The 144,179-nt window shown below is 41.6% G+C and overlaps 2 protein-coding genes across 11 annotated transcripts; one reads left to right on the top strand and one right to left on the bottom strand.

The window, feature by feature from the left end:
- The first annotated feature begins 23,984 nt into the window (after positions 1–23,984).
- Positions 23,985–43,648, top strand: LAS1L (LAS1 like ribosome biogenesis factor). 10 transcript variants are annotated; one of them, XM_073799302.1, is made up of 15 exons: positions 23,986–24,396; positions 25,174–25,299; positions 26,310–26,379; positions 27,207–27,288; positions 27,738–28,022; positions 28,306–28,352; positions 29,214–29,323; positions 31,066–31,151; positions 31,514–31,564; positions 31,874–32,080; positions 32,438–32,585; positions 37,658–38,211; positions 41,165–41,315; positions 42,604–42,755; positions 43,254–43,648. In XM_073799302.1, the coding sequence occupies exons 1-15, from the start codon at positions 24,206–24,208 to the stop codon at positions 43,265–43,267; spliced, it is 2,274 nt and encodes a 757-aa protein (XP_073655403.1). In that variant the 5' UTR covers positions 23,986–24,205; the 3' UTR covers positions 43,268–43,648. The 10 variants fall into 10 exon arrangements, with proteins under 10 accessions (XP_033705018.1, XP_073655404.1, XP_073655403.1 ...); XM_033849122.2 differs by having other exon boundaries at positions 42,595–42,755; XM_033849125.2 differs by having other exon boundaries at positions 23,987–24,396; positions 42,652–42,755.
- Positions 43,649–48,175: 4,527 nt separating this feature from the next.
- On the bottom strand, positions 48,176–92,415 carry ZC3H12B (zinc finger CCCH-type containing 12B). The gene is made up of 5 exons (XM_019948890.3): positions 91,663–92,415; positions 57,703–57,842; positions 56,032–56,266; positions 55,266–55,372; positions 48,176–54,084 (listed from the first exon to the last, which is right to left on the bottom strand). The coding sequence occupies exons 1-5, from the start codon at positions 92,265–92,267 to the stop codon at positions 52,664–52,666; spliced, it is 2,508 nt and encodes an 835-aa protein (XP_019804449.1). The 5' UTR covers positions 92,268–92,415; the 3' UTR covers positions 48,176–52,663.
- Positions 92,416–144,179: the final 51,764 nt, after the last annotated feature.

Here is a 144,179-nt window from a genome sequence, read left to right as displayed (position 1 = left end):
CACAAACTCTCCTCTCCCTGGGAATAATGCACACTGTGAATCCACTTAGGTCACCTAGTTTAGAATGTCATTGCCAAATTCTTCTAGCAGAACATAGGTCAGATCCAGACATCAAGAACCTGCCAATCCTACAGTAAGGACAATGCCCTGGATGGCAGAGAGGGAAGGGAACCAAATGGGGGCATGGGCAAGAGTTAACTTCTGGTTCCCTCTCCCTCCATGCCTCTCATGGTAGAACAAGAGGCAAGAGACAACCAGCTTGTGTTTGGAACCCACGTACACTCAATGGTTTGACTTTGGCAAATCATTTTGACTAGGAGTCTCTGTTTCCTCAGCAATAAAATAGGAGAGAAGTTCCTCTGCCTAAGGTAGTTGTGAAGATAAAGAGGTATGTGAGAAAATACTTTGTAAACAGCTAAAGTAGTGTACACATATGAAAATTATGATTTGCTTATAAACCCATAGGTTTATTGTTATTGTACAAAGAGGGCAAGTGGAGCTGTCTGAAGACCTGGCTGTATCAAGCCTAGCACGGGGCTTTTCCATGGGAGTAAGGGATCCATATAAGGGAGGCTCTCCTTGCTCTAGGGCCAGGCTGGGTCAAGTAGGGAGGAGAGGAAGGAAACTTTGGTCAAACTGTGTTTCTGGGATTGAAGAGAGCTGGCTTGGGGACCCTCCATGCTGCAATAGACAGGGACTAGGCCCCCTGACACTCCTAGGCTCCTGTATCCTGTGGGGCTCCTTAGCCTTGCCCCTTCCCCTCCCAGGTCCCAAGAGGGGGCCAGGACTGACTCTGCAGGAGACCTTTGCTCAGGAAGCAGTTCTTCTTCATTTCCTGGCCTCCTGGACTTAGCCACCTTCCCAAGGTCTCTTGCTTGGGCCTGCCACTGACCCACTGCCTTTCTAGGTGACTTTGAACTGCATAGCACAGGAGTTAAGAGAGTAGGCTCTGGAGTCAGACTGCTTGGTTTGAAGCTCATCACTGACACTTGCTAACTCTGTCATCTTGGGAAAGTGGTCTATCTGCTTTGAGCCTCATTTCTTCCATTTGTAAAATGGTTGTAAGTATAGTCCCTATCTCATAGGGTTGTTATGAGAAATAAATGGTGGTTTATATAATAATATCTAACTTCTTAAGTGCCAGGCACTGTGCTCAGCACTTCTTATTTTTCTCGAGTTACAAATGAAAGAAATTGAAGCACAGAGAGATTGAGTCACTTGCCCAAGGTCACACAACTAGCAAGTGGCAGAGCTGGACTCCAATCCAGACCACCTGGTTCCAGAGCCCAAGCTCTCATCTGCTCTGCTTGTTTGGTGAATGTCCAGTGTTCAATAAATGATATTATTATTTCTCTTAACTATCATAATCATTTCTGAAAGCCCAGAATCCCAGAGGAGCTAAAATCAGAGACTAGAACAGTGACAAAATTTTCATGCCCCTCAGGGATCTTGTGGGGCGGTCCTTCCATTGTACAGAGGAGGAAATTGAGCCCCAGGAAGGCAGAGTGGCTTGCCCAAAGACATGCAGCAATTAAGGGCAGAGCTAGGGTCCAACCCTGTTCTGTTGACTCCCAAACCCATGTTCTTTGTACCCTCTCAGGCCTCTTTCCCCAAACCTCAAGCCCAGAAACCATTGATAGAGTATAAAGTGAAGGTACAGAGGTGTTCCAGAAGGTGCAGCAGGCTGGGGTCCCCCACTCCCCTAGTACTCACTTCCCACTGGCATGCCTACTGGGGACACATCTTCAGTAGGCTGCTGACGTGCTCCTATACTAGGTGGATGTTTTCTGACACAGTCATGACAATCCCATAGTATATGCAAAGTCTATCTTAAAAAGATACCAGAAATGTAACGTGAGCCTGCGGGGTGGGGGAGAAGGAGGAGGGAGGGGCAGGCTACCAGCAGACAGAAAGGGATCTCAAGGCTCCCAGAAACTTGTAGAATGAGTCACTCTACAAACAAGTTCCCAGAACCAGCAAGATGCCAGCCCTCTTCAATTGCTCATCTGACTACCACACACAAAAACACCATGTGGACAGGCAGTACTCTGACTGAGGATTTACTGGATGCACAACCCTGGTCTCAGTCCTTAGAAGAGAAGCCCCAAAGATTTATGAGTCCAGTCACAGGTCCAATTTTGAGGGGCAATGGGGAGTACCATGGGAAACACATTGAACCTAGTTTCATAAGCCCTGGCTTTGCTTGTCCATCCCTGACCCCTGCACCATGGACACACATGGACTTAAGGCAAGCTATCTAACCTACCTGAGTCCTGGATACCTTATCTGTAAAATAGGCTAATGATTATCTTCCTCCTAGGGCTAGAGGGAGGATTAAACCAGATAATGACTACAAAAGCCTTTAAAAATTGTAAAATGATCTATAAATCCAAAGACACAATGCTGCTGAAACATGCCAGTCTCAGGTTTAAAAAAAAATGCAGCGTCTGCTTCCTCAAGAAGTAATATCAACTCTGCCTGCAAGCTTGAATTTCCCAATGGGAAGCAGGGTGGTGAGAGGACAGCAATAAGAGAACTAGGGTGACCAACTGTTCTGGTCTGCCCAGGACCAGGATTTTCAATGCTAAAACTGGGAAAATCCTAGGGAAACCAGGACAAGTTGGTCACCCTAAAAAGAACCCTGGCCAGAAGGTCAGGAAGAAGAAAGGAGATGAACATTCGAGTCCCTACTGTGTGCTGGGTACTGTCTAGGCATTTTTCCTTGTATTCGAGTTCCAGCCACTTACCTTGCACAAGTCTCAGGGTCTCAGGTGGGATAAGACCCCTGAAGTCCATCTCAGTTTTAACATTCTGGAAATCATTTCCTCAAACTCGGGTGGCATTTGAGGCCCAGGGAGGTAAAGCCTACCCAGCAGACTGGAGGCAGATGAGTATGGCCATGCCTCCCCAACCCCTACCCCAAATCCATCCCATTCTCCCTGCTCCCCTATATTACCCTTCTCCACTGTATTCAATTTGTTGAACCCCTGCTGGAGTTCTGTCATCTGGATTTTCTCCACGAGTATCTGCAAGGACATTTCATCAATCTGAGAAAACATGCTTAGATCTCAGGAATCAAGGCACTCTAGAGAGGGCCTCACAGGTGTGTAAGTCAGCTTCCTGCTGTAGAGTGTAGGGATGGAACCTGGGGCTGATGTATGATGGGGAGGAGGCTTACTTGGAGTCCTAGCTTAGCTCACCTGGGAGCAGTTTCAAAAGCCCTCATTTTAGAGTGGGGATTGAAATACCAGGAGTGGGTAGCTAAGGGCAGAGGCAGAGTAGAGTTTTGGTTGTCTCAGGAACATAAGCCTGCCCCAGGCACAGGAGACGGAGATAAACTGAAGTGGCCCAGAATCCCTTCCCAATTTCCTGGACAGAGACTTCAGAGGGAGCTCTCTTTCTCCCAAAGTTTACTGGTCCAGGGCAAGCTGAACCTTCTCTAAAGTGAATTCCTCTCCCCAGACCCTCAATGGAAGTGGCCCCAGGCACCTCTGGGCATGCTTTTTCTCCCTCCACTCTCTCTGGGCTGGCAGATCCAATGCCCTCCGTGTCTCAGCTCCCTGTCCACCACCATCCCCACTCCCCAACCTAAGTCCCAAGGGCCAAGAGTAAAGAGGGGGCATAGCTGGGCAGTTTGCCTGGGAACATTACACTTTTAGGAAGAGGAAGGATGGCAATTTAGGCTTTTTTTTTAACTGTCTTTTTATTTTTCTTTTCTATTTCTTTCTTTCTTTTTTTTTTTTTTTTCTTTTTGGCCATGCTGCACAGCTTGCAGGATCTTAGTTCCCTGAGCAGGGATTTAACCTGGGGTCATGGCAGTGAAAGAGCCTAACCACTGGACTGCCAGGGAACCTCCCACAATTTAGGCTTTCTAGGGGAGGACTGGGCTCAGGGAGTGAGGGGTAGACAGTGGAGTTAGAAACCCTGGACCAGAGGCCAGGTCCTGCCATTTACTTATTAGCTATGTAGACTTGGGCAAATCACTTTGTACCTCTCTGAGTCTCAATTTCTTCCTCAGTAAAATGGGAGGAATGACAATCTACTAGCTTAAAAGTGTTGGTGTGAGGGCTTCCTTGGTGGCACAGTGGTTGAGAATCTGCCTGCCAATGCAGGGGACATGGGTTCGAGCCCTGATCTGGGAAGATCCCACATGCCGTGGAGCAACTAGGCCTGTGAGCCACAACTACTGAGCCTGCGCGTCTGGAGCCTATGCTCCACAACAAGAGAGGCCACGACAGTGAGAGGCCTGCGCACCGCGATGAAGGGTGGCCCCCTCTCGCTGCAACTAGAGAAAGCCCTCGCGCAGAAACGAAGACCCAACACACCCAAAAATAAATAAATAAATTAATTAATTAATTTCAAAAAAAGAAGTGTTGGTGTGAGAAACAAAGGTGTAATAGACATGGATTTTGTAAACTGTCAAGGTCTCTACATATGTTTGGCATTTATTTACTTCTCCCTTCTAAGTCAGTTGAATAGAACACATTGATTGAGTGTGCACTAAGTGCCAGGCACTGTAGGAACTACAAAGATGAATAAGGCAGGATCCCTGAAGATACCCAAAGGCCAAACATTATGATAAGGTACTGGAACTATGGATATTTTTTTCCTTCTTTTCTCTATTTTCTACATTTTTTTTCTATAATACGGTTATTTTAATAAACAAATGATAAGCTAATATTGGTTAAATATCCACTATGTGCCAAGACTATGTTGGGCACATCCCACACATTATCTTATTTGACCCTTGTGACAACTGAAATCCCTGATAGGATTGTCACAAAGATTAAATAAGATTTTTACAAACTTTTTACATCATTTTACAAATACAGATACTGGACTCAAGAGGTTAAGCCACTTGTTGAAGGTCATACAGCCAATAAATGAATGGTAGAGCCAGAGTTGCAATCCAGCCAGACCTGTCAGACTCCAAAGCTGGTGCTCCAAAGCCAAACCCACCCTCCAGGAGTAACCACTCTTACGGGGTAAGTGAAATATACAACACACTGTACTCTAAGACTGACTATGTTAAGTTCCAGGAAAAAAAGTGCAAATTTCTGTGCACATAAAGAGGAACAAGAAGTAAACTCAAATGGGATGACTGTGGCCAAAAAAAAAGGAAAAAGAAAAGGAAAGGAAAAAAATCTCAAAACAGCTTGGAACCAACCCTTTTACTGGAAACAACTAGGACTCTTTGAGCATACTGATGGTAATCTAAGGAGAGAGATAGGTCCTTAACAATCAGAAAGAGTTTGAGGGCTTAGTCCTTAGCATCTGGGGGCTCATTCAATTGTTAACATTTAAATACACCCTAAGCACGTGCTCTGCTATGGGTTTAATGCTGTGGGGGAGATCAAAAAGGATTAAGACAGTTTCTGATCTTATTTAAAGTCTAGCTGGAGGAGGAGAGGTAAAGATGGCAGAGTAGGGAGATCCTGAGCTCACCTCCTCCCATGGGCACAGCAAAATTGCAACCATTTGGAGAGCAACTATTGATGAGAAAAACTGGAAGACTAGCAGAAAAGACCTCCTACAACTAAAGATATAAAGACAACTCTCAAAGACATAATATAGTCAAGAGCCATACCCAAGGGTGGGCAACTCACAAATGGGAGGATAATTACAACTGCAGAGTTTCTCCCCAAGGAGCAAAGGGTCAGAGCCCCACATCAGGCACCCCAGCCTGGGGGTCCTGCAACAGGAAGACAAGCCCCCAGAACATTTGGCTTTGAACCCCAGAGAGACTTACTCTGGGGAGAGCCAGATGGCCATGGCAAATAGAGATTCCACTTCTTAAAGGGCACACAAAAAAATTTTACATGCTTTAGGTCTCAGGGCAGAAGCAGTAATTTGGAAGGAGCCTGGGTCAGACCTACTTGCTGATCTTGGAGAGCCTCTGAGTGAGGCAGGAAGCAACTGCAGCTCACCCTGGGGACATGGACAGTGGTGGCAGCCATTTGGGGGAGCACATTCCACCATGTGGGCACTGGAGCTGGCAAGTGCCATTTTGGAAACTTCCTTCTAGCTTATTAGCACAGGGACCCAACCCCACTCACCAACCTTTCTGCACCAGTACTGGGACACCTCAGGCCAAACAACTAGCCAGGCAGAGACACAGCCTCACCCACCACCAGGCTTGCTATGTTAAGACCCCCTGAGCCCAAAGCCACCCTAGGAGCCGGCCCTGTTCACCAGAGGACCCAGGACTTGGCCCTACACACCAGCGCACTGGTACTAGAACCAGGACCACCAGGAACCTGCAGACAGAGACCCCAGGATCCAGCTATGGCCAACAGTGGGCTGACAATAGCCTCAGGAGCCAGCCTTACCCACTGGTGGTAGGGAACCAGCCCCAGGGTCCCCAGGACCACCACAGCCCTGCAGCCTGCTATACTAAGACGTAGCCCACCCACTAGCAGGCCAGCACCAGCCCCAGGACACTTGGGTCCCAGCACTGCCCACCAGCAGACCAACTCCAGCTCTGGGACATATTGGGCCCTCAGAAAGCAGCACCAGGATCCAGTCCCACCCAACAGTGAGCCAACAGCAACTTTGAGACACCATAGACCCTGCAGCCAGCCATGTCTGGAACTGATCCTGCCCACCAGTAAGCCAACACTAGATCTGGGAACCCCTGCCCTGAAAGCACCCACTTCAGAACCTGACTCTGCCCACTAAAGAGCCAGCACTACCCCAGTGATACCCCCAGAGCCCCACAGCCAGCAGCCTCATGACCAGACCCTGCCCACCAGTGGCTGGCCACCTCCACACAAGGCAGAGCCTGGCAACTAACCAGACTGGGGGCCAGCCATGCCTGTCAGACCACCCACAGTAGTCAGCCCACCACAACAGAAGTACCCACTCAGCCCAAGTTGAGAGCACACCTAGAGCATATATCTCTGGTGACCAGGGGGCAGTGTGCTGCTGGGTTGCATAGGATGTCTCCTACAGAAGGCCACTTCTCCAAGGTCAAGAAACATAACCAACTTACCAGATACATAGAAATAAAAAGAGCAAATTAAGCAAAAAGAATTGACTGAGGAATATGCTCAAGATGAAGGAACAAGATAAAACCCCAGAAGAAGAATTAAGTGAAGTGGAGATAGGCAATCTACCCAAAAATAGTTCAAGGTAATGATAATAAAGATGTTCAAAGAACTCAGGAGAAGATTGGATGAACAGAGAGAGAAGTCAGAAATTTTTTAACAAAGAGTTAGAAAATATAAAGAAGAACCAAAGAAAGATGAAGAATACAATAATGGAAATGAAAAATACACTAGAAGGAATCAACAGTAAATTAAATAATACAGAGGAATGGGTTAGCAAGCTGGAAGACAGAGTAGTGGAAATCACTGAAGCTGAACAGAAAAAAGGAAAAAGAATGAAATGAGGACAGTTTAAGAGACCTCTGGGACAATATCAATCATACTAATATTCCCATTATAGGGGTGCCAGAAGGAGAAGAGAAAGAGAAATGGGCAGAGAACATATTTGAAGATATAATAGCTGAAAACTTACCCAATCTGGGAAAGGAAACACATCCAGGTCCAGGAAGAACAGAGAGTCCCAAACAGGATCAACCCAAAGAGGACCACACCAAGACACATTGTAATTAAAATGGCAAAAATTAAAGACAGAATAGTAAAAGCAGCAAGGGAAAAGCAACAAGTTATATACAAAGGAAATCCCATAAGGCTATCAGCTGACTTTTCAGCAGAAACTCTGCAGACCAGAAGGGAGTGGCAAGATATATATATATATATATATATATATATATATATATATATATATATAAAGTGATCAAAGGGGAAAATTCTACAGCCAAGAATACCCTACATGGCAAAGCTTTCATTCAGATTTGATGGAGAGGTCAAAGGTCAAAGCAAAAGCTAGAAGAGTTAACCAAACCAGCTTTACAAGAAATGTTAAAGATATTTCTCTAAGCAGAAAAGAAAAGGCCACAACTAAAAACAGGAAAATTAGGGAATTCCCTAGTGGTCCAGTAGTTAGGACTCCATGCCTTCGCTGCCAAAGGCACAGGTTCAATCCCAGATAAGGGAGCTAAGATCCCACAAGCCATGAGGTATGGCCAAAAAAAAAAAAGAAAAGAAAGAAAAGAAACAGAAAAATCACACAAGGAAAAATCTCATTGGTAAAGAGAAATATACAGTAAAGGTAGTAAATCAGCCATGTATAAAGCTAGTAGGAAGTTTAAAAGACAAAAGTAGTAAAACCGTCTATATCGACAATAAGTAGTTAAGGGCTACACAAAACAAAAAGATGTAAAATATGATGTCAAAAACAGTAACCATGAGGTGGGGGGAGTAAAATTGCAGTCTTGTTAAATGTGTTTGAACTTGAAAGATCAGCAACTTAAAATATTCACATATATATTGTTATGAACAGTGTGGGGAATATAGTCAATAGCTATGCAATATTCTTGTATGGTGGCAGATGACAGCTAGACTTATCTTGGTTGTCATTTTGAAGTATATAAAAATACCAAATCACTTTGTTGTGTAACAGGAACTAACAAAGTGGTGTAGGTCAATTATACTTCAAAAACAAACAAACTCATAGAAAAAGAGATCAGATTTGTAGTGACCAGAGGTGGGTAATGGGGGGAGGGGGAATTGGATAAAAGAGATCAAAAGGTATAAACTACCAGTTATAAGATTAAAAAGTACTAGGAATGTAATATACAACATTATAAATATAATTAACACTACTTATGTATGGAAGTTGTTAAGAGAGTAAATCCTAAGAGTTCTCATCACGAGAAAACATTTTTTTCTATTTCTTTAATTTTGTCTCTATATGAAGTGATGGATGTTCATTAAACTTATTGTGATCATTTTTTCATGAAGTATGTAAGTCAAATCATTATGCTGTACATATTAAATTTACACAGTGCTATATGTCAATTATATCTCAATAAAACTGAAAGAAAAAAAATGTAGCTGGACAGACACAGCGATATAAACAGATAATTATAAAACAATGCAAAAAGGCAGAGGTAAAGATATATACCCATGATATTAGCAAAGTACCCAGGCTAGTAGAGAGGAGGGGGAAATTCCCTTTAGCCTAGCCACACTCCAAAATTGGTTTTGGAGCACAGAAGAGGATAGGAGTTGGGTAGCTGGGTCGTGGCTTATGGGGATGGTTTACTGCTTCCCAGATGAGTGGCTACAAAATGCCTAGAGGTCCCAAAACTCTTAGAACATCATGGGACATAACAACAATGTTAATAGATCCTGTTGGCTGAGCACAAATTCAGTGTATGTGCCAGGCACTAAGCTAAGCACTTTACTCACATTATCTCATATCATCATACCAAGAGTCCACTGAAGTGAGTATGATAGCCTCAATTTGCAGCTAGAGTAATTAAAGCTCAGAAAGATTAAGCAACTCACCCCAGTTTAGAGAGTTAATTCAAACTGGGGCTAGAACAGCAAAGGAAAACATAAACAAGATGAAAAGACAACCCTTGGAATGGGAGAAAATATTTGCAAAAGAAGCAACTGACAAATGATTAATCTCAAAAATTTACAAGCAGCTCATGCAGCTCAATATCAGAAAAACAAACAACCCAATCAAAAAATGAGCAGAAGACCTAAGCAGACATTTCTCCAAAGAAGATATACAGATTGCCAACAAACACATGAAAGAATGCTCAACATCATTAATCATTAGAGAAATGCAAATCAAAACTACAATGAGATATCATCTCATACCAGTCAGAATGGCCATCATCAAAAAATCTGCAAGCAGGGCTTCCCTGGTGGCACAGTGGTTGAGAGTCCACCTGTCGATGCAGGGGACACGGGTTCGTGCCCCGGTCCAGGAAGATCCCACATGCCGCGGAGCAGCTAGGCCCGTGAGCCATGGTCTCTGAGCCTGCGCGTCCGGAGCCTGTGCTCCACAACGGGAGAGGCCACAACAGTGAGAGGCCCGCGTACCGCAAAAAAAAAAAAAAAAAAAAAAAAAAAACAGAAAAAAAACTACAAACAATAAATGCTGGAGAGGGTGTGGAGAAAAGGGAACCCTCTTGCACTGTTGGTCAGAATGTAAATTGATACAGCCACTATGGAGAACAGTATGGAGGTTCCTTAAAAAACTAAAAATAGAACTACCATATGACCCAGCAATCCCACTACTGGGCATATACCCTAAGAAAACCATAATTCTAAAAGAGTCATGTACCACAATGTTCATTACAGCACTATTTACAATAGCCAGGACATGGAAGCAACCTAAGTGTCCATCGACAGATGAATGGATAAAGAAGATGTGGCACATATATACAATGGAATACTACTCAGCCATGAAAAAGAAATGAAATTGAGTTATTTGTAGTGAGGTGGATGGACCTAGAGTCTGTCATACAGAGTTAAGTAAGTCAGAAAGAGAAAAATAAATACTGTATGCTAACACATATATATCAAATCTAAAAAAAACCATGGTTCTGAAGAACCTAGGGGCAGGACAAAATAGATAGCTAGTGGGAAGCAGCCGCATAGCACAGGGAGATCAGCTCGGTGCTTTGTGGCCACCTAGAGGCGTGGGATAGGGAGGGTGGGATGGAGACGCAAGAGGGAGGAGATATGGGGATATATGTATATGTATAGCTGATTCACTTTGTTATAAAGCAGAAACTGACACACCATTGTAAAGCAATTATACTCTAATAAAGATGTTAAAAAAAAACTGGGGCTAGAATTCTCGTATGTTGGTCTCTAAAGTTCCTGCTCTTTACTTCATTCTTTCATGACAACCACAAAACAATTTCCCAGCAGACAACATATAATACATATGTGTCTAAAATCACAACCCACAGCACACATGTCCAGGAAAAAGAAAACAAAACAAAACGAGAAAAGCTGCTCGGGTCTTTCATCTTAAACACATGTTGCTGACCTGTGGCAGTAGTTTAATAGAGATTTATGTAATTAAAAAAACATAAAGAAAAGTCAATTATTTAACTTAATTATGCCAACCTAGGCAAATGAATTACATTCAGGATCACACCTGGCAGTGAAAGCCACTGAGACATTGGTCACCTCACCAATCCCTCTGATGATCTGGCCTCCTCTGTCCCCACTCCAAGGCTGTCCTGCTGGTGCTGAGCACTTCAGTGAAGACACTGACCTTTCCAAGGAGCAAGGAATCAGCAGACTGGTCTTCAGCTCAAGGTATCACATAGCCAGACTCCTAGCTAGAACTTTCAGTCCCTTTGTCTGCACCAGGGCTAGGGTAGTGTTCAAAAAGTAAAAAGTCTTCTGAATGATAATTTAGATTCCAGCAGCTGTGGATTCTAGTGCCAGATTCAGTCCACAACTTGCTGAGTGATCTTGTGCTAGGCCATTGGCCTTTCTGGTCATCACTGCCTCCCCTTCTCTAAGCTTAGGGAGTTAAACTGGCTGATCTTCTGAAGGTCCTTCCAACTCCAACAGTTCACGCTTCTAGGAGAGTTTACCTCAGAAGTTTTTAAGTATGAGAGTGAATCTATGTGAGCATGCTTCCTCATCCTTTTTGAAGTCTCTCTGGCTAGCCAGAGACCAGAAAGTAGAAGTAGGAAGGGGAACATAATTCTATGGCAGCCGTGGACTTCAGAAAGGAAAAGTAAAACTGCGATAGAGTGGGCAGTTCCTATTAGGCAAACAGCAGCACTAATAAATCCTGGCCTTTGATCAAAAGATACTCATGGAAAGAAGTGAGCAGCTCAGATTCTACTGTGGGTACTAGGAGAAAATGCAAGTCTGTTTTCAAGTTGCTAAGGCTAGAGTGAGGATAGCTGTTTAGGACATCAAAATGCAGGCAGAAGAGACAGATAGACAGCATATTTTCCAGCAATTAGCAGAGAAAGCCCCAGACTTCCCTAAAGAAAATTCCTCATCCCAGAAAAGAAAGCTTCCTTCCAAAAAGCCTGGCAAGAGCTTGTGATGCCAGACAACTAAGCAGACCTTTCCAGGGCAAAAGTTTTTTTGTTTGTTTTTTGTTTGTTTTTTTTCCGGTAGGGGTTTGGGCAGAGTGTTGAGGATTCCTGGGAAATGATGGTGCACTGAGGAAATGTAAGCTCCAGAATGGCACGTTGGATTTACTGTCTCTTTTCTGCCCCAAGTTACTCCACTCACCTCTCCTACCCCACCTCCTCCTATTCAAGGGTAATACCCCCAAAGGAGCCCAGATGATCTTATAGATGCCTCTTCCTGGGGTTCCCCCATTCCTTATTACCATCTCTTTACCCTTGGAGATGATTTTGCTGATGTAGAGTATATTTTGAGGAGGCTCATTCCAGTCCACTTCATGCCGAAGGCTTTGGGCATGGTATGTTCAGAATCATATGTCCATACTCTCATTATCAAGTTACTGGCTGCATCTTGGGCCAGGACTTAAAGGGAAGAAGACCCCAGAGTGGGGTGGAATGGAATCTGGATCATCCCACTGGGTTTTTGGAAGGCCTGAAACCATTTCACCTCCTTTGAGTGAATTTGCCCAAATGTCTGTGTCTAGACTATCCTCCTGCACTGAGTCTTGGTTACCTATCCAAGGAAATAAATATATCACTTTTGTAAAAAATATTGGGCTGGCCACAAAGTTCATTCGGGTTTTTCTATAACCTCTTACGGAAAATTCTGAATGAATGTTTTGGCTAACCCAATGTAATAAACAGAAACCTCAATTAAATGGAGTCAGGAGACCAGAACGGGGAGTTTTCACACCCTATGACATAGCAGAGTCCAACAGGAAGAAGAAAGACTCCCTTTTCTTGCCTGGGAAGAGCTCAGCCAATGAGAGCCAGTCACAACTCAACCAATGAAAAGTCATGAACTGTTCATTTACTACAGCCCTCCCAATTTCCTTTCTCCCTCCGTAAAAGAGTTTTCCTCGCCATTTTTGCTGGAGAATTGCATGTGGCTCACCATGGCTGCAGACCCCAAATAGCAATTCTTTGCTGATCTGGAATAAGTTCCTTTTTTTTTTTTGCTGGAGAAATAACTAGCAGTATATTTGTTTTGGATCAATACTTTTGTCACAGGCCTGCCTGCCAGGATTGAGCAATATGTGTAAAGTGCCCAACACGATGCCTGACAATGTAGTACAATACATACTGGCGGTGCCTTTTTTAACTAGAGTGACATCCTGGTTTGCCCAAGACTTTCCTGGTTTTAGCACTGAAAGTCTCACGTTGTGGGGAACTCCCTGAGTTCTGGCAGAACAGGATCGTTGGTCACCCTATTTTCTTTTCTTTTTTTTTTAAACATCTTTATTGGAGTATAATTGCTTTACAATGGTGTGTTAATTTCTGCTTTATAACTAAGTGAATCAGCTATACATATACATATATCCCCATATCTCCTTCCTCTGGCGTCTCCCTCCTACCTTCCCTATCCTACCCCTCTAGGTGGTCACAAAGCACCGAGCTGATCTCCCTGTGCTATGCGCCTGCTTCCCACTAGCTATCTGTTTTACATTTGGTAGTGTATATATGTCCATGACACTCCCTCACTTCATCCCAGTTTACCCTTCCCCCTCCCCATGTCCTCAAGTCCATTCTCTACATCTGCATCTTTATTCCTGTTCTGCCCCTAGGTTCTTCAGAACCATTTTTTTTTAAGATTCCATATATATATGTTAGCAGTTCACCCTATTTTCAATCCTCTCTTCTCAACTCTCCAAATGAAGGCACAGTCTAACCATCCAACATTCTTATTTGTTTGACTCACAAACCAATCTACTTCTGTATTTCTCTAATCAAAATTCTAAAAATTTGTAAAAAAAATACATAGATTCAACAAATTGCAATGTGCTTCTAATGTCCATTCCTCCTAATAACTCTGTGTTCTAGGACAGTGCTTCTCAACTGAAGTGATTTTACCCACAGGGGATATTTGGCATGTCTGCAGGCATTTTTTGTTGTCACAACCTGAGGGGAGAAGAATGCCACTGGCATCTAGTAGGTGAGGGACAGGGATGCTGCTAAACATCCCACAATGTACAAGGCAACTTCAACAATAAATTATTTGGGTCAAAATGTCAATAGTGCTAAGGTTGAGAAAGTCTAGTCTAGTGGATATATTATCTATAGCTCAATAGTGTTACAAATGAAGACTCTGAGGCTGAGTGAGAGAAGTAGCTCAAGGTCAAAATGCTGGAAATTGACAAATATAGGATTCAAACCCAGACTGGTCGACTCTGGATCCAGCTCTTATCTTACAATATTGCAATGCCCCTGAGAAATGTTTTGTTTCTCACCCCATTTGGGTTTATTGTGTCCCTGGCATGATAAGACATAGCGTTTGTTAGAGATGGGAAGATGGAGCCTCCAAAACTCAGTTTTTTAGCTTCTCAGTCAATTTTATCTTGTACCCTACAGCCTACCCTTGCCACACACACACACACACACACACACACACACACACACACACACCCCACAAGGCATAGGATATGATGGCAGTGAGGATTTGGTCATTGGCTGGAACCCCTGAGAGGCCTGGAGGTGAGTGACAGCTGGGGACCAGGGTGGTGGTACAGAGGGAAGAGTGAAAAGTCCACCCCTGCCAAGATAGTAGTCAGTTATTGGGAAGCAGCAAGCCCATCCCTTCAGCCTCTTAGCATCCTCAGGAATGTCTCCAGCCCCTGATTCCAAAACTAGTTCCCAAGAAGGGCCACATCTTGCACTATAGAACTTATAGAGGTGGCCTGTTGATATAATCTAGCCCCAAACTCTCATTTTACAGATAGAAAAAAATGAAGTCCAGAGAAAGGTCTGGCTCACTGTTTTGAAGGTGAAGACGGACAGGAATACTAAGATGTCCTGCCACCTAGTGCAGAGCTCATGTCACTGCATCCTCTGGAATCAGGCTTGCAGGCCAAGGAGGCCCTTCTACATTACTGCTGAATGCAGGTCAATACACCTCCACACACCTCTGTATCCTCAATTCTCACCCAGCAGGCTCTCTTAATAAACTGGAATTTGAGGATCCTGAGGCAGATGTTAGGGTGTGGAGATGGAGAAATATTAGAAAGGAAGGGGGCTATAAACCCTTCCCCTCCCGCTTTTGACATTTCTTTTACACTGTGGTCCTGGACTGCTGACTCTCTCTCATTTCAATCCCATCTCCTGTCCTCACTGCCTAGCTCCCATTCCCCCAATGCCCTAAACCTTGGTCAATTTGTCCTTTCTAAAGCTCCTAAATCTCAAAGCAAAGAATTAACCTTAAATATAACATTTTCTACACCCCAGCTAGCCACTACACATACTTCTATTACCAGCAAAGCCCCAACAGACATCTGAATTTGGGACTCCACTCTACCCTGAGCCTTTATTACCTAAGGCAGGCAGTCGAATTGAGTATTCCAGCCATGTATTTCTTGCTCACAGAGAAAACACCTAGTTTACTCTAACCAGTAGTGCTCGAAAGTTGGTCTTTAAATCAACAATGGCACCACTATCTAGTTAGAAATGAAAAGTATTGCCCCCACCAGATCTACGGAGTCAGAGACTCTGAGGGTGAAGCCCAATAATCTTGGTTTTAACCAGCAGCCCAGGTGATTCTGCTACATGCTGAACTTCGAGAAGTTCTGCCCTGTGCCCTTAGGTTAGCCTTACAAAGAAGTAGAGTGGTATCGTTTTAGGGGTACTAGGAAGTAGGGCCACTGAACTCAATTATGCTTTGCACAACTCCAGAGGCTACCCTTCATGTAAATGTGAATGGTGCCATACAGAGATGTGCAGTGCAGACCTGTTAGTAAGGATGTTATTCCTCTTCCTGCCACTAAAAGAAGTTAACAAATAAAAAACAAGAACAGAACATTACATCTATTAGTCGTCACGGTGATGTCCTAAAGCTGGTTCATACAGGTTAGAGCCAATTGTGTGCATCTCTTTCCAAGTCTGCGCTCAGTGATTTCACACTGGTAGCTTGAAATCGACTATGATGACAGTATTTAAACCACAGAAATCAGCAAACAGTACAATTCAGGGTTTAAAAATTTTTTTAAGATCCTATTTACTTTTCCTAGCAGGACTTCTGGGTATAGCTGTGTGAGTTATGTACTACAACACTGCCTCTTTAGCAAATCTATACAAGAATATTACTGTATCATATTTCTTAGCTGCAAATCTATACAAAAATGTTATTGTATTCTTAGCTGAAAAATATTGGTAACAAAGTGAATGCCCAGCAATAGGTAATGGTTGAAGAAATTACAATACATTCCTGACAGGGAATATTATGCAACCATTAAAAGACATAATTGTAGGTGTACCAGATGACTTGAAGGGGCTTTAATGAGGTATTGTTGAAGGCAATATGTAGAAAAGTCTTTATGATATAGTCCTATTTTGGAAAACAAATGATATGTGTATCTATGCATAGGAATATTTGATTATGTGAAGGGAAATACATATAATAGCATATCAACATGGATTATGGGAATGATAAGAAGGAGGATTTCCACAAAAAAAACTGTTCCAAATATCCCCAATATTTATATGGTCAGATTTACATAGCTAATGACTATTTACATATTCCATAAATGTAAACCTGTTTGGAAGAATATAATTAAAACAATATAAAATTGGAAGGTGGTGAGGTGATAGTAGGCATGGCATAGTATAAAGGATCCATCTCGTGTCACATTCCCCCAAGTGGAGCAGTCACTTAACCCTGGTCAGTAGAGGATCAGGATTTAACAATTCTTAGCTGCTTGATGCCCAATCCCCAACCTCTGGCTTTCCAACCTAATATATAGTTCAACTACTGAGCAAAATAGGGCACCAGTGGGTCATTTAATAGATGGAATATAAAACACAGAAAGGTGATGAACTAGAAATCAGCAATTCTATTTTGATTCTAACAGCACCAGCCCAGACAGGGAAAGCTGGGTGCTTCTTAATGGTACCTGAGCTTGTGCCAGGACTAGACTCCTGAGCTCCAGTCCTTTAGAATTTAGCCCCCCACAAACCCTGTATTTATTCCCTTCTATTAGTAAGGGTAAATGCAGGGGTTTTGACACACTTCACTTGAGCAATATCTCCCTTACCTTTAGCACTTTTCCTCCAATATCTGGTAAATAATATTCATTTCTAGTATTTAATCCCCTCCTCCTGTTCCTTCCCTTGTCTCCATTACCAATGTTTCATTCTAAATTCTAGATCAAATCCATTCTTCAGAGGCCTTCTCTGAACTCCTTATTATTCGCTTATTCCTGTACCTATTTCTTTTTTTCATAGCTCTTATCATTACCCGAAATTATATCACACAATATTTGTTTTCTCCTAGGTTGTCTCTCTCCTTTCACTAGAATGTAGGCTTCATGAGGGCCAGGACTTTATTCTGTTCACTGCTTCATCCCCAGTGTCCAGAACAGTACCTGGTATGTATGAGTACTCAACTAATATTTCTTCAATGAATTATTGAATGCATGAATACCACTCTCCTCATATTTCTTCTATGCCCTTAGGATATTAGAAATTCTTCTACCAGGGTAACAAAAGGCTCTAAAGAAACTTGTGTCTGGAGCTTTGGAGCAACTTTCACTCGTTATTCTCCTTATAATAACTGTGAAGCCATGGTTCAGACCCTTAGAATAGGTTCTTTATGTTGTTTTTTTTTCATATCTGTGTGGTAAAATTCATTTAAAAATTACTTAAGAAAATTTCAAAGGCAGACAAAAGTAGCTTTAACAATTATCAACGAAAAACCAATCTTGTTGCATTTATACCCTCTATTCGTACCTACCTGTTTTATAATTCTTTCACAGCTTTAATGGGGTATAATTTTCATACAATAAACTGCATATATTTAAATTGTAAAATTTGATGAGTTTTGGTAAATGTATACACTTATGAAACCATCAGTATAATGAACATGTTAATCACCCCAAAAGTTAAAACAGTGTTTTTTTTAACTGCAGGTTGCAACCCAATAGACATTTGTGGAATCACTTCTGGGATGATTAATGAGAGACAATTCTGGATAGCCCTGCAGCCTCATTTCCTTCCCCTTATCAGTAGCTTAGCTGAGAGCTGGCTGTGCTGTACTGAGCCAGTTGCAGAAAGACAAGGCCTTTGGCTGATGTCAGCATTCCTGGCAGACTAGGCTCTTCCAAGGAGGCCCTCAGTATGCTGACCTTGGCCCTGGGCATGCACACTCCCTAGCATTGTTCCCAATCTAGGAGATTGTTGATACATTTCTTGTTACTTTGAGAAACTAGGTGTCACCTTAGCCCTTTTTCCCAGTGTGGAGGTAGAGCTTGTGTTCATTTGGACTGCTCACAGTGGCACATTCAGTATACAGTCCAAGCAGACCCCTCTTTGCTGGGACTTTGGCCTTGGTGCACTCAGAAGATCCATGACTGGCCTACGCCATGGAACAAGGAGAGTTCGGGAGATTGTGTGTCCTACTACTTCTTGGCTTGCTTGTAAGTTTTCCCCCAATAAACCCCATGCTGATCTGTACCCTGCAGCATATCAAAAGCTGGTTCCCCAAATATTACCTACACAGCCTATTGATAAGACCAAACTGAGTTTATTGCTTACAGGGGTGAAGGATGACTCCAATTCTGCAAAGCTTCAGTGGAGGTGCCTCAGAGGGAGGGAAGGCAAGGTTAGAACTAAAGAATTGGAAGTTTAGTTTGACATAGGTCTTTCAATGCAGGGATTTGATTAGAATTAGGTAAGGATTATAATATAATAATCTAGGATTCGTGGAAACAGCAAGACAAGGATTTTTTTTTTTTTTTTTTTTTTTTTTTTTTGCGTTACGCAGACCTCTCACTGTTGTGGCCTCTCCCGTTGCGGAGCACAGGCTCAGCGGCCATGGCTCATGGACCCAGCTGCTCCGCGGCATGTGGGATCTTCCCGGACTGGGGCACGAACCGTGTCCCAAACCCGTGTCCCCTGCATCGGCAGTCGGACTCTCAACCACTGCGCCACCAGGGAAGCCCAAGACAAGGATTTTTGAGATGAGGGATTTAAAAATCTTATGGCAGTTCAAAACCTGTTGTTGTTTTCCATTGGGGAGTTAGTTGTTGGGATTTTCGGGATGTTCCTGTAATGAACCATTTGCTGAGGCAGAGGGGAGTCCTGGAAAAGTAAAGTCATGCTAATGAAGAGTAGAATAAAAATAGTGTTAGTGTAGACAGTAAGGTGTGGTTTCAGTTCTCAATGTACAGACTAAGTTTGGGAATAGAAGGTTTTGGTTCTCAGGTGTTGTGGTGTATGTCCATGACCCCCTTACATGGCAGTGATGACCAGCATTTTTCAAAAAATGAACTAAATAAATTACAGTTGAATTGTATCTAGTAAGGATGAGAATCGTTTTGTGGAAATTTTGTTTCAGGTATACATGTGTATGTGTGAAATGAGTCATGAAGTGAAATGTGTCTCTTACAATAGGTCTGGATCCAGAAATATTAGAAAACTAATGCCTAAAAAAATGCTGACAGACCCCTAAAAGGGATGATCCCCTCTCTCAGCCAGTTTACATTGCTCCAATCTAAACTTTCATGCTAATAGTAGAGGAGCATCTAGCTTTATTAAGGAGAAACACATAATCTAAGAATTGGAACAGAAGCCCTGTCCAGGTAGATTAAGGGTTAAGTGGGAACTTTGGATCTATAAGGCTGTCCGCAATTTTGGCAGAGAGCTGAAAGAAGCCAAGTCGTAACTGTTACTTCAGAACAAAAGATGGAGGCTAGACACAAATAACAACTCCCTAATGTGAGCATTATTAGTGTCTACAACCAATCCTTAAGCAGATAAAAGTTCCCTTTTGACTGAGATACAACCTATTTATTCAGGGCACTGGATAAGATGAACTATGGAGTCCCCTTCATTGGGAAGTTTTTATGATTCTAGAGAGAATCTTACAATAGAAGCAGGCAGTTAACCTGAGATGTGTTCTCTGGCTATTACCTCCCAGAGCTGATTCTGAGTATTGTTGGATAGAACAATAAATGTGACACAGTGGCTTCCATTCTCAAATGGGTTATCTACTTCTCTGAGGAAATTCTGCCACTTTATGGCTTTAGAAGGCTGGTGATTTTGGAAGGGACATTAGCCGCCCCCCACAACCTGCCCTGAAATTCCTCAGAAGGTTCCATTCCTATGGATAAGGCACTATCTTCTCCATTTAAAATGTAAATTCTCCTTTGTCTCAGAAGTTTAGCCTTTCAATTTGTTTTTCCTAGTTATCAAAAAGAGGCCTGGATTAAAAACAAAGTTTGAGAAAAACTGCAATACTACCTTAGTAGGAGTTGATGTGGTTTATTCAGGAATTCATTCAGCAAGCAAGGATAAGGCTGATTGAAGCCCTGGATTTCCCCACTTTTGAAGCTTTCATGGTCTGAAGCAGATCTGTAAACAGGTAAATCATAGCCTATGTCTGAGGTTATGGAAAGCCTGGACTTCAGAGCCTTATATACCTGGGAGGGAATTGCATTTCCCTCCTTTCTTAATGGCACCATTTAAAGCCATGCAGCTGAGCTTTGGTTTTCTCATCTGTAGACTGATGAGAATAAAACCAACTTCATAGAATTGTGAGCACCACGTGAAAGATAAAATGCACAGGGCAATTAAGGAGATGATTTTATTCAGGTTATAGCCATAGGGAGAAGGCTCAAAGAAAAGAAAGTAAATTTAGAGTTTTATAGACATAGGTAAACAAAAGAGTCATCACAAGTCTATGGGAGTCATGAGGAAGTATGGAGAGGGTCTGATCTCGGAATATGCCAGGGCAATGTGTTACTATACAATTAGCATCTTTTTTAGAACAAGAAAGGGTGAGGGAGTTTTTCAACTGTGGCTGCTTTCTTGGAGCCCAGGGCTCAGGTAAAGTTTAATGTTATCAAGCACTTAGCATGGGGCCTGGCCCATGGTAGGCATTCAGCAAATGTTTCTTTCCTTCTCTTCCTCCAATAGAAAGATGTGGATAGTGGTGTGGTGAGAAACCTGTGGTGAGAAAGGCCTGACAGATTTACTCTGCATGAGAGAACTAGATTTGACAAAGGATGTTGAATCTTAAAGGATGAATAATTTTTTGCCAAAAAGAGGGAGGAAAGAACATTATTGATAGTGCTAATGTAAGAGATAAAGGCATAGCGGCTTAAAGGAGATTTGCATGTTCAGAGACCAGCTGTAACTTCAATGTGCTACAAGGAGTAACTAGACATAAGGTAGGTTAGAGCCAAACTGTAAAAATGATTCAAAAGCCATTTAATGCCTGCTGTTTCAGGAAAATAGTCCAGGAATTTATGATTCTGACAAGATTAGATTCCAGTTTATGAGAACCCCTTCCCTGCTGTGTAAGGAATGGAGGCAGGGAGATCGGTTAGCAAAGTAGTACATGATCCAGAGAGGATCAAGGCCTGAACTAGAGCAATGGCCATGAGGATGTCAAGGAGAGGACTGAATTTAAAAAATAGTAAGTAGAATTTACTAGACAGATTATGTAGTTGTGGGGAAGGTCAGCATGGAGGTGAGGGAGGAAGTGGAATAGTGGACAATGATACTGTTAAAAGCAGTATAGGCTAATATTTCAAGTACTTACAATGTGCTGAGCACAGTTCTAAGGGCTCTACACTTATCTCTTTTAACCCACATAAGAGTCCTATGAAGTAAGTGCTCTTTTTTCTCCATTTTTAAATGAAGAAAATGAGGCATACAGAAGTTAAATAACTTGCTCAAGTTTTTACAGATAGTAGGTGGTGAAGCTAGAATTCAAGCCCAAGTTGTCTGAGTGCAGAGACTGAACTTTGGATGACTATGTGAATAGTGTTGCCATTTACTAGGATTGAAGGCTATTGGATGGGGGCAGACTTATGGGGAAAATATTTTAGTTTTGGACAGGTTGATATTGAGTGCAATTATTAAATGGGTCTGGAGCTCCAGAGAAAGATTAGGATCAGAGCTGGAGATTTGAAGGGCATCTACTTATAGGCAGGTGCTCAGAAGGGGCCTTAGGACTGCCTTAGGTGAATGGGATGCACAAATTGGGGGTGGGTAGAGGGAGGGAAATGCTGAAACATATAAGGGGAAGCAGTAGCTTGAAGACACATTTGATCCACTTTAAGATTTTACAAGCAATGCCTTAGACTTGGAGAGTGCTCATTTAATTCAAGCCCACTGGCACATCTAGAGGTGTCCTGCAGCATCAAATGTCTAGGGATTCCTAGGATTCTTGAGCATGTGCTAGGATAGATTCCATAGTGCCTGTGGTAGGCTGAATTGCAACGCCCCCCCCCCCCCACTGGCAGAACATCCACATCCTAACCCCTGGTACCTGTGAACATTACTTTATATGGTAAAATAAATAAATAAAAGAATGCTATTTTATACAGTAAAATTAATTTTAAAAATAAATTTAATTGCAGATATAATTAAATTAAAGTTCTTAAAATGGGGATATTACCCTGCATTATCCAGATGGGCCCTAAATACAATCACATGTAGTAGAGGGACGCAGAGGGAGATCTTACACACACCAAGAAAAGGTGAAGTGAAGACAAAGCAGAGAGACATTTGAAGACGCTGGTTTTGAAGATTGAAGTGATGTGGCTATAAGCCAAGGAATGCCAGTAGCCTCCAGAAGCTGGAAAAGACAAGGAATGGATTTCCCCCTAGAATAGCCAGCAGGACTCTGGCCCTGCCAGCACCTTGATTTCAGCCAAACTGTACTGATTTTAGACTTCTGACTTCCAGAACTGTGAGATAATTTCTGTTGTTTTAAGCCACCAAGTTTGTGGAAATTTGTTATAGCATCCACAGGAAATTAATGCAGGGCCTCCTCAAAGCTATCACTACTTAACAGACTTGATCCAGTAATTCCTAATTCTCAATAGGTGTCAGGCCTCATTTGCCACATATTAGACATGGTACTCTTGTTATGTGCTTTGTCAAGTTTTCTTGGAACACATGGAATAGGGAGACCCTCAAATTCATAGGGAAGGAATGGGGAAGGATAGGGCCCTTTACCTGAAAAGTACTATCCAAAAATAACCTCTAAACCAAAATGTTCATGAATGATTCCTGCAGACCTGGCAACTTCTCTGACTGGATTGAATCTTAAGGGGTCATATAAGCCATCTCCCTGTCTTTGCCTGCACACAGCTAAGAGCCTGAGCATGGAGAGGGTATCTGGTTTCTGGAAGACACCTCGCCTACTGTTTGGCATGGCTACTCAGGACAGAGTAACTATCATTCAAGAACCATGGGCAGACTAGATCTTAGGAGAAGATGGCTGGAGAAAGAAGCACATATAGAGAATGGATTGGAATTTATTGATGTAAAGTGCAAAAGAGTTACTCCCAGCAATGCTGTTAGAGTGTTAGCAACAGTTCTCTCTCATGTGTTAGATTGGAAAATAACTTCTGTGAGAAAGATTGGGACAGAGTCTTGAACATATTTTAGCCAACCCATAAAATCAGAAGGGTTTCATAATATTGCTTTCCCCTCCAGAACTCCAGAATCCCAAGAAATTGTGCAGAAAAACTAAGTATACCTTTGTGGATGTTGAAACCAACATAGCAGTGGAATGCTGGCAGAGTAAAATCCTACAATTTTCAGCTATGGAAAAGAACCTAGAGATCACCCAGTCTAAGCTCCTCACTGTACAGATGTGAAACCCAGCAGAGTTTTTTTAACCCAACTTTAGATATTTAGGTACTAGATATTTGTTCTGCAGTCTTGCTTTAGAGTCCATAGTGTTTTACTGGATCAGGTATTGATTCATGGCAATGAAAACATTAAGCGTTTTTCCAGTACACTGGACGCCCACAATCCCTCCCCGGCCCGCCAGGGAGCGCAAACTAAAATTCCTCCTGCAGCCCAGAAGTGTCCCTCCGGGTCTGGGACAGAATTCCGTTAGCAACCAGGAAATTAGCGGAACCTTGAGGCTGAATGCTTGCAGCTGGTACGGTTGCTTTGAGGAAAGAACACTTCCGGTCGGAGAGGCCGTTCCCGCAACTTGTGGTTTGGTCAGCCTCTAGCTCTCGCGTTTCGATTTGCCGCGCTAACGGTGGGAGGCGGGCTTGCGTCGGGGTCACACTCTCCCATTGGTTGCTGTTGCGGCGGCGGTTTGGAGTGAGGGTAGCACGTTGAGCTGGAGGCTGTGCGGAGTGCGGCGGCCCAAAGCCTGGCAACGAGCCCGGTGTCTGGTGGTAATCCGGGATTGAGCCAGGCCTGAGTCCCCGGGGGATGGATCGCGTGTGGAGTGCGTGGTGCGGGAAGTGCGTCAAAGAGAAAGGGTCGCCGCCACTCTGGGCCCAGCGCATCGTGGTCGCCTGGCTCAGTAGGGCCGAGTGGGATCAGGTGACAGTGTATCTGTTCTCTGACGACCATAAATTGCAGCGGTACGCGCTGAACCGCATCACCGTGTGGAGGAGCAGGTAAGGCGGCAGGCTTAGCCCTCCTGCCTGCGTGCTGGTGGCACTTCACCTCTTCCTTTGTAGAATTTCCATAAGGCCTTATTACCCAGTTTTCTCCTAAATGCCTAATGGCCCCCCGCTACGCGTAGTTTGGGCATTGCTTGTCTCCCAAGTGCCCGGGGGAAGGTCGCAGCCAAGCTCGTGCACTAATCCCTTTTGCGGAAAGAAACGGGGTGTGCCTCAACAGCCCTTTTGTCAAGTCTGTGAGCTTTGATCCTTACCTTCTCTCATCTTGGGGTGGGTGCCGATGAGAGGGCACCGCTGTGGCTGAGCCAGCCTTGTCTTAAGGAGTAGCACTCTAGGGTGGATTTCTGATTCGAAATAGAAAGGGGGTGGGGGGAGCTTGCCTGCAAAAGCATGTTTGAATGGAGCGCTTCAGTCCAGTTGGTAAGATTTAGTTGGGAGCAGACAAGGGGCTAATGCCTCCAAGAATAAGGTCTTCTCTGGGTGAAAGAGTTGAGGGTTTCACGGTGAAAGAAAGGAGTGTGTCCACACTTAATTGTTGATTGGCTGTGTAGCAGTTAGATATCCTTTGTATGTCCTAAACCAGCCTCTCATGTCCTGTATACTATTGGATCCCAGGGACATTACCCTCCCTCTTCCCAGCTTCTTGATTTGTGTCTATCCACACACTCTTGAGCCAGTATATAATTGCAATAACCTACAGCCTAGGTTCTGAGATGGAGGGTGGGCCTGTGTAAAGGACCTTTATGATGGTGCTGGACTGTGGCCCTTTAGGTTAGGCAACGAACTCCCCCTGGCAGTGGCTTCTACTGCAGACCTGGTACGCTGTAAGCTCATGGATGTAACTGGTGGCTTGGGCACTGATGAACTTAGACTGCTCTATGGCATGGCATTGGTCAGGTAAGACCTACATGGGTAGGGGTGTGGGGGGGTGGTTTTTTTTGGGGGGGGGGGGCGTGGGCTTAGCACATGATAAGCAAAGTTTGGCTTTGGGTTCTACCTGAAGCAAAAAGCCTTGTGTGTCCCTGTGTATGGGTCACCTTATGATTGCTTAATGTGACAGCTTTTGGTACCCCCTGTTAACACACATTCCTCTTTTTTCCTGAGAGCCTTCTCTCTTCCGTTTTTCTTTCCCTCTCTTTGGAATGTTGGGTGGGGGTGGTTCAGACCAAGTGGTCTCTATGGGTCTCTTCCAGCCTTGACAGTTTGATTTACTTTCCCCCTTTTACTCTTTCACCCAGAGGAACTTTTCTACATGGTTCAATGCCCTTGCCCATGATTTAATGTGGATTTTCTAATCCTACCCCTACCTACACCTTTTTTCCATTCTCTCCACGAACACTGAAAGGTTACTGAGTTGTGGAAATGGAGACATGGGCCAGGAGTTCCTGATTTACAAAGCGACTCAGAGTGGTTCTAGCTGTATCATGTACATCAGGAAAAAGGTTGCCTCTGAGTTTTCTCATCTGTCAGAGTCTTTGCTTAGCTCATACTGTTTGCCTTGTCTGCCTTGAGGTCCTCCCTAGCTCTTCTTACCTTCTCCATTGTTTAGCTGTGCTCCCCATATCATTTGATGTAGTCCTTTGTTGTAGCATTTATAACATATTATGTTCTAGCATAATATATTACATTATGTCATGATTATTTATCCTAGACTGAACTCTTCAAGGCCAGAGCAGTGTCTTATTCATTTGTATGGCTTCAGTACAGGGCAGAGTCTCAGTAAATGTTAGACTGGATGGAACCATTCCTGCTCTGGTTGACACCAACCATAAGAACAGGACAGAACAGTCATTGGAAAGGTTGTGGAAATGCAAGTTGACAGTAACTCAGCAAGGTGTTTTAAAGCCCCACTGGTTTGAATAAAACAGTTACTTGGGCTATGCCACTTATTTCTCCCCCAAACTCAGGTTTGTGAACCTTATCTCGGAGAGGAAGACAAAGTTTGCCAAGCTCCCTCTCAAGTTCCTGGCTCAGGAGGTGTGTATGATAAAGTGGACTTGCTAAATTCTCTCTTCTCAGGAGGACTCACTAATGGGGCATGGGGTGATATGGATACAGTCAGACTAGCTCATCCCATCACTGTCAGCCAAGCCCAGCAAGAACCCCAGAGCCTCAACTTCTAGCTTGAAAGAAGCAGACCTGCTCCCTTGCTCATGGCTGCTATCTTCAGTGGGCTTGGCCTGCCCAGCTTGCTGGGAGTGGCCCAGGTGAAGCTGAAGCACCCCAATGCACCCCTGAGTGGGGACAGGAAAGAGGTGGCAGTTAAAGTGCCTGCCCTCTGGTTGTTGACAGTCTGAAGGAGGAGACAAACTCAGCCAAGCAGGGTGAAAATGCAAGACATTCCCGCCTTGAGTATGGGAGGTGTGTAGAGACCCAGATGGCAGACAGGTTCTCAGCCATCAAGAGAAGCTTCCTGGAGGAGGTCTGGGAGAGAAGGAGGAAGGGAGGAAGAGAGGGGAGAGTAAAGGGTACCCTGGGAGAGCAACTGGTACAGACAAGGGCAGAGGGAGGCTGAAGAAGGTGATTGTTAATGCTCATTCACAGGAATCTCTTCATTGGAGGAGGGTAGTTGGTGGTTGGGGGAGGCGAGTGTCTTCTGATTTTCAAGATCACTTCCACAGAGCGTAAAGAGAATCAGGAGACTTGGTTCCTAATCTTGGCTCTGCCACTAAGAATGGAACCTCCTCTCAGGAGCTCAGTTTCTCTATCTGTAAAATGGGGAGAAGCCAGGTTAGTTCATCTCTGTGGCCCTTTCTGCTTTAATATTTTCTAATTTCTGCACTCACACCCTCCCCCATAATCAGGTGAACATTCCGGATTGGATTGTTGAACTTCGCCATGAGTTGACCCACAAGAAAATGCCCCATATAAATGACTGCCGCAGGGGTGAGTCCCCAGGGAGTATACCTATCACAGTTTAGCCCAGAGGCCTGGGCTACGTGGCACTGTGGGGGGAGAGAGAGGGAGGAGGGTCTTCACTTGGGGTCAGAGCTGAGACTAGGGTGAGGTGAGTGAGGCATTTGCCTTGGACACAAACTTTAAGGAGTCTCTGTTCTCCCACTTGCTAGCCCCGTGCCGTTTTTGGCATCCCATCTTCAAGTCTGGTATAGGTTTTTTCTAGGAAATGTGCTGGTGAGTGGGAGGAAGCAAAGAACTCGGGGATAACCCAGAGCAAGAGGGGCTGCTTCTAGATATTTGAGATTTGTGCCTCCTTGGAGCCAAGCCTCTTACCTGGGGCCTCCCCATAATGTTAGCAAGATGAGGCTGGAGGCCTGCTAGGAGCTGCTTGCCTGGGCTGTTACTATGGCGCTGCCTTCCTTCCTCCCCTCCTTTAGGCTGTTACTTTGTCCTGGATTGGCTCCAGAAGACCTACTGGTGCCGCCAACTGGAGAACAGCCTAAGAGAGACCTGGGAGTTGGAGGAGGACAGGGAAGAGACAGATGAAGAAGACCAAGAGGAAGATAAGAACATTGTCGTTGATGACATCACAGAACAGAAACCAGAGCCTAAGGATGAGGAGAAAGGTGCAGAGCTGGATGTTAAGGCTGATGGAGACAGCGAAGGCAACAAAGAGGTTGATCCACATTGGCAAAAGGCTGTGAGACATAAAGAGTTGTATGGTAGGTGTCCTTGATACAGAAAGGGGCCCATGAGCTTGGAAGACTCGGACTTAGGTTGACTCTGGTTATTTCCCTGGCTCAGTATTTCCTCTGGGGTTGTGGTGAGGCTTAGCTTAAAAAAATTACTGTCACAAATCATCTTCCTTGAGCTCCATGAGGCAGGAGAGCCAAGAATTCTAGTTCCCAATTTACAACTCAAGAAATGAGGTGAGAGGGCTCAAAATTCCATCAGGAGCAAGGCACAGGGCTGGCTGCTCTATCTGTTTCCCTATTCTGTTTTCAGAAAGAGCCCGAGAACTGCTGGTATCCTATGAAGAGGAGCAGTTTAAGGTAAGAAAGTGCCCTTGACTTGGCCTGTTTTCATCTGCCCCAGCCATTTCTTCCCCCTTGCCAGCTACCTGAGAGAAGTCTTGAGAATGAAATTTAAAGAAAAGTGGCAAAGCTTGGAAAGCTCTTCCAAAACTCTTCTTGGAAAGAGAGAGAGGGGAAGTAGGAAGGAGACAAGAGGAGCAGAGTCCAGTTGGCCGATCCTGCACATCACTGGAAGTTTGTGGATAATCGGTCCCACTGGGTGGTAGGGAACAACAGGGTTTAGGTGGTTGCTTAGACCTGCGGTACTGCAGCTGATCAGCAGATGGCGTCCAGGAACCTTCCTAGATCAGGTGAGCTTGAGGGGTGCTGTTTTAGCAGGAAGGGAGGTAAGCTTAGAAACCATTCACCTCAACCCTTCCTTTTCACAGATGAAGAAATTGAAGCCATGGATGAGTGAAATGACTGGCCCAATGTCACATATGCAGTTAGTGATAGAACCAGGACAAGAACCTGAGTCTCCTGATTCACTTTCTTCCATAACCCATTGCTTCCTTTCACCCCTTGGTCCAAGGGTCTCTGCCCAACTCCAACCAAATGCCCCCATTGGATATCTATGTATTGGATTATCTGGTTATTGACAGCCACAGTAACAAGGGAATTTGGAGGGTGGGGAGGGAGGAAGAAGAGAAAGTCTGGAGTTTGAGAGTCAGGATATTTTTAGTTGCAGGACCAATAGGGACATTGTGGGCTCACCTCTGCATACCCTGCCGTATCCCCTGAAGGGACATGCTGAGAGGTCCTATGAGAAGGAATCCTGGAGGGATGGGGGGGTGTTACCTGGCTGAACCAGCCTTCTGATGGGACCCTCTTTGCTGGCAGGTGCTGGAGAAATTTAGGTATTTACCTCAGGCCATTAAGGCGTGGAATAACCTGTCCCCACCTGTAGAATGCATCCTGGCAGAGCTCAAGGGCATTACATGGGAGAACAGGTGTGTAACTAGGTAATCAGGGGCTGCCTACTCTCTAGGGTAGAGCGTAGCAGCCTCACTGAAATTGGTTTTCATATCCCAGCTTGCCAACCTCTGCTGTAGGAAATCCCAGGGATAATCTTGACCCACCACGGGTGACCTTGCATTTCACATGATCCTCTTCCCCAAACCCTGCCAGCTACCAGGTGGGGTTTGTCTACTCTGAGTAACTGAAATGGCCAGAGGCAGGAATGTCTACCGTCATCCATCCCCTGGCCAGCTTTGTTCCTGTTTGTCCAGTGGTATGTGGAGCTCTTGGCAACTAGGAAAAGCCGTTAACCTTTTGCTTTTTCACTGCCGATCTCTTGTCCGAGTTTGAGGTAAAAGATATATGGTAGGCACTGCTGGTCTCTTTTGAACTGCTATTAGAGAGGATCAACATCCCCTGGATAATTGTGGTTGAGGAGAGAGAGGAGGGGCCTTCCCAGGGCCTGGATCCTCCAAAGACTAAGTCCCCACTGACCCACCCAGTATGGCCATGAGCCTTATTTTCCCCTCAAAGTAGTACTCAGTTCAGTCAGAGCAGACAGTGTCTATCCATTCCTTTCCTCCCTGGCTCTTTGGGGCTTGCTACCTACATTCAGCTGGAAAGGGCTTTGGGAAGAGGTTGGAAAGAATCTGGGATGGAGCGGAGAGTATAGGAAGGTGGTGTATGTGGCAGAGTGGGCCTGGGTGGGGAGCCTGCAGTGCAGGTTAGGATTGTCCCTGGCGTCTTCTTTATTCCCAGGATACCAGTAGTTCCAAAGGTGTTTTATCAGTGTCTGCCCAGCCTAGGCTTCTTAGCTGTACCCTTCAGTAAAGGGGTGAGTGGTGGCCCCCTCCGTAGCTTGGAAAACTATCCTTGTGCTATACAGTAGCGTCTGCCTGGTCATGCTGAGCAGGCAACTGGCTGACTGTTTTAAGTGCTCTTCCTGCATACTGACCTGAGGAGATGGGAGATGGATGGAAGGACAACTCTTTCCTCCTTGAGCCTGGTAGAGGGAGGGATCTGAGCATGACAACCCTCCAGACATTGAGACACCTTGGGAGCTCTTGTTCCCCCTCAGCCCAATCAGCTAGGAGAGCCTCTCTTAGGGAACTGCTAGCTCTGGAGGAGACAGCTGGATGTTGCTGGTTTTGGTTTAAGCTAGATGGGGATGAGAGATTACCCCTATAGCTTATACTTTTAACCTCTGTATCTTAGTTCTGGGTTCTTGGGGTCCTTAGGAATGAGGATAATATAATATTTGGCCCAGCAATTGAGTCCCCAAAGTTTCTGCTTGTAAGATCTGAAAGAGGGTAACCAGGGAGAAGGGAAGCGGTAGGAGACTGGAGGACTGTCAAGGGAAACAAAGACTAAGCAGGAACTAAAGTCTAAAAGCCCTTGACCCTATAACCTCAGGCATTTAACTCCTTTGTGGGCCTGGGACTTTTCTTCATCTGTGCTTTCAGACTTGTTAAGCCACTACTGCCCTTGTTATGGGCCTTAGATTTGCCTGTGCTAGGTAAATGCTTGTTCAAAACCCACAGATCCCAGTCTTTGGCTCAGCCCCTGACTCAGGGAGGCTGAGGCCTGAGAACCAACTGTCATCTGCCTGCCTTTTCCCCCATGCTGGTTTGGCCATTTGAGTCAAAGGCATTAGCTGCCTTGGGAGTGGGTAGGGGAGTAGAAGAGGGTCTTCTGCCTGTTTCATTTTACTTAATTTAGTGTCCTCTTGCTCCAGGGAGGCTCTGCTAGATGCTTTTCTGGATGACGGCTTTCTCATCCCCACATTTGAACAGTTGGCGGCTTTGCAGTTAGACTATGAAGGTAGGGTCCTGGAGGCTCGATGCAGCCTTAGGGTACTGTGTATCCTGGGCAAGAACACCAGGGGTGGGCTGGGTGGCCCTGGACTGGGAGGTAAGGGCTGTTTACTGCTGTTCCATAGCTACTGGAAGCCCTCTTGGCTGAGCAGAACATGTAGCCCCACTGATAAGTAGTTATTGGGCTATCCTTAGGTGGCCTGGAATTGGGTGGGGTGAGGTGGGCTGGGGTGGGCTGGGGTGGGGGTGGGGGTCTTAATGCCATTATTGTGCTATGTTAATTGTGATCTAGCCACTTGGTAGAGAGCTAGAACAGCAGAACTGGAAGGGCCTTGTGAGGTCATCTAGTCCAACATCCTCATGTTACAGATGGGCAGACTGAGGTCCAGAGAGGGGAAAGTACTGACCCAAAGTCACACAGTGAGTTATTGACAAAGCCGAAGCTAGAACCAGAACTCTTTTTCTTTTATATTCTATTTTGAGTCAGTTGTTGTTTACCAGATACTAACTGGTTTCTCTCCCCGCTCTTCTACTTTCCTCTTTCCTCCTGTTCTGCGGTGGCAACTCTGTTATTGTTGGTGGGGCCCCCTCTTCTTCTCCCTCTCTCTCCTCCTCTTCCTCTCTTCTCTCTCTCCCTCTTTCCCTTTCTCGCCTTCTTCCCTCCCTCCTTCCTTCTCTCTCCCTCCCTGCCTCCCCTTTTCCTGTCAATGGGTGTTTCTCACAAACCAGAAAACGTGGACTTGAATGACGTCCTGGTGCCAAGGCCGTTCTCTCAATTCTGGCAGCCCCTGCTCAGGGGCCTCCACTCCCAGACCTTCACACAGGCCCTGCTGGAAAGGATGCTCTCTGAGCTGCCAGCCCTGGGGGACACTGGGATCCGGCCCACCTACATCCTCAGATGGACCATTGAACTGATCGTGGCTAACACCAAAACTGGTGAGGGAGACTAGCCCTAGCCCCAGGGCCTAATGCAGCCCAGGCAAGAGCATCTGCCACTGTGCTCAGCTCTCGACTGAATAGCACCAGGAGGACACATCCCTTGTGAAAGGTTTAGGTCTGCCCAAGAGGGCCCCACAGCAGCAGTGGACAAATCTCCCTTCACATTTTTCTTCTCAGAACCAAGTAAACTGGACTGGGGCAAAGGGTCCTGAATACTTTGAGCAATTGGGAGGTATAGAATGGGGAGTCGGAGTCTGGGGAGACAGGGATGGGCAGAGCCAAGCTTTTCAAGGTGCAAGATTGGGTGGGGGGGATTTCTAGTTCCTTCTCCTCAGGCCCTCTCTTCTCTCTCAGGACGGAACGCCCGCCGGTTTTCTGCAAGCCAGTGGGAAGCGAGGAAGAACTGGAGGCTATTCAACTGCTCTGCCTCCCTTGACTGGCCCCAGGTGGTTGAGTCCTGCTTGGGTTCACCTTGCTGGGCCAGCCCCCAACTCCTTCAGCTGTAAGTCTCTTGAATTCCATTCGGTAAGAGGGTGAGACCCTGCAGGCCTCAGGGCCACACAGCCCTAGAATGGCACAGTTGGACGAGCCCTTGCAAGGACATCTAGTCCTGTCGCCGTCCTACTAACAGATGAGAGAATTGAGTCCCAGAGAGGGTAGGGTATTCTTGCCTAAGATCACAGAGCTTAAGACATGGCTGAACTGAGTCCAGTATGAAAATGGACAAGGCAACCCCCCTAGAGTGGTTAGCACAGTGGCCTGTACAGAGTAAGTGCACAATAAATGGTAGCTGCTGTTTATTATTGAACCCATTCTTCTGACTTTACGCCCAGTGCTGTCTCTATTATCTTCCCAAAATATACCTCTCATAGGTGCTTAACTACCTTCAGTGGCTCCTTACTGCCTTCCTAATGAGGTCTAGGCTTCTTAGCCTGACATTCAAAGATCTTTCTGATTCTGCCCCAACCTATCATGACAACCATACCTCCTGTGATTCCCCTTTACCCAGTCTACTCTGGGCGCTGTGGTCAAACTGAATATTGTGCTGGTTCCTGTAAATACCTGTGGTTGTCTCACTTTTTTTCTGTCATTTCCTGACCCTGAGCCACTTCCCTCATACTCATGGAAGGCTTTAGCACCCAATTCTCTTCCTGCTTTCTGGAATGATATCTGTTTCATTTGAGTGACCCATCTGACACTGCAGCTCCTCACCTCCAGTGACCTTCATTCTCCACTACACTCAGCAACCCACTTCCATCACTCAGAGCTATTCCACCTCTGAAAGCTTACATCCCAGCATCCCACTCGGTGACCACCACCTGTTGTCCTACCAGTTCTCACCCTCGTATCCCACAACATCTGCTCTTTGCCTGCCTCCAGACCTCCATCCCTCCATTTCTTACCCGCCTCAATTTTGCTTCCCCTCAATCCTATCTGTGGTTGATCACTTCAACCACTCATCATCAGCATCCTCAGCTCTGCCCATCCCTTGGTGTGTCTGACTTGCAAACCCCCAAGCTAGGAGTGATCCTCCCCACTCTGCTTCTCCCACTCCTCAGCCCAGGTAGCTGAGCTCTGCTGGAGAAAACCACATAGCCCTGCAGATTGCTGCCACTGCAGAGGTATGATTTTTAATCTCAAGCCAGGCCTCAGTTCTGCTTGTCTGAACTTTTACTTGTTTTCTGCCCACTTTCTCTCCTGTTTCCTGACTGTTCTGAAAACCTTACCACTCATCTCAAGCCCCATCCCCCCCTCCCATTTCACCCTAGCTTCCTCAAGCACATGGAGGCCTCCAGCAGGGCCCCCTTGACCTGAGGTCCAGCCCTCATGAACTGATCTTCGGCTACACTCAACGTTGTCGCCAGTCTCAGTATGAGGTGGCCTTGCCCAACCTCAAAGCCTTCCCTCCACTTGTGCTCTCTGCTAGCATCACTGGGGCCTCACCCCAGCCTCTCCTTTGCTCTACTGGCTCTTACTCTTCAACCTGTGAACAGTGCCTGAGTTTTTCTTATCTTTAAACCAAACAACAACAACAACAACACAAGCAAAATCTCCTTTGACCCTGCATCCCTCTGTTGGGTTATCACTAGCTTATCACTCCTTCCTTTCCTATCAAAACATCTCAAAAGAGTAGTCTATACTCAGCAGTCTCAATTTCCTCACTACCTTCTTACTCCTCAAGCTGCTGCAATTTGGCATTCATCCCCAGAGCTGCTTTGACCTAATTACCAAATCCAGTGGGCCCTTGTCCATTGCCTGTCTGCCGCATTGATGCTGTTTACCACTCCCTCCTTCAAATGCCTGTGCTTTTTTACTAGTTCCAGTAAAGTGCCAAAGCTCAAATCTCTTTATCTAGCTCAGGCCTTTCCCCTAAGATTAAACCTCCTGTATTTGACCGCATGCCAGATATCTCCCCTTAGATGGCCTCCAGTCACCTTACTGTGACCAAAAGAGCATGGGTCATCTTACTCCCCACCCCAGCCCCAAAGTGAACTTCTTCCTCTGCTCCCTATCTCACTTGGTGGCAGCACTATCTACTGTGTCATGTTGATTCTCTCAAGTACTTCTCAAATCTGAGATTCGTGTCTATTTCCCCTAGTGTCTCCTTCCCTCTATCAGACTAAGCTTTTCAAGGACAAGGGTTCTGCATTAGCCATCTGTGCCCCAGCACGCCATGCAAGTCCAGGCCCCAAATAAACCTCAGTAAATGCTGAACTGAACTGTACTCTGCTGTCTCATTGCCAGCAGTGCTGTCTTTGGTGGGAGCTGAGTCCAGGCTTGAGGAATAAATGAAGTGGGAGTCTGGATGCTAAGACCGTCTTAGTCCCCTGATCTTTCCCATGGAGTCAGAAAGTCTTTCTTGAACCCTAATGACATTTGGGGCACAGTTGTATCTTATAAGTAACTTATAAGAGAAAAAAGTAGCCTTGTTGACAAAAGACAGCCAGTTCAAGACCTCCAGGAGATGAGACTGAACCAAACAGCCAAATCTCCAGATGTGTATGCTCTAGACTGGAAGTGATATGGATGGGTGGGAAACTGGGAGGAGAACCAAAAAATCCTAGAGGCATTTGAGCAATTCCAGCAAGAGAAAGAATAAAGGAAATTTCAAAATTCTGAAGGAATATGGCATATGTATGTAATGGGGGGAGGGAATGAAAAGAGCAGCATGGAAAGGTTGGATAAGTGGCCTTCAAGGTACTTTCCAATCCTAAGTGCCTACAGAGTGGAAGCTGCTGGTCTTGGAGAAGTCTGGACCACAGAGATCTTCTCCCAACCCAAGCATACCAGCGGGATGCGACACATGCCAGCAGTAACAGCAGCTCACTTGGGTACGATTTCTTGTGCACAGATCCTGCCTTTCGCAGATAATCGGTGAATCTAGTCCTAATCATCCTGTTACACAGATTGGGAAATGGGATTTCCCCAGGTATTAGGCTGCAAGTCAGTAACAAGTCTGCAAGTCAGAGCTGGGGCCAGAAACCAGATTCCAGATATACTGTCCTTACTCCTGTGCTCTTTCTACAGTGTTCCATTAGATTGCACATACAGAACATGACTTTTCTTTTCCCCACAGGAAAAATAAAAGATACCACTGGCAATTAAGTGTCGGACATGGTGCTGTGTTTGTAGAAGCATTTTCATTTAACTTGACACAGCAGTCTTTGGAGGTGGAGATATTATATACTTTTATTTGACAGATAAGAAAGACACCAAGGTTCTGAATAGTGTGAAGTGACTTATCCAAAAGTCATGCAATTTGTTGGTGGTGGGACAGGGATTTGGGCCCAGGGCTTATGAGTCCAAAGTCCACCTTCTTTCCACCAGCCTGACCTGTGACCTTCTCAGTCCCTAGCTGTGACCAGGCAAACCCGAGGAAGGAGATGGATTTTAAGATTCATATCACCCCTGCACCTCAGTGGTCAGACTAGACAGCTTGAGAGAGTGGGTGTGTAATAATAAACAGTGGTAATATGGCATCTTGCCAACATAAAGTACCTGGGAATATTTATTATTAATCCTACAAATGGACCACAGTGAGAGGGAAGAGAGTTTCTCTCTGGCTTTTCCTCTTAGTAGTAAGGCTGGAAGCTTTTTGAGAGCTTCCCCCAGCCAGCCAATATCAAGTCAGTTTGAGCCAGTGCCATCTTGGAATGTGAAATTAGCCCTGCAGAGAGGGTCTCCCAGTGGAGTCACTAGCTCCCAGCCCTACCCCCAGCAGCCAGTGACCAGCAACCACACCTATGTGTCTGGTCTGCCTATGGGGCCCAGAGAGAAAACAGCCCGCTGAGCACATGGCCCTTCCTTCTGTGAACAACCCACAATTCAAACTCAATACACTTAGAAGGAAACTATCCATCTGTCCATCCTACCATGCCTCCAGCGGTGACCAGGTGCCTGCTGGGTGCCCAGTTCTATGTGAGGCTCTGCAAGGGGTACTCACCCTCTTCCTCCCCAGGAGCTCTCCTTCCCAACCGCTCTGTGTTTGTTGGTGGTTTTGCTGTTAGCGCCGTCCTTTGTATGCACGATGTTGTCATCTTTAACTCCCCTCTGCCTTCCCCCCTACCATCTGATCACCAAGCCCTGCTCTCTGTCTGTCCTTCATAGCTTCTCTCCCTCCCATCGCTGCTGCCAGTGCACTAGGTCAGCCCTCACCGACTCTCCCTGACTCCAGGCTGCCCCACCCAGGCCATCCTCCACATGGTCACCATGGTGATCTTCAGAAATGCAGCCTTCACCTGTGCTTGAGCACACGTCAGATGACCCCCTCCACCCAACACACACACACTTAACCTTTGCAGGCTTCTCTTGCTCCCACAGCTGCTCAGCACAGCCCTTCCGCTCGAGCCAGGCTACTCTCACCGCATGCACACAGCCCGGTGTGCTCGCTCTTGTCTCTGCACAAAGCCTTCCCTTGATCTCTCCTGCCCTCCTTGTGCTCTCTGCCTCCCCCCAGCTCCTGTAGTGCCCAGGTCTGCATTGCTCATCTGGCCTCCCGCCCACATTCTGCTTTGTCTTGTCAGCTGCTGCTTTTTTTTTTTCTTTTCCTCCATTCCAGGCTGGGCTGTAGTTGTCTCCCAAAAGGGATCACACTTTGTGTTCCATGCAGAAGGAGCACAGCACACTTCCAGGCATATCTTTAGAGCTCAGGATACATTGCTCGGCTAAAGAGAGGGATCTATTCTCATGTCCAGCCCTGCAGGCCTGTTGGCTAGTTTGTGTATTTACATAGCATTTCAGTACAGATTAATAGCTCTCATTTATTGATTGCTTACTATGTGCCAGGCACTGTGCCAGGCATTCTGTGTGAGCTATCTTATTTACTCCTTTCAACAACCCTCTAAGTTAGGTGCCATTATTGTCCTCATTTTACTGAGAGTGGAAGTGAGCCACAGGGATGAATTACGGAGCTCGTTCAGGGTCCATGGCCCTACTGTATCTGTGTTTTGTCTGCTCTACTGCACTGCCTTTCAGAGGCAGGTCTGGAAGCTCAGAGACCAAATTGAAACTGGAGTTTTGGGATATAAAATGACTTGAGATTTTGAATCTTTCTTACTCCATCCCTCTGCTCAGCATCTTCAAAGCCATGGGGCAGGTCCTGCCAGACGAGGAGCAGGAGAAGCTGCTGCGCATCTGTTCCATTTATACCCAGAGTGGAGAAAACAACCTGGTGCAGGAGGGCTCAGAGGCTTCCCCCATTGGGAAGTCTCCATACACACTGGACAGCCTGTACTGGAGCCTCAAACCAGCTGGCTCGAGCTCTGGACCTGAAGGAGAAGCCCAGCAACAGGAGGAACAGGGCAGCCTTAATGATGCCAAGGAAGATGAGAAGAAGAAGCAAGAGGCCTTGGAAGACCAGATGGAAGAGGAGGAGGGAGAGGAGGAGGAAGAGGAAAATGATGACCAGAAGTGGGAGGAGGAGGAGGAAGGTGATGATGATGACGACGACGACGACGGCGATGATGACGACGACGATGATGACGACGACGGCGAAGATGAGGAGGAGGAAGACAGGATGGAAGTGGGGCCTTTCTCTATGGAGGAAGAGTCCCCCACTGCTGAGAATGCCAGGCTCCTGGCCCAGAAAAGAGGAGCTTTAGAGGGCTCTACATGGCAAGTTAGCTCAGGTAAGAAGCCTGATATCCACTTTCTCCCCACATCTATCTTCCCTCTCTGGCTGGCTCTTGAGGCTTCCCTTCACCCTAGAGAAAGGATGGAAAGTAGCAGGAGGTAGCCAGCATGAGGCAAGCCTGGGAGACAGCCTGGTGTGTGGATGACAGCTGGTTTCCCTCCCCCTTAAGATGGAGCATGTGAGCGCCAGGGACCTTAGCACTGTCATGCTGCCAGCTGCCTCATGCAGAGAGCATATTCAGAGAGGTTGGTGTGGGTGTGGGCACTGGGCAGCAAAACACAGAAAGCTAGAGTTAGGTGGTTGATATATGTATGATTCTGCGTGTGTTTTTCATGTGCAGTGATCAGGGCAAGGAGCCAAAGAATAGTGCTTTCTGTGTATATGTGAATGTGTATGGACACGTGGAGGCTGGTTGGTGATAGGACAGGATTTTGCTGTGTGTATGAGAAAGAAGGAACCCAAGGGTATTCAGTCAGTGGAAGTGGAAATGAGATCAGAAGGGGGAGAATAAGGAGCAGTGCAGTTTTTTGGTGAGTATGCAAGTTAGTGAGACAAAGCCAGGAGGGAGCAGGGGGTTGAATGGTAGGTGGAGGAACATGAGTCAGCTCCTGAGGGTGGTTTTTTGAATGCCCTCATTTGGGTTGGGGAGCAGGAACCTTAAGGCAGGGGGACTCCGCAGGAATGAACAGTCTGATGTGTGCACATGGGCATGTGTGTATGTGTACACGCTGGAGGCAGGGGTAGACATGGGGCACAGCCCATGTGATGGAGCCTGGGGCTGGGACTGGGTATGCTGTGGGGTAGGCTTGGTGGGGAACAATAGGGAGAGAAAGGGGAAGCAGTGAAAGAGCTTAGGGGGAAAGTGAAGTCTTTGCCCTTATGGACGTGTGTGTGGAAGGGCTGGGACATAAAGGCCCTGAGTGCTACAGATGGGGGAACATATGTGTGTGTGTGTGTGTGTGTGTGTGTGTGTGTGTGTGTGTGTGTGTGTGTGAATGGGTATTGCTTGCATGTGCTGGACAAACCAAGGCACAGCAACAGAGAAATCTCTTAGAGCAAGGAGGGCTGTGTTTGTAAATATTCAAAGGGAGGGGCAGTGACTCAGGCAGAATTTTGTGTGTGTGTGTGTGTGTGTGTGTGTGTGTGTGTGTGAGAGAGAGAGAGAGAGAGAAAGAGAGAGAGTAGGGGTTGTGAAAAGAGAAAGTGTGAAGTGGGCTGTATGTGCATCTGTGCATACATGCACACATGGTCATATATGTTTTTGGAAGAGGAGGCAGGGTTGCTAAGACCTATGAGGACCAGGAGGCATCTGTATGAGGGAGAGAAGTGGAAACAATAAGAGGTGGGGGGATATGGAAAGGCCTGAAAACAGGCAGTGAAACAGCCATGTTGAGATGGCCTGTGTGGTCTGTGCTATCACTGAGGGGACATGTACAAAGGTATCAGGCTAGAGAGCCAAGGGCAGTGATGTAGACAGGGTTGGGAGTAGGGAGGATGGTCAGGTCAGTGACAGACATGGGGGAATGGTCCCTGTGTACAAAGGTGTCTTTGTATACATAGGGCAATGCAGGGTGTTAAGAGTCACAACTTCCTTCGTGTAAGAGAGCCAGGGATGGGGAGATGGGCAAGCAGAGGTACAGCCCTTCCTGCGGGAGTTCTTTGGGTAACATGAAACTCTAGTCCAGGGTTGATACTTTCCAGAATGCCAGGGGCATAATGACAGGGAGAATTCTTTGGGTACCAGGGAGATGCAGGAGGCCAGAAACTGGATCTACTTGGAGGAGCTCACCAGTGAAGGCTTCGCTTGAAAACACTGGATGCACTAGTGTAAGGATGGGGAAGGGATTTAATATAATACTGTGTGGAGGGTACTTAAGTGATAGGACAGAGTGGGTGGGGAGTGCCTGACATGGTCCATTCCGAAGTGGAGTATGGCAGGGGCGGGGAGGGGTTGTGAATGTGGAAAGGCCTGGGGCATTGAAATCTTTCCCTCTCCCCCTTGTTGTTACTTCCTCTGTATGTGTATACACATATGTGGAGATGCAGGGATGTTAAAATTTCTGGTTTGTGTGCCTGTGCAGGAGAAGTATGAGAGGCAGGGAGTAAAACTGGAAACATTTGTTGAGTGGAGGGTTTGGTCAGTGTGCTTATGTATGTATATTGAGGCATCTATAGGGGGTGGGATATGCAATGAGACAGTCCTTTCCTAGAGAAGGGATGTTCTTTGTGTGCACATCTGGGGCAACAAGACCTTGCAGGGGGCAGGGAGAGCATGATAACTGCTGAGAGAGTGTTCACCCTGAGGTGGTATGTGGGCCTGTATGTATATCTCTCAAGGCAAGGCTACTAAGAAATGATGTGGCACTCAAACATGTTGGGAGGGGGAGGGGTGGTTGTGCATAGATGTGTAGGATATCTAGGTCATTCAGATATGCAGAGGTATCTTTCAGTTTGGGGAGGAGGTGTGGTGGGAATTCAGGGGCATCCAGACTCTCCAGGATATATATATATGCGTGTGTGAAAATAGGGGTGGGGGTGAGCGATTGAGGCAGTGATACAGCCAGGTCTGAAGAAGGTGTCATCTGTATCTGTGTAGGGACATGTTTGGGGAAGTAGGAGAAGAAGAGTGGAGAGGAACAAAAATGTCTACAGTTGTGATAGTTGTGTGCATGGTATGCGGGGGTTGGGGGTGGCTGTGGTGGGGGTGCTGCATGTGAACACATAGGAGGACCATGAAGAGTGTATGGGGGAGTATGGAAGGGACAGGGAATGCTAAGGTGGAGAGGAGAAATGATGAGAAATGATGCAGAGAGGAGTGAGGATGAAGATACACAGCCTGTGCTGAGCAGGCTAAGTAAGGTGGGTGGATGGACAGAGTAGGTGGGCTTGTGCACCCATATGAGAACTAGCTCATCAGCCCTCTCTTGCCTCCTCACTTTGCTCCACAGAAGATGTACGATGGGACACTTTCCCCTTAGGCCGAATGCCAGGTCAGACTGAAGACCCATCAGAGCTTATGCTGGAGAATTATGACACCATGTATCTTTTGGACCAGCCTGTGCTAGACCAGCGGCTGGAACCCCCAACATGCAAGACTGGGTGAGTGCCCATGGCAGCAGGATTTCTCACCCCTTTCTCTGCCTCCCACAGGAGGGAGGGAGGAAGGGAAGAACATAGAGTGGGGTGGTTGGGGGAGGTAACTGTCCCCAGTCAGGGCCAAAATGAGTGAAATATAAGCTCCAGTCCCTGGCTGGGCCCTTGCCAGGAGTCCCAGCCCCTAGTGTGGGGGACCAGTGAGGCAGCCACACAGAACTGGCTTGGCATCCCTCTCAGATTGCATCTGGTTTGTGCATGCATGCATGTGTGTGTGTGTTTATGTGTATGTATGTGTGTGTGTGTGTGTGTGTGTGTGTGTGTGTGTGTATTGGGAAGGGAGAGGTCCATAGCTTTCAACAGATTCTCTAAAGGATCCACCACTCCTAAAAAGTCAAGAACGGGTGCTCTAATTAACTTCTTCATGTTCCTGAGGAGAAAACTGAGGCCCAGAAAGGGGAAGAGATTTGTCCAAAGGTGCACAGAGTAATCAGTAGGCCTCCCTGCACTGTCCAGGCATCTTGGTAGCAAGGCCTATGCAGGGGTCCATGCTGTCCCTCGAAACTCACCTCTGGATCACAGGCGTAGGAGCCCTTGGGTCATCAGGAAGGCAGGAACCAAGCAGCCCTTGCTGAGGGGCTCTGCTGGTAACACAGAGGAGCCCGTCCAGAGGGCCTGTACATTCCAGAATGTGGGGCCATTGTGACTGGGACAATCCTGTGAGTACCAGAGAGAGACCTCTGTGGGCCCCTGAAACAGTCTGTCCCTGTGCTGCCTGCCCACTTCATGGGAGATGAGCCCTTCTTCCTCTAGACATTCAGAGAGAGGGCTATGGAACCCAGGGACCCCAGCAACAGGCCAGGCCCAAGGCAGTGTCATGGACTCTCTGCTGTAAGCCGGGGCAGCAGGCCTCTTGGAGAGAAGAGGAGGCAGTGGGGGAAGCCAGGTTGTCTGTAGTTGCGAGTGGGGCCCACATGTCTGAGAGAGAGACCTCCTCTCCCTTGGGTAGGGCTGTCTTGATGAACATCAAGGTATCAAGGGTGAATTGTGGGCAGGTAGAGCTGTTTTATCCAGAAGGAGGCCCAGTCCCACACCCCCTGTAGTAGGGAGACTTCCTCAGCTGGAGCCAGCGTGCCTGCCCCTGCTCCTTGTCTCAGCTCCACCCCGACTTGGCTGTGTGGCCTTGAGCAAGTCCTTTTTCATCTCTGAGCCTCAGTTCCCTTGTCTGTGAGATGGTGAGTGATGGGAGGGGATGGGGCTAGATCATCTCTAAGGGTTTTTTCAGCTGCATTAGTGTAACCGTGGATCTCCCTGAGAGGAAAGATGATGGCTTTGCTCTCAGCTGTCACCCTCATCTACCTGGAAGAACTTTTGACCTGCAGGAAGCAGGGGAAGCAAGAGTGTTCCGAGCAGGGCCAGGGAAGAGGAGGGCAGTCTTCTCCCTAGGTCAGTTCTGCAATCCTGAGATGGGAGCTGGGCCTAGCCCTGCAGCCTAAGCCTGGCCTTGGGCCCCTTAACCTGCTGTTGGGGTGGGAGGGATCCAGCCCAGGGTCCTCTGGGCCCCCAAGATCTAGGGCCTTAGAAGAAAGCCTATTAAGGCAGCCACTTTTAATGCCTTCCTGGGGGTAGGGTGGTACGGGTCTTCCTTTCCTACCTCAACCCAATTAGCTCTGCTTTAATCTGGTTTATGTACTGGGGTTCTATATAAAGTTTCATTTGAAAAATTCCACTCCTTTTCTCCCTCCTCCCTCAACTGAGGGCAGGGCAGAGCCACCCCTGGGGCCCATCTTGAAGTGGTTTCTCAGATGTGTTCCAGTCTCTTTGTAAAGCCAGGCAAGAGGGTGGGCCCTTCCCATAGACACACACATCAAGCACCCTTAGCCCCTCTAGAGCCTAAAGCTGCCTCCTTCCCTGACTGACCTCCCCTCTCCCCTCTCTTTGCAGCACCCTGGGCCTGAGCTGCAGCATTGGCAGTGGCAACTGCAGCAACGGCAGCAATGACAGTGGCAACTTGGACGGCCTTCTCTGGAGCCAGGGCCAGCTGCATGGGCTCAAAAGTGGCCTACAGCTCTTCTGATGCCAGCCCTGGTGCAGGTGTTCATCCAGTGCTACTGGGGCAATAGCCCACTCTCCCCCACTCTGCCAGTGCACCTAATGCTCCATAAAACAAGCTGGGAGACAGCCTGCATCAGCCATATCAGCTCAGCTTTCAAAGTCACAGTAGGATTCAAAATCACAGTAGGATTTTGAATATGTTTTATTTTGTTTTGCTTTGTTTCATTTTGTTTTTTGTTTTGAAAAACAATAAACAGGCAACTGTTTTGGTGTTTGTGAGATGAGGGATTGTGTGCTTCTTCCTTTATTCTGGGGGCTCCGGAAAAGGTGGGATCATAACAGAGCAGGATCTGGGTCCACTGCCCCTTTTTTGCCTTTTTTTCTGACTCAAACCATTTTCACTCCCCTCATTGGAATGTAGTGTGAGGCCAGCTCACTAGGAAGCATCAGGCCCCAGAAGAGGCATTGTTGGCCATAAAGCCCAGCCAGCATCAGGGGAATCTGCTCAGAACCTCCCTGACAGCTGGAAGACCCAGGTCTTCCTGTTGCTATTCAGCAGGCTTCTGACTCATTTACCTGCCTGCCCTCACTGGGCACCAAACAGCAGTTGAAAGTCAAAGAGAAACCTTTCTTTGTCACCTTTTTGCCTAGAAAAGATGAAGTGGACTTCCCTGTGGTATGCACTGGAACAGAGAAATGTCTAAGGGACTGAACCAGAGTTCTTCTGTGGTCACCCAACTCCTTCAGACACTCAGAGTGCCTTACTTACCCTGTCAGCCCTGAGCTGCCAAGAGACAGGGATGAATAAAATATGTCTCACCGGTCAGGGCCCTCTGCTGGGTGAAAAAGGACAAAGTCCACCAATTATGGTAACCTGATGCCTTTGTTAAGTGTCTTAAGAAAGCCCCAGTGTACACAAGTTGTTTGTTTTTCTCAGGATGATATTTCCAGGGTGGTGGTTGACTGAGGTTAAGATTGGCTACAGTATCTCCCACCCCAACTTGGGGAAGTGATAACTGGGTGAGAGAGTGGGCATCTGTGGGGCCCGTTTGGGCCCAGATAAGGTGAAACAAGGGACAGAACCAGGCCACATTCCAGCCAAGAAGCTGGCTCTAGAAGCGGCTGAGCCAAGGAATGGTGAAAGGAAGGAGAGGGCATATGCTATAAAATGCCAAGGAGGAATTGAGTGTAAGTGTCCTGCCAGAGCCCAGTCAAGGGTTTAAACTAGTTAAGACTCTAAGGAGTCCCCAACACCTCTTAAAAGATATCCTGAATATCTTTGTGGGTATGTGTATGTAATCATTTTTCTAGAGCTAGTTCACAGGTTTAATCAGATTATCAAAGTGGTCCATGAGCCCAACAGCTGAAAAGGTTACAATTTCCTATCCTGTGTGGACCCAAGCACCAGTCATGGGCCAAGCAGTCTCCTGCACAGGTTAATGCAGTCAGGTTCCCTCCAACTCTTCCCTCTCCTGCCAAATGCTAAGTCTTAGCATCCAGGAATGTCAGATCTAACGGAGCCCTCAAGGAGGATCTAGGCCACATCTAAAGGGATTTGCAAATGTGTATGCTGGGACATAGCCTCAGCATCTGCCCTGTGGGGAGATAGGTGCTGCAAGCTCTTGGTTCTGTCCAGCACTTCTCTAAAGCAGCCTGGATTTTTATCTATTGTGTATGTATTGGTATTGTATATAAGATTTTTTTTTCAAAGTGGACTTTGCTGCCAAAAAAATAGTTTAGAAATCATAGTTCTAGTCTAGCCCCCTCATTTTATACATTGAGACACTAAGGCAGAGTAAAAGGGAAGGGATTTGCCTAAGGACACAGAACAAGTTAACAGCTTGGTGTAGAACGAGTTTCTTGTAATATCAGCATCACCTGGGTACTTGTTAGACATGCAAATTATTGAACCCCACTCCTGGCCTGGATCAGAAATGTTGAGGGCGGCCAGCAATCTGGTTTAACAAGCCCTTCACATGATTCTGATGCACACTAAAGTTTGAGATGCTCTGGTATAGAGGAAAAAGCTACCCAAAGACCTAGATTCCAGGCAAGCTCCACCACTTAATGAGAACAGCCTTGGGTAAATCATGTCACAGTTTCTTGATCTGTAGAAGGAGGATATTTGCCTCATGGGCTTGTAAGGATCAAATAAGATAATAGATGTGCAATTGCTTTCTAAAGCTTTTCATGCTTTGTATGTGTGAGTGGTGTGGATTCATGCCAGGGTTCACAGGCCTTGAACTCAGGACTTGGGTCTCCATATAACCTAGGACAAAGACCTCTCCCCTGGCCCTCAAAAACTGACCTAAAGATGAGAAGTAGGCTATCAGAGCCATTTTTAGTCCAGGTCCAGGGAGAGTAAGAACCAAGCGTTATTGTTGGCTGGAGTCCTCCTGAAACCTGGGATTTGTGAAGCCAGGTCCCTGGGAAGGGCTGCTTTAGATGGCGGGGGCTGGGGGTAGGAAGTGAGGGAGGGGGCATAGGGGAGGACAGGCCAGGAAGCAACCTTAGCCCAGTGCCCTTGCACCTTTTCCTTCTGACTAGAGGCCAGAGACTGATTAGAAAGTCTTTGAACTGCACACATTTAACCGAGGAGCAGGGTTCAGGGTCAAGGGAAGGGAGCACTGATTATATTGCTAGTCAACAACAATAATGAGAGTCACCTGATAAATGGAATATAAGTGGAATGGAATATTTATAAATGGAATATTTCCTGCCTTATCAATAAACAAAGGATGTCACAGTCATCAACGATTGCAGCCCTCCAACGTGAGCTGGTGAGCCCTGAGGAAACTCAGGGCTGAAAAGAATACCTGACATCTAGCAGCCATCAGACTGCAGCCACTCCCTGCGGTGAGCCCTGAGGAAACTCAGGATGTGAAAATACAGGATACTGGCCCCAGATGGTTGAGGTGCATATCAAAGGAATGATTTCAGTAAGCCCAGACTCTTGCATCTTCCCATACACAGAAAAGCGCTAAATTCCTTAATTTGAGCTATCTGGTTTTCTTTAATTAACAGTAATCTTTTGATGTTCCTGACTACCTGCCCTTTGTTGCAAACTCCCCTATATCCCGGCTCCTCCCCTTGCCTCCTCGGAGCAGTTTCTCAGAGCTATCTGAAAGGCTGTCTCCCCAGGCTTCAGTCCTCATTTTGCCCCAGATAAAACTTAACTTGCAACTCTCAGGTTGTGTATTTTTTTTAAGTCAACACACCCCTTCTGATAGGAGTTAATTTCATTAGTAATGAAGAATATGGTTCCTGCCCCTAAGGAGTTTCATGTTTTGTTTGGGATCTGCATGCCAACATGATTGTAACAGAGTGGCAAGTGCTAAAATAGACGTATTGTTCAAGATGCCTGCAAGGCCCCCGGGGGAAAGGACTAACAATGTCTGGACAAGGAGGTGGGACAGCTTAATAAGGAGGTGACTTTACTAGTCAAAACAGTAGAAGGAAGGTAAAAGTCTGGAGGGTTATAAGAAAGACCATGGCATGTTGGGGCACCAGTGAGGGGTCCAGAATAATTGGAATATGGGTTAAGCGAAGAACATGGGAGGTCCTGAGGCCAGAGAGGTTAAGCTAGGGAGGGATATTGTCAGACTAATTGATTTTCTGCCTGTGATTAGGGAGAAGCATTGGACATTGAATTGTCCCTTCTTAGAATTCTAATTATTCTTATCACTTCCCCTAACCTCACACTGTCACTGCCCTCTAAGAAAGGGAATTCATTTATTTTCTAAGCATGTTTCATTCCCTCACTGCAGTGCAAGTTCCAGAAGACAGGAACTGTTTCCTCCTCTTCAGTCTCTCCCTAGTCCAGTATAGGCCAAGCTCCTATTTGGTACTCAGTAAGAATTTGTTGTATGTATGTCTGAGAAATGTGAGAGGAGACAGCAGGAGTAAACAGACAGAAGAGGAAAAGGACGGGGAGAGATGAGCACACTTAGTCCCAAGAAGGATGATAAAAGAAAAAAAGATTCACGAATACTAGCCCCTTCTGAAGTCTCCTAGCCTGGGGTCCCCTGCAGCCACTGTGTCCACCTCTGCCTTTAGAATGAGACTGGCCTGTTGTGTCGGGGAGGGGAGGAGGAGTGCAGGGGTAAGGATGAGGCTTCAGAGAGACCTAAGGGAAGAGCAGACACCACTGTGATAAAGGGCTCACTGGCCTGAGAGCAATGAGGCCTGGGGTTCCAGTCCTGGCTTTGCCATCAACTCCCTGTTAAGCCTTGGTTGAATCTCTTCAGTTCTTGGAGCCTCAGTTCTCATACCTATAACTTGATTGAGTCCATGCAACTGAGCACTCCCCATGTGACTTCTCTGTGAACTGTAGGGTGCCAGGCTGCTTCTAGCTCTGATATTCTGGCTATGGCTCGGCAGATGATGTCTCTGTGGACCTGAGGCTATTCAGGGGGGAAACAGTAGGCTTTTACAGAAATAAGCCTGAGCCCTGAGCCCTCCACCAGTTTCTGACCCACCAGTGAAGGCCTGGTCCAGCCCACCCCTGCGGGAAACACCGATTGATTAGCACTTATAGATGTGTTAGTATACAAAAATTAGAGGGCATATGTTTACTGTGATGAAATTCAGATGAACTCATTTGGGGAGATCCCTCCCATTATAGTTTATCTCAAGATGCAAATCCCAAGGACAGAAGTCTAATTTTTTAGGAGCTGAGTGTGTGTATTTATATGTGTGGTATGGCTTTGTTGGTGATATTCTTAAAGAAACAGAGCCCTTAGTGGTTAGTAAACAAAACATTTATGCAGTAATTAAGTGTGGTTACAGTTCATTGTTGTCAATGACAGCATTTTCCATCATGATGATAGGTGAAACAAATTAAAACCTCATGAAGTAGTCGTAGCACATTCATGCTAGTGAGAACATATTGCAAAGCATTGCACATGCATTAGAGGGGCAGACAAAACTGGGGACACGATATATTTTCACTCACCTCAGGTTAGCTTTGTGTATTTTGTCGTTGAGACTTACATAATGTTTGGGTCAAACAAAAAACCCAAAGAGATTTTATAAAAGTTTATAGCCATTATACAGTATCATTTAACCCCACAAATGGATAAAGCAAACTACTATAGCTCAGTGATACACAAACCAGGACTAAAATTAGTCAATCTGCCTATGTATATAGCTAGCTACACTATGATAGATATGGAATATGCTGAGTCTTTTGGCATCAGCTATTTAGATAAGCAGGTTCCCAAAATATACTAGTTTGGTTTCCAATGAGAACTAAGTGTAGTGCCTTTTTAGTTGAAGATTATGCACACCTCAGTGTCAGACCTGAGGAGAAGCAAACTAGGGGAAGGCAGAGAAGGGTTGGGAGGACACCTGAGCAGGGCTCTTTGGACAGCTTGACATTACTTTCCCTGTGCAGTTCCAGACCTAGTTCACAGAGTTAAAGTGTATTGAAATTGTTGGCCCTCAAAAAGGGTGTTTATACAAAGTCCCATACTTAAAGCATAGATAGAACAGTAACTGAGCGCCTCTCAAAATGAACTCTTCTATATTAGAAAAAAACCCAGTGCCAAAGGTTAATGGATATCAGTGTTTGAATTACTGTATAAAGATAATTTATTCTAAAATAGAAAAAATGGATTTAGAAGTATTCTCCTGGAAACTAGCAGAAAGAGAGAGAGAGAGGATATATAGATGATATAGATATAGATATAGATATATAGATGTATATTTCATTACATAGAAGAAAAGTTTTATATACCATTTCCATAAAGCATCTGTCATCCTCCCATTTCTTGCACCTTAAGAGAGAGTGCAATGGCTATATGTTACCTTTGAAAAAGCTCACTTTCCTTTGAGTTGTTTTACAGAAATGGTGCCCTGGATTGACCATGCCACTCCAGAGTCACACTTCTTCAGATAAAAATAAAAATAACAACAACAAAATCACAAAAAGAAAAAAAATTCACAAAATCTACAAGATATAAGGCCTGAACAAGCACAGACTTGCTATGAGTTCAGAAACTCAGTGAAAGAATTAAAATTACAAAGCACCTCTTGCAAAATATACTTCTTGAAAACCACACAAAAAACTGTGCAGTAGCCCCTGCTTAGTGCTTGGAGGTAAGTATCCTGAAGGACACACACTTAGCCCTAGGAAGGAAGCTTGATTTTATTATCAAGGGAGCCAAAGGGGTTCCAGGCTTTCTTTGTATTTACTGTTTTATAATTGCAGACAAAATGGAAGTCAAGAAGTGTGCAGACCTCAATGCATTCATAATTGTACAGCTCCATTTATATATATTTTTTAAAATATTTATTTATTTATTTTGGCTACACCGGGTCTTAGTTGCAGCACACAGGATCTTCATTGTGGCATGCGGGATCTTTAGTTGCGGTACATGGACTTCTTAGTTGTGGCATGCAGACTCATTTGTGGCATGCGGACTTCTTAGTTGTGGCATGTGAACTCTTAGTTGTGGCATGCATGTGGGATCTAGTTCCCTGACCAGGGATTGAACCCAGGCTCCCTGCATTGGGAGCGTGGAGTCTTACCCCCTGGACCACCAGGGGAGTTCCCAGCTTGATTTGTAGATTCTTGCAGATGAACCACTAACACTGACACTTTTTTACACAAAGTCTCTTTTGCAAGGATATATTAAACTTAACAGGCTAAAGAGAAACTTATGCAATATAATGCTTGAAACTATGCACAGTAGCTGTTGGACATAGTAATAAAGAGGCCTTGAAAAATTGTCTTTGTCTATAAACTGCTGCCCTTTGGAAATAAAAGCTCTCTCATGACCCCTGGGCTACTCCCTTGTGACACACAGTGCCACAAACATCATAGTGAAAAGTCAATACCAAACCTAGTTTAAGATGAGTTTTGTACATTTGCTTCTATACAATCAGGAAAAAAAGAGATACAATTTGTATCAACAGAAGGTCATTTCTGGTTATTTGAGGCATTGCTCCTAGCCGCTTTGATTCATACACATTTTATGAGAAGAATGACAATTGTTTTTGGAAATAAGAAATACATACGCTGCCCTAAAAATATTTCCTGTATTGGGAGGAGCTTACAATTTTTTTGAGTACTAAACATGAACATGTTCCAGATGAATTGCAGCTGACAAGATTAATCTTGTGCTTCCCTGTACGTTGTGCAGCTAGTGGATACAGTGGTGTCATTGATGGTTTTGGTAGGAAGATGAACTAACTGGCACAAAGGCAGTAGAGTCATCTAAGATTGTCAAATACCCTGATTTAGACATGGGACAGATTTAGAAGGTCCAAGAAGCTGAAGGTATAAAATGGTGTTTGTGTGAAATAGCAAGCACGTCACTCTCTATGGACCTACCTGACAGAAAATAATTTTACATCTCAGTATGCTGGGGGATAGAAAGATCAGAGGGTAGGAGATGAATGTGAACTGTGGTTAACTGAAGAGAAACACTGAGATGAAGTTTTGATCAACTAGGACAGAGACACAAAGCCAGAAAGCAGCATGCAAGCCATTATCAAACCACCAGAAACAACCCTGACTACAGTCTCACATTCGGAGTGTTTCACAGTAAGAAACATTTATAGGCAGTGTCACACCTTCTCATGAAGAAACAAAAGGCCAAGACCAGGCCTTCTCAACTTTCATGAAAAAACGACCATAGAAATTAGCAAGTTCCAGCTCAAGAAATACTGAGCTGGTCATGGTTCAAAATGTTGCAATATACAATGGATTCAAAAAGGGGTTCATTTAGTGCAGCTGTTAAAAAACCAAAAACAATAAACACCTCTTCTAGAGGCATTTAGCTACAAAGGTTCCCACCCTGAGCAAGATACAAGTTGCGCAAATGGTGCCCTCAACACAAAGTCCTGCCTTCTTTAGTAATGCATTTAAGAATTACCTAAGGTCAAGTGCACACTCTTTGTGTGCATTTGAAGTGTGTAACTGAGCCAGCTATTAGCAAAGATGTAGCATCCCCTTTTGGAAGCTGCCTTTTTTCCACCTAGAAAATCCCCTAATTTTGTTTCCTAAAGAAATTCTGCTCCACCAATGATCAACCTTATTGCCCAAAGGGTGGATGGAAGGACAAAGTGGATTACATGGCTGTGCATTACATTTCATGCTGTAGTGTTGAATACTGCATAGGTCAGAAGTCCAAAGAGCATCCATTAGACCCTCCTTGAATGCAGCTTTTGTGTCCATCATTTAACGCCAAATGAGTTTGGCCATCTCTCCTGGGATTAAGGGAAGCGGATTCTGGTAGGAAATCCCTTGGTCCTGGTTAAACTCTTCTGTGCTTGTCTAGCACACGCATCTACTATGCTTGGAACTTGAGCTTATCCATCAGCTCCTCTGCAGAAGAAGGCTTCAATCTGATCCCTAATTTACTGAGGTGAAGAGACTTAAAAGCTAAGAACTGTCAATAAATGTTGACAAGTAAAAAGTGCAAAGGAAATAGAGCCAGTTTGCTCTGGTGCCTAAGAAAGCAATGTTCAAATATTAGGATGTAGTTTCACTTTCAAAACTAGTTGAAACTATGAAATGTGACATAAAATCAAGTCTGATTTGTGATCTACACAGCTGTAGACTAAGGGCTGTGCAGAGCCTGTCTTTTTATCATCACTATATAAAAGGTTATATAGAGATATACACACACACCTCTCAAACAAATACATACAGTCATACATGCAATATAATTGCTAACAATAAGTTTGAAATATAGCTCTAGAAGCTTCGATGTGACCCTATAGCTCGGTTAATAAAGGTATTGAATGGTCAGATATCCATGCAATAAAGTATGCATTTACTTTTAAATACCTTTAAATATTCCTATTAAAAATCCTAAAAGGTTAATTCAACATATGGATTGATCCTGATGCTCTTGCTCTCTAAAATTAGATATATCATCGATACTTTGTAATATAGAATATGTGACTAAGAAAACAGTTGGTAATGGAATCCCTTGGAGTTTCTTGCATTTGGACCTTTCCCCTGGGTTTTGTCCTCCATTACCTGCATGGTGCAGTGTAAAAGGGCATAGGACTTGGAGTCAGAGGACTTGGGTGTGAGTCTTTACTTGGTCACTTGCTAGCAGTGTGACCTCGGCAAGTCACCTAATCTCACTGAGCTTCAGTTTCCTTGTCTAGAAAGCAAGACATTAGTAAGATTTACCTCACAGGGTTGTTATGCACATCAATGACATAAACACTCTGTAACTTGTAAAGTGTAACACAAAATTATTAGTTACTATTATCATAGTATTAGTGCATTATTGGTATTCATATTTATATTTGTAAAATGAAATAAGTCCTATGTCATGTCAACGTGCAGCCCTAAGCTTAGAAACAATCAAGGCTGCTAGTTGCTGGGCATCTGCTGTGTGGGGATTCTTCTCCATCACTGCAAGGACGATGTTTGAAGGGAAAATATTGCAGAGGTTCTTGTAGGTCTGATACTGGTGCTCTGGGATCATATGCTCCCTGGAATCATTGCACATTCCAACCCAAGGATTCATCCAAAGCTGCTCCATCTTTTCAGGCACGCTCCGTACCATGACTGGCTCATAGCATGGTTGCATGAGGCTGTTACTCAAGGGATAGGAGTGGTAGCCATAGGAGTCAGTTGCACAGGGCAGTGGGTCCCAGCTGGCATGTTGTTCCCGGCACAGAGGAGGGCGTCTTTGCCTCATGGGGTTGCTCTCATACAGACGGGAATCAGAAATGCTGTCCATCCGAGTCATCACCAGGGCACGTCCTGGCTGGGGAGTTGCCCCAGGATGGATATTGGGAGGCATGGGATAGTCCCCAGGACAGCTGGAGTGTGCTCCAGTTGTCGGGTGCTGGGCATGTAGAACTAAGTGGGGGACTGATTGTTTGTTGGGGGCTTGCTTAGAGTCCTCTGGGCCATAGCTCTGCACTCGCGTTAAGGCTTCATGGTAACCATGAGGAAAAGGCTGAAGATGGTTCTGAGATGCTGAGCGATGCAGCTTCAAACTACCTTCAGGATGAGTATCAGCTACAGCCAAATACAGGTTGTTGTAAGAGGAATAGCTGTCGTTCCTGCTATGGCTCATACGATTGTCAGGACAGAGGTTGGGATTCCGGGCGTACAACCCCCGGTCTGTTTCAGCCATGTAGTACTCTCTATTATGCATGCTGTTGATGTTCAATTTGGAGAAGTCACCTAACATTGAATAGTAGCCGTGGTCCCCCAAGGACTCAAACTTTGGGTATTGCTCAGAGTAGCTAATAGGGGTCCCATGGCTATTGGTAACCAGGATCGGGGGGTACTGCATGCTGGTCATGTGCTCCAGTGAGGACTTCTGGTGGGAGAAATGAGAGGATCCTGGCACTGGGCTGCTGGCTGAACGGGTGTTGAGTGCACCCACTGCATGGCTTTTGGCGGGTGGGATTGTGGGGACACTTAGAGCAGTCACAAGTGAGGGGACAGAGCTGGCCTCAGGCTTACGGGCAATGGACAGCCATTCCTCAGGCTCCACAGCCACGGAACGGATGCTGGGATCCGATTGGCGCTTGGGGGCCACACGTTTGACTTCTGAGGTTATGTCACCTTTGGTACTAGACAGCCCTGTGCCACACTTGGCCAGGGTGCCTTCACTCATGGTTTTCACTGTGGACAGTTTGGCACTGATGCGGAGCTCATCAGCCACCGAACGCTGCGGTTGGTTGGCCCGCTCCGGATGGTAGTATTTGCACTTGTGGCCGTAGGTGCATTTTTTGCCTGAAAAATAATGCCTTGTGGTAAGACTCTCTCTCAGAGTAGTGCAACTCTCTGTGCCAGAAGCTGTCGTAACAATCTGGTCACTCAGGTTAGAGTTTTACTGTTTGGGGTTAAGGCAGAAAATTAACTGTTCATAAAGATAGGAGACAGACAACACCACGGTGGCATCACACACTGTGAGGGGAGAGAGAAGTGGAAACCTGGGGAGGAAACTGCAATGCGAAAGCTAAGAGTTGAGCCATTGAACAGCCTTCATTTTCCTGTAATTCACAACTTTGCCTAGGTATAACCCACATGCTGAGGCAGTGTAGGGCAGCAGCAGGCAGGGTGGTTCAGTGCAAAGAGCACCGGCTTGGAGGCCGGTCAGACCTGAGTTTGAATTCCAGCTATGTCACTTACTAGCCCCGTGACCTTGGTAAGCGATTTTACTTTCTGTGCCTCATTTTCCTATTCTGTAAACAAGGCTCATAATAATACCTTTATTATAGGGTCATTGTGAGGATTAAATGAAAATAATGAACATGAAATACTCTATGATATGAATAAATGATAGTTGAGAACAAACACCTAGTCATCCTATAAATAAATGACTATCCAAAAATAGTGAACATTCAAAGTAGCCTCAGACCAGGCATCCCATGTCATATTATTAGGCTCACAAATTTGTATCCTAGGGACTTGGGTAAGATCATGAAAGTACTCTAGAAAACTATATTTTAAAAAGAAAATGAAAATAAAGTTTGAAAGCAAACTGGAAAGTACAGATTGGAAGAAAAGGGTATTATTAGTTGACAGAGTGTGCAGTCACCTGCCTGAAAGACATGTCCTTCTTCAGGCCAAACCCAATTTGGCATTGCCCTTTCTGATTCCATAGGCCAAGTGGGTTTCTGCACTTCCCTACACCCAGCAACCCTGCTCAGGACAGAGGCAGCTAGAACACATGCATCATTTTAACTAGTGACAATTATTCTTTCCTTCAATCCTAGTTACCTTTTCCTCATGTAATTTCTAAGATGTTTCTTTAAATGCCTAACTGATAATACATGAAGACACAGACTTTAACTCAGAAAGTGGACAAGCCAGGATTTTCCCTTTGGAAGGGAAACCTTGAAGAGAAAAGTATTCACAGAGTTCTCATGTTTCTCTCAGTACAGAACTTGGTTCTGCACATAGGTACTCACCATAAGGGCATGGTTGCTTCTTGTGTTCAGGGACAACGGGTCTCTTTCTTAAGAAGTTTTCAAGGCTTGGGCCATGGCGTCCTAAAGGATCATCTGGAGGCATAAATCTGAAAGCAAGCAAGCAAGAGGCAAATGTCTTCCATTCTGTCTCCACTATCCCTTATCAGGAGTTCAGACCATCACTACCTCTTGCCTATACTGTTGTCACAGCCTTCTAATGGCCCTTCCTGCCTCAAGTCTATCTTCTGCTAAGCCAGCAGTTCTTCCCTCTGTTTCCACTTTAACACAAAAAAGGAATGATTTTTCCCGTGCATCATTCTTCTGTGGATTATAAGTTCTAGCCATACTGGCATGCCTGCTGGTTCCCCCAACATGCAATCCACTTTCACATCTTTATAGCTTTATTCATGATGTCTTCTTTACCTGAAATGCCCAGCAGCCCTCTTTCCTCTGCAGAAACTTCATCTCAAATGTTATCTCCTCTGTGGGGCTTTTTCCTATCATTTCACATAGACAAAGCAATTTAAAAAAATTCTAACCATAGCACATGTCATGACACATTGTGGGAATCTTTCTCTTCTCCAGTACACTTTGAGCCTCTTAAGGGTGAGTCCTGTTACTCATTCAGCCTTTTATCCCCATGGTGACCAGCATAATGCACTGTACACAGTAAGTGTCCAGCAAATGTTTATTGAAATGAAATGAAATCTATCCCTAGTAGTAACTTGGATTTAGGCTATTCAGAGCCTACAGGAAAGAAACATACTTGTCATTCACAAAAGAATACATCAGCAACCGCTCCTCTATAAACTTCTTCCATTCTGGCTTTTCAATTTGAAGGTCTCGGTAGTTATCATTGGATACAATGATGCCATCAGAATCAAAAGCCAGTTTGACTATGAACCGGTCATCATAGCAAACAACTCTCCTGCCCTGGACCCTTCTGGATGGTGTGAAGACAAGAATCTTTTCCTTCTCCAGTTTACGTAGGATATCTTGATCTGTTGAAATACGGATTATATGCCAGAGGGTAGAAATAACCTTTGGAAATCAACAGCATTATCCCCATATTACAAATACAAAAGTTGGTACTAGATTAATATATTATTTGCCCGTAGAGAGAAAGTGGCCTCTATTCCTGGCTATGGCACCAATTTGGATTGTGACCTTAGGCAAGTTACCTTCCCCTTTGCATTCCAGTTTTCTTTCTGATAAAATGAAGGAAATAGATTCAATGACATCTAAGTTTTTAAAACCTACCATGAACAGTGAGAAATAACACTGATATCCTAGCATTCTTGAGGCTTGTTTTGCCCTTTGGCTGAAGCATCAGCTTTTGGTTGCTGAAGAAACCAGGGCAGTATGCTGAGGATGTGTCTGCCAGAAGGAGAATAAAGCATCCCTCCTAGGGACAACATTTTTGCCTTCTGCCTGAGGGAAAGCCATGACTAAGGAAAAACATTAAGCGGTAGCACGTGAGTACTGACCCCCTTTCCTTTTAGCTTCTTAATTACTGAGGAAAGAAGCCAGGATCCACTCTCAGACTGAGGCTGGGAGCCTGTTCAGCAGCTGGCAGATAGCTCCATGACACGGTTCTGACAGCCATTCACTGAACCTTCTCATTTTGCACAACAGGCAAGAGCTGATACTCAGAGGACTGGGGTATTTATGCTCTCAAATGCTGTAAAGAGCTAGCTTCATATACTACTACAAGTGAATGTAGTGATCCTCCTGCCAATAGGGCCACATCATGACTTTTGTGGACTTTAGGCACTTTTGCCTTCATGGGTCCCTTCTTCCATTAAAGAAATATTAAAAATTATACTTTACAACTGGGTTAGTATAAAAACAAACAATCCAGTTAGGTACATTATTATACATTCATTGTTATATTCAATTTTCCCCTCTGATGTTAAAAAAATAATAAAATTAAAACTTTTACATGGGACCCTAAAAGTATCTATCATAGGCCCTAGGCACTGGGCCTCCTGTGCCTCATGGATAAGTTCGCTCTGAATGCCATGGGACTTTTCTCTTTTTCTATTCTACCCCCTAATCTGCAAATCCCACAGTCACTTATCTGGTACAGAATAAGATCCATTGTCTACTATGGTTTCTTTAGTATTTTGGAAAACTCAGATTCATCCCCCTTTAGTCTGAAGTCTGTGGTCAAATAGAAAAAACACTCCTTTTTTTCAACTGTGTGCTTTATTCTTTGCTTGAAATTGAAGTCTTTATTTAACTGCTGTATGCCACAGCAAAATGGTTTATTTGGATCAGGAAAAATATGCTTTAAAATATACTTAATAAAAACATTTTAAGTATACTTAATAAATTTATAAAAGTAATTATCTAATTTGGGAGCATCAAGCTGTCCCCAAACTATCTTGCCAGCTTTGCCTCTGGATGAGAAGAAATGTCTTATATGAAATGGTACCTGTAATTGGTGCATCAGGGCGGGATTGCTCCTTTCTCCACGCAGGCACAAATACAGTAATGTCTTTATGGCCTTTATCTAGAAACCATTCCACAGCAAGTTGTATTCCTCTGCAGGAGAACTCTTCTTTATTCCCATGGCTTCAGGAAGATAGAGAATGAGAGTAGAGAAGATTGACAACAGGTAGCAAAGAAATACTCCGAACAGGCTTTTTCTTAGCACCAAGGCATTAACGACAGACATATTATTTCTTGAGGATGGCAAAAATGTATTTTTAAAAAAAACAAATTCTTTTTTATTCCATCATTACAAATATTGCAGTTATTATTACACATTCATTCAAGGCCACACCTCCCAACTTATAGCAGCCTTAGTGACTATTTCCTATCATTATTTCCATTTTCTCTCATCTCTTTCTGTTTCTATTACCACTTTCTTTTCAAAGATTCAGATGTTTATCAGATGAAAAAAGAAGAGGTGTCACCAGAGGTTTAGATAAAGTTTATATTGAGGATTAATTGGAGATGAATTTTAATCACATATAGTAAGCTTATAAAACAACTGATAGCAAAAAAGGCACACATAAATGCTGACTGAAAAGTTATCACATTTAATTAAATATGATGTGCCAACAAAAGTCACAGTCTTGAAAATTTTAAGATGTGGGAAATGCTCACAGTGTAATGCTAAAAGAGAAAAGAAAGGATTTGGACTACATGTAATGTAATCTAAATTTTATAGAAGAAAGTATATGTACAGTATTCTTTCCTTATTGTGGCTTCACTGTGTGCAGTTCCACTTACCCACGGTCAACTGCAGTCCAAAAATATTAAATGGAAAACTCCATAAATAAATAATTCATAAGTTTTAAATTGTGCACCATTCTGAGTGATGAAATCTGGTGAAATCCCATTCCATCCCACCCCAGGAGGTGAATCATCCCTTTGTCCAGCATATCCCATCTCTGAGTCACTTAGCAGCATCTCTGTTATCAGGTTGGCTGTTGCAGTATCATAGTGCTTGTGTTCAAGTAACTCTTATTTTACTTAATAATGGCTCCAAAGTGCAAGAGTAGTGGTGCTCGCAATTTGGATATACTGAAGAGGGGCCATAAAATGCTTCCCTTAAGTGAAAAAGTGAAAGTTCTTGACTTAAGGAAAGAAAAAAAATCATATGCTGAGGTTGCTAAGGTCTACTGTAAGAACGAATCCTCTATCCATGAAATTGTGAAGAAAGAAAAAGAAATTCATGCTAGTTTTGCTGTCGCACCTCAAACTGCAAAAGTTAAGATGGAAAAGACACCGAATTTGTACAGTAAGATATTTAAGAGAGAGACACACTCATACAACTTTATTACAATATACTGTTATAATTGTTCTATTTTATTATTAGTTATTGTTGTTAATCTCTTACTGTGCCTAATTCATAAATTAAACTTTATCATAGGTATGTATGTATAGGAAAAAGCAGAGTATATACCAAACAGGGTTTGGTATTATCCCTAGTGTCAGACATCCCCTGGGGTTCTTGGTACGTAACCCCCACCCCCACCCCGTGGATAACAGGGGACTACTGTAAAAAGTTAGAAAAACTATTTTAGCAGGGAAGAGCCAATTTTGACTCCATGCTGGATCTGTTTCTTTGACCTTAGCATTTGCTTTTCCTTGCTTTTGTTATTATAGCCATACATAACGGCCTGCCTCAGGGAACCCTACCCACCTGTGAATGGCTGCAAGAAAAAAGAAATTAACACATCCCTTCCCATTCCAGGAGATGTTTTTCAAGACTGATGGCCCTTTTTACTTTACTTCCTCCCCACCTCTCCCTCTCTATTCTGACTTTTTACTTTACTTCCCTCTCTGATTCTATAAAAGAAACTGGCAACCAGACCCTAATAAGATGGGTTTTGGGGGGACCCTAGTCTGCCATCTTCTCAGTCTGCTGGCTTTCCGAATACAGTAGCTATTCCTTGTCTCAACACCTCGTCTCCCAATTTATTGGCCTGTTGTGCGGCGAGCAGAGCGATCTTGGACTTGGTAACAAATTTAGCTTAGCCAGCCAGGAGCCTTGCTGCTTGTGGCTAGGCGGCGCCAGTCAGGGAATACTGGGGCTAGGCCCTAGCAGCTGCGGGGACCATTTGTCCTGAGGGTGTTCCCTTCAAAATTCCCTGAAGTGGCGCTGGCTACCCCAGCTCTTGGCAGTTGAAGCAAGGAACCGACAAACTTCTATAAATCGACAGACTCGATTTTGGAGAGTAAGTCGCTCTGCCGTGCACATTAGAACATATTTCCCCCTCAATTTGGGCTTTTCCTTTACAGGACAAACCAGTTTGTTTGGTTGGGGTACCCTGTTGGAGAGGGGAATTGTTGGGGAACCGGTTTGGTGGGTTTGGTTTTGGTTTTGTTGATGTTGGAATTTGTGCTTTTTGTGTTGGAATATGTGTCTTTTGTGTTCTGGTGTTATAAAACTTATAAAAATGGGAAATACTCCATCTATCCCAAAGGAGAGCCCTTTGGGGCGTATATTAGATAAATGGGCAAAACATAGCTGTGAGCCTATGACTAAGAAAGATATGATATACTACTACAATAGGGTACAGATCCAATATATGTTAGGAACAGAAGAACAATGGCCCCTGAATGGCTCATTCAATTATTTTATTTTTATTTTTATTTTTTTGCAGTACGCGGGCCTCTCACTGTTGTGGCCTCTCTGGTTGCGGAGCACAGGCTCCGGACGCACAGGCTCAGTGGCCATGGCTCACGGGCCTAGCCGCTCCGCGGCATGTGGGATCTTCCCGGACCGGGGCACAAACCCGTATCCCCTGCATCGCCAGGCGGACTCTCAACCACTGTGCCACCAAGGAAGCCCTCAATTATTATATGATATCGCAGTTAGAAGTGTTTTGCAAAAGAGCAGGGAAAAGAGATGAGATTCCATATGTAGAAGCATTTATGCTATTGCATCAGGAGGAAAAGGAGTCAGAGGGCTGTCACCTTATGGTGCAGCAGTCTGAAAGAAAACCTAAGGGGGAACCTATTCTACAAGGGGAAGAGGGAGAAAATGAGAGTGGGGATATGTTATTTCAAAACTTAAGCCTCCCTCTAGCCTATCCAGCTCTCCCAGCGGCCGAGCAAGCTGCCCCGGCAGTTGTTCCAACTGCCCTCTGACCCATGCTGCCAACATATTCACCACCTCCTATTTACCTTACCCATGGGGATCAAATAATAGTTTCTATGTTAACCCCTGGAGCACAGGAACCTGGTTTAGTATCACCATCTAAGACCCGACAGAACACCCAATTTGGACCGGGAGCCCTTTTCGCAGCAGGGCAATTTCCCTTGCTCCGATATCCTCTAAGAGGCCCGGGGACTCCCTTGGACTTGAGGTGCCCGATTCTAACTTTCCCACAAGAGCCCCCAGGTAACATTGACAGTGAGGAATAAGTTGATTGACTTTCTAATAGATATGGTGTCACATATTCTGTGGTAAACACCATAGTGGCACAGAAAACATCTCAGTCTATCCTGGTCATGGGAGTTTCTGTAGAAGTACAAAACCATTTGTTCTTACAACCTCTAGAATACCAGCTAGGGGACCTCACCCTACAGGGCCATGGATCCCAAATGAATATGGATCCCTCCTCCCCCTAGGTACAGGCCCTTTTGGCTATGCATTTCATGGCCCAGTCTGCCCCAGCCATCAGGTGCAAAATTCAGAAAGCAACTGCTGGTCTTCAGACTCCAAAGAACGATTTGCTCCAATTGGCTTATTTGTTTTTCAATAATAGGTATATGGCCAAAAATGCTGAATGCATGGAGAGAAATATGCAAAAGGCCCAAATGATTGCAGTGGTTTTGTCTGCTCAGAGACCACCAACTGTGAGGCTGGCTTTTCCTGGACCACTAGGCCCATGGATACCCAGACAGGACCAATATACCCTGTGTGGACAAAAGGGGCACTGGAAGGAGAGTTGCGATCGATGTGCCCTTTGCAAACAGCCAGGGCATTGGAAGAAGGAATGCCCCAGACATCAGAGAGTGATGGGGGCCCCTCAGCCATTGACGGTTTCACAATCAGAAGACTGAGGGGGCCCGAGGCCAAAAGTGGCTCTGCCTAGAGATACCATCTACATAATAAATGTTGAGACTTGGGTGGTCATTGATGTGGCAGGCCTCCTGATAGAATTTTGCTTATAGATACTGGTGCAACCTTTTCGGTCTTAACCCAAAGTATTGGAAAACTTAGTAACCATAAAGAGTATGTAATGGGGGTGTCAGGGAAAAGGCAGGGGCACACTTTCCTGGAACCCCTTTTGTGCAACATCAATGGCCAGCTGTTTTTACATTCCTTTCTGTTTGTGCCTGACTGTCCCATCCCTTTAATGGGAAGAGGTTTATTAACTAAGTTAGGGGCCACTATATTTCTTGAGGGGCAAGGGAACCACCCTCACAAATTTCTTAAACCTAGGGAAGATCCTCAAAAATATTTGTACATAGATTACCAAAATAGGAGGCCACTGGTCTGACTAAATTAATCACAGCTGATATTCAGAGCCTGATTGGAATTTTGGAAGAGGCCTTCTCCCCTAAGCTAAATGAGGAAAAGTAAAACTTTCCAACATAGGTAAATGGGTATGTTAGTCCTTCAATATCATTGAGGTAGCCACCCGATTCTTTGAAAAAAGAAAAACAAAACTGTCCTTGTTTTACAAATGTAGTCTTTACAAAACCAGGAGTGTGGCTCCAAAAATAATCCAAAGCCCACCAATCCTTTTACCACTCCCAAACCTTCCCTATTTATCTTAAGAGGCTTGTAAGTATTAAACAAAGGGGAAACAAAGTCATCCTAAGAGAAACTTGCCTGTATCTTTGAGATGCCAATGTGCTATCTGGTCTTCTCAGGAACCCTTATCTCTGCCATCGTTTTAAAATGCAAATTTTGAAAAAGAGGGTAAAGTAATTTAGAACTTGACTTGTTTTCCATAAATATTAGTAAAAAGGGTTTAGCCATCTAGACAAGCGAGCTTGATTTGTTCCATCTGCCAGAAACCCAATTTTAATCCAACCTCTTAAAAGATAGTTTCCTTACCCAGAGAGGGAAAAGAGGAAAGAAAATAGGTAGGCCCAATTATTGGCAGCCCTACAGGGGCAACCCCCATCCAGAGAAACCCTGACCCGTCCCAGCAGAAGCCAAGACGGATGTTGGGTTTGTAGAAAGCCTGGCTACTGGGCGGGGGGAATGCTTCCACAAGGGCAAGCCTCCTCAGATGCCTTGTCCAAAATGCCAAAAAAGTGGCCGTTGGGGAGCCAACTGCCCCTTGGGCTAAAGGGCCCCGGGGCCAGGGGCAGCCCCTCAGATGACCCTGGATTGACGGAACCCTCCGCTCCAAATGGCCCCCCTGTTTAACGTCAGTATTACTGGATTGGAACCAAGGGCGAACCTGGATGTGGCAGGTAGGACCATATCTTTCTTATTGGATACAGGGGCCGCTTACTCTGTCCTAGTTTTCCTTCTCTGGACCCTTCTCCGACTCCTGTCAGGGTACAGGAGTCTCAGGTAAACTTACTACTAGGCCCTTTACTGTCCCTTTGTGTTGTTACTGGGAAGGATATACTCTCTCTCATTCCTTCCTGGTCATACCTGAATGCCCCCTTCCACTGTTCCCAGCAAGCTGGGAACCAGATTGCTACTTGGGGGAACCACCCCAGTAACACCCCTCCAGTTCTTAGTCTTAGAGACACAGCCCCCTCTGAGAACTGGCACACCAGCCTTAGATAAGTTGTCAGTAGACCCCCAGGTCTGGGCTGATAGAATCCCAGGGAGAGCTATAACCGCCTCCCCAGTGCTTATCACCTTAAAGGAGCCAACCTCTTTCCCCAATCAGAAACAATATCCAGGGCTTCCCTGGTGGCGCAGTGGTTGAGAGTCCGTCTGCCAGTGTAGGGGACACGGGTTCGTTCCCCGGTCCGGGAGGATCCCACATGCCGCGGAGCGGCTGGGCCCGTGAGCCATGGGCGCTGAGCCTGCGCGTCTGGAACCTGTGCTCCGCAACCAGAGAGGCCACAACAGTGAGAGGCCCGCATACCGCAAAAAAAAAAAAAAAAAAGAAACAATATCCAATTTGCCCAGAAGCCCAAAGGGTACTGCAGCCTCTCATATCCAGATTTTTACAACACGGGCTACTTATTCCTTACAGTTCTCCTTGCAACATCCCTATCTTACCTGTTAAGGAGCCGAATGGAGAATACAGACTGGTCCAAGACTTAAGAGCTGTCAATGAGGCAGTTGTCCCACTCCATCCAGTAGTCCCCAACCCATACAACTTGTTGGGGACCATCCCAGGCACAGCCTCCTGGTTTACTGTGTTAGACTTAAAGGATGCTTTCTTTTCCATACCTCTGGACCCCCAGTCCTACTACCTCTTTGCTTTTGAGTGGCATGAGGAAGGGAATAGAGGACAACTCACCTGGACAGTCCTACTTCAAGGGTTCTGAGACAGCCCTCACCTTATTGCCCAGGCCCTGGCCAAGGACCTCCAAGATCTATACCTGGAGGAAGGGACTATCATCCAGTATGTGGATGACCTTATTTGCTCCCAAAACCATGAGAGAGCCTTAACTCATGCTACCCAGACCTTCAATTTTTTGGCCAAAAAAAGCTATAAAGTTTCTAAGTCTAAGGTCTAATTGGCACAGCAGGAAGTCAAATATCTGGGAGTAATCCTCTCCCCAGGGGAACGAAGTATCTCCCCATATAGAATACAAGGGATTTAGATCTGCTGGAACCAACTATCTGAAAGCAGCTCTGAGCCTTTTTAGGCCTCATGGGGTATTACAGACTATGGATTCCTAATTACAGATTAAAATCACAACCTTTTTATGAGACCTTGAAAGGAAAATCTGACTCTAAACCTCTGCTCTCGGGCCCTAACCAAACCCAAGATTTCTAACAGCTAAAGACATTACTATCTCAGGCCCCATTCTTGGGAATCCCAAGAACTGATAGACCTCTCCAACTATTTGTGGCAGAAAATCAAGGGATGGCTTTAGGAATCTTAACTCAGGAACTTGGCCCTGTCTGGAGACCTGTAGGATATTTGTCAATGAGACTGGACCTGGTGGCTACTGGATGGCCCAACTATCTTAGGGTAGTTGCTGCCTTGGCCTTATTAGTGGAAGAAGCCTCCCCTGACAGTATATACCTCCCATCAGGTTACCTCTCTCAGAAGAGAAAGGCCATTTCTTGCTCACAGATAGCAGGATCCTCAAATATCAAGCATTACTGTTGGAGAATCCAGACTTATGTGTCATGGTCTGTTCCTCTTTAAATCCAGCTACCCTGCTCCCCCTACCTGAAGAAGGTCTACCAGTTCACCAATGTGAAGATAATATATCATTCCTTGTTGCCCCGACCAGATCTAACTGATATTCCACTTACAAAACCTGAGGAGGTTTGGTTTACTGATGGAAGTAATTTTGTTTCTGAAGGATGTAGAAGGGCAGGGTATGTGGTGGTCTCCTTGACACAGGTTATTGAGGCCCGGACTCTTCCCCCAGGGACCTCAGCCCAATTGGCAGAAATAATTGTTTTAACCCAAGCCTTAACCATGGCTGAAAATAAGGCCCTTAATATATATACTGACTCTAAATATGCTTTTTTGGTTCTGCATGCTCATGCTGTTATCTGGAAGTAATGTGGCTACTTGATGGTCCAAAACAACCCAGTTAAGTATGGACCTCAAATTCTCTCCCTCTTGGATGTAGTCCTCAAGCCTTTCCATGTACCAGTGATTCATTGCAGAAGTCACCAGAAGGGTGACGATGAAATAACAAAGGGAAATCGGCTAGCTGATCAGGCTGCCCGACAAGCAGCCCTTCAGCCCTTTGTGATAGAGGGTGCCTTAGTTCCTTCCCTTAGTTCTCTCCCTTCCCTGTCTTACCTGCCTAAGGAAATCAAATGGGCCATAAATCATGGGTACCACCTTGACCCAGATGGATGGTACTGGAGAGAGGACTTAACTCACCTGTCCCAGTCACTCTAGTGGAAAATTATTAAATTTTTGCATGAGGCCTGTCACCTAGGGAGAGATGCCTCATACCAGATTGTTTCTTCTATCTTCTCTGGGAAGGGACTTTACGATGTAGTTAATAAGGTAACCTCATCATGCCCTATTTGTCTGACTAACAATCCTCAGGGAAAAAGCCACCCCCATTGGCCCTTCTAGCTCAGAGACACAGAACATATCCAGGGGAAGACTAGCAAATGGACTTTACAATGGTTCCTCCCTACTGAGGATATAAGTACATTATGGTGTTTCTGGACACCTTTACTGGTTGGGTGGAAGCTTTCCCCACCAGGACAGAAAAAGCTTCGGAGGTAGCCCAGAAGCTTTTAATTGAAATAATCCCTAGATTTGGCCTCCTGTTGTCTCTTCAGAGTGATAATGGTCCTGCCTTTGTTTACCAAATTATTCAGCAGATATCCAAGGCTCTAGATATTGAGTACCACCTTCATTCTTCCTGGAGACCCCAATCCTCAGGAAATGTAGAAAGAGCCAACCAACATTTAAAGAATACCTTAAGAAAAATAACCCAAGAGACCTCCCTTAGTTGGAAGGAAGCCTTCCCTATTGCTCTTTTAAGGGTCAGAACATCCCCAAAGGCCTTACTTAACCTTAACTCTTATGAAATGCTGTATGGTAGCCCTTTCTTATGAGGGGACCTACTGACATACTCTGTCACCTCCTTTGGACAATTCCAAAAAGCCCTCCAGAAACATGTGGTAAAAAGGCTTCCTTCCCCAGAGTCTTCTCCTTGCCTCTACTCTCCAGTAACACAAGTATTCATCAAAACTTGGAAGGATGGCTCCCCTGGTTCTCAACTTCAGCTGACCTGGAAGGGACCCTATCCAGTCTTGCTGTCTTCTCCTACAGCTGTTAAAGTACTTGGGATCGCCATTTGGATCAGCCTGAAGTGATCCACAGTGTCTTTAGAGGAAATTTTTTGGTTTGCGGGTATACACCTCTTAGAGAGACGCATTCTCAATCTTACCATCATGGTCCAGGAATCCTGGAAGGCTATGGTAGCAGCCATTGAGGAGCAACAGTCAGCCATAGATTCTCTGGCTGAGGTGATTTTACAAAATAAGAGGGCCCTCAATGTTATAACACAGCAGTCCCCAACATTTTTGGCATCAGGGACTAATTTCATGGAAGACAATTTTTCCACAGACTGGGTGGGGGGCAGGGATGGTTCAGGCAGTAATGTGAGCGATGGGAAGCAGCAGATAAAGCTCCACTCACTTGTCCACCACTCACATCCTGCTGTATGGCCTGGTTCCTAACAGGCCACAGACCGGTACCGATCCACAGCCAGGGAGTTTGGGACCCCTGTTATAACAGCTGAGGCCGGGGGTGTCTGTGCCCTGTTAAATGAAACATGCTGCTTCTATGTTAATATCTCCAGCCAGGTTGAAGAAAACCTTCTGGCTTTAAAGAAAAACATCAAAATAATAGAAGATCTGAAAGAGAGAGCAGGACAGGGCCCTAGTTGGCTTTCTACCTTCCTCTCCTCCATGGAGACCCAGATATGGACATAACTGTTGCCCTTGTTGGGACCATTAGTCCTGACAGCCTTTGTTTTGTTATTAGGCCCTTGTATCATAAACCTACTTGTTCGACTCATTTCAGAACGCATACAGGCTGTTCGATTCCAAATGGTTCTGCGAGGTAGCTACCAGCCCATTCAGCCTGGCCCTGAGACCAAGATCTACATGGGACCCCTTGATGATCATCACTCCAGCCTACCTCCTAGCTGAAGGAGAGCAAGAGGAGGGACCCAATCAAGACTCCGCCCCTTAACAGCAGGAAGCAGCCGGAGCAGTCATCGCCCATGTCACAAAGAATTGGGTCCCATACTCTTGAGGGGGGAATGTTAGGTAGTTAGTCAGACATTAGCAGCAAGGAGGTGACAGTGGTGAAAAGACAAGAAGGAAACTATCAAGTCACACCCCAACCCTCTGGGCACCCTCCCCTGACATTAAGAGCAAGGAGGCAACAGTAGCAAAAAGACAAGAGGGGAGTAGTTGAGTCATACCCCAACCATCTGAGGACCCTCCCCTGACATTAGCAGCAAGGAGGTGACAGTGGTAAAAAGACAAGGGGGGAATAGTCAAGTTATACCCCAACCATCTGAGGACCCTCCCCTGACCCCACCCAGAATGGGTGAAACTATGGTCAGGTGGTGGGCAATTTATCCTGATAAAGATAAAGAGGGAACCCAATAACACGAGGGAACTTCTCTGGGCTGCACATGCCCAGACCAGACAGGCGTATAACCTATAGTAAACCCAAACTCATTATACCATCATTATAATAAAATCTGTAAGTGGTTTTGCCCATCTGGGTAGGCTTTTCTTAGTGAATTAAGGGTAAGGGCATGCACAATAATGAACTTGTTACATAGTTCGGGACTGTCAATCAAATAATGATCCCCTGTCACCCATGATCATGACCCACCTCCTCACAGAACGTTCCTTACAAACACTCTTAAGCCTGTACAGGAGTGCTGGTTTCACTTCACAGAAATAGCCCACTCTCTCTCTGAGAGTGTAACTATGCTTTAGTAAACTTTGCTTTGCACTTAAGCCCAAAGTGGTAGCCTGCAATTCTTTGCTTGCTATCACAAGGACAGAGATTACTGGTCTGGGTCTTCCTTTGACCTCCTTAGTTGAAGCTATTTGACACAAGGCACGCCAACCCAGTAACACTACATAAGGGCCCAGTATGCAAAGTTTAGAGATCAATAAATATTTAAGGAATAAATGAATGAAAAAATGGAAAATAAATCCTGCAAGATGACCTGTTTTAGCCTGAACCTGCAAAATGTCCTTTTGCAATTTTAAAAAGCTAGGACCTAAAATCCTATCTAAAAAGCAATATAAAACCTAGGACCTGAAAGTTACAGAATGTTTTAGGGACACTACAACTCACTTTGTTCTGTCAAGTGGCTTAGATATGTCTCACGATCTAGGTTCCAAGCCAAATTCTGTCTAGCAGATGGGTCACTGGCCTCTCTTTCTGACTTTTTTTTTTGTAGGGTTCAAATATTTGGGCTTCTCCTAGACTTAAAAAAGAACATGGTGGGGTGGCTTCCCTGGTAGCCCAGTGGTTAAGAATCCACCTGCCAGTGCAGGAGGCACAGGTTCAAGCCCTGGTCTGGGAAGATCCCGCATGCTGCAGAGCAACTAAGCCCATGCATCACAACTACTGAGCCTTGGTGCTACAACTACTGAAGGCTGCATGCTTAGAGCCCATGCTCTACAGCAAGAGAAGCCACTACAATGAGAAGCCTGTGCACCACAATGAAGAGTAGCCCCCACTCACCACAACTAGAGAAAGCCCATGTACAGCAATGAAGACCCCACACAGCTAAGAAAAAAAATATATGGTGGCGTTTACCTTTGAAAGCCTTAACTCCACTGAAATGGATCCCCCCCAACCCCCAAGGAAACAGCTCTCTGAATGAACAAACCCTTTAGGATTTTACCATACATCAATATGTGAATTACAGGTACACCACTATTGCAAATGTTAAACAAATGCTATTAATGACAAAGCATCATGATTTCAATGCAGTCTCATCCAATACATTGAGGAAAAACAGACATCAGTATATAGTTTGTTTAAGTTCCAATCTCATGATAAAGTTACAGGAGAATGGGGAAAACAAAATGAATTCAGATTAATGGCACTAAAAATCATGAGCAGACTATGGCACTGAACTTTTGACCGTGTGAAATGTGATTGCAGAATAAATGGGACTCATCAGTAACTTTCCTAGTCATACAAGGAAGAGATGCTAACAAGGACACAGTTGGCAATTAAAAAAAAAATATGTTGTCCATTATGCACTATTTTAACATGCTCCTAAAAATAAGGTTGAGTGCTGATTTTTTTTTTGCTCTCTTTAAGTTGTGTGAGGTATCTTTAACATAGTAAATCAACTACTATAAAAGACAAAAGTTTATCTTCCTATCAGCATGAGAGTTTACTATTGGCAAAGACTAGATATGTTGAAACTAATTACCTTGGTAATTAATCTCTTCATTATTCCTTACAAAGCAAAAGAACCATAAAGCGTCCTTCATAATCAGCAATCCTTGAACAGAATTCCAAATACAAGGAAGATCTTATATCACCATGAATTCAAAGTTCTCAAAGAAGTCCTGGGTTCTTCTCATCCCCACCCCCAAAACACAAAACACTTAAAGAAGAGTGGGTCTTGGGAAATGGGTCCAATCTAAAGTGTTTTGGGTGGCCTGATCTGGAAAAAAAAATTGATTTTAGCAGATCCATACCTCTTCCCCTCAAGAATCACTCTAGTTTATGCCTATTAGGGAGGGGGGCAAAGTTACCTTTGGTCCTTTGGGCACAGAAATCACTCTCTGCTTTTCACCGCCCATTGCATCATTCTGATTCCTGGAATATTGTGTACAGGTCACTTAACTTTCTTGTTACTATGCTTCTAGTTTCCCCTCATTAAAACAGGGGAGATGTCTAGCCTCCTTTACATAGCCTATTATGATGCTGTGATTTTTAAACATATTTTAAAAAGGGGGAATCAAGATGGCAGAGTAGGAGGACATTTGTGGGAGCTCACCTCCCCCCACAAACACATCAAAAATATATCTACATGTGTAGCAACTCTCACTGAAAACTAACTGGAGGCTGGCAGAAAGGCTCTTCTACAACCAAGCCTATAAAGAAAGATCTGCAAGGAGTCAGGCAGAGAGGAGAAGTGATCAGTTTGGGACCTGTGCTACTAGCGGGGGACACAGAAGTAGAGGGGTATATCATAGGCTTGGAGATACTCCCTAGGAAGTGAGTGGATGCCAAATATATGGTTCTAGCCACATATTTGGCATTCCAGCACTGGGGTCTCACACTGGGAAGATGAGTCCCCTTACCTTGTTTGAAAACTGGTGGGACTTACTAGAGGGGCTGTGAGAAACTGAGACTCCATCATGAACAGTATGCATGCACACTTCCTTACTCCCAGGAACAAGGCAAAGAAAGCATATTGAAAACAGCCTGGGACTCTGGCTGGTTTCTCACAACTGCCCCAGAATCCACTCCAGCCCTCACTGGGCTACTGTTCCAACTCCACTTGCTCTGGCTCTGCCCTCCACTAGGGTGGAGGTGCTGCTGCTGGGGGAGAGTGCACACTTAGAGAGTATGGGACCAGCTTGGACCCAACCCTTAGGGCTTCTACTCCAGCATCTTGGACCCCAGCCCCCATAGGGTGGTGACAACCATTGATCATAGGAGAAGCCCCAGCTCACATCTGTTTCTGGCTCTAGCTCCTCCATATCCAGCCCTACCACCAACTAGGGTGGTAGCTGTCAGCACACACCTGGGGAAGATGTGACCTGTGCTCACTTCAGATTCAGCTCTCCCACCAAAGTCACTGGGCACACACAGACTGCATAAGGACACTCCCACAGAAGAACACCGCTTCAAGATCAGGAAAAGTAACAGTTTCACTTAATTCTATAGAGACAGAGAAAGTTAAACAAAATGAGAAGACAAAGGAATGTGTTTCAAATGAAAGAAAAAGAACCTGCCTTTGAAAAAAAACCCTAATGAAAGAGAGGTAAATAATTTACTAGATAAAGAGTACAAACCATTAGTAATAAGAAGGCTAACTGAACTTGGGAAAAGAATAGACAAGCAAAATGAGAATTTTAACAAGGAGCTAGAAAATATAAAACAACTGGTCAGAGCTGAAGGATACAATAACTGAAATGAAAAACACACTGGAAGCAGACTAAGTGATACAGAAGACGGCATAAGTACCTGGAAGATAGTCTAATGGAAACCACCCAATCAGAACAGTAAATAGAAAAACAAAATTTTAAAAAAATGAGGATAGGGCTTCCCTGGTGGCGCAGTGGTTGAGAGTCCGCCTGACAATGCAGGGGACACAGTTTCGTGCCCCAGTCTGGGAAGATCCCACATGCCGCGGAGCGGCTCGGCCCATGAGCCATGATGGCTGAGCCTGCGCATCCAGAGCCTGTGCTCCACAACGGGAGAGGCCACAACAGTGAGAGGCCCGCGTACTGCCAAAAAAAAAAAAAAAGAGGCTAGTTTAAGGGATCTATGGGACAACATCAAGCATACTAACATTCACATAAGGGTCACAGAAGGAGAGGAGAGAGAGTAAGAGGTAAAGAATGTAGTTGATGAAGTTATGGTTGAAAAATTCCAGAAGAAGAAGAGATTTCCATTCACAGGGAGCACAGAGTCCCAAACAACACGAACCCAAAGAGACACATACCAAGGCATATCATAATTAAAATGGCAAAAGTTAAAGACAAAGAAAGAATTTTAAAGGCAGCAAGAGAAAAACAAGAGTCACATAAAAGGGAACTCCCCCAAAGCTATCAGCTGATGTTTCTGCAGAAACTTTGCAGGTCAGAATGGAGTGGCATGATATATTTAAAGTGCTGAAAGTGAAAAACCTACAACCTAGGATATTATACCCAGAAAAGATATTCAGAATTGAAGAAGAGAAAAAGCACTTTTGAGACAAACAAAAACTAAAAGAGTGCCGGGAGCCACATAGGAAGTGCCTTTGAGTCTCAGCACGGACGAGACCCATAGTGCCAAGCAAAGCTGGTACTGCCAGGTACAATGAGACCCTTAGTGTCAGCAAAGCTGGTGCTGTCAGGTGTAAATATGGAAAAGCAAAGTTCTCGTTTGCAAAGCTTCCTGCCTCCTGGTGGCTGGTGCCGTGTAATTGGTCTCTCTTGCCCAGTGCTGTAAGCTGGGCCCTCTCTGGAGGAGAAACCTGGGTTCCCGAAGACATGTGATCAGAGCCGGGGCCCCGCCAGTTGGCGAGGGAATCCCAGGGCAGGTGCTGGGCGTGGAGGCCACGGGGGCATAGGCTACCAAGGTGACAGAGAACTGACCTTCTCTGGGGGCGCTGCACCTCGCTCACTCGCACACCTCACATCTCCCTGCTTGGCCCCGGAGGATGGCTGGTTAGCCAGAGACGGGTAAGATTCCTCAGGGAAGGAACAACCTAAGACAGGCACAGTCGCAGAGGGGCCATCAGGAGAGAACTTGGGGGCCAACAGAGGTGGGGCATAGACCCTCACCCCCCCAACTTTGCAGGAGCCTGAACCCTCACCCCTTTTGAGAGAGGTCTCTTGTCCCCATGGCTGCTTCGCTTCCCACGCCCAGCTCAGATGGGAACCCAGGTAGCAGACCAGAGACCTGGCCAATGGCAACTGCTCTTCCACCGCAGCAGGGCTTTGTTTCCCATTTCCTCCGTGAACCACAGCTTTTCTCTGTGTGGAAGCAAAGCTTTCCTCTGTGTGGCTCCCCTTGTCTTCCCCTGCCTTTGCCTAAGGTGATTTTTATAGGATTGCTATTGGTGATGGGAAAAATGTATAGTTTTAATGCAGGGGTTTAAGAAAAACCCCAAGTTAGGGTAAAAATCAAGAGGAGAATTGTAACTACTTCGGCTCCTTTAATGATTATATTTGTTGGGGAAATACAATGGTGGGAATATTTCTGCAGTAGCTTTTTGATTTTAAAAGAAAAATTGTAAGAGTCATGGCCTCCCAGTGAAGTTATAAACATGTTGGAAAATACCTGGGTATGGTGGCGAGTTTTTATGCAACAGTGAGTTTAATCAATGAGTTTATGGTACAATGCCCGCTCCCATAGTTTTTTAGAAGCATAAAAATAATGTGTATTGTTTTGATTATTATGGTAGGGTTGGGAAATTTGTAGATGAAATGTTATTTGAATATTGTTAATCACTAATAGAATTATATGTTTAAGTTTATGGCTTGATCAAGCAGAATGTGCAAGTACAAGAACACTTTAATCTCCTGAGAAGAACAGACTGTGTTCCTGACGTAGATGTGACCAACATGTACCTAACCACAGGAGATGAAAGAGACTCTGGGCGATGGGAAAATTACCTAACTTGTTTTGATCAATCTGCTGATGTAAATTACCTTTGTTTTGTGGCCTATGTGAGGGAGTTTTTGGCGTGGGAATGAGGATGTTGAATTTGAAAATAAGATCACTTTATAGTATAAAAGCTTCTGGAATCTTGAAAATAAATTTGTCAGATCCTTGCATCCAAGAAGAGGTGTCTTGAGTTCTGTCCACGCCGACTCCGTCTCCCCCTTTGGGTGAATCCTGTTCAGCTGGGGCTGGTCCTCGGCAAGTGGCGCCCGAACAGGGACCTGAAGGGGTAAGTATAATTTTCGGACGGATAGGAGTCTCACCGTAGGGTGCTGCAGACCCCCAGTTAAAGGAGAACTGGTTAGGAAGGTGAGTAAGGCGGTGTCAAGATGGGACACGCTGAGTCCAAAGAGAGGCTCTTATTTATTGATATAGTTAAACATATGATAAATGGAAGAGGAATTAAGGTAATTAATAAGCAATTAACTCAGTTTTTTCAGTTTGTACAGGAACAATGTCCTTGGTTTCCAGAAGAGGGAACAGTTAATGTAGAAACCTGGCAAAAAGTGGGGCAAACTTTGCAGGTATATTACGCCCATTTTGGGCCTGAAAAAGTTCCTATAGACACTTTTGCTTTGTGGAATTTAATTAGGGAAAGTATTGCTCCCCTGCCTGAGGGTCAAAAAAACCCTTATAAATACCCTCCTTTATGCAAGGAATAGCTATTGCTATTATTATTGCTATTATTATATTGTAATGGTAATTGTGATTATTATAATTATAATTATATGTATTTATATGTAATATATATATATATAAAATATATATATAATAAATAAATAATAATAAAATAAATAAAATAAATAAATAAATAAATAAAATATATATATAAAAAATATGTATATGTTTATATAATTATATATATATATATTAAATATAATATAATAATAAAATAATTATAATAATAATTATATTATAATTGCTATTATTACCAACGTTATCAATGGAAGGTTTTACCTCAAGGGATGAAAAATAGTCCCACCTTGTGTCAAAAATATGTTGATTAAGCTATATGTTTAATTAGACAAAAATATAAAGAGATATATATTATACATTATATGGATAATATTTTATTAGCTGGAGAGGATAGAGCTGTTTTACATGATATATTGCAAGAATTGATAAAGGCTTTAGAGAAATATGGATTAAAGGTAGCCCCTGAAAAAATTCAAACTGAACCTCCTTATAATTATTTAGGGAGAATAATACAGGAGTTTACTATTCATCATATACCTTTCCAGTTAAGAATTGATAATTTAAAGACCTTGAATGATTTTCAAAAATTTTTGGGAGATATTAATTGGATCAGACCCCTGTTAAAAATATTAACCATGGAATTAAAACCCTTGTTTCAAATTTTACAAGGAGATTCTGATCCTTTGTCTCCCAGAGAATTAACTGAAGAGGGAAGATTAGTTATACAAAAGGTAGAAGAAGCTTTACAGAATGCCTTTTTACAAAAAATAGACTATAAAAAGCCATGGGAATTGGTAATATTGTCCACCCCTGTAATACCTACGGGAATATTATGGCAGGATGGTCCCTTGGAGTGGGTACACTTAGCAGCTAATCCTAAAAAAATTGTTGCTTCATACCCATTTATGGTAAGTTTAATTATCATAAAAGGAAGGAAAAGGAGTAGAGAATTGTTCGGGAAAGATATGGATAATATTATTGTTCCCTATAATAAAAAACAATTAGAAGCCTTGTTAATGTTTGAAGATTATTTGGGAATTGCTTTAATGGCTTATACAGGACAAATATTGTATCATTTGCCAAAGAATAATTTATTACAGTTTTTTAAAGATAATGCTGTTATATTTCCAGTATGGTATAGAAAAAAACCTTTGGAGGAGGCTGTATTAGTGTTTACTGATGGCTCTTCAACAGGTAAGGCAGCTTATATTATTGGAAAAGAAAAATATAGTTTAAAAACAGAAGGATGTTCTACACAGCAATCTGAAATAATGGCAGTAATTGAAGTATTGAAGAAAACACGAAATTGTAAAATTAATTTATATACGGATTCATTATATATAGTTAAATTGTTTCCAGCTATAGAAACAGCAACTTTTCCTGATAATAAAAGTAATATTATATTATTACTTAAGTTACTGCAAGAAAATCTTTGGTTAAGACGACAACCCTATTTTATAGGACATGTAAGAGCTCATTCTGGATTACCTGGATCCATATCTATTGGAAATGCAATGGCAGATGCCTTGATAAAGGTTTATGTGATAGAAGAAGATAAATTAAAACAAGCTATAGATTCTCATAAATTACATCATCAAAATGCAGCCGCTCTAAGGTATCAGTTTGGCTTGACTCGAGAAGCTGCAAGAGAAATTGTTAAAAATTGTAATGCTTGCCCTACTCATATTACTGTGTTACAACAGGGAGTAAATCCCCGTGGATTACGTGCAAATGATTTGTGGCAGATGGATGTTACTCATGTTTCTAGCTTTGGGAAATTATCCTATGTACATGTGTGTGTGGATACTTATTCTCATGTTATAATAGCAACGGCTAGAACTGGCGAAGCTTATAAAGATGTGTGTCAGCATTTAATGTTTTGCTTTGGATATTTGGGAATCCCCCGAAAAATCAAAACTGATAATGGTCCGGCTTATGCCTCCAAAGCCTTTTATCATTTTTGTCAACAATTTGGAATTTCTCATAGTATGGGAATTCCTTATAACCCACAGGGACAAGCTATAGTTGAAAGAAGTAATCAGATGTTAAAAGTAATGTTAGCAAAGCTACAAGAAGGAGAGATGAAATATTTCTCTCCTCATCAAAGATTGAATCATGCTATGTTTGTGTTAAATTATTTAAATATGAATAGCATTGGGAAAACCCCCATGATGGTACATTGGGAAAGAAAAGAAGGTTTAAAAAGACCTATGGTATTTTGGAAAGATGTTTTAACAGGTAAATGGAATGGACCAGATGTTTTATTAACAAGTGGCAAAGGATATGCTTGTGTGTTTCCCCAGAATTTTGATTCACCTGTTTGGATACCAGACCGTCTGGTAAGACATCCCGTGGCGAAGAACTTAACGCAGCGAATAACAGGAAATTCTGCTGACGAACAAAATGTTAAATCAAGCGTTAAAGAAAGTGAAACCAGACATAGAGCCTGTGAAACAACTAATTTCCCCGCTTCAGCAGCTTTTTTTTTTGAAAAATGTAACAAGGAAGTTCAAACTTCCTCTCTGTCTTTAGGGTCTAAAGCTTTATCATTTAATAAAGGGAGTCAGAGAGGAAGCAAGCGCCGATATGCTGCGTCCACCTTAGATGCCCCCGAAGTTACCTGGGGGGCTATTAAAAGACTGTGTAACAATGCTGAGGCTATGGTAAACACTCAAGGCTTACCGCTTACTACCTGTAATTTTTTATGGCTCTTTTGACCTTGCTTTCAGTTCAGGTGAATGCTAATACAACCTATTGGGCTTATTTTCCTGATCCACCTATATTACATGCTGTTACTTGGAAGGATTCTGCTGTTACAGTGTCTTCATCTTTATCAGAATTGACAGATGGTATAAAGGGAATACAAAATTATGGGCAATTTGTAATAAATAGAAATTATACGTTTAAAGGGCAAACTAATCTTCCACCAATTTGTTTTTATGTAAAGAAATATAGCTTAGATAAAGGAAAAAATGGATGTTTGCCAGTAAGTGATATTGGCTTATTAACAGATTCTCCTAAGGAGCCTTCAGGCAAAGATAAAACCACCAGACATTTATGGTCTTTAATAGGAAAGTTTGTAGATTCAGGTATTAGAGGAGAATCGAAAATCCATCCATCTAAATATCCTGATTGTGATATTAAACCAGATAAAACAATAGATGAATGGAGAGGAATAGATATTAATGTTGGGTTTCCATCTTGGGTCTATTGCATGCATAATACGGAAGCAAAAATTGTTATTCCTGGGAGCAAATATTATGTTTCTGATTGGAGTATGGATAAGCCTGATAGTGATTATAGACAGTATTTACAACATGTAATACGATATAACTGGAAGGACTCTTTAATTCCTTCTCCTTTAAGAATTAATAGATGGAATAGTTTTGGTTGGATAGCATCTATGTATACCTTTAATCATAAAAATAATGTTTATATACAACCTCAATTATGGAGATTATTATTAGCTGTAGGAAATGTGACATTGAAGAGACCAAATGCTAAGGAAAATGTATATTATGTACAAACTTGTGTTATGTCTCCATATGTTTTATTGTTAACTAATGAGTCTGATAATTTGCAGATTGTATGAAAATATCATAGATTCCATGTGTTATGTACAGAATGTATGTTGACCACCTGTATAATACCCAATATGAAAGTTCAAATTATTATGTTGTTGAAAAAACCTGCTTATATTATGTTACCAGTTATTTTAGAAGAATCTTGGTATAGTGATAAAGGTGTAGAAGTTATTAAAAGGGTCAGTGAATTAATGAGGCCTAAAAGATTTGTTGCTACTTTAATTTTAGGAATATCTGCTTTAATAGGGATTGTAAGTTCTTTTTCCTTAGCAACGTATACATTAGTTAAGGAAGTACAAACCGCTCAATATGCTAATGATTTATCAAAAAATATATCCTTGGCTTTAGCGACTCAGGAAGCAATAGATAGAAAGTTAGAAGCTAAAGTTGATGCCCTTGAAGAAGCAGTTTTACATATTGGTCAAGAACTTACTGCTTTAAAAATTCGCCTATCTTTAACATGCCATAAAAAATATTCTTGGATATGTGTTACTCCCTTAAAAGTAAATTATTCTGAATACTCCTGGGAAAAAATTCAAATGCACATTTTAAATATATGGAATTCTAGTGATGTAGGAATTGATTTGGAACATTTACATAAACAAATTCATGATATTGCAGCCTCTCAATATGATATGAATCCCTCTAAGGCTGCTGCAGAATTTTTACAAAATTTACAAAGTTATTTTAAGGGTAATTCCTTTATGCATATTTTAATAAATTATGGGGCTGCCGGAGTGGTTATAATTTTGCTCCTTATTTCTTTTCCAGTTATTATCCGATTAATTCAAGCTGCCCTCCAGAGTGTATATAAAACCAAAGTGGAATTGCATACTGCTTTTTTAAAAAATAAAAAAGGGGGAGATGCCGGGAGCCACATAGGAAGTGCCTTTGAGTCTCAGCACGGACGAGCCTTTGAGTCTCAGCACGGACGAGACCCATAGTGCCAAGCAAAGCTGGTACTGCCAGGTACAATGAGACCCTTAGTGTCAGCAAAGCTGGTGCTGTCAGGTGTAAATATGGAAAAGCAAAGTTCTCGTTTGCAAAGCTTCCTGCCTCCTGGTGGCTGGTGCCGTGTAATTGGTCTCTCTTGCCCAGTGCTGTAAGCTGGGCCCTCTCTGGAGGAGAAACCTGGGTTCCCGAAGACATGTGATCAGAGCCGGGGCCCTGCCAGTTGGCGAGGGAATCCCAGGGCAGGTGCTGGGCGTGGAGGCCACGGGGGCATAGGCTACCAAGGTGACAGAGAACTGACCTTCTCTGGGGGCGCTGCACCTCGCTCACTCGCACACCTCACATCTCCCTGCTTGGCCCCGGAGGATGGCTGGTTAGCCAGAGACGGGTAAGATTCCTCAGGGAAGGAACAACCTAAGACAGGCACAGTCGCAGAGGGGCCATCAGGAGAGAACTTGGGGGCCAACAGAGGTGGGGCATAGACCCTCACCCCCCCAACTTTGCAGGAGCCTGAACCCTCACCCCTTTTGAGAGAGGTCTCTTGTCCCCATGGCTGCTTCGCTTCCCACGCCCAGCTCAGATGGGAACCCAGGTAGCAGACCAGAGACCTGGCCAATGGCAACTGCTCTTCCACCGCAGCAGGGCTTTGTTTCCCATTTCCTCCGTGAACCACAGCTTTTCTCTGTGTGGAAGCAAAGCTTTCCTCTGTGTGGCTCCCCTTGTCTTCCCCTGCCTTTGCCTAAGGTGATTTTTATAGGATTGCTATTGGTGATGGGAAAAATGTATAGTTTTAATGCAGGGGTTTAAGAAAAACCCCAAGTTAGGGTAAAAATCAAGAGGAGAATTGTAACTACTTCGGCTCCTTTAATGATTATATTTGTTGGGGAAATACAATGGTGGGAATATTTCTGCAGTAGCTTTTTGATTTTAAAAGAAAAATTGTAAGAGTCATGGCCTCCCAGTGAAGTTATAAACATGTTGGAAAATACCTGGGTATGGTGGCGAGTTTTTATGCAACAGTGAGTTTAATCAATGAGTTTATGGTACAATGCCCGCTCCCATAGTTTTTTAGAAGCATAAAAATAATGTGTATTGTTTTGATTATTATGGTAGGGTTGGGAAATTTGTAGATGAAATGTTGTTTGAATATTGTTAATCACTAATAGAATTATATGTTTAAGTTTATGGCTTGATCAAGCAGAATGTGCAAGTACAAGAACACTTTAATCTCCTGAGAAGAACAGACTGTGTTCCTGACGTAGATGTGACCAACATGTACCTAACCACAGGAGATGAAAGAGACTCTGGGCGATGGGAAAATTACCTAACTTGTTTTGATCAATCTGCTGATGTAAATTACCTTTGTTTTGTGGCCTATGTGAGGGAGTTTTTGGCGTGGGAATGAGGATGTTGAATTTGAAAATAAGATCACTTTATAGTATAAAAGCTTCTGGAATCTTGAAAATAAATTTGTCAGATCCTTGCATCCAAGAAGAGGTGTCTTGAGTTCTGTCCACGCCGACTCCGTCTCCCCCTTTGGGTGAATCCTGTTCAGCTGGGGCTGGTCCTCGGCAAAAGAGTTCATCAGTATTAAACTGACCCAACAAGAAGTGTTAAAAGGTATTTTCTAAGTAGAAAATAAAAGGTTACAACAAGAAGTAAAAGTTTATAGGAAAGAAATAGTCCTGCTAGTAAAAGCAAATATATAGTAGATGTGGTGGATCAACAATTTACATAAGCAAGTATGAGACTAAAAGAAAACAGTTGTAAAATAAACTATAATTACAATAGAGAGTTAAGGGGTAGACGTGATGATATAAAATATGACATAAAAAACACAAACTGTGGGGGGAGGGGAGTATAAAATGTAGATTTTTTAGAACGTGTTTGACTTAAATGACTATCAGTTTAGAACATGATCTATACATTTAGTTGTAGGTCAACATATACAAACCCCATGGTAACCTCAAATCAAAAACCTATGCTAGGGGCTTCCCTGGTGGTACAGTGGTTAAGAATCCACCTGCCAATGCAGGGGACATGGGTTTGAGCCCTGGCCTGGGAAGATCCCACATGCTGTGGAGCAGCTAAGCCCGGGTGCCACAACTACTGAGCCTGTGCTCTAAAGCCCATGAGCTACAACTACTGAGACCATGTGCCACAACTACTGAAGCCTGTGTGCCTAGAGCCCATGCTCCACAACAAGAGAAACCACCACAATGAGAAGCCCGCACACCGCAACAAAGAGTAGCCCCCGCTCGCCACAACTAGAGAAAGCCCGCATGCAGCAATGAAGACCAAACACAGCCAAAAATAAATAAATAATTTTATAAACATCAACAACAAAACCTATGATAGATACACAAAAACTAGAGAGAAAGGAACACAAGCATACCATTAAAAAATCATCAAACCACAAGAGGAAGAAAAGAATAGAGAATAACTACAGAAACCACCAGAAAACAAGTAACAAAATGGCAATAAGTACATACTTATCAATAATCACTTTAAAAGTCAATGGATTAATGCTCCAAATCAAAAGATACTATATATACAAAACCCTAAAATCTCCACAAAAAACTACTAGAATTAATAAATGAATTCAGTAAGGTTGCAAGATATAAAATTAATGTAAAGAAATCTGTTGCAGTTCTATACACTAAAAATGAACTGTTGGAAAGAGAAATTCAGGAAACAATCCTTTCCACCATCACATCAAAAAGAATAAAATAGTTAGGAATAAAGCTACTTATGGAGGTAAAAGGCATGTACTCAGAAAACTGTAAGACACTGATGAGAGAAATTGAGGAGGACACAAACAGATTGAAAGATATACCCTGTTTTTAAATTGGAAGAATTAATACTGTCAAAATGACTATATTACCCAATGCAACCTACAGATTCAATGCAATCCCTAACAAAGTATCAAGGGCATTTTTCACAGAACTACAACAAATAATTTAAAAATTTGTATGGAAACACAAAAGACCCCTAATAGCCAAAACAACCTGAGAAAGAAAAACAGAGCTGGAGAAATAATACTCCCTGAATCCAGACTATACTACAAAGCTACAGTAATCAGAACAGTATGGTACTGGCTCAAAAACAGACACATAACTCAATAGAAAAGAATAGAGAGCCTAGGAAAAAACACACACTTATGGTCAATTAATGTACAACAAAGGAGGCAAGAATACACAATGGAGAAAAGACAGTCTCTTCAATAAGTGGTGCTGGGAAAACTGGACAGCTACATATAAGAGAATGAAATTAGAAAATTCTGTAACACGACATAAAAAATAAATTCAAAATGAATTAAAGATCTAAATGTAAGACTGTAAACCATAAAACTCCTAAAGGAAAACATAGGCAGAACACTCTGACATAAATCAGAGTGATATGTTTTTGGATCTGTTTCCCAAAGCAAAGGAAATAAAAGTAAAAATAAACAAATGACACCTAATTAGACTTAAAAGCTACTGCACAGCAAAGGAAACCTTTGACAAAATGAAAAGACAACCTACTGAATGGGAGAAAATATTTGTTAGTGATATGACTGATATGGGGTTAATGTCCAAAATATATAAACAGCACATACAACTCAACGTAAAAAAGCCAAACAACTCAATTAAAAAATGGGCAGAAGACCTGAGTAGACATTTTTCCAAAGAAGACATACAGATGGCCAACAGGCACATGAAAAGATGCTCAACGTTGCTAATCGTCTCCGAAATCCAAATAAAAACTAAAGTGAGACATCACCTCACACCTGTCAGAATGGCTGTTGTCAAAAGGACCACAAAAAATAACAAGTGTTGGTGAGGATGTGGAGAAAAGGGAGCCCTACTGTACTGTTGGTGGGAATGTACACTGGTGTAGCCATTATAAAAATACTAAGGCGATTCTTCAAAAAACTAAAAATAGCATTACCATATGATCCAGTTATTCCATCCCTGTGTATATATCTGAAGAGAACAAAATCACTGATTTGGAAAAAATATATGCACCCCAATATTCATAGCAGCATTATTTACAATAGTCAAGATATGGAAGCAACCTTAGTGTCCATAAACAGATGATTGGATACAGAAGCTGTGGTGTATATACAATGAAATATTACTCAGCCTTAGAAAAGAATGAAATTTTGTCATTTGAAAAAATTTGAATGGACCTAGAGGGTATTATGCTGGGTGAAAAAATCAGAGAAAGGTAATTACTGTATGCTACCACTTATATGTGGAATCTAAAAAATAAAACGAATGAAAATAGCAAAACAGAAACAGACTCACAGATATAGAGAACACACTAGTGGTTATCACTGGGAAGAAGGATGGAGGAGGGGCAATATGGGGTAGGAGATTAAGAGGTACCAACTGCTATGCATAAAATAAATAAGATACAAGGTTTTATTGTATAGTGCAGAGAACAGTCATAGGGAAATAGTCAATATTTTATAATAACTTTAAATGTAGTAAAATATAGAATTTTACTATACTGATTCAATACTATAAAATACTGAATCACTATGTTGTACACCTAAAATTAATATAGTATTGTAAATAACTGTACTTTAATAAAAAATAAAAATATAATACTCAAAAAAAGAATTCTGTAAATCTATTCCCTGCTACTAGAAATTATGTCAGATGGATTTGAGAAGATGGTGGAAGAGTAAGACGTGGAGATGACCTTCCTCCCCATAGATACATCAGAAATACATCTACACATGGAACTGCTCCTATAGAACATGCACTGAATGCTGGCAGAAGACCTCAGACCTCCCAAAAGGCAAGAAACTCCCCATGTACCTGGGTAGGGCAAAAGAAAAAAAGAAAAAACAGAGACAAAAGAATAGGGGTGGGACCTGAACCAGTGGGAGGGAGCTGTGAAGGAGGAAAGGTTTCCACACACTAGAAGCCCCTTCGTGGGCTGAGACTGTGGGTAGTGGAGGGGGGGAAGCTGCAGAGCCACGGGGGAGAGCGCAGCCACAGGGGTGCAGAGGGCAAAGCGGAGAGACTCCTGCACGGAGGATCGGTGCCGACTGGCACTCACCAGCCCAAGAGGCTTGTCTGCTCACCCACCGGGGTGGGCGGGGGCTGGGAGATGAGGCTCTGGCGTTGGTCGGATTGCAGGGAGAGGACTGGGTTTGGCGGCGTGAACACAGGCTGAAGGGGGCTAGTGCACCACGGCTAGCCAGGAGGGAGTCCAGGGAAAAGTCTGGACCTGCCGAAGAGGCAAGAGACTTTTTCTTCCCTCTTTGATTCCTGGTGTGAGAGGAGAGGGGACCAAGAGTGCTGCTTAAAGAGCTCCAGAGACCGGCGCTAGATGTGGCTATCAGCACAGACCACAGAGATGGGCATGGGATGCTAAGGCTGCTGCTGCAGCCACCAAAAAGCCTGTGTGCGAGCACAGGTCACTACCCACACCTCCCCTCCCTGGAGCCTGTGTAGCCTGGCACTGCCAGGGTCCCGTGATCCAGGGACAACTTCCCCAGGAGAACGCATGGCATGCATCAGGCTGCTGAAACATTACGCAGGCCTCTGCTTGCCCCGCGTCCGTACCCCTCCCTCACCCCAGCCTGAGTGAGACACAGACACCAAATCAGCTTTTCCTTTAACCCTGTCCTGTCTGAGTGAAGAACAGACGCCCTCAGGCGACCTACACACAGAAGTGGGGCCAAATCCAAAGCTGAACACCAGGAGCTGTGCGAACAAAGAAGAGAAAGGGAAATTTCTCCCAGCAGCCTCAGAAGAAGCAGATTAAAGCTCCACAATCAACTTGATGTACCCTGCATCTGTGGATTACCTGAATAGACAGTGAATCATCCTAAATTGAGGAGGTGGACATTGGGAGCAAGATATATTATTTTTTCCCCTTTTCCTCTTTCTGGGAGTGTGTATGTGTATGCTTCTGTGTGAGATTTTGTCTTTATAGCTTTGCTTTCACCATTTGTCCTAGGTTTCTGTCCATCCGTTTTTTTTTTTTTTTACTTAAACATTTTTTTCTTCAGTTATTTTTTATTTTAATAACTTTATTTTATTTTATCATCTTTCTTTCTTTCTTTCTTTCTATTTTTTTCTCCCTTTTATTCTGAGCCATGTGGATGAAAGGCTCTTGGTGCTCCAGCCAGGAGTCGGTGCTGTGCTTCTGAGGTGGGAGAGCCAAATTCAGGACACTGGTCCATAAGATACCTCCCAGCTCCACATAATATCAAACAGCAAAAATCTCCCAGAGGTCTCCGTCTCAACACCAACACCCAGCTTCACTCAATGACCAGCAAGCTACAGTGCAGGATACCCAATGCCAAACAATTAGCAAGACAGGAACACAGCCCTATCCATTAGCAGAGAGGCTGCCTAAAATCATAATAGGTCCACAGACACCCCAAAACACACAAGCAGAAGTGGACCTGCCCACCAGAAAGACAAGATCCAGCCTCATCCACCAGAACACAGGCACTAGTTCCCTACACCAGGAAGCCTACAAAACCCACTGAAACAGCTTTACCCACTGAGGACAGACAACAGAAATAACGGGAACTACAAAGATGCAGCCTGCAAAAAGGAGACCACAAACACAGTAAGATAAGCAAAATGAGAAAACAGAAAAACACACAGCAGATGAAGGAGCAAGGAAAAACCCACCAGACCTAACAAATGAAGAGGAAATAGGCAGTCTACCTGAAAAAAAATTCAGAATAATGATAGTAAAGATGATCCAAAATCTTGGAAATAGAATAGAGAAAATGCAAGAAACATTTAACAAGGATGTAGAAGAACTAAAGAGGAAACAAGCAATGATGAACAACACAATAAATGAAATTAAAAATACTCTAGAAGGGATCAATAGCAGAATAACTGAGGCAGAAGAACGGATAAGTGACCTGGAAGATAAAAGAGTGTAAATAACTATTGCAGAGCTGAGTAAAGAAAAAAGAATGAAAAGAACTGAGGACAGTCTCAGAGACACCTGGGACATATGAAACACACCAACATTCGAATTATAGGCGTCCCAGAAGAAGAAGAGAAAAAGAAAGGGGCTGAGAAAATATTTGAAGAAATTATAGTTGAAAACTTCCCTAATATGGGAAAGGAAATAGTTAATCAAGTCCAGGAAGCACAGAGAGTCCCATACAGGATAAATCCAAGGAGAAATACGCCAAGACACATATTAATCAAACTGTCAAAAATTAAATACAAAGAAAGCATATTAAAAGCAGCAAGGGAAAAACAACAAATAACACACAAGGGAATCCCCATAAGGTTAACAGCTGAACTTTCGGCAGAAACTCTGCAAGCCAGAAGGGAGTGGCAGGACATATTTAAAGTGATGAAGGAGAAAAACATACAACTAAGATTACTCTACCCACCAAAGATCTCATTCAGATTTGATGGAGAAATTAAAAGCTTTACAGACAAGCAAAACCTGAGAGAATTCAGCAACATAAAACCAGCTTTACAACAAATGCTAAAGGAACTTCTCTAGGCAAGAAACACAGGAGAAAGAAAATACCTACAATAACAAACCCAAAACAATTAAGAATATAGGAATAGGAACATACATATCAATAATTACCTTAAATGTAAATGGATTAAACGCTCCCACCAAAAGACACAGACTGGCTGAATGGATACAAAAACAAGACCCATATATATGCCTCTCCTATGTTCTATAGGAGACCCACTTCAGACCTAAGGACACACAGAGGGTGAAATTGAGGGGATGGAAAAAGATATTCCATGCAAATGGAAATCAAAAGAAAGCTGCAGTAACAATTCTCATATCAGACAAAATAGACTTTAAAATAAAGACTATTACAAGAGACAAAGAAGGACACTACATAATGATCAAGGGATAAAACCAAGAAGAAGATATCACAATTGTAAATATTTATGCACCCAACATAGGAGCACCTCAGTACATAAGGCAAATACTAACAGCCATGAAAGGGGAAATCGACAGTAACACAATCATAGTAGGGGACCTTAACACCCCACATTCACCAATGGACGGATCATCCAAAATGAAATCAAATAAGGAAAAACAAGCTGTAAATGATTAAACAAGATGGACTTAATTGATATTTGTCAGACACTCCATCCAAAAACAACAGAATACACATTTTTCTCAAGTGCTCAGGGAACATTCTCCAGGTTAGATCATATCTTGGGTCACAAATCAGGTCTTGGTAAATTTAAGAAAATTGAAATCATATCAATTATCTTTTCTGACCACAATGCTATGAGATTAGATATCAATTACAGGAAAAGATCTGTAAAAAATACAAACACATGGAGGCTAAACAATACACTACTTAATAACCAAGTGATCACTGAAGAAATCAAAAAATACCTAGAAACAAATGACAATGGAGACACGATGATCCAAAACATATGGGATGCAGCAAAAACAGTTCAAAGAGGGAAGTTTATAGAAATAAAATCCTACCGCAAGAAACAGGAAACAGCTCAAATAAACAACCTAACTTTGCACCTAAAGCAATTAGAGAAAGAAAAACAAAAAAAACCCCAAAGTTAGCAGAAGGAAAGAAATCATAAAGATCAGATCAGAAATACATGAAGGAACCGATAGCAAAGATCAATGAAACTAAAACCTGGTTCTTTGAGAAAATAAACAAAATTGATAAACCATTAGCCAGACTTATCAAAAAAAAAAGGGAGAAGACTCAAATCAATAGAATTAGAAATGAAAAAGAAGTAACAACTGACACTGCAGAAATACAAAGAATCATGAAAGATTACTCCAGCAACTCTATGCCAATAAAATGGACAACCTGGAAGAAATGGAAAAATTCTTAGAAATGCACCACCTGCCGAGACTTAACCAGGAAGAAACAGAAAATACGAACAGACCAATCACAAGCACTGAAATTGCAACCATGATTAAAAATCTTCCAACAAACAAAAGCCCAGGATCAGATGGCTTCACAGGCAAATTCTATCAAACATTTAGAGAACAGATAAGACCTATCCTGCTCAAACTCTTCCAAAATATAGCAGAGGGAAGAACACTCCCAAAATCATTCTACGAGGCCACCATCACCCTGATACCAAAACCAGACAAAGATGTCACAAAGAAAGAAAACTACAGGCCAATATCACTGATGAATATAGATGCAAAAATCCTCAACAAAATACTAGCAAACAGAATCCAACAGCACATTAAAAGGATCATACACCATGAGAAAGTGGGGTTTCATCCAGGAATGCAAGGATTCTTCAATATACGCAAATCAATCAACGTGATATACCACATTAACAAATTGAAGAAGAAAAACCATGTGATCCTCTCAACAGATGCAGAGAAAGCTTTCGACAAAATTCAACACCCATTTTTGATAAAAACCCTGCAGAAAGTGGGCATAGAGGGAACTTACCTCAACATAATAAAGGCCACATATGACAAACCCACAGTCAACATCATCCTCAATGGTGAAAAGCCGAAACCATTTCCAATAAGATAATGAACAAGACAAGGTTGCCCACTCTCACATTCTTATTCAACATAGCTTTGGAAGTTTTAGCTACAACAATCCGAGAAGTAAAAGAAATAAAAGGAATCCAAATCAAAAGAGAAGAATTAAAGATGTCACTGTTTGCAGATGACATGATACTATACATAGAGAATCGTAAAGGAGCTACCAGAAAACTACTAGATCTAATCAATGAATTTGGTAAAGTAGCAGGATACAAAATTAATGCACAGAAATCTCTGGCATTCCTATACACTAATGATGAAAAATCTGAAAGTGAAATTAAGAAAACACTCCCATTTACCATTTCAAAAAAGAATAAGATATCTAGGAATAAACTTACCTAAGGAGACAAAAGACCTGTATGCAGAAAATTATAAGACACTGCTGAAAAAAATTAAAGTTGATACAACTAGATGCAGAGATATACCATGTTCTTGGACTGGAAGAATCAACATTGTGAAAATGACTCTACTACCCAAAGCAATCTACAGATTCAATGCAATCCCTATCAAACTACCACTGGCATTTTTCACAGAACTAGAAGCAAATATTTCACTATTTTCATGGAAACACAAAAGACCCCTAATAGCCAAAGCAATCTTGAGAACGAAAAATGGAGCTGGAGGAATCAGGCTCCCTGACTTCAGACTATACTACAAAGCTACAGTAATCAAGGCAGTATGGGACTGGCACAAAAACAGAAATATAGATCAATGGAACAGGATAGAAAGCCCAGAGATAAACCCACACACATATAGTCACCTTATCTTTGATAAAGGAGGCAAGAATATACAGCGTAGAAAAGACAACCTCTTCAATAAGTGGTGCTGGGCAAACTGGACATGTAAAAGAATGAAATTAGAACACTCCCTAACACCATACATAAAAATAAACTCAAAATGGATTGAAGACCTAAATGTAAGGCCAGACACCATCAAACTCTTAGAAGAAAACATAGGCAAAACACTCTATGACATAAATCACAGCAAGATCCTTTTTGACCCACCTCCTAGAGAAATGGAAATAAAAACAAAAATAAACAAATGGGACCTAATGAAACTTCAAAGCTTTTGCACAGCAAAGGAAACCATAAACAAGACCAAAAGAAAACCCTCAGAATGGGAGAAAGTATTTGCTAATGAAGCAACTGACAAAGGATTAATATCCACAATTTACAAACAGCTCATACAGCTGAATAACAAAAAACAAACAATCCAATCCAAAATGGGCAGAAGACCTAAATAGACATTTCTCCAAAGAAAATATACAGATTGCCAGCAACACATGAAAGAATGCTCAGCATCATTAATCATTAGAGAAATGTGAATCAAAACTACAATGAGATATCATCTCACACCAGTCAGAATGGCCATCACCAAAAAATCTAGAAACAATAAATGCTGGAGAGGGTGTGGAGAAAAGGGAACATTCTTACACTGTTGGTTGGAATGTAAATAGATACAGCCACTATGGAGAACAGTATGGAAGTTCCTTGAAAATGTAAAAATAGAACTACCATATGACCTAGCAATCCCACTACTGGGCATACACCCTGAGAAATCCATAATTCAAAGAGAGTCATGTACCTAAATGTTCATTGCAGCTCTATTTACAACAGCCAGGACATGGAATTAACCTAAGTGTCCATCAACAGATGAATGAATAAAGATGTGGCTCATATATACAATGGAATATTACTCATCCATAAAAAGAAATGAAATTGAGTTATTTGTAGTGAGGTGGATGAACCTAGAGTCTGTCATAGAGTGAAGTAAGTGAGAAAGAGAAAACAAATACCTTATGCTAACACATATATATGGTGTCTAAGAAAAAAAATGTCACAAAGAACCTAGGGGTAAGATGGGAATAAGGACACAGACCTACTAGAGAATGGACTTGAGGATAAGAGGAGGGGGAGGGGTAAGATGTGACAAAGTGAGTGAGTGACATGGACATATATACACTACCAAACATAAAATAGATAGCTAGTGGGAAGCAGCTGCATAGCACAGGGAGATCAGCTCGGTGCTTTGTGACCACCTAGAGGGGTGGGATAGGGAGTGTGGAAGGGAGGGAGACACAAGAGGGAAGAGATTGGCTTCCCTGGTGGAGCAGTGGTTGAGAATCTGCCTGCTAATGCAGGTGACACGGGTTCGAGCCCTGGTTTTGGAAGATTCCCACATGCCACGGAGCAACTAGACCCGTGAGCTCAACTACTGAGCCTGCACGTCTGGAGCCTGTGCTTTGCAACCTTAGAGGCCACGATAGTGAAGAGGCCCATGCACCACGATGAAGAGTGGCCCCCGCTTGCCACAACTAGAGAAAGCCCTCGCACAGAAACGAAGACCCAACACAGCCAAAAATAAATAAATAAAAGATAACTATTAAAAAAAAAGGAAGAGATATGGGAACATATGTATATGTATAACTGATTCACTTTTTTATAAAGCAGAAATTAACACACCATTGTAAAACAATTATGCTCCAATATAGATGTTAAAAAAAATAGAAACCGTGTCAAATATTCTTTTTTTTTTTCTTGCGGTACAGAGGCCTCTCACTGCTGTGGCCTCTCCCGCCGCAGAGCACAGGCTCTGGACTCACAGGCTCAGCGGCCATGGCCCACGGGCCCAGCCGCTCTGCGGCATGTGGGATCCTCCCTGACCGGGGCATGAACCCGCGTCCACTGCTTCAGCAGGCGGACTCTCAACCACTGCGCCACCAGAGAAGCCCAATATCAAATATTCTTAATAACATTAATAGCCACATACTGTTGCATGATATTGCAGAAGGAGCATTGGAGTCAGATTCAGGTTTTAATACAAACTGCCATTTATTACTTGTGTAACCTTGGCGGTTACTTAACCTCTGAACTTGAGTTGGCTCACCTGCAAGTTAAATCATATATGCAAAGTACTTGGCACAAAATAGATTACAAATGTTAATTTCATTTCATTCATCTGAAGCCAGAAAACTTAAATCCTCACTTTGCTACATATTACCTATATCAAGTGTTCGCAAGGAAGTCATTTAACCTTGCCGAGCTCTAGTTTTCTCATCTGTAAAATAAAGTTGCTATGAAGATTATATAGAACTGTATATTGAAATGTACCTCTAGATAGTCTGCTAAGCAATGTCTGCATACAGGGCAGTTTTAAAGAAAGAGAAAGAAAATATACCAGTCTTACCTCATTGCCACATTACTTCCATCTATGACAACTGGTCTCAAATTGTCACTGTTGTCTATTTCATCTTCAAGAGACAGTTCAGGGCTTGCAACTTCTCTGGAGCTGGGACCCCGAGGCACTAACAAACTCAAGTTGACTTGCCCTTCCAAATCACCTTTGTTTCCAAGTCTGACAAGTTCTGCCAGTACATCATTAATAAGCGATTCTGGACCCAGCTTATTCAGTACTAATTGAATCTGTTCCTCTGCATAGCCCAGCTTTAAAGCAAAATCCATCTTGGTTTGGTATTCTTTTTCCAAGTCAAGCTTCCCATCCTGTAGAATGCTACTCTGGGAGAAGCTTGGATGATCTAGGCAGGGTGATCTACAAAGCTGGCGGTGTGGCTTAGAGGGAATATCCTTTTTCTTCAACTGAACATCTCCAGGTTGGCAGCTGTTGTCATTACTGCTGCTTTTAAGGCTCATCTGTTCAGGGTCACTCTCAGAGTTCAACTCTTCAGAATCAGCATTATGCTGCTCTGTGTTCTCTTGCTTAGGCTGCTGCTTCTCTTCCTTGGAGGCATTCTTCTTCATTTTTGGTGTTTCCACTGCAGCTGTGGCCGTCATCCCGTTTAGTGGGCAATCTGAGGTCTAATCAGCTCTTTTTCTTTTTAGCCTTCTTGGAATCCATGTACATTGGCCTCCCTTTGTGTAAAATGGGGTGGTAGTGATGGCACAAGGGTTTGCCTGTTTGGTTTGTTATGTTTAGATGTTACCAGTTCCTACAAATAAACACACATACCATAATCATGTTTAGTAAACTTATGAAAAAGTATTTTAGAACACAGTGTTTTCTTCCTAAGAAACTACAGTTGTCTGACATTATATTTTTCTGCTTATAATGATTGGACTCTTGAAATATTACCAAGCATCTTTTCAGACCACAATGATATGAGACTATAAAATTTACTACAACATAAACAACTAAAAGAAAATAATTGAACACATGGAGTCTAGACAGCATGTTACTAAATGACCAATAGGTCATTGAAGAAATCAAACAGAAAATAAAAAATATTTTGAGATAAAAATGTAAACACAATGATACAAATATCTATGGGACTGAAGCAAAGCAGTTGTAAGAGGGAAGTTTATAGTGATGCAAGCCTGCCTCAGGAAACAAGAAAAGTCTCAAGTAAAGAATCTAAACTAAAGGAACTAGAAAATTAAGAAGAAACAAAACCCAGAGTTAGTAGAAAGAAATGAATAATAAAGATTAGAGCAGAAATAAATGAAATACAGACTAAAAAGCAATGGAAAAATCAATGAAAGTAAGGCCTGGTTCTTTGAAAAGATATACAAAATTGATAAAACTTTAGCCAGACTCATCAAACAAAAGAGACAGGGAGGGCCTAAATAAATAAAATCAGAAGTGAAAAAGATGTTACAACTGACAGCACAGAAATACAAAGAATTATAAGAAATTTCTACAAAAAATTATATGCCAAAAAGTGGACAACCTGAAAGAAATGGATAAATTCCTAGAAACACAGTTTCTCAAGACTGAATCAGGAATAAATAAAAATATGAACAGACCAATTGCCAGTAATGAAATTAAATCTGTAATTAAAAACCTCCTATCAAACAAAAGTCCAGCATAAGATGGCTTCACAGGTAAACATTTTTAAAAGAGTTACTGCCTCTCCTTCTCAGACTATTCCAGAAAGTTGAAGAGGAGGGAATGTTTTCAATGCTGCTTCCAAGCCAGCATTACCCTGATAACAAAACTAGACAAAGACAACATAAAAAAGAAAATTACAGGCCAAAATCACTGATAAACATAAATGCAAAAACACTCAACAAAATATTAGCAAACTAAATTCAACAGTAAGCTAAAAGGTTCACACACCATGATCCAGTGGGATGTATCCCAGGGATGCAAGGATTTTTCAATATCTGCAAATTAATCAATGTGATATACCACATTAACAAATTGAAGAATAAAAATCATATGATCACTTCAATTGATGCATAAAAAGCTTTTGACAAAATTTAACATCTGTTTATGATAAAAACTCTCCAGAAAGTGGGTATAGAGTTAAGATACCTCAACATAATAAAGGCCATATATACCCCAACAACCAACATTATACTCAATTGTGAAAACCAGAAAGCATTTCCTCTAAGATCAGGAACAAGACAAGTTGGCCTACTCTCACCACTTTTATTCAACACAGTATTGGAAGCTCTAGCCACAGCAATCATATAAGAAAAAGAAATAAAAGTAATCCAAATTGGAAAGAAAGAAGTAAAACCTCTTGCAGATGACATTATACTATATATAGAAACCCTGAAGACTCCACCAAAAAAGCTATTAGAACTGACAAATGAGATAAAGTTGCAGGATACAAAATTAATATACAGAAATCTCTAATGTTTCTATACACTAAAAACCATCTATCAGAAAGAGAAATTAACAAAACAATCCCATTTACAATTGCATCAAAAAGAATCAAATACCTAGAAATAAATTTAACCAGGGCAGTGAAAGACCTGTATTCTGAACAGGATAAGATACTGATGAAAGAAATTGAAAACAACACAAACAAATGAAAGATATACCTTGCTCATGGATTGGAAAAATTAATATTGTTAAAATTTCCATACTACACAAAGCAATCTACAGATTCAATGCAATCCCTATCAAAACATTAATGGTAGTTTTCACAGAACTAGAATAAATAATTCTAAAATTTATATGGAACCAAAAAAGGCACTGAATAGCCAAAGCAATTTTGAGAAAAAAGAACAAAGCTGGATGTATTATGCTCCTTGACTTAAAACTTTACTAAAAATTTATAGTAATTAAAATAGTGTGGTATTGGTACAAAAACAGACACATAGATCAATGGGAGAGAATAGAGAGCCAAAGAATAGACCGAAGTCTATTGGGTCAATTAATTTATGACAAAGGAGACAAGAATATACAATAGAGAAAAGACAGCCTCTTCAATAAATGGTGTTGGGAAAACTGGACACCTGCATGTAAAAGAATCAAACTGGACTAATTTCTTACACCATATACAAAAATAAATTCAAAATGGATTAAAGATTTAAGTGTAAGACTTGAAACCATAGAACACCTAGAAGAAAACATAAGCAGTATGCTTTTTGACAACAGTCTTAGCAACATTTTTTGGATCTGTGTCCTCAGGCAAGGGCAACAAAAGAAAAAAATAAACAAATGAGACTACATCAAACTAAAAAGTGCTTGCGCACTATCAACAAAAGAAAAGCAACCTACTGAATCAGAGAAGATATTTGCAAATGACATGTTAGATAAGGGCTTAATATTCAAAATATATAAAGAACTCATACAACTCAATAACAAAAAGCCCCAAACTTTCTGATTAAAAACTGGTCAGAGATATGAAAAGATCCCTAACTTCATTAATCATCAACAAAATGCATCAAAACCACAATATCACCTCACACCTATCACCTCACACCTATCAGGATGGCTATCATCAAAAAGACAACAACTAACTAGTGCTGGTGAGGATGTGAAGAAAAGGGAATACTCCTGCACTGTTGGTGAGAATGTAACTTGGCACAGCCAATATGGAAAATAGCATGGAGGTTCCCCAAAAAATTAAAAATAGAACTACCAGCATTTCCACTTCTGGATATTTACACAAAGTAAGCAAAAACACCAATTCAAAAAGATATATGCACCCTTATGTTCATTGCAACATTATTTACAGCAACCAAGCTATGAAAACAACTTAAGTGTCTATCAATAGATGAATGGATAAAAGAGATGTGAGATATATTTGTGTATACACACACACACACACACACACACACACAGAATATTATTCAGCTATAAAAATTAATGAAATCTTGCCTTTTGAGACAACATGAATGAACCTAGAAGGTATTATTTTTGTTGTTGTTTTTTGTTTGTTTTTAGTTTCCTGACCAGGTATCAAACCTGGGTCCTTGGCAGTGAAAGCATGGAGTCCTAACCACTGGACCTCCAGGGAATTCCTTAGAAGGTATTATGTTAAGTGAAATAAGTCAGACAAAGAAAGACAAATACTGTAAATTTCACTTATATGTGGGATCTAAAAAACAAATCAAATGGATAAACATAACAAAACAGAAACAGACCAATAGATACAGAGAACAAGCTCGTGGTTGCTGGTTGGGGCTGGGTGGTGAGGGTGAGGGGTTGGGTGAAATAGGTGAAGAGGATTAAGAAGTACAGACTTCCAATAATAAAATAAATGTCACAGGGATCCAATACACAGCATAAGGAATATATAGTCAATAATGTTGTAATAATTTTGTATGGTGACAGATGGTTATTAGAATTTTGGGGTGATAATTTTGTAATGTATTTAAATGTCAAATCATTACGTTGTAAACCTGAAGCTAACATAATATTGCACATCAACTATAATTCAATAAAAAATGATTGGACTCACATTAAAAAAATAGAGTCTCGAGAAGTCCGATGCCCTATCCATTGCACTACAGAGCCATCTAAGGGTCTCTAATTCTCTACTAAATCTAGACACAAAATTTTCAGTGATGGTCATAGTGGTTTAATTCCCCCACACACACAAAAGTCATATCTAAAGTTAACTGCTTATCACAAAAACGAAGGAAGAGAAACATGGCATTTCAACAGGGTGCAGAAACATACACATCTTTTAAGAACTCTTTTTTACTTTCTGCCAGGTAAATTCTCCGAATACCACACCATATTCTTCTAGCTAAAGCTGAACTCCACTCCTGAAGAGGACAACTTCTCCAGCATTACTTTTTGCAAAATATCAGGGTCCCCATCTACTGGGGAGACTGGTAAACCATTAAAATTGCTTTAAAGCAATTGAAGCTGGCTATAAGAGTCACGAATAGAGACGTGTGCTCCAGACAAGAAAAGAAGGTGTGTGCACACTCATGAATTGTATCTGCAGCCTCTTTTATCTACTGTAATTGTATTTGTTATATTGTAAAAAGGAGAAAATCAACTCAATTTGCATGAGAAACTAGAATATTTGAAAAGAACATTAATTACAGAAGAGAAATAGGGGCATTTTATTTCTAAACTCCTTTCACCTACATCATCTGTCCCCTCAGGTTTGAGTTCTAACCTGTCCAAGGTGTTTCCTTTACTTTGAGCCTCGGTTTCCTCATATATGAAATGAGGATACGGATAGTTACCTCACAGAACAAGGATTACATAAAATGAGTAAGGAGAGTGCTTAGAAAAGTGAACAGAACATAGTAGGCTCTCAATATATGTAAAGGGTACAACAGACACCACCAGAAGTTTGGTTTAAAAAAAGAGAAGATTGACAGTGAGGCAAGACTATAGACCTGTGAGCATTGATAAGCTCTTCAGATAGCAGCTGTGCTCACTAATCTAAAACCAGACTATCTATGTAATTAGTGTACTAGGGTTTTCCAGTTACACTTTAATTCTATTCATTTAAACAAGAAGAAAATTCATCAGTAGTTTTATCTAAGAATAATATAGATAACTGCATACTTATCTTAGGAAAGTCACGTTTGGAAACAACATATGCACACAGAATTGACATCTCAGACCTGACATTCAGGCAGCATATGACTTCTCTAATGATTATATCACCACTTGTTACTTCAAATTTTTCCCTTAATGAATAGACACATAGACACCCATTTCACTGTCACTTCTCCATTAATCTTTGTTATATAAATTTTAAATCCTATTTCCTTTATAAGTTCCATATTTACTACTGACTTACATTTTATTCTCTTGAAAATAATTTCTAGTGCACACAGGAAATTGAAAACTTTCCTCTTGCATTTATTCAAAGCTCCAAAGTCACTTAACAAGAACTGTTTATAAGACTAAATGTATATTTTCCTGGCAAATGACAGGTACCTGTAAAAGATAAGTTTGACTGCTCTTAGCTAGCAGACCAAATGTCTAGTTATTACTGTGAAAGTTTCTTACTCAATAACCTAAGATAGAAGATAAATAAATGACTTGGCAGACATAAACTTTGATTTACTTTTTAAAGGCTTAAGCAAGTTTTTAAGAGAAATGCTGGTTGTCTGTCCTAAAACCTACGTAGGTGTGTAAGTATCATGTGTTTTTGTGTGTTTGTTTTGTGTTGTTTTACAATGCAAACTTCTTGAGGCAAAGATAGCAGGAAAGTCTTTTCATTCAAAAGAACAATCGCTGAGTGCCAGAGACTGTGATAAGCCCTGGGTCTAGAAGGAGAGATCAGAACTGATCCTGTCCTCAAAGAACTCTCAAACTAATTTTAAAAATGACTAGAAATGGCCCTAGGGAATGCTGAAACACAATTCTATAGAGGGTGATCATATCAATTTTAGTTCAAGTGGGGACAATTTTGAGAATGAAGGATCATTACTAATAACTACGTCAGAACAATAGGCATGAACTGGGGAATTCCCAGGCAAATACGGATGCATGGTTGGTCCTTCAAGTTACTTGAAAATTTCCATTTACATACAGAAGAGGGAATGTTCGATTCTAACTGCAGGGTGGGAGATGAGGGTGGTGGTTGAAGGGATTATGAAGAATTCAAGAAAGATATAATATTTGGAGTAATTTTCTGACTAATTAATTAATTAACATCTACTTAGTGCTATGTACCAAGAGACATGTTATCTGGTAGGGTGTAAAAACAGACAAGGATTCTGATCTCATAGTGCTTATAGTGGTGGTGGTGGGAGTGGAGATAGACAATAATCAAATACTTATATAATTCATAATTATAACCTGTGACAAATGATTAACTGTTAAAAAGTATAGGGACAATATGAGTTGAGTCTTAAAGGAAAGAGTAACAATTTACTGGGTAGGAAAGAATTTTTAATGTTATAGATATATGAAGATTAATATGATATTGTGCCTTAATTAATGCCTCATGCTTAATATTACTGGTGAAGATGGCTAAAGGAAAATAGTTACTTTTACTGAAAAAGGAAGGTGACTGGGGGGAAAACTTTCAAAGACGATGTTCTAGCTGTTACTTACGACAGGTATTGTAAAGAGTTTTTATCTTTCATTTTTATTGATTTAAAAAATCACAAATACTGACATATTTTGGAAAATCACATTCATCAGAAGAAATTAAAGGACTGGATATAATTTGTTTTAAGAAGTTGAGAGATTTGTCATCAGTTGGCTGTGTGTTATAGGTACAGAGCTTGCCTATAATTTTCTTAAGAATATAATAAACAAATGATTGAAAACTTGCCTTTGAAGCTAAAAAAACAGAAAAACAAATGCAGGCAAAAGCTGTCAAGAGTGACAAGGAATTTCCACCAAGGGAAAAAGAATCTTCACCTTACCATTCAGTCTGCTCAGTCCACTTTCTTCCTCCACCCCTCCCCCATCCTTTTATTACAAAATATGATTCATTCATTTTGCATTTGCACAGAGTAATTTTCCAATATCAATCAGGTTCTACTACAAACCCCACTTCATCTTCTCCAAAATCTGCTAAACAACACCCTGTATGGAGACAGAAACATCTGACCATGTCTACTGAGCCAAAATCATTGGAAATGTTCAAAAAAGTCCAATAACCATGTAGAACAGAGCCATCAAGCAGTAGCCAAATCAAGAACAGAATAGTTAATTCTCAATTATCTACATGTGACTAAGCCACTTTCTTATTTGTAGAGCAGTTAAATCTCAAACTGTGATCTGGGAAGGCATGTTTCGAGAGATGCTTAGGGATACCTAATTAGACAGCTGCCCATTCCTTTCCCTTCTAGCAGGTTTTTCATAATAGGTATCCTCAAAGAAAATACCCATATCAAATACAGAAATACCCACAGGAATACAAATGATCATAAGAGATTACTATGAATAACTATATGCCAATAAAATGGACAACCTAGAAGAAATGGATAAATTCTTAGAAAGGTACAGTCTCCCAAGACTGAACCAGGAAGAAATAGAAAATATGAACAGACCAATTGCCAGTAATGAAATTGAATCAATAATCAAAAAACCTCCCAACCAATAAAAGTCCATGATCAGATGGCTTCACAGATGAATTCTACCAAACATTTAGAGAAGAGTTAACTCCTATCTTTCTCAAAGTATTCCAAAATTTACAGAGGAAAGAACACACCTGACCTCATTCTAAGAGGTCAGCATCATCCTGATACCAAAACCAGACAAAGACATCACAAAAAAAGAAAATTAGAGATCAATATCACTGATGAACATAGATGCAAAAATCCTCAACAAAATATTAGCAAACAAAATCCAGCAATACATTAAAAGTATCATACACCATGATCAAGTGGGATTTATACCAGGGATGCAAAGATTTTTCAATATCCAAAAATCAATCAATGTGATACACATCATTAACAAACTGAAGAATAAAAATCATATGATCATCTCAATAAATGCAGAAAATACTTTTGTTAAAATTTGATATCCATCTATGATAAAAACTCTCCAGAAAGTGGGAATAGATGGAACCTACCTCAACATAATAAAAGCCATATATGAAAAACCCACAGCTAATATCATACTCAACAGTGAAAAGCTGAAAGCATTTCCTTTAAGATGAGGAACAAGAAAAGGGTGCCTGCCTGCTCTCACCACTTTTATTTAACATATAATTGGAAGTCCTAGCCACAACAATCAGACAAGAAAAATAAATAAAAGGAATCCAAATTGGAAAGGAAGGAGTAAAACTGTTACTATTTTGAGATGCCCTGACACTGCACAAAGAAAATGTGCAGTGTCATTTTTATTATTATGAAACTTTATTATTATGAAACTTTTCTGGTGGCCCCAGTGATCTCCAAGAGGAAATTCAAAATGTATTTGGAGGAAAATGGGAGTAAGAGGGAAAGGGGGAGTGGAATGCTTGTAGAGGTTATTAGACTCTCATAAGTCTTAATTATCCTTATTTTAACCAACACACTATTTGTTTTCACTTTCTTTCTCAGACAGTTATGTACTGTTTTCTTTTCAACAGCTGCTCTGTTCTATCTCAGCCAAAGCTGCACTACTGTGGCCATTCAGGTTCATAAGAAAGAATTTTAAATATATTTTAGAGGCTTTCAGAATAGGAAATATTTAATGCAATATATGTTATAGTGAATAATATGTCAACCATTTTATGACATAGGCACTTTCCTGGTTGCTCCATGAGCATAGGGTGCTGTTGGTACTTGAACGTCTGAAGCAGGAGCAGCCTTCTATCATTTACTAGAGCTGTGTGACTTTAGGCAGTCATCTCACTTATTAGTCTGTTTTGTCCCCTGGAAAATGGGGATATTTTGATCTTTCTACTGAGAGGACCAGTGTGAGGATCAAAGAAGAAAATGGGGAAGGTATATTATAAAATAATATAAATGTAAGATATTGTTATTGTTGGTTATAAGAGAGAGGTGTGAACCACTTAATAATAAGCAGCAACAACTGTAGTAGAATGAGAGTCAGGAGACTTACATGCTAGTCCTAACTCTACCATGGCTAATTGTGTGATCTTGGACAAATTATATTACCTCTCTGAGCTGTAGTTTTCTCACCTGTGAAGTGAGAATGGTGATAGCACCTATTTCATAGGATTTTGTAAATATCAAATGAAAAACAGATATGAAAGCTGTTTATAAACTGTAAATTTCTATACCAGTTGTCCATATGACATATTTTCATATCTCCAGACTTGGTAGGTTGCTTCACCATCAACTATACTGTTGAAACATAATGTCAAAGTAGTATTTCTCTTGGGCTTACATTCCTCTCTTATCCATACATTTCCAGTAGGAGGATGTCCAAAATCTGCCCTTCCACATCATAAAATCACTGTTCCAATTTGGATCTTTGAAGATAGGAAGTTCTAATTTATCTCTTTCTCTCCCTTTCTCTCTCTCTTTTGCATACTATGTGCCCAGCACTACTCTAGATACTGAGGGTTCTAAAACAAATATGACACAGTCCCTATAAGATGTTCACATCCTAGTAGGTAAGACAAACATTTAAACTGTCACAGAATAATATACTCTCATAAGGTCGTTTATAAGTGCTAAGAGAAAACGAAGGAGGGAATAAGTAATTCTGCTACCTGAGGCAAGGGAAGTGAAATTGGAGCTGGCTTTGAGGGTTCATCAGGGAAAAGGTAAGGGAATTGTGGAAGACATGCTGGGCAGATGGAGTAACATTGAAAGGGCATGGAGGTATGAAAGACCACAGTGGAGTTAAGACTAGTGATTAATGCTCTTCACAGTCAGGATTCTCTCCCCTCTACTTCTTCCACTTCACTCCCTCCTTCGTTTGTTACAAGTCTGTCTCTCTCCCTCACTAGACTATGAGTTCCACTAAAGGCAAGAACGATTCACATTCATGTTTGTAGTTCCTCTTTTCCCAGTCCCAACACTGCATATTGCTATGTACATGGTAATTTTTCAATAAATACTTTATTAAATGCTTCATTTTTGTACTGTTGCAGCCTCTGACATACTATAGCATCCTGCAGCCAAGTTCACTTGATCAAAATTATAAAAAATATTTGACTTTGTATCAGTTATATACAGTCCTGACTTTCACCTTAATAATGGTGAGTTGGGTTAAAATGATTTCTTGTGAGTCACTTATTATCTAGTGGCAATTTGCTTAAAAAGCTGCCTGTAATTGACTTTGTATTTCAGTAAACATTAATACTAATTGTTTGGAAAGCACATTTTTTCACAGTAGAGATTAAAAATAGTGAAAACAATGTACAGCATAACTCTCCAAATGTCTAAAAGTCCATGTAATTACCTTTATGTCATGAGATTTTTTTTATTGGAGTATAGTTGCTTTAAAATATTGTGTTAGCTTAGTTATGGGTGATGTCAACAGGAATGGTAGAGACAGGAACTCCAAAAACCGCTTGTCTATAAAAGCAATGAGAACACAAACAAAACTTGTTAAAGTCAACATTTCCAGAATTCTGGAAATTAAACAAAGACTTGCAGTAATCTAGGGAGTGTTTGTTCTAAACCAAAACACAACAACAACAAACAACTGGCTGAACCATGGTAAGAACAGAAATTGTGGCATTTTAATTTACCCTATTCCCATCTCCTCTCCCAAGATCCATAGTGGCCTTGAAAGCCAACAGCCTCACAATCACACTAGTAATGAAATACAGCAACTTAGAAGCCAATATAGGGATCAGAATGCATTTAGAGCTGCTCCAAAGTACCATCCCCTTAGAATCATCATTATCTGATATGTCTAGCAGTTCCTTAGAATACTTGACTCATAGAGCTTGTCTTTATTTGTCCTGACTTAGTGCTTGGGCATGGTGAAAAGATTTTTCCCCAGGGAGTTTTATCAAAAATAATTAGAGGCTATTGTTTAGCATTGCAGCTGTCTTCAGTTGTAATAACATTTGGGGTAAAAAATAAGCTGACTAAAACTCTTAAACATAAAAACTGGAAACTAGATGTCCATAGGGGACAATGAAAAGCTCCCACATATTCCTGGGGGATCTGGAAGAACACATGTGTGTGCAGGGCTGTGCATGTGCACAGGAAAGACTTGAAAAATCCTTTATCTCTCACCTCTGGCTGACATTAAGGCTCTGTGCATTAGGAAGTGTAGGCTAAGGCAAAGTTATCAAGTGCCTCCTAGAGTGCTGAAAGTGTGTGCCAACATGCACACAAAGTTCCTCTGCAAAGGGAGGGACATTTATTGGTTCAAGGTATTTAAGAAGAACTCTGTTGAACCATTAGCTGACAACTAAGCAATTTCAGGCAGAGACCGCAATGATCACACACAACAAAGAATTCTGTTGAAGAATTTATAGAATTACTTCAGAAGTCACTAAATAACAACTACAATGACAAACGCTGGGAAGAGGCGGAAATATGATTTCCAAAGTTACCACATTATATTACTTAAAATGTCCAGTTTTCAACAACAAAACAATATGAGACATGCAAAGAAATAAGAAAGTGTGGTCCAAGTGATATCAGTATGATGATGGAATAGGAAGTCCCCTGCTTGTATCCCCCCTCAGAGACAATAATTTGACAGCCATCCCTGAACAAAAGTGCCTTTGTGGGAGCTTTCGGATCCAGACACAAAACAGTGAAAACTCAGTGGATGGAGGACCTTCAAGATAGCGGAGGAGTAAGAAGTGGAAATCATCTTCCTCCCAACAAATACATAAAAAATGCATCTAAATGTGGAAAAACTCCTATAGAACACCTACTGAATGTTGGCAGAAGACCTCAGACTTCCCCAAAGGCAAGAAACTCTCCAAGTACCTGGAGAGGTGTGGCTGACAGGGTATTGGTGCTCTGGCCGGGTGTCAGGCCTGAGCATCTTTGGTGGGAGAGCTGAGTTCAGGACATTGGACCAACAGAGACTTCCTGGGCCCCCATAATATCAATCAGTGAGAGCTCTCCCAGAGATCTTCATCTCAATGCTAAGACCCAGCTCCACCCAATGACCAGCAAGCTTCAGTGCTGGACACCCCATGCCAAACAACCAGCAAGACAGGAACACAACCCCACCCATTAGCAGAGAGGCTGCCTAAAATCATAATAAGGTCACAGACACACCAAAACACACCACTGGATGGAGCACTGCCCACCAGAAAGACAAGATTCAGCTTCATCCACCAGAACAGGGGACCAGTCCATTCCACAAGGAAGCCTACACAACTGAATGAACAAACCTTACCCACTGGGGGCAGACACTAAAAACAATGGGAACTATGAACCTGCAGCCTGTGAAAAGGAGTCACCAAACACAGTAGTTAAGAAAAATGAGAAGACAGAGAAATACACAGCAGATGAAGGAGCAAGGTAAAAAACCACCAGACAAAACAAATGAAGAGGAAATAGGCAGTTTACCAGAAAAAGAATTCAGAGTAATAACAGTAAAGATGATCCAAATCTTGGAAATAGAATGGAGAAAATACAAGAAACTTTTAACAAGGACCTAGAAGAACTAAAGAGCGAACAAACAGTGATGAACAACACAATAAATGAAATTAAAAATTCTCTAGAAGGAATCAAGAGCAGAATGACTGAGGGAGAAGAACAGATAAGTGACCTGGAAGACAAAATAATGGAAATAACTACCACAGAGAACAATAAAGAAAAAAGAATGAAAAAGATTGAAGACAGTCTCAGAGACATCTGGTACAACATTAAACACACTAAAATTCGAATTGTAGGGGTCCCAAAGAAGAAGAGGAAAAAAAAAAGGGACTGAGAAAATATTTGAAGAGATTATAGTTGAAAACTTCCCTAATATGGCAAAGGAAAGAGCCAATCAAGTCCAAGAAGCGCAGAGAGTCCCATGCAGGATAAATTCCAGGAGAAACATGCCAAGACACATATTAATCAAACTATCAAAAATTAAATACAAAGAAAAAATATTAAAAGCAGCAATGGAAAAGCAACAAATAACATACAAGGGAATCCCCATAAGGTTAACAGCTGATCTTTCAGCAGAAACTCTGCAAGTCAGAAGAGAGTGGCAGGAGATATTTAAGTGATGAAAGTGAAAAACCTACAACCAAGATTACTCTACCCAGCAAGGATCTCACTGAGATTCGACAGAGAAAATAAAACCTTTACAGACAAGCAAAAGTAAAGAGTTTCAGCACTACCAAACCAGCTTTTCAACAAATGCTAAAGGAACTTCTCTAAGCAGGAAACACAAGAGAAGGAAAAGACTTACAAAAACAAACCCAAAACAATTAAGAAAATGGTAATAGGAACATACATATCAATAATTACCTAAAATGTAAATGGATTAAATGCTCCAACCAAAAGACGCTGACTGGCTGAATGGATACAAAAACAAGACCCATATATATGCTGTCTACGAGACCCACTACAGACCCAGGGACACATACAAACTGAAAGTGAGGGGATGGAAAAAGATATTCCATGCAAATGGAAATCAAAAGAAATCTGGAGTAGCAATTCTCATATCATACCAAATGACTATAAAAGAAAGACTATTACAAGAGACAAAGAAGGACACTACATAATGTTCAGGGGATCAATCCAAGAAGAAGATATAACAATTGTAAATATTTATGCACCTAACATAGGGGCACCTCAATACGTAAGGCAAATGCTAACAGCCATAAAAGGGGATACTGACAGTAACACAGTTATAGTAGGGGACTTTAACACCCCTCTTTCACCAATGGACAGATCATCCAAAATGAAAATAAATAAGGAAACACAAGCGTGAAATGACACATTAAACAAGATGGATTTAATTGATATTTATAGGACATTCAGTCCAAAAACAACAAAATATACTTTCTTCTTAAGTGCTCATGGAATGCTCTCTAGGATAGATCATATCTTGGGTCACAAATCAAGCCTTGGTATATTTAAGAAAACTGAAATCACATCAAGAATCTTTTAGGTCCACAACGCTAAGAGACTAGAAATCAATTACAGGAAAAAAGCCATAAAAATAAAAACACATGGAGGCTGAAAAATACACTACTAAATAACATAGAGATCACTGAAGAAATCAAAGAGGAAATTAAAAAAAAATACCTAGAAGCAAATGACAATGAAAGCAAGACAACCAAAAACCTATGGGATGCAGCAAAAGCAGTTCTAAGAGGGACAATACAATTCTACATCAAGAAACAAGAAAAATCTACAGTAAACAACCTAACCTTACACCTAAAGAAATTAGAGAAAGAACAAACCCCCTGCTAAGTTAGCAAAAATAAAGAAATCATAAAGTTGAAATCAAAAATAAATGAAAAAGAAATGAAGGAAATGATAACAGAGATCAATAAAACTAACAGCTCGTTCTTTGAGAAGATAAAAAAAAATGATAAATCATTAGCCAGACTCATCAAGAAGAAAAGGGAGATGACTCAAATCAATAAAATTAGAAATAAAAAAGGAGAAGTTACAATGGACACCGCAGAAACACAAAGCATCCTAAGAGATTACCACAAGCAACTCTATGCCAATAAAATGGACAACTTGGAAGAAATGGACAAATTCTTAGAAAGGTGTAACCTTCCAAGACTGAACCAGGAAGAAATAGAAAATAGGAAGAGACCAATCAAAAGTACTGAAATCGAAACTTTGATTAAAAATCTTCCAACAAACAAAAGTCCAGGACCAGATGGCTTCACAGGAGAATTCTAATAAATATTTAGAGAAGAGCTAACATCCATCCTTCTCAAACTCTTCCAAAAAACTGCAGAGGAAGGAACACTCACAAACTAATTCTATGAGGCCACTATCACCCTGATACCAAAACCAGACAAACACACTACAAAAAAAGAAAATTAGAGACCAGTGTCACTAATGAATATAGATGCAAATATCCTCAACAAAAAAACTAGCAAATAGAATCCAACAATGCATTAAAAGGATAATACACCATGATCAAGTGGGATTTATCCCAGGGATGCAAGCATTCTTCAATACATGCAAATCAATCAATGTGATACACCATATTAACAAATTGAAAAATAAAAACCATATGATCATCTCAATAGATGCAGAAAGAGCTTTTGACAGAATACAACACCCATTTATGATAGAAACTCTCCAAAGAGTGGGCATAGAGGGAACTTACCTCAACAAAATAAAGGCCGTATATGACAAACCCACAGCAAACATCATTCTCTATGGTGAAAAACTGAAAGCATTTTCTCTAAGATCAGGAACAAGACAAGAATGTGCACTCTCGCCACTATTATTCAACATAGTTTTGAAAGTCCTAGCCACCACAATGAGAGAAGAAAAGGAAATAAAAGGAATACAAATTGGAAAAGAGGAAGAAAAACTGTCACTGTTTGCAGATGACATGACACTATACTTAGAGAATCCTAAGGATGCAACCAGAAAACTATTAGAACTAATCAATGAATTTGGTAAAGTTGAAGGATACAAAATTAACACACAGAAATCTCTTGCATTCTCATACAGTAATATGAAAAATCTGAGAAAAATTAAGGAACCACTCCCATTTACCCTTCCCAGAAAAAGAATAAAATACCTAGGAATAATCCAACCCAGGGAGAAAAAAGACCTGTATGCAGAAAACTATAATACACTTATGGAAGAAATTACAGATGGAGAGATATACCATATTCTTGGACTGGAAGAATCAATATTGTGAAAATGACTATACTACCCAAAGCAATCTACAGATTCAATGAAATCCCTATGAAATTACAAATGGCATTTTTTACAGAACTAGAACAAACAATCTTAAAATTTGTATGGAGACACAAAAGATGCCAAATAGCCAAAGCAGTGTTGAGGGAAAAAATGGAGCTAGAGGAATCAGACTCCCTGACTTCAGACTATACTACAAAGCTACAGTAATCAAAACAATATGGTATCAGCACAAAAACAGAAATATAGATCAATGGAACAGGATAGAAAGCCCAGAGATAAACCTATGGACCTATGGTAAACCAATCTATGACAATGGAGGCAAAGATATACAATGGAGAAAAGACAGCTGCTTCAATAAGTGGTGATGGGAAAACTAGACAGCTACATGTAAAAGAATGAAATTAGAACACTCCCTAACACCATACACTAAAATAAACTCAAAATGGATTAGAGACCTAAATGTAAGACTGGACACTATAGAACTCTTAGAGGAAAACATACGAAGAACAATCTTTGAAATAAATAACAGGAAGATCTTTTTTGATCCACCTCCTAGAGTAATGGAAATAAAAACAAAAATAAACAAATGGGACCTAATGAAACTTAAAAGATTTTGTAAAGCAAACTACAAACAAGATAAAACAACAACTCTCAAAATGGGAGAAACTATTTGCATGTGAATCAATGGACAAAGGATTAATCCCCAAAATATATAAACAGCACATGAAGCTCAATATTAAAAAAACAAACAACCCAATCAAAAAATGAGCAGAAGACCTAAATAGGCATTTCTCCAAAGAAGACATAGAGATGACCATGAAACACATGAAAAGCTGTTCAACATCACTAATAATTAGAGGAATGCAAATCAAAATTACAGTGAGGTATCACTTCACACCAGTTAGAATGGGCATTATCAGAAAATCTACAAACAACAAATGCTGGAGAGAGTGTGGAGAAAAAGGAACCCTCTTGCACTGTTGGTGGGAATGTAAATTGATACAGCCACTATGGAGAACAGTATGGAGGTTCCCTAAAAAACTAAAAATAGAATTAACATATGACCCAGCAATCCCACTACTGGGCATAAACCCAGAGGAGACCATAATTCAAAAAGACACATGCACCCCAATGTTCATTGCAGCATTTTTTACAATAGCCAGGTCATGGAAGCAACCTAAATGCCCATCGACAGATGAATGGATAAAGAAGATGTGGTACATATATTCAATGGAATATTACTCAGCCATGAAAAGGAAAGAAATGGGGTCATTTGTAGAGATGTGGATGGATGTAGAGACTGTCATACAGAGTGAAGTAAGCCAGAAAGAGAAAAAGAAATATCACATATTAACACATATATGTGGAACCTAGAAAAATGGTACAGATGAACCAGTTTGCAGGGCAGAAATAGAGACACAGATATAGAGAAGAAACATATGGACACCAAGGGGAGAAAGGGGAGAAGGGTGTGGTGTGATGAATTGGGAGTTTGGGATTGACATATATACACTAATATGTATAAAGTGGATAAATAATAAGAACCTGCTGTATAAAAAATTAATAAAATAAAATTCAAAACAGAAAAAAGGGAGAAGACTGAAATCAACAAAATTAGAAATGAAAAAAGAGAAGTTACAACGGACACTCCAGTAATACAAAGGACCATGAGAGATTACTACAAGCAAGTATATGCCAAAATAATGGACAACCTTGAAGAAATGGACAAATTTTTAGAAAAGCACAGCCTTCCAAGACTGAACCAGGAAGAAATAGAAAATATAAACAGACCAATCACAAGCAGTGGAATTGAAACTGAGATTAAAAATCTTCCAAAAAAGTCCAGGATGAGATGGCTTCAAAGGTGAATTCTGTCAAACATTTAGAGAAGAGCTAACATGTATACTTCTCAAAGACTTCCAAAATATAGCAGAGGGAGGAACACACCCAAACACATTTTATGAGGCCACAATCACCCTTATACCAAAACCAGACAAAGATGTTACAAAAAAAGAAAACTACAAACCAATATCACAGATGAACATACATGCAAAAATCCTCAGCAAAGTACTAGCAAACTAGATCCAGCAGCACAATAAAAGGATCATACACCACGATCAAATGGCCTTTATCTCAGGAATGCAAGCATTTTTCAATATACGCAAATCAATCAATGTGATAAACCATATTAACAAACAAACAATACAAAAATCTCAGTAGATGCAGAAAAAGCTTCCAACAAAATTCAACATCCATTTATAATAAAAACTCTCCAGAAAGTTGGCATAGATGGAACTTACCTGAGCATAATAAACACCATATATGAAAAACCCACAGCCAACATCATTCACAATGGTGAAAAATTTAAACCATTTCCACTAACATCAGGAATAAGAGAAGGTTGTCCACTCTCACCACTATTATTCAACATAGTTTTGGAAGCTTTAGCCACAGCAATCAGAAAAGAAAAATAAATAAAAGGAATCCTTATTGGAAAAGAAGAATAAAACTGTCAACATGTGCAGATGATATGACACTATACATAGAGAATCCTAACGATGTTACCAGAAAACTACTAGAGGTAATGAATGAATTTGGTAAAGTGGCAGGATACAAAATTAATGCACAGAAATCTCTTGCATTCCTATACACTAATGATGAAAAGTCTGAAAGAGAAATTACTGAAACACTCCAATTTACCATTGCAACAAAAAGAATAAATACCTATGAATAAACCTACCTACAGTGGCAAAAGACCCGTATGCAGAAAACTATAAGACACTGATGAAAGAAACCAAAGACAATACAAACAGATGGAGATGTATACCACGTTCTAGGATTGGAAGAATCAACATTGTGAAAATGACTATACTACCCAAAGCAATCTACAAATTCAATGTAATCCCTGTCAAAGTACCAATGGCATTTTTCACAGAATAGAACAAAAAGTTGCACAATTTGTATGGAAACACAGAAGACCCCAAATAACCAAAGCAATCTTGAGAAAGAAAAATGGAGCTGGAAGAATCAGGCTTCCTGGATTCAGACACTTATACAAAGCTACAGTAACGAAGACAGTATGGCACTGGCACAAAAACAGAAATATAGATCAATGGAACAGGATAGAAAGCCCAGAGATAAACCCATGCACATATGGTTACCTTATTTTTGATAAAGGAGGCAAGAACATACAGTGGAGAAAAGACAGCCTCTTCAATAAACGGTGCTGGGAAAACTGGACAGCTACATGTAAAAGAATGAAATTAGAACACTCCCTAACACCATACATAAAAATACACTCAAAATTGATTAAAGATCTAAAGGTAAGGCCAGACTCTAAAAAACTCTTAGAGGAAAACATAGGCAGAACACTCTATGACATACATCACAGCAAGATCCTTTTTGACCCACCTTCTATAGTAATGAAAATAAAACAGAAATAAACAAATGGGACCTAATGAAACTTAAAAGCTTTTGCACAGCAAAGGAAACCATAAACAAGATGAAAGGACAACCCTAAGAATGGGAGAACATACTTGCAATCAAAGCAACTGACAAATGATTAATCTCAAAAATATACATGCAGCTCATGCAGCTCAGTCTCAAAGTAACAAAAAACCCAATCCAAAAATGGGCAGAAGACCTAAATAGACATTTCTCTAAGGAAGATATACAGATTGCCAACAAACACATGAAAGGATGCTCAACATCAGTAATCTTTAGAGAAATGCAACTCAAAACTACAATGAGGTATCACCTCACACCATTCAGAATGGCCATCATCAACAAATCTACAAACAACAAATGCTTGAGAGTGTGTGGAGAAAAGGGAACACCCTCTCCAGCATGGAATGTAAGAGCGAATGTAAACTGATACAGCCACTATGGAGACTGATATGTAAACTGATACAGCCACTATGGAGAACAGTATGGCGGTTCCTTAAAAAAATTAAAAATAGAACTACCATATGACCCATCTAACCCACTACTAGGCATATAACTTGAGAAAACCATTATTTAAAAATAATCATGCACCACAATGTTCATTGCAGCACTATTTACAATAGCTAGGATATGGAAGCAACCTAGGTGTCCATCAACAGATGAATAGATAAAGAAGATGTGGCACATATATACAATGGAATATTACTCTGCCATAAAAAGAAACAAAATTGAGCTATTTGTAATGAGGTGGATAGACCTAGAGTCTGTCATAGAGTGAAGTAAGTCAGAAAGAGAAAGACAAATACCGTATGCTAACATATATATGGAATTTAAGAAAAAAATATGTCATGAAGAATCTAGGGGTAAGACAGGAATAAGGACACAGACCTACTAGAGAATGGACTTGAGAATATGGGGAGGGGGAACGGTAAGCTGTGACAAAGCGAGAGAGAGGCATGGACATATATACACTACCAAATGTAAGGTAGATAGCTAGTGTGAAGCAGCCGCATAGCAGAGGGAGATCAGCTTCATGCTTTTTGACTACCTGAAGGGGTGGGATAGGGAGGGTGGGAGGGAGGGAGACACAAGAGGGAAGAGATATGGGAACATATGTATATTTATAACTGATTCCCTTTGTTATAGAACAGAACCTAACACACCATTGTAAATCAATTATACTCTAATAAAGATGTTAAAAAAAAAGACCATGTGGCACATATATATAATGCAATATTACTGAGCCAGAAAAAGAAACGAAATTGAGTTATTTGTAGTTAGTTGGATGGACCTAGAGTCTGTCATACAGAGAAGTAAGTCAAAAAAGAAAAACAAATACCATATGCTAACATATGTATATGGAATCTAAAAAAAAAGAAAATGTTCTGAAGAACTTAGGGGCAGGACAGGAATAAAGGCGCAGACATAGAAAATGGAGTTGAGGACACGGGGAGGGGGAAGGGTAAGCTGGGGCAAAGTGAGAGAGTGGCATAGACATATATACAGTACCAAATGTAAAATAGATAGCTACTGGGAAGTAGCTGCATAGCACAAGGAGATCACCTCGGTGATTTGTGACCTAGAGGGGTGGAATAGGGAGGCTGGGAGGGAGACATAAGAAGGAAGTGATATGGGGATGTATGTGTACGTATAGATGATTAATTTTGTTATAAAGCACAAATAACACAACAATATAAAGCAATTATATTGCAATAAAAATGTTTTAAAAATATAACATGAAAAGAAGTAAAAAATGATGTTACCCTGTACCATAAAATTCACAGAAGAAAACATAGGGCATCAGCTGCTTGACATCAGTCTTGGCAATGAATATTTGGATTTGACTCCAAAAGCAAAGCTAACAAAAGCAAAACAATTGGGACTACTTTAAATTAAACAGCTTCTGCAGAGTAATGTAAACCATCAACAAAATGAAAAGACAACCTATCATTTAAGTGAAAATATTTGGAAATTATATATCTAGCAAGTGGTTAATGACTGCAATATACAAAGAACGCATACAAGTCAATAGCGAAAATCCCAAATCATTTGATTAAAGATGGTAGAGAGAGACTTCCCTGGTGGCACAGTGCTTAAGAATCTGCTTGCCAATGCAGGGGACATGGGTTCGAGCCCTGCTCTGGGAAAAGCCCACCTGCTGCAGAGCAACTAAGTCCATATGCCACAACTACTGAGCCTGCCCTCTGAGCCCATGAGCCAAAACTACTGAGCCCATGTGCCACAACTACTTAATCCACCACAACCAACGCCCATGCTCCACAACAAGATATGCCACTGCAATTAGAAGCCCGTGCACCGCAATGAAGAGTAGCCCCTGTTTGCCGCAACTAGAGAAAGCCCGCACACAGGAACAGACTGAATGCAGCCAAATATAAAATTAATTAATTAATTAAAATATTTTTTTTAAAAATTAAAAAATAAAGATAGGTAGAAAATCTGTATATATATTTTTTCTCATGGAAGCCATTTGACACTGAAATTTTTTTTATATTTTAAATTATAGATTTATTTTAATAGATATTGGACTGTATAAACATTTTTTAAAGAAGGCATACAGATGGCCAAGAGACACAGGAAAAGATGCTCAACATCATTAATCATCAGTGAAATGCAATTCAAAGCCACAATCAGATATCATCTCACACCTGTTAGAATGGCTATTGTCAGAAAGACAAGCTATGACAAGTGTTGGCCATGATGTGAAGAAAAGTAGAGCCTTGTTGACTGTAGATGGGAGTGAAAATTGGTGTAACTGCTATGGAAAACAGGATGGAGCTTCCTTAAAATATTGCAAATAAAACTCTCAAAATGATCTCACAAAAAACAAACAAACAAACAAACTCAGTGGAGCCCAAGGCTGATAAGGGCCATTTTGAGAAGGCAGGTCTGTTCCCAAGTTGCTGACTCACCAACCATGGCTATAGTTACAGACCTGGAAACAGCTCTGTTCCCCCTATGTTTGGCCTTGGTCCTGCCACCAGTACCATTTACCAAGGGACCCAGGAAGAGTCATATTTGCCTATGCCTCCAGCAATAGGCTTGCAGAACTTGGTCCTGGATGTGGATCCAAAACTGGACCATGAACCAGTTCCAGTCCCCTCAGCCATGGTCTGGGAGTCCTAGGAGGCAAGACCACTGAGGTGGGTCAAAGTGTAGATTCTGAATCAGCCCCGTAACTGGGCTCCAGATCCTCCTGGCATCAGTCTGAGATTCTGAAAACGTCCTATAACTTGGCTCCTGTCCCTACCAATAACAGTCAGGGAGCACTCCTGCCTGCCAAGGGATGTTGTGGGAGCCACACCCATCTGTGACTCTGGTAGTAGTCCTCCCAAGAACCCATGGGGAAACATAACAATTTGTGCCCCATGAGATTCAGAAAGGGCCCTAAAACTTGGCTCCAGCTCCTACCAGCTGTAGTCTGGGAGCAGTCCTGCCAACCCAGAGGCCTCGCAGGAGACTCACCTGTCTGTACCTCCAGAGATCCTGAAACAGCCTTGTAACTCAGCTCCAGCCCCTCCAAGCCATGGTCAGGGAGCATTCTTGTCTGCCCAGAGTCCGGCTGGGATATATATCCATTGGTGTCCTTGGAGGCAGGCCAACCAACCTTGGTCTGACAGCAGGTGCTAAAATGACCTTATGACTCATCTCTAGCCACACCCAGCCACAGTCTGAGCAGTCCAGCTGGCCCAGGGAAACACTGGGAGACATACCTGTTAGTTCCCTTGGAGGTGAGCAAACCAAACTTGGCCCAACAGCAGATCCTGAAACAGTCCTCTACTTTAGCTCAAGCCCTATCCCAGCTGCAGTTCATGAGCAGCCCTGCCTTTCCAGAGACACAAAACCTGTACTTGCAACCAGAGGGAAGACTGTAGACTACAGTCCAGTTGTAGATTCTGAAAAAGTCCTGTAACGTAGCTCCAGTCCCTTCCAATAGCAGTCAGGGAGCACTTCTGACTGCCAAGGTACTTTATGGGAGCCACACACATCTGTGCCAGGTCTGCAGACCTCAGTCTTAGGTGGGGATTCTGAAGTAACCCTGGGACTCAATTTCAGGTCCTATCAGCCACAGTATAGGGACTGTCCTGCCTGCCAAATGATCCATCCAGTAACCTGGCAGGAATCTTTTCAGGCATCTGGCAGGAGACAAACCTGTCCATGCACCTGGTAACAGACACACTGTCAGTGGACCCAACATGAGTTCTAAAGTGGGCCTTTGTCCCAGTGTCAACCTTACTAAACAAGTTCCTAGAGGCAGCTCCATCCACGCAAGTGCCAGACAGGATTCACACTCAGCTGAGCCCCTGGTAATAGACCCACCAACTGAGGGCCCCACTGCAGACTCATCAAGAGCCACATGAATCAATCCTGAGCCACATGACTCAGCTCCTGAGTGAATGAAGAGCAGCTTCACTGCAATCTTGGAAGTAATTCCATCAATCCAAAGAATCAACAGGAAAAGGCCCTTACCTGCCAAAAGAAGTTTGTAAAACCAGGAGAGATGATTGCTTCTTTAAATGCACACATAAATGCCAGTCTACATGGATACAAATAATCAGGCAAATATAACACCACCAAAATAAATCTCTAGGAATTGACCCCAAATAAATGGAATCTATTAATTGCCTGACAAAGACGTCAAAATAATCTTCCTAAAGAAACTCAATGTGAGGGGGCAGATATCAGAAGCAAGAAGAACTACAATCCTGCAGCCTGTGGAAAAAAACCCACAATCACAGAAAGGTAGACAAGATGAAAAGGCAGAGGGTTATGTACCAGATGAAGGAACAAGATAAAACCCCAGAAAACAACTAAATGAAGTGGAGATAGGCAACCTTCCAGAAAAAGAATTCAGATTAATGATAGTGAAGATGATCCAGGATCACGGAAAAAGAACAGAGGCAAAGATCAAGAAGATGCAAGAAATGTTTAACAAAGACCTAGAAGAATTAAAGAGTAAACAGAGATGAACAATACAATAACTGGAATGAAAATTACACAAAAAGGAATCAATAACAGAATAACTGAGGCAAAAGAACAGATAAGTGACCTGGAAGACAGAATGGTGGAATTCACTGCTGCTGAACAAGAATAAAGAATAAAGAATGAAAAGAAATGAAGACAGCCTAAGAGACCTCTGGAACAACATTAAACACAACAATATTCGCATTATAGGGGTCCCAGAAGGAGAAGAGAGAGAGAAAACACCTGACAAAATATTTGAAGAGATTATAGTCGAAAACTTCCCTAACATGGGAAAGGAAATAGCCACCCAAGTCCAGGAAGTGCAGAGAGTCCCATACAGGATAAACACAAGGAGAAACATGCCAAGACACATAATAAACAAATTGGTAAAAATTAAAGACAGAGAAAAATTATTGAGAGCAGCAAGGGAAAAATGGCAAATAATATACAAGGAAACTCCCATAAGGTTAACAGCTGATTTCTCAGCAGAAACTCTACAAGCCAGAAGGGAGTGGCATGATATACTTAAAGTGATGAAAGAGAAGAACTGACAAACAAGGTTAATCTACCCAGCAAGGATCTCATTCAGATTCGATGGGGAAATCAAAAGCTTTACAGACAAGCAAAAGCTAAGAGAATTCAGCACCACCAAACGAGCTCTACAACAAATGCTAAAGGAACTTCTCTAAGTAGGAAACACAAGAGAAAAAAAAAGGATCTACAAAAACAAACCCAAAACAATTAAGAAAATGGTCATAGGAACATATATATCCATAATTACCTTAAACGTGAATGGATTAAAGGCTCCAACCAAAAGACACTGGCTTGCTGAATGGATACAAAAACAAGACCCATAAATATGCACTCTACAAGAGACCCACTTCAGACCTAGGGACACATACAGACTGAAAGTGAGGGGATGGAAAAAGGTATTTCATGCAAATGGAAATCAAAAGAAAGCTGGAGTAGAAACACTCATATCAGATAAAATAGACTTTAAAATAAAGAATGTTACAAGAGACAAGGAAGGAAACTACATTATGATTAATGGATCAATCCAAGAAGAAGAGATATTAATTATAAATATATATGCACCCAACATAGGAGCACCTCAATACATAAGGTAACTGCTAACAGCTATAAAAGAGGAAATAGACAGTAACACAATAATAGTGGGGACACCATACTTACACCAATGGAGAGATCATCCAAACAGAAAATTAATAAGGAAACAGATGCTTTAAATGACACAGTAGACCAGATAGATTTAATTGATATTTACAGGACATTCCATCTAAAAACAGCAGATTACACTTTCTTCTCAAGTGTGCATGGATCATTCTCCAGGATAGATCACATCTTGGGTCACAAATCAAGCCTCAGGAAATTTAAGAAAATTGAAATCATATCAAGCATCTTCTCTGACAACAACGCTATGAGATTAGAAATAAATTACAGGGGAAAAAGACGTAAAAAACACAAACACATGGAGCTTAAACAATACATTACTAAATAACAAAGAGATCATTGAAGAAATCAAAGACTATATCAAAAAATACCTAGAGACAAATGACAATGAAAACGCAATGATCCAAAACCTATGGGATGCAGCAGAAGCAGTTCTAAGAGGGAAGTTTATAGCTATAAAAGCTTACCTCGAGAAACAAGAAAAAGCTCAAATAAACAATGTAACCTTACACCTAAAGGAACTAGAGAATGCAGAACAAACAAAACGCAAAGGTAGCAGAAGGAAACAAATCATAAAGATCAGAGCAGAAATAAATGAAATAGAAACGAAGAAAACAACAGCAAAGATCAATAAAACTAAAAGCTGGTTCCTTAAGAAGATAAACAGAGCTTCCCTGGTGGCGCAGTGGTTGAGAGTCTGCCTGCCAATGAAGGGGACATGAGTTTGTGCCCCAGTCTGGGAAGATCCCACATGCCACGGAGCGGCTGGGCCAGGGAGCCATGACCTCTGAGCCTGTGCATCTGGAGCCTGTGCTCTGCAGTGGGAGAGGCCACAACAGTGAGAGGCCCGTGTACTGCAAAAAAAAAAAAAAAAAAAAAAAAAAAAAGAAGATAAATAAAATTTATGAACCACTAGCCAGACTCATTAAGAAAGAGAGGGAGTGGACTCAAATCAATTAAATTAAAAATGAAAAAGGAGAAGTTACCAAAGACACTGCAGAAACACAAAGCATCCTAAGAGACTACTATAAGCAACTCTATGCCAATAAAATGGACAACCTGGAAGAAATGGACAAATTCTTAGAAAGTTATAACCATCTAAGACTGAACCAGGAAGAAATAGAAAATATGGACAGGCCAATCACAAGTAATGAAATTGAAACTGAGATTAAAAATCTTCCAACACAAAAGTCTAGGACCAGATGGTTTCATAGGTGAATTCTATCAAACATTTAGAGAAGAGCTAATACCCATCCTTCTTAAAGTCTTCCAAAGTATTGCAGAGAAAGGAATACTCCTAAACTCATTCTATGAGGTCACCTGCACCCTGATTCCAAAACCAGACAAAGATACTACAAAAAAAGAAAATTACAGGCCAATATCACTGATGAATATAGATGCAAAAATCCTCAACAAAATACTAACAAACAGAATCCAACAACACATTAAAAGGATCATACACCATGATCAACTGGGATTTATCCCATGGATGCAAGGATTCTTCAGTACATGCAAATCAATCAATGTGATACATTATATTAACAAATTGAAGAATAAAAACCATATGATCATGTAAAATAGATAGCTAGTGGGAAGCAGCTGCATAGCACAGGGAGATCAGCTTGGTGCTTTGTGACCACGTAGAGGGGTGGGATAGGGAGGGTGGCAGGGAGAGAGATGCAAGAGGAAGCGATATGGGGAAATATGTATATGTATAACTGATTAACGTTGTTATAAAGCAGAAAGCAACACACCAATGTAAAGCAATTATACTCCAATAAAGGTGTTAAAATAAACAACAAAACCATATGATCATCTCAATAGATGCAGAAAAAGCTTTTGAGAAAATTCAACACCGATTTATGATAAAAACTCTCCAGAAAGTGGGCATAGAGGGAACCTACCTCAACGTAATAAAGGCCATGTACGACAAACCCACAGCAAACATCATTCTCAATGGTGAAAAACTGAAAGTGTTTCCTCTAAGATCAGGAAGAAAACAAGGATGTCCATTCTCACCACTATTATTCAACATAGTTTGGAAGTCCTATCCATGGTAATCAGTGAAGAAAAGAAATAAAAGGAATACAAATTGGAAAAGAAGAAGTAAAACTGTCACTGTTTACACATGACATGATACTATATAGAGAGAATCCTAAAGGTGCCACCAGAAAACTACTAGAACTAATCAATGAATTTGGTAAAGTTCTGGGATACAAATTAATGCACAGAAATCTCTTGCATTCCTATATACTAATGATGAAAATCTGAAAGAGAAATTATGGAAACCCTCCCATTTACCATTGCAAGAAAAAGAATAAAATACCTAGGAATAAACCTACCTAGGGAGACAAAAGACCTGCAGGCAGAAAACTATAAGACACTGATGAAAGAAATTAAAGATGATACAAAAAGATGGAGATATACCATGTTCTTGGATTGGAATAATCAGTATTGCGAAAATGACTCTAGTTCCCAAAGCAATCTACAGATTCAATGCAATCCCTATTAAATTTCCAATGGCATTTTTTACAGAACTAGAACAAAAAATCTTAAAATTTGTATGGAGACACAAAAGGCCCTGAATAGCCAAAGCAGTCTTGAGGGAAAAATGTGGAGCTGGAGGAATCAGACTCCCTGACTTCAGACTATACTACAAAGCTACAGTAATCAAGACAATATGGTACTGGCACAAAAACAGAAACATAGATCAATAGAAAAAGATAGAAAGCACAGAGACAAACCCACACACCTACGGTCAGCTAAACTATGACAAAGGAGTCAAGGACATACAATGGAGAAAAGACAGTAACTTCAATAAGTGGTGCTGGGAAAACTGGACAGCTACATGTAAAAGAATGAAATTAGAACTCTCCCTAACACCATACACAAAAACAAACTCAAAATGGATTTGAGACCTAAATGTAAGACCGGACACTATAAAACTCTTAGAGGAAAACACAGGAAGAACACTCTTGGACATAAATGCCAGCAAGAAAGTTTTTGATCCAGCTCCTAAAGTAACAGAAATAAAAACAAAAATAAACAAATGGGACCTAATGAAACTTAAAAGCTTTTGCACAGCAAAGGAAACCATAAACTAGACAAAAAGACAACCCTCAGAATGGGAGAAAATATTTGCATATGAATTAATGGACAAAACATTAATCTCCAAAATATATAAACAGCTCATGCAGCTCAATATTAAAGAAACAAACAACCCAATCCAAAACTGGGCAGAAGACGTAAATAGACATGTCTCCAAAGAAGACATACAGATGGCCAAGAAGCACATGAAAAGCTCCTCAACATTAGAGAAAAGCAAATCAAAACTACAATGAGATATCACCTCACACCAGTTAGAATGGGCATCATCAGAATACCTACAGACAACAAATGCTGGAGAGGGTGTGGAGAAAGTGCAACCCGCTTGCACTGTGGGTGGGAATGTAAATTGATACAGCTACTATGGAGTACAGTATGGAGGCTCCTTAAAAAATTAAAAATAGAATTACCATATGATCCAGCAATCCCACTGCTGGGCATATACCCAGAGAAAACCATAATTCAAAGACACATGCACTCCAATGTTCACTGTAGCACTATTTACAATAGCTAGGTCATGTAAGCAACCTAAATGCCCAGCGAAAGATGAAAAGATAAAGAAGATGTGGTACATATATACAATGGAATATTACTCAGCCATAAAAAGGAATGAAATTGGGCCTTTTGTTGAGGTGTTGATGGATCTAGGGACTGTCATACAGAGTGAAGTAGTCAGAGAGAGAAAAACAAATATCGTAAATTAACGCATATTTCGAACCTAGAAAAATGGTATAGGTGAACCAGTTTGCAGGGCAGAAATAGAGACACACATGTAGAGAACAAACGTATGGACACCAAGGAGGTAAAGCGTCAGGGGGGTGGGGGGCTTGGTTTGATGAATTGGGCGATCGGGATTGACACGTATACACTGATGTGTATAAAATTGATGACTAGCTTCCGGGAAGATGGCGGAAGAGTAAGATACAGAGATAACCTTCCTCCCCACAGATACACCAGAAATATATCTACACGTGGAACAACTCCTACAGAACACCTACTGAATGCTGGCCGAAGACCTCAGACCTCCCAAAAGGCAAGAAACCCCCCACGTACCTGGGTAGGGCAAAAGAATAAACAGAGACAAAAGGATAGGGACGGGATCTGCACCAGTGGGAGGGAGCTGTGAAGGAGGAAAGTTTTTCACACACTAGGAAGCCCCTTCGCAGGCGGAGACTGTGGGTGGCGGATGGGGAAAGCTTTGGAGCCGCGGAGGAGAGCACAGCAGCAAGGGTGCGGAGGACAAAGTGGGCAGAGATTCCCGCACAGAGGATCAGTGCCGACCAGCACTCACCAGCCCGAGAGGCGTGTCTGCTCACCCGCCAGGGCAGGCAGGGCTGGGAGTTGAGCCTCGGGCTTCGGTCGGGGCACTAGGAGAGGACTGGGTTGGCAGTGTGAACACAGCCTGCGGGGGGTAAGTGCGCCACGGCTAGCCGAGAGCGAGTCTGGGGAAAAGTCTGGACCTGCCGAAGAGGCAAGAGACTTTTTCTTCCCTCTTTGTTTCCTGGTGCGCGAGGAGAGGGGAATAAGAGCGCTGCTTAAAGGAGTTCCAGAGTCGGGCGCGAGCCGCAGCTAAAAGCGCGGACCCCAGAGATGGGCATGAGATGCTAAGTCTGCTGCTGCCCCCACCAATAAGCCTGTGTGCGAGCACAGGTCACCATCCACATCCCCCTTCCAGGGAGGCTGTGCAGCCCGCCACTGCCAGGGTCCCGGGATCCAGGGACAACTCCCCCGGGAGAACGCACGTACCGTGCGCCTCAGGCTGGTGCAATCTCACGCTGGCCTCTGCCGCCACAGGCTCGCCCAGCACTCCGTGCCCCTCCCGCCCACCGGCCTGAGTGAGTCAGAGCGCGCAAATCAGCGGCTCCTTTAACCCCGTCCTGTCTGAGCGAAGAACAGACGCCCTCCGGGGACCTACATGCAGAGGCAGGGCCAAATCCAAAGCTGAGCCCCTGGAAGCTGTGAGAACAAAGAAGAGAAAGGGAAATCTCTCCCAGCAGCATCAGAAGCAGTGGATTAAAGCTCCACAATCAACTTGATGTACCCTGCAGCTGTGGAATACATGAATAGACAGCGAATCATCCCAAATTGAGGAGGTGGACTTTGAGAGCAAGATTTATGATTTTTTCACCTTTTCCTCCTTTTGTGTGTGTGTATGCTTCTGTCTGAGATTTTGCCTGTATAGCTTTGCTTCCTCCATTTGTCCTAGGGTTCTACCAACCGTTTTTTTTCGTAATAATTATGTTTTATTTCAATAACTTTATTTTATTTTACTTTACTTTCTTTCTTTCTTCCTTCCTTCCTTCCTTCCTTCCTTTCTTTCTTTCCTTCTTTCTTTCTTCCTTTCTTTCTTTCCTTCCTTCCCTCCTTTAGACAACAAATCATCCCAAATTGAGGAGGTGGACTTTGAGAGCAAGATTTATGGTTTTTTCCCCTTTTCCTCTTTTTCTGAATGTGTATGTGTATACTTCTGGGTGAGATTTTGTCTCTATAGCTTTGCTTCCACCATTTGTCCTAGAGTTCTATCTGTTCTTTTTTTTTTCTTAATAATTATTTTTTATTTTAATAAATTTATTATATTTTATCTTACTTTATTTTATTTTACTTTATCTTCTTTATTTCTTTTATTCCTTCTTTCCCTCCTTCCTTCCTTCCTTCCTCACTCCCTCCCTCCCTTCTTTCTTTCTTTCTACTTCTACTAATACTTTCTTTCTATATTTTCCCCCTTTTATTCTGAGCTGTGTGGATGAACAGCTCTTGGTGCTGCAGCCAGGAGTCAGTGCTGTGCCTCTGAGGTGGGAGAGCCAACTTAAGGACACTGGTCCACAAGAGACCTCACAGCTCTACATAATATCAAATGGCAAAAATCTTCCAGAGATCTCCATCTCAACACCAGCAACCATCTTCACTCAATGATCAGCAAGCTACAGTGCTGGACATATTATGCCAAACAACTAGCAAGAAAGGAACACAACCCCACCCATTAGCAGAGAGGCTGCCTAAAATCATAATAAGTCCACAGACACCCCAAAACACACCACCAGACGTGGACCTGCCCACCAGAAAAACAAGATCCAGCCTCATCCACCAGAACACAGGCACTAGTCCCCTCCACCAGGAGGCATACACAACCCAGTGAACCAACCTTAACCACTGGGGAAAGACACCAAAAACAACGGGAACTATGAACCTGCAGCCTGCACAAAGGAAACCCCAAACACAGTAAGATAAGCAAAATGAGAAGACAGAAAAACACACAGCAGATGAAAGAGCAAGATAAAAACCCACCAGAACTAACAAATGAAGAGGAAATAGGCAGTCTACCTGAAAAAGAATTCAGAATAATGATAGTAAAGATGATACAAAATCTTGGAAATAGAATAGACAAAATGCAAGAAACATTTAACAAGGACCTAGAAGAACTAAAGATGAAACAAACAACAATGAACAACACAGTAAATGAAGTTACAAATACTCTAGATGGGATCGATAGCAGAATAACTGAGGGAGAAGAACGGATAAGTGACCTGGAAGATAAAATAGTGGAAATAACTATTGCAGAGCAGAATAAAGAAAAAAGAATGAAAAGAACTGAGGACAGTCTCAGAGACCTCTGGGAAAACATCAAATGTACCAACATTCAAATTATAGGGGTTCCAGAAGAAGAAGAGAAAAAGAAAGGGACTGAGAAAATATTTGAAGAGATTATAGTTGAAAACTTCCCTAATATGGGAAAGGAAATAGTTAATCAAGTCCAGGAAGCACAGAGAGTCCCATAAAGGATAAATCCAAAGAGAAATACGCCAAGACACATATTAATCAAACTGTCAAAAATTAAACACAAAGAAAACCTATTAAAAGCAGCAAGGGAAAAACAACAAATAACACACAAGAGAATCCCCATAAGGTTAACAGCTGATCTCTGAGCAGAAGCCCTACAAGCCAGAAGGGAGTGGCAGGACATACTGAAAGTGATGAAGGAGAAAAACCTGCAACCAAGATTACTCTACCCAGAAAGGATCTCATTCAGATTTGATGGAGAAATTAAAAGCTTTACAGACAAGCAAAAGCTGAGAGAGTTCAGCACCACCAAACCAGCTTTACAACTGCTAAAGGAACTTCTCTAGGCAAAAAATGTAACAGAAGGAAAAGACCTACAATAATGAACCCAAAACAATTAAGAAAATGGGAATAGTAACATACATATTGATAATTACCTTAAATCTAAATGGACTAAATGCTCCCGCAAAAAGACACGGATTGGCTGAATGGATACAAAAACAAGACCCATATATTGGCTGTCTACAAGAGACCCACTTCAGACCTAGAGACACATACAGACTGAAAGTAAGGGGATGGAAAGAGATATTTCATGCAAATGGAAACCAAAAAAAAAGCTGGAGTAGCAATTCTCATATCAGAGAAAAATTGACTTTAAAATAAAGACTATTAGAAGAGACAAAGGAGGACACTACATAATGATCAAGGGATCGATGCAAGAAGAAGATATAACAATTGTAAAAATTTATGCATCCAACATACGGCACCTCAATACATAAGGCAAATACTAACAGCCATAAAAGGGGAAATAGACAGTAACACATTCAAAGTAGTGTACTTTAACACCCCACTTTCACCAATGGAAAGATCATCCAAAATGAAAATAAATAAGGAAACACAGCTTTAAATGATACATAAAACAAGATGGACTTAATTGGTATTTATAGGACATTTCATCCAAAAACAACAGAATACACAATTTTCTCAAGTGCTCATGAAACATTCTCCAGGATAGATCATATCTTGGGTCACAAATCAAGCCTCGGTAAATTTAAGAAAATTGAAATTGTATCAAGTACCTTTTGGGACCACAATGCTATGAGACTAGATATCAATTACAGGAAAATATTTGTAAAAAATACAAACACATGGAGGCTAAACAACACACTACTTAACAACGAAGTGATCACTGTATAAATCAAAGAGGAAATAAAAAAAATACCTAGAAACAAATGACAATTGAGACACAATGACCCAAAATCTATGGGATGCAGCAAATGTAGTTCTAAGAGGGAAGTTTACAGCAATACAATCCCACTTAATAAACAGGAAACATATCGAATAAACAACCTAACCTTGCATCTAAAGCAATTAGAAAAGAAGAAAAAAATCCCCAAAGTAAGCAGAAGGAAAAAAATCATAAAAATCAGATCAGAAATAAATGAAAAAGAAATGAAGGAAATGATAGCAAAGATTAATAAAACTAAAAGGTGGTTCTTTGAGAAGATAAACAAAATTGATAAACCATTAGCCAGACTCATCAAGAAAAAAAGGGAGAAGTCTCAAATCAATAGAATTAGAAGTGAAAAAGGAAAAGTAACAATTGACACTACAGAAGTACAAAAGATGATGAGAGATTACTACAAGCAACTCTATGCCAAAAAAATAGACAACCTGGAAGAAATGGACAAATTCTGAGAAATGCATAACCTGCCAAGACTGAATCAGGAAGAAATAGAAAATATGAACAGACCAATCACAAGCACTGAAATTGAAACTGTGATTAAAATCTTCCAAAAAACAAAAGCCAAGGACCAAATGGCTTCACAGGCGAATTCTATCAAGCATTTAGAGGAGCTAACACCTATCTTTCTCAAACTTTTCCAAAATATAGCAGAGGGAGGAGCACTCCCAAACTCATTCTCTGAGGCCAACATCACCTTGTTACCAAAACCAAAGAAGGATATCACAAAGAAAGAAAACTACAGGTCAATATCACTGAGGAACATAGATGCAAAAATCCTCAACAAAATACTAGCAAACAGAATCCAACAGCACATTAAAAGGATCATACACCATGATCAAGTGGGGTTTATTCCAGGTGCAAGGATTCTTCAATATATGCAAATTGATCAATGTGATAAACCTTATTAACAAATTGAAGGAGAAAAACCATATGAACATCTCAATAGATGCAGAGAAATCTTTCGACAAAATTCAACACCCATTTATGATAAAAAACCCTGCAGAAAGTAGGCATAGAGGGAAATTTCCTCAATATCATAAAGGCCATATATGACAAACCCACAGCCAACATCGTACTCAATGGTGAAAAACTGAAAGCATTTATACTAAGATCAGGAACAAGACAAGGTTGCCACTCTCACCACTCTTATTCAACATAGTTTTGGAAGTTTTAGCCACAGCAATCAGTGAAGAAAAGGAAATAAATGGAAACCAAATCAGAAAAGAATAAATAAATCTGTCACTGTTTGCAGATGACATGATACTATACATAGAGAATCCTGAAGATGCTACCAGAAAACTACTAGAGCTAATCAATGAATTTGGTAAAGTAACAGGATACAAAATTAATGCACAGAAATCTGTGGCATACCTATACACTAACGATGAAAAATCTGAAAGTGAAATCAAGAAAACACTCCCATTTACCATTGCAACAAAAAGAATAAAATATCTACGAATAAACCTACCTAAGGAAACAAAAGACCTGTATGCAGAAAATTATAAGACACTGATGAAAGAAACTAAACATGATACAAATAGATGGAGACATATACCATGTTCTTGGATTGGAAGAATCAACATTGTGAAAATGACTCTACTACCCAAAGCAATCCCTATCAAAATACCACCGGCGTTTTTCACAGAACTAGAACAAAACATTTTAAAATTTGTATGGAAACACAAAAGACCCCGAATAACCAAAGCAATCTTGAGAAAGAAAAATGGAGCTGGAGGAGTCAGGCTCCCTGACTTCAGATTATACTACAAAGCTACAGTAATCAAGACAGCATGGTACTGGCACAAAAACAGAAAGATAGATCAATGGAACAGGATAGAAAGCCCAGAGATAAACCCACGAACATATGGTCACTTTATCTTTGATAAAGGAGGCAGGAATGTACAGCAGAGAAAGGACAGCCTCTTCAGTAAGTGGTGCTGGGAAAACTGGATGGGTACATGTATAAGTATGAGATTAGATCACTCCCTAACACCATACACAAAAATAAACTCAAAAGGGATTAAAGACCTAATTGTAAGGCCAGAAACTATCAAACTCTTAAAGGAAAACATAGGCAGAACACTCTATGACATAAATCACAGCAAGATCCTTTTTGACCCACCTCCTAGACAAATGGAAATAAAAACAAAAATAAACAAATGGGACCTAATGAAATGTAAAAGCTTTTGCACAGTAAAGGAAACCATAAACAAGACTAAAAGACAACCCTCAGAATGGGAGAAAACATTTTCAAATGAAGCAACTGACAAAGGATTAATTTCCAAAATTTATAAGCAGCTCATGCAGCTCAATAGCAAAAAATCAAACAACCCAATCCAAAAATGGGTAGAAGACCTAAATAGACATTTCTCCAAAGAAGATATACAGACTGCCAACAAACACATGAAAGAATGCTCAACATCATTAATCATTACAGAAATGCAAATCAAAACTACAATGAGATATCATCTCACACCAGTCAGAATGGCCATCATCAAAAAATCTAGAAACAATAAATGCTGGAGAGGGTGTGGAGAAAAGGGAACATTCTTACACTGTTGGTGGGAATGTAAATTGATACAGCCACTATAGAGAACAGTATGGAGGTTCCTTGAAAATGTAAAAATAGGACTACCATACGACCTAGCAATCCCACTACTGGGCATACACCCTGAGAAATCCATAATTCAAAGAGAGTCATGTACCTAAATGTTCATTGCAGCTCTATTTACAACAGCCAGGACATGGAATTAACCTAAGTGTCCATCAACAGATGAATGGATAAAGAAGATGTGGCACATATATACAATGGAATATTACTCTGCCATAAAAAGAAACGAAATTGAGCTATTTGTAATGAGGTGCATAGACCTAGAGTCTGTCATACAGAGTGAAGTAAGTCAGGAAGAGAGAGACAAATACCGTAGGTTAACACATATATACGGAATTTAACAAAATATGTCATGAAGAACCTCTGGGCAAGACAGGAATAAAGGCACAGACCTACTGGAGAATGGACTTGAAGATATGGGGAGGGGAAAGTGTAAGCCATGACAAAGCGAGAGAGAGGCATGGACATATATACACTACCAAACGTAAGGTAGATAGCTAGTGGGTAGCAGCCACATAGCACAGGGAGATCAGCTCAGTGCTTTGTGACCGCCTGGAGGGGTGGGATAGGTAGGGTGGGAGGGAGGGAGACGCAAGAGGGAAGAGGTATGGGAACATATGTATATGTATAACTGATTCACTTTGTTATAAAGCAGAAACTAACACACCATTGTAAAGCAATTATACTCCAATAAAGATTTTTTTAAAAATGAAATCAAAAAGTATCTTGCTGTGATTTATGTCATAGTGTGCTCTTCCTATGTTTTCCTCTAAGTGTTTTATAGTATCTGTCCTTATATTTCGGTGTTTACTCTCTTTTGAATTTATTTTTGTGTATTGTGTTAGGGAGTGTTCTAATTTCATTCTTTTACATGTAGTTGTCCACTTTTCTCAGCACCACTTATTGAAGAGACTGTCTTTTCCCCATTGTATATTCTTGCCACCTTTGTCATGCATTAGGTGATCATATGTGCAGGGGTTTATCTCTGGGCTTTCTATCCTGTGCCGTTGAACTGTGTTTCTGTGCCAGTGCCATACTGTTTTGATTACTGTAGCTTTGTAGTATAGTCTGAAGTCAGGGAGCCTGATTCTTCCACCTACATTTTTCTGTCTCAAGCTTGTCTATTTGGGGTCTTTCGTTTTGCATACAAATTGTAAAATCTTTTGTTCTAATTCTGTGGAAAATGCCATTGGTAATTTGAATAAGATTGTATTGAATCTGTAGATTAATTTGGGTATTTTGGTCATTTTCACAATATTGATTCTTCCAATCCAGGAGCATGGTATATCTCTCCATCTCTTTGTGTTCTTTGATTGTCTTTGATTTCTTTCATCAGTATCTTATTGTTTTCTGCATACAGGTTTTTGTGTCCTTAGATAGGTTTATTCCTAGGCATTTTATTCTTTTTGTTACAATGGTAAATGGGAGTGTTTCCATAGTTTCTCTTTCTGATCTTTCATTGTTAGTGTGTAGGAATGTGAGATTTCTGTGTATTAATTTTGTATCCTGCAACTTACTAAATTCATTGATTAGTTCCAGTAGTTTTCTGGTGGCATCTTTAGGATTTTCTGTGTAGAATGTCATGTCATCCGCAAGCAGTGACAGTTTTACTTCTTTCCCAATTTGGATTCCTTTTATTTCTTTTCCTTCTCTGATTGTGTTGGCCAGGAATTCCAAAACTATGTTGAATAATAGTAGTGAGTGAGCACCCTTTTCTAGTTCCTGATCTTAGCGGAAATGCTTTCAATTTTTCACCATTGAGAGTGATGTTTCCTGTGGGTTTGTCATACACGGTCTTTAATTTTTGAGGTAGGTTCCCTCTATGCCCACATTCTGGAAAGTTTTTATCATAAATGGGTGTTGAATTTTTTCAAACACTTTTTAGGCATCTATTGAGATGACCATATGATTTTTATTTTTCAGGTTGTTAATATGATGTATCACATTGATTGATTTGTGTATATTGAAGAATCCTTGCATTGCTGGGATAAATCCCACCTGATCATGGTGTATGATTCTCCTAATGTGTTGTTGGATTTTTTGCTAGTGTTTTGTTGAGATTTTTGTGTCTATGTTCATCAGTGATATCGGTTGGTAATTTTCTTTTTTTCTCTTATCTTTGTCTGGTTTTTGTATCAAGGAGCTTGTGGCCTCATAGAATGAATTTGGGAGTGTTCCTTGCTTTTCAATTTTTTGGAAGAGATTGAGAAGGAAACCTGGTAGGTCTTCTCTAACTGTTTGATAGAATAGGCCTGTGAAGCCATCAGGTCCTGGGCTTTTGTTTTTTGTAATTTTTAAAATCACAGTTTCAGCTTCATTACTTGTGACTGGTCTGTTCATATTTTCTTTTTTTCTTTTTTTTTTTTTTTGTGGTACGTGGGCCTCTCACTGTTGTGGCCTCTCCTGTTGCAGAGCACAGGCTCCGGACACGCAGGCTCAGTGGCCATGGCTCACAGGCCCAGCCGCTCTGCGGCACGTGGGATCCTCCTGGACCGGGGCATGAACCTGTGTCCCCTGCATCGGCAGGCGGACTCTCAACCACTGCGCCACTGGGGAAGCCCCTGTTCAAATTTTCTATTTCTTCCTGGATCAGACTTGGAAGGTTGTACTTTTCTATGAATTTGTCCATTTCTTCCAGCCTGTCCTTTTTATTGGCATATAATTTCTTATGATCCTTTGTATTTGATCTTCTTATGATCCTTTGTATTTCTGTGGTGTCAGCTGTAACTTCTGCTTTTTCATTTTTAATTTTATTGATTTGCATCCTCTCCCTTTTTTTTCTTAGTGAGTCTGGTTAAAGGTTTATCAATTTTTTTATCTCCTCAGTGAACCAGCTTTTAGTTTCATTGATGTTTGCTATTGTTTTCTTCATTTCTATTTCATTTATTTCTACTCTGATCTTTATGATTTCTTTCCTTCTGCTATCTTGTTTTTTTGTTTTCATTCTTTCTCTATTTTCTTTAGATGTAGTTTAGGTTGTTTATTTGAGATTTTTCTTGTTTCTCTAGGTAGTATTGTATTGCTATAAACTTCCCTCTTAGAACTGCTTTGCTGCATCCCATAGGTTTGGGGTCGTTTTGTTTTTGTTGTCATTTGATTCTAAGTTTTTTTTTTGTTTGATTTTTGTAGTGATCTCTTGGTTATTTAGTAACATATTGTTTAGCCTCTATCTGTTTGTGTTTTTTACAGTTTTTTCCCTGTAATTGATTTCTAATCTCACAGCATTGTGGTTGGAGAAGGTGCTTGATACTATTTCAGTTTTCCTAAATTTACTTAGACTTGATTTGTGGCCCAAGATGTGATCTATCCTGGAGAATGTTCCATGAGCACTTGAGAAGAATGTGTATTCTGTTGCTTTTGGATGGAATGTCCTATAAATATCAATTATGTCTATCTGGTCAACTTTGTCATTTAAGGCTCTTGTTTCTTTATTAATTTTCTGTCTGGATGATCTGTCCATTGGTATAAGTGTGGTGCTAAAGTCCCCCACTCTTACTGTGTTACTGTTGACTTCCCCTTTTATGGCTGTTAGCATTTGCCTTATGTATTGAGGTGCTCCTATGTTGGGTGCATAAATATTTACAATTGTTATATCATCTTCTTGGATTGATTCCTTACTCATTATGCAGTGTCCTTTCTTGTCTCTTGTAATAATCTTCATTTTAAAGTCTATTTTATCTGATATGAGTATTGCTACTCCAGCTCTCTTTTGATTTCCATTTGCATGGAATACCTTTTTCCATCCCCTTGCTTTCAATCTGTATGTGTCCCTAGGTCTGAAGTGGGTCTCTTGTAGACAGCGTATATACAGGTCTTGTTTTTATATCCATTCAGCCAGTCTGTGTCTTTTAGTTGGAGCATATAATCCTTTTACATTTAAGGTTATTATGATACGTATGTTATTATTACTATATTCTTAATTATTTTGGGTTTGGTTTTGTAGGTCTGTTTCTTCTCTTGTGTTTCCCACCTAGAGAAGTTCCTTTAGCATTTGTTTTAAAGCTGGTTTGATGGTGCTGATTTCTCTTAGCTTTTGCTTGTTTGTAAAGCTTTTGATTTTTCTGTTGAATCTGATTGAGATCTTTGCTGGGTAGAGTAATCTTGGTTGTAGGTTTCTTCCTTTCATCACTTTAAAAATATCCTGCTATTCCCTTCTGGCCTGAAGAGTTTCAGCTGAAGAATCAGCTGATAACCTCACGGGGATTCCCTTGTATATTATTGGTTGCTTTTCCCTTGTTGCTTTTAATATTTTTTCTTTGTATTTAATTTTTGCTAGTTTTATTTATATGTGTCTCAGCATGTTTCTTCTTTAGTTTATTTTGTATGGGACTATCAGTGCTTCCTCGACTTGTATGACTATTTCCTTGCCCATGTTAGGGAAGTTTTTGACTATAATCTCTTCAAATATTTTCTCAGACCATTTCTCTTTCTCTTCTTCTCTACAACCCCTACAATTCAAATGTTGTTTCACTTAATGTTGTCCCAGAGATCTCTGAGAATATCTTCTTTTCTTTTGATTCTTTTTTCTTTATTCTGCTCCACAGCAGTTATTTCCACCATTCTATCTTCCAGCTCACTTATTCATTCTTCTGCCTCAGTTACTCTGCTATTGATTCCTTGTAGTGTATTTTTCATTTCACTTATTGTGTTGTTCATCACTGATTGTTCTTTAATTCTTCTAAGTCCTTGTTAACCATTTCTTGTACCTTCTCGATCTGTGCCACCATTCTATTTCTGAGATCTTGAATCATCTTTGCTATCATTACTTTGAATTCTTTTTCAGGTATATTGCCTATTTCATCTTCATTTATTTGGTCTTATGGATTTTTACCTTGCTCTTTCATCTGAAACATATTTCTCTGTCATCTCATTTTGTCTAACTTACTGCATTTATGGTCTCCTTTCTGTAGGCCGCAGTGTTGTAGTTCCTTTTGCTTCTGTTTTCTGCCCCCTGGTAGGTGAGGTTGGTCCAGGGGCTTGTGTAAGCTTCCTTGTGGCAGGGACTGGTGCCTGCACTCTGATGGGTGGAGTTGGATCTTTTCCCTCTGATGGGCAGGGATGCATCAGGGAGTGTCTTTTGGGGTATCTGTGAGATTAGTATGACTTTTGGCAGCCTGTCTGCTGGTGGGTGGGGCTATTTTCCTGTCTTGCTGGTTGTTTGGCATGACGTTTTCAGCACTGGAGCATGCAAGCAGTTGGGTGGAGCCAGATATTGGTGTTGAGATTTATACCTGTTGGGGGAGCACATGGTGGTTAATATTCCCTGGGTCTGGGAATTCTCTGGTGGTCCACCCTCCTAGACTTGGTGCTCTCACCCTGGATATCCAGGCCCAACCTTTGGCCAGGGAACTGACAGCCTGTTAGCTGTGCAGTGCAGCCAGAGGAAAAAGAAAAGGAAAAGAAAGAAAACATACAAAGAAAACACAAGGCAAATATGAAAAACAAACAACACAAAAAAAGAAAAAAGATAACAGACAAACCAAAAGCAGGACAAATAATAAAAACAAAATGAACAAACAGAAACTGACAAAAAGGAAAGAAAACAAAAAACAAGAGAACAAACAAAAAAACAAGAGAACTCAAAAATGAAAACAGTCAGTAAAAACTGAACTAAGAAAAACAAAAAATAAAAATGTAAACAAAAATAGAAAGCAGGGGCTTCCCTGGTGGTGCAGTGGTTGAGGGTCCACCTGCTGATGCAGAGGACACGGGTTCATGCCCCAGTCTGGGAGGATCGCACATGCCGCGGAGCAGCTGGACCCATGAGCCATGGCCACTGAGCCTGCGCATGCAGAGCCTGTGCTCTGCAACGTGAGAGGCCACAGCAGTGAGAGGCCTGTGTACCACAAAAAAAAAAAAGAAAAAGCAAACTAAAAAAAGCAAACATAAAACAAACCCACAAAAATGATTTTTAAAAAACCCCAAAGAACAAAAACAAGAAAAACCCAAAACAACAACAAAGTAAAAATATGTAGTAAATTTTTTAAATAAAAAAATAAAAGTGACAACAACAACCACTGAACAAAACAAAACAAACAAAAATAATATTAATAAGAATATTTTCCTGGTTCCTGTGCTTTCAGTGTTCTTCCTGTCACAGTGAGCCACAACCAACCCTCATATCTCCAGGAGGCCCTCCTATACCTCTAAGTATGTCTCTGGACATGCTGTGGGCACTGTGGGGGCAGCTCAGACTCTGACCTGGCCCAACTCCTGCGTGTACTTGCCCCCAAAGTCCATTGCTGCTATAGCTAGACCAGTCTCAGTTGTGGGAACACTCATTCTCTATTCAGATATTGCACAGTTGCAGGGTTTACCAAGCCAATTGTGGGGAGTTAATCCACTGCTTGTACCAGTGCACAGAGAGATTTCCATTCATCTTCCTTATTCACACCACCTTTGGGGCTCAGCTTTGGTTTTAGCCCCACCTTTGCATGTGCACCACCCTCAGGTGTCTTTTCCCCACCAGGCTAGAGGGAGCAAAAAGAAGCGACTGATTGGGGAACACTTATGCACTCAGGCTGGGGTAGGGTATGGCAGCTACTACAGGGGTGTGCACACAGTTCCTGTGGCAGTGGAGACCAGTAGGCAGTTGCAACAGACTGGGGTGTGCTCACTATGGTGGGAGTCCCTCCCAGTGCCCACAGAAGCAGGAGCTGGCATGTGGTGGTGGTGGTGGTCCTGCCCCTTGCACACCACTCAACAATCTCACCTCATTTCCTAAGCACACCACGCTTCCTCTAGGGGCATTCCTTGCTATGGAGCCCCTCACTCCTGTTCCCTCAGGTTGTCTCTGCACAGCCAACAGCTCTCCTCTTCTTGGATCCAATATCTTAACCCCATGCTTTAGCACTCAGCCCACACCAGCTTTGGCAGATTCCTGTCTCAGTCAGGGATGCCCAGGGATGATTCCCAAGAAGGCTTTGGCATGGATGGTGCTGAAGACCTCAGAGCCTACAGGGGCAGAGGAGGCCTTGGCTTGAGCAGGGGGCAAACCTACTCAGATGGGTGCCCCTCCCAGTGCCCATGGAGGCTGAAGGGGGTTGCAATGGTGGCCCTGCCCCTTGTGTGCCACTGAGCAATGACACTTTACTTCTATGTTTTCCTGGGCTTCTTCTGCAAACCTTCCTAGTTGTGGAGCTCCTTACTCCTGTCCCTTCAGGCTGTCTTTTCACAGCCAACAGCTGTCGCCTCCCTGGGTCTTCACTTTGAGCCCACTTTCCAGCACCCAGCCCCCTTCTACAACAGGAGACACAAGACTCAGACTGGGGTGTGCAGGGCTGTGGCACAGACCATGTGTTCAGTTCTTACTTTGTCCTGCCTTCCACAGACTGTCCACTGTGTTCCCCTTCAATCCCCCAAAGTTCCCTTTATGTCCTAGCTGATTTCCCCACCATGAGGGGTTTTTCTGAGTGCAGTAACTTCTCTTCATCTTCCCACCAGGGTTGCTGGTCCTTTTTTTGATTACTCTTTTCTTTTTTTTTTGTTGCTTTCATCTTACCCTGTTGTGATGGGATTTTTCTTGTCTTTTTAAGTGTGCAAAATCTTCCTCTAATGTTCGTCAGGTTCTCTGTGAGAATTGTCCCATTTGTAGATGTATCTTTGATGTACTTGTGAGGAGAGACAAATTCTTTGTCCTCCTATTCCACCACCTTGACTCGTCCCCCTATCGTGTCTTTTATAATAACACAGTTACCTTTACTGGTGCTGTTTGTTCATGTAGATTCCAGTTACCTCCTGGGATCACTTGCTTTCATCCTGAAGAACTGCCTTTAGTATTTCTTGTAAAGTTGGCTTGCTAACAACAAATTCTCCCAGTTTTTGTTTATCTAAGAAAGTTTGTTATTTCTCCTTCATTTCGGAATGATAGCTTTGTTAGATATAATATTCTTGGTTGATTGCTTTTTATTTGATCAATTTAAATATGTGATAATACTGCCTCCCAGCCTCTCCTGCTGAGAAGTTAGCCATAAATCATATTGGGTTTCTTATGTTCTGATGTGTCATTTTTCTGTTGATGCTTTCAACATTTTCTGCTTTGACATTCAGAAATTTTCATATGATGTGTTAATTTATAGGTCTTTTTGTGTTTATCCTTCTAGGAACTTATTAAGCTTCTTGGATTTATAGGTTATCATCTTTCAATAAATTTGGAAAATTTTCAGACAGTATTTCTTTGAATATTTTTTCTTCTCCTTTCCATTCTTCCACCACTCTTTCAGTACTCCCATTGTGTTTATATGGTGTGCTTAGTGGTATTCCACATTTCTTTCAAGGTCTGTCCATTTTTCTTCATTATTTTTGTTCTTTGTTTTTGGCTTGCATAATCTCTACTGATCAATTTTCAAGTCTGCTAATTTTTTCTTCTGCTAGTTCAAATCTGTTGTGCTCCTTTAGTGATTGTTTTCATAACATTTATTTTTTTTAACTCCATAGTTTCTATTTATCCTTTTTAAAAAATAATTTCTATCTTTATTGATATTCTCTATTTGAGGCATTATATCTTCCTTTATTTCTTTAATCATGATTTCCTTTATTTCTGTGAACATATTTATAAAGATGTCATAGTTTCCTGTGGCTGCTGTAACAAAGTACAATAAACAGAGTCACTTGAAAAAAGGAAATTTATAGTCTACAATTATAGAGTCTAGAAGTCTGAGATTAATGTGTCAGCAGGACCATGCTTTCTCTGAAGGTGCTATGGATGTTTCTGTTCCAGACCTCTCTCCTAGCTTCTGGTAGTTCCTTGGTTTATGGCAGCATAACTCCAGTCTTCATATGGAATTCTCCTATAATGCCTTGTCTCTGTCCAATTTTCCCATTTTTATAAGGACATGAGTCATATTGGATTTGGGACCCACCCTACTTTAGTATGATCTCATCTTAACTAATTTCATCTTTAATGACCCTATTTCCAAATAGTCACATTATGAGGTACTGAGGATTAGGACTTCAACGTATGAATTTTGGGGAATACAATTCAACTCATAACAAAAGCTACTTTGAAATATTTTTCTTTTGACTCCAACATTTGATTGCTCTCACTGGCAGCTTCTGTTTCTTGATTTTTTTTTTTTGGTATATGGGTCATACTTTTCTGTTTCTTTGTATGCTTCATAATTTTTGTTGTCAACTGGACATTTTAGATAATATGTTGTAGCAAATCTGGATAATGGTCCCCTCTCCAGGGGCTTTTATTGTTATTTCCTTGTGTATTTGTTTATTGAGTGACTGGATTATTTTAGTGAAGTCTATACCCCCACTCCCAATGTCAAGCCTCTGATATTATTCCTCAGGTAGGCACAACTTTTGGTACATCCATAGTCACCCTGGGATGCCAGTGGTACTGGCAGGGTTCTCTTCTCTTTCCCTGACCACATACCCAGTGGTTAGACTCCACTAATTGCTGGCTGATTGCCTTAATGTTTTTAATAGTGCCCTGGGGCATAAGTTACTTTACAAATAAATTCAATCAAATTATAGCTCCTTTGATGAATAGGGTCTGAGGTCAATATTTGACACTTGTTCTCACACTGGCAGGCCTCTTTTTAGCTGTCTTACTCCCTGTTTTCCTCTTGTGAGCTTGTTGGCCTACAGTCTAGCCTGTATTTTCATTAGATCTACATTTCTTTCCAATTGTCCTTCACCAACCTCCACTGTTGTTGAGATTACCCTCAGGATTAAACTTCTCCTCACTTTGTTGCAAATGACGTTAGCTCCTTTAGGAAAAGATTGCAAGCTATCTGTTTTATGGCAAAATCTCTGTGCCAGGGCTGTGGAGCTGGAGGTGGGGAAAAATGGCAAACTTCTTTCTGAATGACATTCTCACTGTAGTAGCCTAGTAGTGGTGGGGCAGGAGACTGAGGTCCTTTTGGCTTGCTTCTCCTCCTGTGGAAACACTGCCTCATGAGCTGTGGAATGGCTATCAGAGCCCCAATATAATTACTGCACTATGTCCGAGGTAAAGCTTCTGTTCCACAAGTGGGGTGGGACAGAAGAAAGGAGTCTACCTCTTTTTATTGTACTTGCTTAGGACTTAGCCACAGCAATGGGTAGCTGAGGGCAGGATGGGAAACACTGAGGTCCTGCTTCTCCCAGAATGAAAGCCCTCTGGCTGGAAACTGGGGAGAGGTAGTCCTGTGTTCTTGGTTGCAGCAGTCTGGAGTAATCTCTGCTTCATTGAGCTGGACGGGGAAAGGAAGAGAGCAGTCTTGGATCAAATACCACAGAATCGCTCACCTTTCTTAATATATTTTTATAGATTTTCTTGAATAGATGTTTCTTGATTTGATGCTTACTCTTAGGACAATTTCCAGAGGCTTTAAAAGGTTGTTTTCAAAAAGTTTTCACCAGTTTTACTGAGAAGGTCAGCAGAGCTCCTCATGCTATTATGCTGGAAGTTTATTTCCTTAATATTCAATCTTGGTTCACATTTATTAAAGTAGTTATTTTCTTACATTTCTTGAGACTATAATAAAGTGTCTAGGTGAACTCCTGCACTATCTATTCTTTTATACCTTAACAACAAATTATATCCAGTGAACTTGTCTTATAATGAAAAATTATATTTTTCCCTGGTGGTCTAGTGGTTAGGATTCAGCACTTTCACTGCCATGGCCTGGGTTCAATCTGAGATCCCACAAGCCACGTGGTGCAGCCAAAATAAAAATTAAAAATATATATATATATATATATTTCAAGCAGTAGAAGATAACTCTTGAAGCTAATAAGTTGGACTTATGATTGATTTCATTTTTTTTTTTTTTTGGTGAGTGTTAGGAGCTGTACTCCTTTTAATAACAAAAAGTGTCAAAAGAATTGTAGAAGACTTTAAAGCAGGCTTAACCCTCAAGGATTATCTAGTTAGGAGCAGAAGTAGAAGATTAGAATCCAAGTGTCTAGATGCTCAGCCTTGTGCCCTTTGTAGGTGAACATAATGCATGTCAAACAATGAACAAATTGTGCACACTTCAGAATTTATTAAACATTTGTATCTATCTATGTTATGTGATCTTCACAAAAACCCAGGAAGGGGGTCTGGGAAGTATACTATTAGTTTCATTTCACAGATGAGAAAACTGTAATTCAAATCTCCAATACAGAGGTGAAATGAGTTACATTGTTATCTGACTCAAATATCCTGTTCTTTCCATTATACCAGGCTTCAAATGAGGTGCTCAAGTTGGAGCACAAGCCCTCAACCTTGAGACTAAGTCTCACATTTCTACTAATAATATTAATTCAGAGGCATAAACTGAACTAGGAAACTTCACACTTGGGCAAGATATTTTAACCATGTTCTCACCAAGACCCTGCCACTTACCACCTGATGCTTGCCTCTTCTTTCCTCCCATTCGTCCTCCAATTGATATTCCATATTTTTCTATGTCTCCTTTGTTATACAAAAGTAGAGTCGTTGAGGCAGTTGTGGCAGTAGGAAATCAGTATCAAGTCAGAAAGCATGCTCTGAGCTTCTTGATGATCCCTACCGGAGCTACCTCACTGGTGTCCAAGTCCTTTGTCTCCCTGGACAACCAAAATATTAAAATATACTGTAGTCAGCAAAAAAGTCTTAGGACTCAGCATATTTTCTTTGAAAAGTCAGACAAAAACAGCTGTGTAAATATACTATGAAGGAAGAAAGCAACTTGAACCTAATCTGTTAAGTATATTTCTTACTCTTATCACACCTTGCCATACAAGCAAATGCTAATATACAGTTTATGAAATGCTTTTAAAAAAACAGCTACAAATGGCTGGATAAAAAATAATTTAGCTTGTCACATACACATGAATTCTTTTCTTTCCCTAACTGAATATTTGAATTATTTTGAATCATATAGACCCTGCTTCAAAGTTTGAATCTGCATCTTGCTACTTGTGTGACCTGTAGCTTTAGGCTCCTCATCTGCAAATGGGAATAATAAAACTTACATCAAAGTATTCTTATGAGAAGAAAATAAGATAATATATATGAAGGAACTAGCACATTGACTAGAACACTGTAGATATTCAGTAGATGTTCTTTTTCTTCCTTTTCTTTTATAATCACAGTGAAGAAATTAGTAACCATGAAACTCTCAGAGAACAATTCAGTCTATTTCATTGTATTAAATTATACATAGGGAAACATTCATAAAAGACAAATCAGGGCTTCCCTGGTGGCACAGTGGTTAAGAATCTGCCTGCCAGTGCAGGGGACACAGGTTCAAGCCCTTGTCCGGGAAGATACCACATGCCGCAAAGCAATTAAGCCTGTGTGCCACAACTACTGAGCCTGTGCTCTAGAGCCCGAGAACCACAACTACTGAGCCCACATGCCTAGAGCCCATGCTCCACAACCATAACAAGAGAAGCCACTGCAATGAGAAGCCCGTGCACCGCAATGAAGAGTAGACCCCACTCGTCGCAACTAGAGAAAGCCTGTATGCAGCAATGAAGACCCAATGCAGCCAAAAATAAATAAATAAAATAAATAAATTGATTTTTAAAAAAGGAAAGATCAGTGAGAGGATTGCAATGATCAGGGAAGTTTTCCTGAAGAAAGTGGGATTTGAGTTTCACGTTAATGGATATTTCAGTGTATCTCAAAATCCTCTATTAGAGCACTGGGATTCTGAACAATGGGCCAGGGTGCTCCACTATTTAGCTAAAGAACTAGTAATCACTTCTCAATATTCAAAACAATTATGATAAAATTCTCTTAATTTGAAATTTCCCTTCCACAGATTTCTTTAATTCTTTGACACTTGCTACAGCTTTTCTAAATTAAAACACAGAATAGGATGATAATGAATTTAGCACAATCACATGGTTAGCTATTTTATGTTTAATAAAGTTATTTTGTGATATTCTACAGAATGAATTATGACTTTGGGTGCTCTGCTGTCCGAACACATTTGAGACTCACTGGGTTGGGTGAAAAAGATGAAGCAGATGGGGAATAGCATAAAGATAGCATAAGAAAAAGTATTCGATCATATAGTGAGCAAATCCACCTGGAGTGGACAGTATATGTTATGGATTAAATAGAAAATAATGGCTAAGTAATAATAAGATATAGTACTATCCTGAGTATAGTAATTTATAATTTGCAAAGGGTTTACACACATCTGAGCTCATCCTCATAAAAATTTTGTGAAATAAAGAGGGCAGGTAATAAAGTTACCATCAATAATGACAGATTCTAATGACTAAGCACTTACTGTGTACCAGACATCATTGCTAGATGCTTCACTTATATTATCTCTAATGCTCACAACAACCCTGAGATATATGTGTTATTATCCTATTTTCACAGTTGAGTAAACTAAGGCTCAGAAAGTTTAAGTAATCTGCCCAAGTCCATATACTTAGAAAAGAGCAGATTCCTAAATTTGAATCTCAGGTCTGTCTGATTCCAGATCCACTACACTATCATAGCAGCATGTAAATAAGAGAGGGAAGGGGTAAAGAGGGAGAGTGTAGTAACAAGTGCATGACATTATAGCTTACGTACAACAACCTTAAGGTTGGATTGTCCAGAAAATAAACTAAAATAATTTTTGAAGTCCATTTCATAAAAATAGCTTCAGCTCCATCAATCCTGAAAATCAACAGACTCTATTTTGGAAGGCCCAATTGCCATACTGAAATATTTTTGGGGCACTAGTTTCACTTTAGAGCTCATGATTTGGCGTCATTTATCCAACTCCAAATGGGAGAAATAAAAAGCTTTCTAGATTAACATCCTTTACCTTGCTTTTCCTCCTTGCGGGGATGCCAGCAACCTACACAAGCTCCCTAGGACATGGTGGGTGGTGGGGAAGGGGAAGCTAGGATGAAGTGAAAGAGTAGCATTAACATATATACACTACCAAATGTAAAATAGATAGCTAGTGGGAAGAAGCTACATAGCACAGGGAGATCACCTAGGTGTTTTATGACCACTTAGAGGGGTGGGATGTGGAGCGTGGGAGGGAGGCTCAAGAGGGACAGGATATGGGGATATACATATACATATAGCTGATTCACTTTGTTATACAGCAGAAACTAACACAGCATTGTAAAGCAATTATACTCCAATAAAGATGTAAAAAAAATAAAGTAATCCACAAGGTGACACATAAGGAGTTTCCATGACTGGCTCCCTATCAAGGCATTTTCTTTACATAAGGAGAAGTCCAGAGATTGCCAAAACCAGGGATCAGCATGAAGGCCTTCCTCAGAGGCTCATTCCCTCTTGAAAGGATAAAACATTCAGCATGCTCATTCAGAGGGAACAAGTGGTTTCACCTGTGGGAAAAGTCGTGGTTTGTCAATCAATACCTTTCAGGGAGGAGACAAATGCTGACACTAGAGTTTAGACTAGAGAAAGGGCAGCATCTATTTTAGCTCCAAAGAGAAAGATGTGATCTGTCACAGAATTTTGACTTTCATGATAGGGAAGCTTTGCCACCCCTTTTCTACTGGAAATATACTTAAAACATAGAAGGACAGAGTAAAAGCCCTCTGAGAAGCCTGAAAAGATGACACTGAGTCTAGAAACTAAAGCTCATAGAACTTTATTCAATGGAGAGTTCCTCCATTCTGTATTTAAAGCCAACTAACTCATAATGTATGATTAAAACAAATCATTTTTTAAAATTTATGAATATGCACCCTTGAAAAATATTTTATTTTAAAGAAAATGATATTTTTTGCAAAAACAAGGAAGACATACTATTTTTATTTATAGAAAAATTCGAGGTAAAAAGCATTCAAAAACAAAGTAAAATAAAAACTCTTATAAAGCACCTACTAGATGAGGTTCTAGGACCTTACTACTCAAACATGGTCCACTGGCCAACAGTATAGGTTTCACCTGGGAGACCATTAAAATGCTGAACCCCAGACCTATTAAATCAGAATATGCATTTTAACAAAATCCCTAAGTAAGGTTAAGAAGCACTGGCTTAGGCTTGGGAAATGTTTGTCTAAGTGTGTCTTTATCTTCATCAGAATAATCCAGGATATTGGTTAAAAAATTAAGGCTCTTGGGCCCTACCACAGACCTACTAAATCATACCTCTCAGAGTGGGACCTGGGAGTGTGCATTAATTACAAGTGTAGTAGGGCAGTAAATCTCAAACTTGAGCATGCATCAGAATTACTTGGAGGGCCTGTTAAAACACAGATCGCTGGGATCTACCCCAGAGTTCTGCGATTCAATAAGTCTGGAGTGGGTCTGGAGAGTTTGCATTTCTAACATGTTTCTTGGTGATGTTGATGCTAGTGGTCCAAAGACCACAATGAAAGAACCACTGCTTGGACATAATTTTAACAAGTTTAGTTATCTGGTTGTCCAGTCTAGACTAACAGGAACAATTAGAAGGGGAGTAGTCAGAGGCATTATACTGATAGCAGCAAGAAGCAGCATCTGGTAGGCTGAGAATGAGGGGAAAAACATCAACTATAAAAAGAGACATAGAGGGCTTCCCTGATGGCGCAGTGGTTGAGAGTCCGCCTGCCGATTCAGGGGACACAGGTTCGTGCCCCAGTCCGGGAAGATCCCACATGCCGCGGAGCGGCTGGGCCCGTGAGCCATGGATGCTGAGCCTGCGCGTCCGGAGCCTGTGCTCCGCAACGGGAGAAGCCACAACAGTGAGAGGCCCGCGTGCCGCAAAAAAAAAAAAAAAAAAAAAAAGAGACATAGAAATAAACATATTTTTCTGAGTGTAAGTGCCAAAAACCTTGTGTCTCACTCTCATCCCGCTCCCATGACTACCAGTCTCCTAGTTCTTGAGGGTTATCATTGTATCTTATATGATAGCAATGTGAGATGTTCATTAATAATGACCCCCCAGCCATCGAGAAGATGCTTAATTCTGTTTAGTTTACTGTTTAAGCAGGTACAGAATTGTATAATATATTTTAGAAATATTTCCATCAAGGGTCAACTTTTAAACACTAATGCTTAAGTTGTCTGATAAATTCCCTTTTGAAAACCACTCTAAAATGATGCAGGATAAATGAGGATTATCTA

Source organism: Tursiops truncatus, chromosome X (assembly GCF_011762595.2).
Source record: "Tursiops truncatus isolate mTurTru1 chromosome X, mTurTru1.mat.Y, whole genome shotgun sequence".
Classification (NCBI taxonomy): Eukaryota; Metazoa; Chordata; class Mammalia; order Artiodactyla; family Delphinidae; genus Tursiops; species Tursiops truncatus.
The sequence above is the reverse complement of the archived record's forward strand: the minus strand, read 5'-3'. Positions and strand labels throughout refer to the sequence as shown.

Coding starts and splice junctions, on each gene's coding strand:
- LAS1L (XM_033849122.2), top strand. CDS start 24,206: ATGGATCGCGTGTGGAGTGCGTGGTGCGGGAAGTGCGTCAAAGAGAAA. Junction 24,397..25,173: donor ATCACCGTGTGGAGGAGCAG/GTAAGGCGGCAG, acceptor GTGGCCCTTTAG/GTTAGGCAACGAACTCCCCC. Junction 32,081..32,437: donor CGTGGCTAACACCAAAACTG/GTGAGGGAGACT, acceptor CTTCTCTCTCAG/GACGGAACGCCCGCCGGTTT.
- ZC3H12B (XM_019948890.3), bottom strand. CDS start 92,267: ATGACGGCCACAGCTGCAGTGGAAACACCAAAAATGAAGAAGAATGCC. Junction 56,267..57,702: donor CCCTGATGCACCAATTACAG/GTACCATTTCAT, acceptor GTATTTCAACAG/ATCAAGATATCCTACGTAAA. Junction 55,373..56,031: donor TATTCTTTTGTGAATGACAA/GTATGTTTCTTT, acceptor GCTTGCTTTCAG/ATTTATGCCTCCAGATGATC.